At 43.6% G+C, this 121,896-nt stretch overlaps 2 protein-coding genes across 2 annotated transcripts; one reads left to right on the top strand and one right to left on the bottom strand.

The window, feature by feature from the left end:
* Window positions 1-1,370: 1,370 nt before the first annotated feature.
* On the bottom strand, window positions 1,371-79,302 carry LOC120048002 (tenomodulin-like). Its single transcript, XM_038993659.1, has 7 exons — window positions 79,260-79,302; window positions 77,010-77,144; window positions 44,095-44,235; window positions 20,625-20,732; window positions 13,564-13,726; window positions 13,330-13,436; window positions 1,371-3,426 (listed from the first exon to the last, which is right to left on the bottom strand). Exons 1-7 carry the CDS (start codon window positions 79,275-79,277, stop codon window positions 3,217-3,219), a joined length of 882 nt encoding a protein of 293 aa, XP_038849587.1. The 5' UTR covers window positions 79,278-79,302; the 3' UTR covers window positions 1,371-3,216.
* A 10,405-nt stretch (window positions 79,303-89,707) lies between these two features.
* On the top strand, window positions 89,708-92,505 carry LOC120046951 (balbiani ring protein 2-like). Its single transcript, XM_038992502.1, has 3 exons — window positions 89,708-89,753; window positions 90,320-90,967; window positions 92,489-92,505. Exons 1-3 carry the CDS (start codon window positions 89,708-89,710, stop codon window positions 92,503-92,505), a joined length of 711 nt encoding a protein of 236 aa, XP_038848430.1.
* The last annotated feature ends 29,391 nt before the right edge of the window (window positions 92,506-121,896 follow it).

Raw genomic sequence — 121,896 nt, 5'->3', positions numbered from 1 at the left:
AAATCTTTGTCTAACAGAACAATTTTCGCCTGTCTCCTTTTACCTTCAGAAATCCTCTATTATGAGGGGAGGGGAACAACAGTAGAATACATTATAAGGTGGATATTATACAGATTGACTTCCATCGTCTCTACTCACTGGCCAAGACTCTCAAGAAGGCGTGAAATGTTCTCAGTAACACTATTGCTGTAATATCTGTATCACATTCCACTGTCAGAGTGAGGTGGCCCATTCAAAATTACTCTCAAGGCTCCCATGGGCAATTTACTCGCACAACCACACAATAGCCAAGCCTGAATCTCCTGGGAAACCTTGTTGGATTGACAATGCATGAGACCGCTGGTTATCAAACATAATATCATAATAAGATCAAACATAATACTAGTGCTTAGCTAACCTAACCTTTTTTATACGATGTCAGTCCATCGTCTCGCTCTTTCTGTCTGTTTGACTTTCTCTGTCTCTCTGTCTCCCTCTCCTGCTCCCTCTCTCCCTCTGTTGCTACAGTATACTGATTGTGTCAGCTTCAATACACACAGCAGCATGACGTGATAAGGGAAAAATACAGGCAGAACAAAATACATATCAACACAAATTGTATATTATTTTCAGAACCGCCTTGGGGCATGGCGGAGCTGCCTGTCGGCACATTTGAAGTATGTTTGCAATTATTGCATTTGTTAACGCCTGACACTATTTTTACTCGACATGTTGCCCTTGGCTATTGACATTATTGATTTGAAAATACAATGTGTTTGCAGCTTGAACTTCAAGTTCTTTACTTCCGCCTGTTAATACATTAACATAAGTAATGAAGTTGAGTTTAGACTTAAGACAGACACAGTAAATTTGCTTATTTTCGCGAAATGTTTTACCTTTTTGAGGTCGATTGTTTTTTTCACCTTCCCAACATTCTAAATGTAGAGAACCTACAGTATGTTTAATGCAACATTACTGGGAGGGTACATCACTTGGAGGGAGGGTACAGAGAAATTGGATGTACTTCAAACCAACATAAATCAAAGTGAAACCGGCTCTATCTTTTCTCATCTGTCTTTTTACCTCTTTTGTTGTTTTGGTTAAAGAGCATCGATTTAGGTTTCTTTTCCAGGAAGGATATTAGTAACACTTCTTATGAACAACCTATATAATACATTATAACAACATCTGTTCTAATAACCGTGCTCATAAACATCTATAACTACTTTCATAGAGCATTGTGAACAGGATGTATAATGAGTAGAAAGAGGAGGAAGGGAAGCGCTACTAAGGTACACAATAGTACATTTTGGTAGACAGAAGGTGCTCTTTGGTAAAAGGGGTAAATTGGTCATCAAAAAGAAAGGAGGACCAAGGCACTCTTCATATAATTAATTAAAATGCCTTTATTAGTATGGCATGTTCAATAGAAACAAAGTTTTTAAAAACCGACGCGTTTCGGCTGCATGGCCTTCGTCAGGGAGTACAAAAGATGTATAATGACTTTTGAAGCAAAGTGGCATATGACTTAATCAATACATTTTGGAGTCAGGACATGTCATAGATTGACCCTCAAAGGTTAATAGATGTGTGAACTGCAGCATTGGACCATTTGAATGTATGATATTGGACTTTTTTCCACCAATGTTGGAATTTCAGCCAGTAGAAACCTGAATATGGCATCCATATTAGGAAGTTCCTCAGTTGTCAGGTGAAACCATTATATTAGTTATCAGACAAAACGTCCTAATATGGATGCCGTAGTAACTTTGAATGCAAATTAAGACTCACAAGAAGTCAGTTCTTTATCTTGATATGAGTAGCATTAGATGTATTTTAGTTTCAAAATACATTTTAATTGCATGTAATTGATAATAACTTAAGCATGTCAAACCATCATACAGTATCTCGTATGGTTGTAGGCCTATCTATGCCGGTAGAATCACTGTTTAGAGCATGATTACTGTGAGCTATTGAGCAACGGAGAAAAATTTGCAGATAACATTACATAATGGTAATTGAGCTGTGGCATAATTATGTCATTTACAGCCATTACAGTTAAAACAATGCTGCTTAAAATAACAATAATGACTTTACATCAAATAAAGAATGGCAAGTTGAATTAGAAGAATTAAGCATATCTATAGCCGCTGCTTTATTATAATTAGTCGACTCATTCTGATAGTTTTTTTCTATGTATTTATATACCTCCTCATCAATACATATATATTTCAAGTTAAACATGCTAATTGTAGTAAACAATAGTCAAAACAGATCATTCACAAAAAATAGGACATATATTATTTTTAGTCTAGAAAGGGTTAAATGCTCTTGACAGAGTGAGCAGGCTACAGCACTTCAGTATGTTCTACATAAAATACATTGTTGGTTGTCATAGGCCACAGCAGACGTGGGTTCAAATAGTATTTGTTTTCTTTCAAATACTTTAGCTGTGTTTGTCTTGTGCGATTGGACCACCGGGATAGTACCAAAAATGCAAACCCTGATCGATCTAGCACTCCAGGAAAGCTCAATCAAAAGCTCAAAGTATTTGAAAGAAATCAAATACTATTTGAACCCAGGTCTGCTCCACACAGCAAGAGAAAGTCGGTTACACGCCACCGATAAAAAAGATTAAGAAGGAAATGAAATGAGAAAGAAATGCAGCACCTTGAGAAACAGCCAAAACTAGCTCTTTAGCTACTGTTACAAATTCTTTAAAAAATATTTAATATGTTGAAAGAAAAATTGCACTTCAGCATACCGATGACGCATCAAGGCCTTTTAGAGAAATCACCTAGATGCTCCCAAAACTTCATTTAGACTTATGAGAGACTGACAGTAGATTTGATTATTTTCAAAGATAGGATGGGTAATAATTGTATACTAGAAATGTTTTGATATCACAAAGGCTTTGCAATACTAATTGGGGAGTAGCAAGGGGTGCATTCATTTTACCTCACCGAATGATCCAGTTGGGCGGAGTTTGCACCTTAGGACCAATGTAATTGTCTCAAATGTGCAAACTTCACCCACCTGGTGCCCCGGGTGGGCCTAGGCTGGGTTTACACTCTACCAAGTGTTCACAAAAGCAAAATGTCACTTATCCTTCTGGCATGCACTAAAGTCTCTTTGCGGTTGCTGAGACACTAAGCCTACTGCAGTGTAAATCCAGCCTTAAATGAATGCACCTGTCATTTGTGCTGAAACATAGTTGAATCCAGTTCCACTATCCAATCAGATCCTCCCGAGCATACGGGCTATCCACCAGTTGCAGGGCATGATGATCTGACAGATGACACGTCCTCCTTGGTAGTAGTAGGGGTAGGGGTTGAACCCTCCCAGAGGCTCGTAGTAGCGCTGGCAGTAGCGGTAACCACGACGACAGTGCTGGCAGCAGTAGCCATGGTCATCCAGACGGTTATCCAGCTCAACTCCAATGTCTCTCTGAAGGACAAATGGCAAGTCGATGAGAGGGAGGAAAGAAGTTAGGTGCAAAAGGTGATCCACACAAAGGAAAGCCAGAGAGACAGAGATCTTGAGAACATTTAATTTGAAGTATAGATGGGATGGATTGCTTACACCTCACTGGAAAGGTTTACTTTTCTGTGATAGCTAAATGTTTCTCTTTTTTTAACTTTAGCTTTCTCTGTTCAGTGACGTGTGTATACTTTAAATTAAATTAAATTGGTCTCCTTTTCTTTTCCCTTTGAGTACCAGCTCTCCCAGAGCAGGGCCAGACAGACAGCGGATTGGATTGGGTGAATTGATGTTCTCACTTCAGTTGTGGGTCAGAAAAATATATGTAGAAGCAGCTAAACAGAAGAGAAAGATTAAAATGGATGTCTAAGGAAACAAATGGACAAAATGTTTCCACCATCGACTGTGACACAGGGATCAAGATAGCATTGGAAAGTAATGTTAGTGGTAGTATTACTCTTAGCTTCACCATGCTCCATCTCACATCCCAGAGTCCTCGGCTCCTTTCTCCCTGGGCTATCTTCAATCAAAGTGACTCTGACACTGCCGGTTACCGGGATAATTGCACTATTTCTTTCATCTCTGACCCCCCCCCGCCCCCCCCCCCCCCCCCCCCCGACCCCGCTGCGACCTACGCGAGCTGAGTCAAAATGGCCGCCACTCCTCCATTACAGACTACAAATTAGAGGCTCTCCGTCGGCGCACTCCCCCTGACCTTGACTTTAAGTGGATGGCACATTCCTAAAGCAATTAGCCGAGTAATGATCGCCTAACAAGGATCTTTTTATTTGCTTGTGCCGACTGGGTGTGAATTTATATAAGGGCCAAATGAAAGCCAAACGAAAGGTAAATTGGGTAGAATTAATGGCCCTTGGGTTTTTCCATTGTGCAGGTCGGCCGGGCGCATGCCCTCTCCAGACGGTGGTAGGGCTGAGTGCCATGCCTTTGATCCAGGGAGACTCTGAATTGGGTTCAGAGAAGTGCCAGTTAACTCTCCACCCCTAGTTGTGGCGGCGGCTGCAGCAACCCGTCTCAGAGCAGCACAAATACATTCGACCACGTTTTCAATCTCCTGCAGCGAGTGAATCTGAGTGAATCTTCACAGACAATTCAGCACTGTCTGGTTAAATAGCTTTGATGAAAGAGACCAATTGTCCCCCTTTTGGACTTTACTTCTGGGAGAAGCGGCCATGCCGCAGTAGAAAAAACAAAACAGAAATCTATTGAGAGGGGGAACTGAAAATGCGAGGTCATTGTTTCACCCCAGTCTTTCAAAGGGCTGGGGCACATAGGAACACGACTTTGACTCTGATTCCTCCTCTATAGTAAATTATGGGCAGTGTGGACTGGAGGCTGTTTGGCTTTCCTATAAAGGCAGTATTAGGCACAGGAAATAGTTTACAGGCCACTAAATGGTCCACAGTCTCACAGATGTTGTTGACTCCACTGTTTGTGGCTGGAGTTAAGCTACATTCACCCTCCCAGAATTGTTGGAGCCAACATAATATGAACACAACAAATAGTGCTGTAGGTAGGATTCAAATCACGAATCAATCATCACAACTTCTGTGACAGATAAACGTACTAACATTACATACTCCTAACACGGAGGACTAACACCTCGGAAAGAGAAAAAGGGTGATATTTAAAATATGTGTTTTGATTTATGACTCTGACAATGGCTGGTGGGCGATTGCTGATTGATGATGTTAGTCATGTTTAGGGTCATCAGCTGCAAGGCAACAATCTATTATGGAGAAAACACAAAAGCTGTCACTGCAACCGACAATAATCTTATCAGCCGCCTCACAGCTAAAACTGTGATGGTATGAAATCCAAATCCAGAGCTTCAGTTTAGGAAAATTAATGGAAATATATTTATTCAAATGATGGGTGATTACAAAAACAAACAGACAATTGGCATTGTACCTCCGAGACAAATTAATCAGAGGCATCCTTTTTAAAAACGGAGCACGCATATTAATCATTTTGGCTTCAAATTCCCCTCTTCAACAGGATGTGGCGGCGGATGATTGGAATGGGGCACCATGGGAAATCTGGGGCCGTCACTCACAAACAAGTGGCATTAACGAAGGGTAAAAGTCATTACCCTCGAGCTCTGTCTGATATCTGACTTGGTCACACACCGAAACGCGTCTCACGCGTAACATCATATCAGAGATTTGATCAGTGTGTCAAGTCAAACTTTCAGTCAGTCATTCAATAATGAGGAAGCGAATCGAGCTGCGACGACTCCTTCAATTTCCACACTACTGAGTGTTATTTTACACACGCTGATTACTGTTCTGCTTGTGGCTTGAAACACACAAGCCTCGTTGCTGTTATTTAATCGTCTATATCAGAGCTGATCATCACAGTCTCTTTAATATTCTATTAAAACACCATGGACAACATTTCCATTTTATACTGTCACATGACTGTAGGTGTTGGGTATCGTCCCAAATGGAACCCTGCTCCCTATATAGTGCATTACTTTTGAACAGGGCCCATAGGGAATAGGGTGGCATTTAGGACACACCCTAGGTATGAGATGCAGCATGAAATGCTAGGCTAATATGCAGAAGGCACTGCCTTGTACTCCCAGTGCATGTTGTGTCGTCTTATATCAACCACATGAACTTCATTATGCAGGCAAGGGCGAAACCTGTAATGGTTAAGCCAAGGGGAAGTATAATATGAAATATATTATAAATATGCCACTAAGCTTTTATCCTGAGCGACTTCCATACATTTTTAGTAGGTGTACAGTGTGTCGACCTTGGCATCACTAGCACCACACGCCAGGCTCTTACCAACTGTGCCACACAGGCCCAGGAAGTATCTGTGTTTACAGTTTGGCGTAGCCTCGCTCAGGGAGGAGAGGAGGTATTTACAGCCTCTGTTCACCCTTGGTCTCCTGTGAACCATCACTGCCCACTCAGGGAGGACAGGAGGTCTTTACAGCCTCTGTTTACCCTTGGTCTCCAACCTCCACTCATGCCCGGGCATCCTTGTTTTTTTCAACGCTAACCTTGCCTGCCAAAGAGGCCTGGGTATTGGTACAGGGTCACACTATGGCTCAACCCAATCACCCAACATCCAACCGGCTAAAACACGTTTACAATATAATTATGTGTGCTGGCTGGACAGACTAAGGCCTGCTCCCAATCATATCTGTAGGCTTATCCTTCCCCCGTCTAGGTGAAGGACAGTGATGCGGCTTCTCTAGCGCTGCCAGATGATAGTTATTCAGTCGGAGAGCTGTCCAGGGCCGCTGCTGCAGCGCTGTGCGAAGGCTCTTCCGTGGTTGCCGCGGCTAAAGGTCGGCCCCATATATCTCCCCACCTCTGTCACTGCTACTTTAATGATTATTAGTAAGGTCGCTTCGAAATTACCTGCCGAAATACGTAATCAGGGGCCCCAGTGGCCGTCAGAGGAAAGGCCACGGTGGAGGCCAGATCAGGTGGAGGGGTGTGGGGGTCAGAATCAGCGCTCTACAAAAGGTCTAGGTCTACGTCAGCATCCCACTGTCATCAACAGCATCTTCAGACTCATCCCACTGTCATCAACAGCATCTTCAGACTCATCCCACTGGCATCAACAGCATCTTCAGACTCATCCCACTGGCATCAACAGCAACTTCAGACTCATCCTACTGTCATCAACAGCATCTTCAGACTCATCCCACTAGCATCAACTGCAACTTCAGACTCATCCCACTGGCATCAACAGTAACTTCAGACTCATCCCACTGGCATCATCTACTTCAGACTTGCCAATTATAACTTGCTGCCTCCCCTCCGTCGGTCAGAAAGGCCTTTGTTATCTGCTGGGCCCACAAACACTGACTAGCGGTGGCCTTGGAATGGGCGGGTTGGAGCTTTAGCTATGTATTACCTTAGCTGATTTTCAAAAGGGGAGCGGGTTTCATCTCCCGGTATGCTTTAATTGCATAGCATTGCAGCTGGGGCCATTGAGGATGAGCAGGGAGGAGGGGAAGGAAGAGAGGAGGGGAAGGAAGAGAGGAGGAGAGGAGGAGAGGGGAGGAGGGAAGGAAGAGAAGAGGAGAGGAGAAGAGAAAAGGGAGGAGAGGGAAGGCAGGCAGGCAGGCAGGCAGGTATTCCTGGGCCCGGCCTGATAAATGTTAATATTATGGCTGTATGTTTGTGTGTGTGTGTGTGTGTGTATGGGTGCGTGTCCATCTGTCCCCTGGTTCCTCAGAACTCAAAACCATTCTTCCTTTTCTGGAATGAGCTTTTAACGCTTACTTAGACAGTCTGGGTGGTCTATACTGTGTGTGTGTGTGTGTGTGTGTGTGTGTGTGTGTGTGTGTGTGTGTGTGTGTGTGTGTATGTACGTTTACCTTTGAGTGCATGATGTGTCTGTTGCTGTTCGTGTGTTTGTATGCATGTGTGTGTGTCAAGGGTAACTAATCATGGAGCACTAAGCCGCTCACATGCACAAAAACATGGCATTTTGTCCTCTTCCCTCTTTGTTTCCTTCCGTGATAATTAAGGCATGATTAATAAATGTGGCGTATCTATTCAGTAATGAGTGACCTTAGGAGTGCTGTTTTGCACGACGTTTGTACAAGCTGCCTGCTAGCTTGTAGCTTGTGGCCTCCCGGGTGGCGCAGTGGTCTAGGGCACTGCATCGCAGTGCTAGCTGCGCCACCAGAGTCTCTGGGTTCGCGCCCAGGCTGGGCTGGGTTCGCGCCCAGGCTCTGTCGCAGCCGGCCGCAACCGGGAGGTCCGTGGGGCGACGCACAATTGGCATAGCGTTGTCCGGGTTAGGGAGGGTTTGGCCGGTAGGGATATCCTTGTCTCAGTATGTAAAAATGTAATAATAAAAATAAAAAAATGTAATAAAATGTATGCACTCTACTGTAAGTCGCTCTGGATAAGAGCGTCTGCTAAATGACTAAAATATAAAAATGTAGCTACCTGCCTTTGCCCGAAAAGAAGGCAAAAAAGGCTCTGGCTCTGGCTGAGGCTGTGGGGAAAACGTTGCTGCCTTTGAAGGCTAGATATTCCTCTCCATTAATGTAGAGACCTTAAGAAAGTCTTAAGCAAGGCAAGTTCATTTAAACAGATATATAGAGCAATTTCTATGCCCTGTGGTACATCAAGACAAGTCTGTTTTATGCTATGAAATTAAGCATCAATTAGCAAGAGTCAATTTCTCTGCAGGAATAAATGAAGAAGAACTAGGCACCACCGTGGCTCGTATCACCTAGTGTGGTCTGGTTTGCATCCAAAATGGCAGCTTATTCTCTATATAGTGCACTAGAAAGTATTCACACCCCTTTACTTTTTCCACATTTTGTTGTGTTGCAGCCTGAATTTAAAATGTATTAAATTGAGATGTTGTATCACTGATCTACACAAAATTCCCTATAATGTGAAAGTGGAATCTGTATGGTCCCTCAATCGAGTAGTGAATTTCAAACACAGATTCAACCACAAAGACTAGGGAGGTTTTTCAATGCCTCGCATTGAAGGGAACCTATTGGTAGATGTGTAAAACTTTTAAAAGCAGATGCTGAATATCCTTTTGAGCATGGTGAAGTTATTAATTATGCTTTGGATGGTGTATCAATTAGAGGTCGACCGATTAATCGGAATGGCACATTAATTAGGGCCGATTTCAAGTTTTCATAACAATCGGTAATCGGTATTTTTGGACACCGATTGTGGCCGATTTTTTATTTTATTAATTAATTTATATATATTTTTTTACCTTTATTTAACTAGGCAAGTCAGTTAAGAACACATTCTTATTTTCAATGACGGCCTAGGAAAGGTGGGTTAACTGTCTTGTTCAGGGGCAGAACGACAGATTTTTACCTTGTCAGCTCGGGGATTTGATCTTGCAACCTTCCAGTTACTAGTCCAATGCTCTAACCACCTGCCTTATATTGCACTCCACGAGGAGCCTGCGTGGCAGGCTGACCACCTGTTACCCGAGTGCAGCAAGAAGCCAAGTTAAGTTGCTAGCTAGCATTAAACTTATCTTATAAAAAACAATCAATCTTAACATAATCACTAGTTAACTAGTTGATGATATTACTAGTTTATCTAGCGTGTTCTGCATTGCACATAATCGATGCGGTGCCTGTTATTTTCTCATCGAATCACAGCCTACTTCGCCAAACAGGTGATGATTTAACAAGCGCATTCGCAAAAAAAGCACTGTCGTTTCACCAATGTGTACCTAACCATAAACATCAATGCCTTTCTTTAAAATCCATACACAAGTATATATTTCTAAACCTGCATATTTAGTTAATATTTCCTGCTAACATGAATTTCTTTAAACTAGGGAAATTGTGTCACTTCTCTTGCGTTCAGTGCAAGCAGTCAGGGTATATGCAGCAGTTTGGGCCGCCTGGCTCGTTGCGAACTGTGTGAAGACCATTTCTTCCTAACAAAGACCGTAATTAATTTGCCAGAATTGTACATAATTATGACAGAACATTGAAGGTTGTACAATGTAACAGCAATATTTAGACTTAGGGATGCCACCCATTAGATAAAATACGGAACGGTTCCGTATTTCACTGAAAGAATAAACATTTTGTTTTCGAAATTATAGTTTCCGGATTTGACCATTATAATGACCTAAGGTCGTATTTCTGTGTGTATTCGAGCCCAGGTAGGGGCGAGGAGAGGGACGGGTGCTATACTGTTACACTGGCAATACTAAAGTGCCTATTAGAACATCCAATAGTCAAAGGTATATGAAATACAAATGGTATAGAGAGAAATAGTCCTATAATTCTAATAATAACTACAACCTAAAACTTCTTACCTGGGAATATTGAAGACTCATGTTAAAAGGAACCACCAGCTTTCATATGTTCTCATGTTCTGAGCAAGGAACTTAAACGTTAGCTTTTTTACATGGCGCATATTGCACTTTTACTTTCTTCTCCAACACTTTGTTATTGCATTATTTAAACCAAATTGAACATGTTTCATTATTTATTTGAGGCTAAATTGATTTTATTGATGTATTATATTAAGTTAAAATAAGTGTTCATTCAGTATTGTTGTAATTGTCATTATTACAAATAAATAAATTGTTAAAAAATCGGTCGATTAATCGGTATCGGATTTTTTTGGTCCTCCAATAATCGGTATCGGCGTTGAAAAATCATAATCGGTCGACCTCTAGTATCAATACACCCAGTCACTACAAAGATACAGGCGTCCTTCCTAACTCAGTTGCCGGTGAGAAAGGAAACTGCTCAGGATTTCACCATGAGGCCAATGGAGATTTTCAAACAGTTTCAGAACTTAATGGTTGTGATAGGAGTAAATGAGTACGGGTCAACAACATTGTAGTCACTCCAACATACACTTGGAGACAAATTCACCTTTCAGCAGGATAATAACCTAAAACACAAGGCCAAATCTACACTGGAGTTGCTTACCAAGACACCATTGAATGTTCCTGAGTAGCCTAGTTACAGTTTTGACGTAAATCGGCTTGAAAATCTAGGGCAAGACTTGAAAATGTCTGTCTAGCAAAGATCAACAATGAACTTATCAGAGCTTGAATAATTTTTTAAAAGAATAATGGGCGAATATTGTACAATCCAGGTGTGCAAAGCTCTTAGAGACGTACCCAAAAAGACTCACAGATGTAATTGCAGCTACAAAGTATTGACTCAGGGGTGTCAATACTTAAGTAAATTAGATATTTCTGTATTTAATTTAAAACAAATTAGCAAATTTGTGTAGATGGATGAGAGAAAAATCTATTTAATCCATTTTGAATTCAGGCTGTAGCACAACAAAATGTGTAATAAGTCAATATGTGAAGGCACTGTACTTTTGACCTAGTTCACTATATAGGGAATAGGGTGTCGGATTTCGGATGCCCTATAACCAGCAAACAAAAATTGGATCTATGAAAGTTGTTCTCAAAAACTTTCCAGTCATGGTGATGATTATAGAATGTTTTTATAAAACATTAGCCTGTTATTGCAAGAACGTTACTCACCACCGCTTCACCCATCCACTTCATATGCTGCATAATTCTGGGCCCATATTTACAAGGTATCCAAGACCATGAGTGCTGTTTTTCAGATCGTAAAAAATAAGCCAGGCAGGACCATATCAAGCGTCTCAAAGTAGGAATACTTAAAAAAATAAAGTTGAACAGTATATTTTTACACGATGTTGAATTTTTTACAGTTAGTCTAAATTCTGCATTTCTGACTGGATTTATAAATCTGGACGAAATAAAGACATCCTCTCTTTTAGTAGAGTATATATATGAGCCTCTAGTTAAAAAAAAAAGAAACACGGTTAATAAAGAATATGTGGAACCTACACTTTTCAGATCTGCAGCAAGATCATTAACCCGCTGCACCAGGGGATAGCTGTGCCCTTGTTGGTTTATCAGTCAAATGCTCAATCAGGACACAGAACACAATTTCTGATTCCTAAAAAGTGTCCCATCCTCCCATATAGGCTGTGTACTTGCAACACTGTATTTTTTTGTCCTGTGCAACCTGGGTTAAACATTGTATGAATGTCTTTACAACTAAGCATATTTTGTGTTTAGGGAACCTATCTCTTGTAATGGGAACCTTTAAAGAACTCAGAAAGGCTGTTCTGTCAACATACTTCCAATATCAAAGGAATGTTTTGTGCACCCTGATAAAACATTATTTGAATGTCAGCACAACTGGACAGTTATTTTGTTTTGGGAACATATCTCTTCTCATGTCCCCACAATGTTACCACAACCAAATTAAACATTCTGGGAACGGTCTTGTAACATCGGGCGAAAATAAATTATATATATATATTTTTTTACTTTTTCGTGATATCCAATTGGTAGCTACAGTCTTGTCCCATTGCTGCAACTCCCGTACGGACTCGGAGAAGAGAAGGTCGAGAGCCATGTGTCCTCCGAAACACGACCGCCAAGCAGCACTGCTTCTTGACACACTGCCCACCTAACCCGGAAGCCATCCGCACCAATGTGTTGGCGACCGAAGTCAGCGTGCATGTGCCCAGCAGCCACAAGGAGTCGCTAGAGCGGGACAAGGATATCCCAGCAGGCCAAACCCTCCCCTAACCCGGATGACGCTTGGCCAATTGTAAACCGCCACATGGGTCTCCTGGTCGCGGGTGGCTACGACACATTCCGGGATCGAACCCGGATCTATAGTGATGCCTTTAGCACAATAAAATGCAGTGCCTTAGACTGCTGTGCCACTCGGGAGGCCCATGTGAATGTTTTTTGCACCCTAAAATAAACATTGTCGACTCATCCGCAGAACTGGACAGTTTTTGTGTTTTGGGAACATATCTTTTGTGATGTCCCCACAATGTTCCCACCAGACTGAAACAATGAACAACCCAATGAAACATTCTGTGAACCTTTAACGAACAGATTAAATGTGTTCTAGGAATGTTCTTGCAAAATCAAGAGAATGTTTTATACAAACATTCTATAATCATCACCAAGAATGGAACGTTTTTGTGTTATGAGAATAATTGCCACAACCTAACAAATGTTTTGGGAACTTTCACAGAACCAATTTTGGTTTGCTGGGAAAACGTTACTGGTACGTTGTGTTATTACATTACCTGGGAACTTAATGAGAACTTTTGGGGAAGGTTCTGTAATGGTTGTTACAGATGTTATGCACAACATTTAAATTAATGTTAGGAGAACATTCCAAGGATCCTTCATTTAAAATAAAACCCTAACTTAATGGGAATCTTAGCTAATGTTCTGGGAATGTTCCCGGGTTGCTGTGTAGGCCCTATGTACTGCAATACTTTGGCCCTAGTGCACTATATAGGGAATAGGGTGCCATGTCAGATGCAGCCCCAGTACAGTACATACGTAGTCGTTGACAGGAACCTGGTCCAGGACGTCACGAGCGACGCGGTTACCTCTGACCTCAGCATCAGGTATGTCCTCCTCATCCTCCACCTCGTGGAACTCAGCCTCTGCACCAAAAGGAGGAAGTACACAGAACAGCTGTTGATGTACTTTACTGGATCACAGCAGAAACGTCTGTTTTTCCTGTTTGAGGGGATGTGAAGGAGGGGGTGGAGAGGCCCCGGTGCCCTGTACCTCTCATGGGGGAGGGATGGATCCAGTGGATGGGCAGCTCCTGGCATATCTCCCAGATCTTGGAGTTGAGGAGGAAGGCTGGGTTAGCGATGGGCTCCTCGGCAGGCACCCACACCTGGGAGTCCTCCATCACCTGCATGTCTATGCCCTCTGTCTCACCCACCTGTCAGGGAAAGCAAACACGCACATGCACATGCACACACGCACACGCACACACACATGCACAAACATGTTCATTTTCGTGAAATCTTTGGGGAGTAAAAATGTTTGACCATTAAAAATCTTATTTTCCATAACCCCTAACCCTTAACCTAACCCTAACCCTAACCTTAACCCGAACCCCAAAAACTCTAAACCTAACTCTATCCTTAACCCTAACCTTAGTGATAAGGAAGGAAGTTGATAACTAGCGCTTGCGCAATTCCTAACTAGCGTTAGCGCAATGACTGGAAGTCTGTGGGTATCTGCTTGCATCCATTGGCTCACGAAACTAACTCTAACTTCCTTCAAACCGGTATCCCTTTAACCATAACCCTGTGGCGCAGCGGTCTAAGGCACTGCATCTCAGTGCTAGAGGCATTACTACAGTCCCTGGTTTGAATCCAGGCTGTATCACATCCGGCTGTGATTGGGAGTCCCATAGGTCGGCGCACAATTGGCCCAGCCTGGGTTTGGCCGTGGTAGGCTGTCGTTGTAAATAAGAATTTGTTCTTAACTGACTTGCCTAGTTAAATAAATGTAAAATAAAAAACGAACCTTAAGCTTAAAATACCATTTGAACAAATTCAGGACATGAAGAAAGTCCTGCCTTTTCAAAAAAGTTATTGTTTTCGTACCTTGTCAGGACATTCGGGTGAATTGTTAGGACATTGGAGTCCTGATAAGGTAGGAAAACAAGTACACACACACACATATACAGTGAGTATCAAACACACCCAGCCTTACATGGCCGCAGGCACGCACGCACAAACACCCTCCTCCACACACACCTGTCAGAGCCCAAGAACACACACACACACACACACACACACACACACACACACACACACACACACACACACACACACACACACACTCAGTTCTGTACCCTCTGCATTCTCAGCCCTCTCTCCCCAGAGCCACAGCACACAAGCCCTGGCCATGTCCTTTTATTCATCACCCTTTATTGTCCACTGGGAGCACCGCCACTTCCTGCCTCCTGCTCGTTCTCTGTTTCTTCCTCTCAGGCCTCCAGGCAGCTCTTTCTGCCCGCCGATAACGCAGGAATCCAACGACGGCATAAATTTGACTTTGAAATGACTTTCTAGTGCTTTATACTTTATTGTGCGGTGAAAGGCCGCAATATCATTAAAATACAGCAGCCACAATAATAAGCATAGCGTCCTCCCCCATCCCCTCCTACTGCATTCAGCTCAGCCACGTGCTTCATTTGTTCATACTGTAGTTCATGAGCTGTAAAGTAAACTATTATTGCTTAATGATAGGGAATGCATGTCACTGCTATCTAATAGAGATGTATGAAAGGGGCTTTTGGCGATGCCTGATATTTGTTTCTTTATGTATATGTAAATATGTCGGCAAACAAACCCCTCTTCCCAGTGCCTCGTTAATTAGCGGCTGGAGAGAACAGCAAAACAGTTTACTTGACAAATGTTTTTACAAGGTGATTCTCTCCCGGTTTGAAGCTTAATTGCACATTAGTTGAGCTTGATGAAGGATCCCCGGGCTATGGTTGGAACCGCTGGTATCATTTATATTAGGTTGTGCACTCTCGACTCTCCCTCCCTTTCTTCCTCACACCTTGCCGATTCTTGCTTTATTTGAATTTACTGCCCATGCTGCTGTCTCGCTCGAACTGTTTGTTGTGAAGTGACATGATGCCAGTGACCCTGTGGAGACGAACTCGCACCTCGTTCTGGCCAGATGAAAGAACGCGTAGCGGCGTGGCTACTCAAGCGCTAGCTGCCTGTGTCAGTGCTTAGCTAAGCTGCCAAGACACCAAGCCTTTGACACAGTTTGCTCTCACTCTTTTCAGCAAATGTTTAGCCTGGTCCATATCGGGCTAAGCTAATGATGACTCAAAGGAGGACTAGGGGGCTCACTCCCCCTGAACTACAGACATTAAAATGAAGGCCAGGAAACACAAACAGACCTGCCTAATTGGACCTCAGAACCATTGAAGCCGAGCAACTAAGCAAACCTCCCCGAAATGAGTAAGTGGAGGTCAGGACACAGACTGACCAGTTGAGAAACAAGACCAATAAGGAAGATAACCACAATCCTGAAGGCTAAATTGATCATGGCTAGTGTGGAATAGGGATTGAAAAAGGCTATTTGACCACTACAAAGTCAACGTGATTATTATTTTAGAGCTACATTTTTTTATCATGCAGTTATATCATAATTTAAGCTGTTTTGTATCTATATAATATTGGACAAAGTAAATACATTTTGTATTGGGTGTCAGACTAATATAATGTATTTATTGTAACTTTGAGCCTATGTAAGTACATTCCACACACAATCAGTGTCATACTGTAAAGAACACACACTTGCCCTGTCTTGCTATAATGTCCTAAGGGTGCAGCATTTGTTTTGTGACATACTTAGGTCACTTGTGTTTGTCATGGATCAATGAACATTTTCTCATGATATCATAAGACTGTATATAACATTACTTCCCATCTGGCTGTCTCCCATACTGAACAGACATTGCACACTTTTCATAATGTTCATTATTTGTGTGTTCAAAATGACATACAGCTTTTTGTTTTAGTAATATGACATTTACCTACAGTACATATCATTCCAAGAATGTGTTGTTTTGCATGCATGGTATGGCATTTGTTTGTGGTTTTTATCTGAGTGGGAGGTTCTGGCTTGCCAGCTAGGCTGGTTGTGGCCGTACATATTAAGTGGTTCCCCCGAAGAGCAAGAAGGGATCCTATGACACTGTTTTACTGTCTGAAGAAGGAGGACAACAGCAATTTCATCGCTTCAACATTGGAGGAAACTGGAGGGAGGCTCAGGGATTACAGCCTCCCATCATTTCATATGAGGAACACATTGAAAATGGCTGAAAATACAGGTGGCAAACAATTCATGTTTGTCACCTGGTTCTACTCCCCGGGTGCTTAATTTCCTTATCAGCTGCTCGCAGTTTCTCCACCGGCTGCATTGTTTTCACCTGGCCTCTGAGAATCTGAGGCTCCAGACACCCCGCGCTGAGCCCACGTTCACATAGCCCGCAGGCTTGGAGCAGCAGCAAAACCATTACTGTTTTCTCTTCAACCCCTCTGTGGTTCACACGGTAGTAACACAGTCAGAACCTCAAGGGAGACTTGTCTGTGAGACAGAGGCCTCCCAGGCCATGGGTGGGTTGATTCTGATGGACAGTAGATCACGTTCTACTTTCTAATGTAGATCAAGTCTACAAGAGGTCATAGGTCAGAGAGGTCTTCAAGTCCCTGACATGCTATCCCAATAATGTAGTTCAGTACCACTGTGTGTTATACAATACCGGTAATATTTTACAATGAGCTAATGTAGTAGTTAACATGAGTACATTATCTTATGGAAAATAAGAAACAGATTATAAAAAACAAAACAAAATAAACAAACATGAGTAAAGGATCAATAAATACATTGACAACATTTATAATAACTTAATAATTACAATGCATTGATAGTTAACAAATACATTAACAAATGTTTTTTTATTAACAAATGCACTGCACAGCACATTGTACTTTAGGGTGTCATAACTTGACATTTCCTCAGTTAAAAGGCTATGGATCAGTGCGCATATTATGGGACTTGGTCTTCACTAATCCAGTGTGATTGTGAGCTAACCTTTTGTACATGTACATGTGTGCTTGTGCATCAATGCAGCCTTGTGTCTTTCCCTATCCTCTGGAGCACCTCTGGAGCATTTTCTCCCCTGCCTCCTCCTCACCAAAGACAAGACCCCTATCGGATTGATTCCACAGCTGTGAATTAAGGTTTAACAGAGAAGTCTAATTAGGTTTGACAATGGACAAAAGAAGACCAAAATGGCAGTGGTGTAAAGTACGTAAGTAAAAATACTTTAAAGTACTACTTAAGTCGTATTTGGGGGTATCTGTACTTGACTTTAATATCTATATTTTTGACAACTTTTACTTCTATACATTCCTAAAGAAAATAATATACTTTTTACTCCATACATTTTCCCTGACACCCAAAAGTATTCGTTACATTTTGAATACTTAGCAGAACAGGAAAATGGTCCAATACACACACTTACTGTATCAAGAGAACATCCCTGTTCATCCCTACTGCCTCAGATCTGGCAGACTAAACACACATTGTTTTTTTGTCAATTATGTCTGAGTGTTGGAGTGTGCCTCTGGCTATCTGCAAATAAAATAAAAACAAGAAAATTGTGCCGTCTAGTTTGCTTAATATAGGGAATTTGAAATGTTTTATGGTTTTACTTTTGATACTTACAGGAGATGATTGTGGACTTCAGGAAACAGCAGAGGGAGCACCCCCCTATCCACATCGACGGGACAGTAGTGGAGAGGGTAGTAAGTTTTAAGTTCCTCGGCGTACACATCACGGACAAACTGAATGGGTCCACCCACACAGACAGCGTTGTGAAGAAGGCGCAGCAGCGCCTCTTCAACCTCAGGAGGCTGAAGAAATTCGGCTTGTCACCAAAAGCACTCACAAACTTCTACAGATGCACAATCGAGAGCATCCTGTCGGGCTGTATCACCGCCTGGTACGGCAACTGCTCCGCCCACAACCGTAAGGCTCTCCAGAGGGTAGTGAGGTCTGCACAACGCATCACCGGGGGCAAACTACCTGCCCTCCAGGACACCTACACCACCCGATGTATCAGGAAGGCCATAAAGATCATCAAGGACAACAACCACCCGAGCCACTGCCTGTTCACCCCGCTATCATCCAGAAGGCGAGGTCAGTACAGGTGCATCAAAGCAGGGACCGAGAGACTGAAAAACAGCTTCTATCTCAAGGCCATCAGACTGTTAAACAGCCACCACTAACATTGAGTGGCTGCTGCCAACATACTGACTCAACTCCAGCTCACTTTAATAATGGAAATTGATGGGAATTGATCAAAAATGTATCACTAGCCACTTTAAACAATGCCACTTAATATAATGTATATGTATATACTGTACTCTATATCATCTACTGCATCTTGCCATCTTTATGTAATACATGTATCACTAGCCACTTTAAACTATGCCACTTTTATGTTTACATACCCTACATTACTCATCTCATATGTATATACTGTACTCGATACCATCTACTTCATCTTGCCTATGCCGTTCTGTACCATCACTTATTCATGTATCTTTATGTACATATTCTTTATCCCTTTACACTTGTGTGTATAAGGTAGTAGTTGTGGAATTGTTAGGTTAGATTACTCGTTGGTTATTACTGCATTGTCAGAACTAGAAGCACAAGCATTTCGCTATACTCGCATTAACATCTGCTAACCATGTGTATGTGACAAATATAATTTGATTTGATTTGATTTACAGTAGGTATATGTAAAACCAAATGCTTTTAGACTTTTACTCAAGTAGTATTTTACTGGATGGCTTTCACTTTTACTTGAGTCATTTTCTATTAAGGTATCTTTACTTTTATTCAAGCATGACAATTAGCTACTTTTTCCACCCGCTGCAAAATGGCAGGAACATATGGTGCAGGCTGGGCAATTAGTATCTGGAAACATGGACCAGACATTATAAAGATGAGGGAGAAGGGGATGCAGTCTGGTTCTTTGTCTAAACAGCTTGTGTTCTTAAAGTCAGAAAGGGATATCTGTGACTTACTTGGCATGACAATGTACCAACATAATATATTGTATTTTTTAAATGATGGACCAGGGAAGAGCGTTATGATATTTCCCAGATCCGTTGGAGCCATGTGTAAAATGGAAATGAAAGTGGAGGATGGTAGAGGCGGAAAATATTGAGAGTGGAGAATGGTAAAGGCTGAAAATATTGAGAGTGGAGAAGGCTAGTGGTTGAAAATATTGAGAATCTAGAATGGTACAAGCTGAAAATATTGAGAGTGGAGAATGGTAGAGGCTAAAAAATATTGAGAGTGGAGAAGGCTAGTGGTTGAAAATATTGAGAATCTAGAATGGTACAGGCTGAAAATATTGAGAGTGGAGAATGGTAGAGGCTAAAAAATATTGCGAGTGGAGAATGGTATAGAGGCTGAAAATATTGAGCGTGGAGAATGGTAGAGGATGAAAATATTGAGAGTCTAGAATGGTAAAGACTGAAAATATTTAGAGTGAAAAATGCTAGAGGCTAAAAATATTAAGGGTGGAGAATGGTAGAGGCTGAAAATATTGAGAGTGGAGAATGGTAGAGGCTGAATATATTAAGTAAGGGATTCTTTAAAAAAACACAAACACTTTTTTGCACTGTGAATTGTACTGTGGCACCAAGAAGTTAGATATTTTGATTGATAGAATTTCGCCCATCATTCTCGCCAAATGTCACATAAGGCTATTGGGCTGGGAGAGGTGAGATGAATGCTATACCTCTTCCTCAGACCCTTCTTTCTCTCTCACACTTCCCCCTTTAGGCTATTTGGGTCAAGCCTTTCAAGAGGACAATTAAATATTTATATTAGTTCAAGATTGGCAGCAAACACCATTTGATATGTGGGCAGCTTTCAGACTGGAGTTTCTTTTTCAGTGGCGGAGGGCAGAGAAGATTGGATGGTCAGGGTGAGTGTTTGTGCTCTGCTCTCTGACTACTCTTCTCTGTTTATTCCTACTACCCTTGCAAAATGCATGATAGTTTCCTGTGGTAAAGAGAGGGAGGGAGGGAGTCACACACGCACACACACACACACACACACACACACACACACACACACACACACACACACACACACACACACACACACACACACACACACACACACACACACACACACACACACACACACACACACACACACACACACACACACACACACACACACACACAGAGTGAGTCAGAGAGATGCAGATATACCAGTAGCTCTGTGTCCACTGTCACCACCTCTGTCACTTTGGGAAGCTCTGTGGTCTGGGTCTTGATGTAACACCGCTGGTGTTTGGCGAACCAGATCCCTGTGATTCCCTTTGAGGGAAAAAAGAGAGAAGGAATAATAATTATCATTATTTCATCTGTGATGTGGAACAGCTAAGCGCCAGGGCGATATCATTTTTCAAAAAGTTTCTTCAGTCTCTTGAAGAAAAATCTAAGCTCTTAACAACTAAGAGAAGTTAGAATGTAATGAGTGTGCAAAGGTACTTTCCATCTTCTTTATCTTCTTTAATTTTCTAGTAAATCACAGTTCAAAGACAGCTCGGCACCTACAACACAAACCTTTTAGAAGAGACTGTGAGTAAAGAACGAGGGGTTCTTCCTAACTAAACAATACTTCATAGAGGGATGTCTCCAGCAGGAGAGTCAAGCGACATGTCAGAGGGCAAAGCAGCAGTTGCACCCCAAATCCCACCCTATTCCTTATTCTGTACAGTGCACTGCCTTTGACCAGGGCCTATAGTAATGCACTATATAGGGAATAGGGTGTGATTTGGAATGCATAAGGTGTCTCTACGGAGGCTGCCCCGGCTGAATTGGTCAGTCATAGGTCCCTGTCACTCTCTTAATCTGTTCAGCCAAGTGAAGAGCCACTCCCTTCAGCGCCATTGACGATCCTCCACTGTGTGGAATTCAGGGTCTTTTCAATTTGACGACCGGAGAAAGCCTATTTCAACAAAGCAGACATATCTGTTAATTGTCTTTCTGTGTGCCATTCTCTGTTCGACAAAGTAGTTCTGCCGGTATAAGTCTGAAACCCCAGGAAAGCATATCAGATTGTCTGCCGTCTCTAGGGCTACCATATATCAGATTGTCTGGCGTCTCTAGGGCTACCATATATCAGATTGTCTGCTGTCTCTAGGGCTACCATAGAATAACATAGAGTCATCAGCATATGACAATAGACTGCTGGATCTTTACCGGCAACGCCTGCCTTCACATTGTATCACGATAAGTGGTAGCATGAAAATGGACTTGATACAATCAGAATTGAATTGCATCTAAATGGCACAGAGCTCTGATGAATTTCTGACATCTTCTTTAAATCAGTGTTAACTCAGTAATACAGACACTTTTCTCCACTTGTCTCTAGACGCCACACATGACTACACGATATGAAGCAACACCTGTTATAATCTCCCCGTCATAATCCCCCTGTCATAATCCTGTCATAATCCCCCTGTCATAATCCCCTTGTGTATAATTTCATCTGCGAGGGAAAAAAACAAGGCAATAATAGCCGGCGACACAAAAGCATAATGTTTATGCCTGACTTTATTGTGATGAGCCTGTTTAATTTACTGTAATGGCGAGTGCCGCTACAGAGAGAGGGAAAGGACATTCTCGTGATGAGATGCAATGATTACCGGGATTGGTCAACCAGAAAATGAAGAAAAGACACATCATTACGGGGATAAGAAATGGGAAAAAGATGCGGGCTTATAAAACCACGTCAAAATACCGGCTCGCTATTCTCCCCAATTAAACATGCTACACGTACACCGACAGCTTTGAGCATTCCAACTGAACAATGATTTGATTGGAGGGCCTGTTGCATCGCCATTGCATAGAAAGGTTAGGGGATGCTGTACCAATCAATCAATCATCAATCATATACATGATAAGACACACACTCTACACACACGTACACATGGATTTTGTATTGTAGATATGTGGTAGTAGAGTAGTGGCCTGAGGAAACACACTTAACGTGTGAAAAGTGTTATGAAATGTAATACCATGTAATATTTTAAATTGGATATAACTGCCTTAATGTTGCTGGACTAGTGGGGATCCTTAATACATACAAATACATTGTCACTTGGGCTCTATATTCTCGTGTCTTCCTGCGTCTGTTGAGTGTCAGGTGACGTGTTGAGGAAACAAACATGGAAGCTCAGGGTGCTCATTCTACTTTTATTTAAATAATTATAAAAATGATTAACCGCAAACTCTCCCCTCAGCTCTTCTGAAAGGTGGACCTAAACCCATGCCATTAAATATTAAAAACAAAAAAACATGTTTTAAGTGAGAATAGGCATGGTCTGAAGCCAAAAAATTCACATGAGCACCACAGTGCCTATTCCACCCATGCTCGAACACTTACTTCAGTAGCTATGTTGGTATTGTACTTCAAACTTTGTGTAGACAGGTTGGTTAGGATTCAAACCTTCTCAAACAGCCTAATTCATACTCTGAGAGGAGGTGCTTCCACAATAATATGATTTGTACTGTATACAAGGTAAATTATTGGATTCTTCACACACCACAGTAAGACATTAGCCCATTATGCTACCTTTCATGCTTTTTTTGTATTAAATGAAAGTAAGCTTTGCTTTTATACTTACAATACCATCATCCTTGATTGAGCTGTTCTGTCTTGTAGTAATGTGGTGCATACCTGTATTTCCTTAAACCTTTATTTTAGCAATACATGTCATTGGGGAAAAAATATCATAATGACATCCTTTTTTTGGTCAGTAGGTGCTCAACATAACATAACAACTGTTAGTGGTGGTGTGTTGGACACAGTTGCTCAGATAGATATAACCTGTCTGCATTCCTGATTTCTGTAACTGTTAGCTTACGTGTAATATTGACATAAGTTCAGAACCTCCTCCTGTGGTCATTTACAATAAACACCTGCTACTCCCTGCGCTTGAAACCAGCTCTCTGTCTCCCATCGCATTCATTATAGAATACCTCACCAAAAACGACAGATTGATTCAGCGGAGCTGCAGCTACGTCTGGCCAGACAGGAGGAATGAATTGCGACCTCCTTCACCAGTCCATTCCTGCTTCACCGATATCAGGTGCCACAGCCTCCTCTCGTTCATCTCCCCCATATCCATGCCTAATAAATACCACGGATCCCCAGGGAAATGTCAAGGATTTCTCATGCAGTGTAACCTGTACATAGACCATCACCCCGCTGACTTCACCTCTGACAAAGACAGGGTGGACTTCGTCATCTCCCTAATCATAGGCAAAGCTCTGGATTGGGTCACAGCACTGTGTGCCGCTCAAAGTGCTGATCTGTCCTCTGAATCAGGTGTTTGACCATTCAGTTTCAGGTCGTCACACCGGGGACCTGTTATGTGAGCTGCGACAGGGCCGTCACTCCACCACTGAGTATGCCCTGGAGTTCTGCACCATGGCTGCCGGCAGTGGATGGAGTGAACCAGCTCTCCTTATAGTCTACCGGAGGGGTCTTAATTGGGAGTTACAGACCGAACTGGCCTGCAGAGGATATTTAACGGACCTCAACCAATACATCTGGATGTCCATATCCATTGGCAACCTACTGGTGGACCGCAGACCTATACAGTCGACCATGGCCTGCGAGTCTTCCAGGCCCATGCAACTCGGCCGTGCCCCTCTCACGCCTGCCGAGAGACATCGAAGGTTATGTGAAAACCTGTGCCTCTATTGTGGAGAGAGTAACCACCTACTCAATAGCTGTCCGTTTCGCCCCCCACGAAGGGGTGACCACAACCCCTCCACTTCCGCCCGGGTAAGCACCTCTACGTTTTTGAATATTACCAAAAGGCAGTTCAGTATCCCGGCTCTTCTTTCTGCTGATGGGCTCATTCAGTTTGTGGAGGGACTAGTGGACTCGGGGGCCACAGGTAATTTCATTGACGAACAATTGGCACAACAGTTAAGAGTCAAACTAATCCCTGTTAAACTTCCCCTTAGGATTAATGCGCTGGACGGACAACCTCTCGGAACTGGTCTTGTGACTCGCATGACCAAAAGTATCACCCTTCAGATTGGCCTCCTACACTCTGAGGTCATTCAGTTAATGGTGTTGTCTTTGCCTAAAGAACACCTCATCCTCGGTCACCCCTGGCTAAGCCTTTACGACCCTACAATCTCCTGGCGGCAAGTGGAACTGCTGTCAAGGTCTCCCACCTGTTTTAAGAACTGCTTCAATCTAACCTGTTGAGCCACGTCTATAGAAGGATCGGAGTCTACCATTCCAACCCACATCCCACCTGTATATGCCCAGTTCCAGAGTGTCTTCAGCAAGAGGAGGACTGCACGATTTACCTCCTTCCTGGGGCATCGCCCCCTAAGGGTCGGATCTACCCCTTGTCCATTCCAGAGAATGAGGCTATGGATTCATCTGTCCATCCAAGTCTCCGGCTGTATCCAGTTTCTTTTTTGTACAAAAAAGGATGGTAGTCTCCATCCCTGCATAGATTACCGACCCCTCAATGACCTTACCATCAATAATTGCTTCCCTCTTCCTCTGATTCCGGCCGTACTAGAACAAGTTGGACAGGCTACCATCTACTCCAAACTCGACCTACGTAGTGCTTACAACCTGGTCAGTATACGAAGTGGGGATGAGTGGAAGACGGCGTTCATCACTGCTAGGCGTCACTACGAATACCTGGTTATTACCTACGGTCTCACCAATGCCCGCAGTCTTCCAGTCCTTCATGAATGAAGTTTTCCAGGACATGATCAACCAGTTCCTCATCGTGTACATTGACGATAGCTTGATCTACTCTCACTCCATTGCAGAACATGTACAGCATGTGTAACAGGTCCTCCAATGACTACAGGACCACCATCTGTATTTCAAGGCTGAGAAGTGCGCCTTTCACTTTACCACAGTAACCTTCCTAGGTTTTGTGTTGACACCAGGAGGGGTTAACATGGATGAAGGCAAAGTCACGACCGTGCTTAGCTGGCCCAAACCTACCACTGTAAAGGAACTACAATGTTTCCTAGGATTTTCCAACTACTACCGCCGGTTCATCTGAAACTGCAGCAGCACAACCACTCCTCTCTCAGCTCTCACCAGTCAAAAAAACAGTACCCTCCAATGGACCGACACCGCCCTTACTGCATTTGAGACCTTTAAAGTCCTCTTCACCTCTGCACCCATTCTTAGGCAGCCATATCCTACCCTTCCTTTTTTTCCTGGAGGTTGATGCAGCCGAGGTCGGCGTAGGAGCGGTTCTCTCTCAGCGGGTAGGGCCACCTCCCAAATTCCACCCATGTGGATTCTTTTCCAAGAAACTGTCACCCGCTGAGAGGAACTATGATGTCAAGAACCGAGAACTCCTCGCCATTAAGCTGACTATCGAAGAGTGGCGCCACTGGTTAATTAAGAGGGAACTCATCACCCATTCCTGTCCTTACCGACCACCGCAATTTGGAGTACTTAAGGCGTGATAAGAGGCTCAACCCCAGACATGCTCGCTGGGCACTCTTCTTCACCCGTTTCAACTTCACTGTCACCTATCTGCCTGGCAAGAAAAATGTGGCTGATTCCTTATCCCATCTATTTGACTCCCCTTCCTCTAACCCAGCTCCTGAGCCCATCCTGCCTCTGTCTTGTGTCGTAGGACCCATACAGTGGGAAATCCAATCCGCCGTCCAAGAGCCCCTACAACATGACCCAGCACCTCCCGACACCCCTGCAGGCAAGACCTACGTTCCGGCGTCCATCAGACCCCAACTAATTCAGTGGTGCCATACCTCTCTGAGTTCTGGCCATCCCGGGATCACCCAGACCACGGAGCTACTGACACGCAAGTTCTGGTGGTCATAACTAACAGCAGATGTCCGAGATTACGTTCTTTCCTGTCCCGTCTGTGCATGGGCAAAGAGTCCTCGCCAACTACCTACCGGTAAGCTCGAGGGGGGTACTGTAACGTCTGCTTCCAACTCACAGTCTCAAACACATAGATCTCCTGAACGCAGCTCACTTTCCAGCTCACACTCTCAAACACATAGGTCCCCTGAAATGCAGCTCACTCTCCAGATCCCAATCACCTGAATTCTGATCACCTGTTCACACACCTGTATGTCATTATCACACACTATTTAGTTCAGTTCTTTGCACCCCATCATTGTGGGGTATTGTTTGTTTTATGACACGCTTCTATTCGGAGCTCTGTTTTTCCTGTAGTTTAATCCTCCCGTGTATGATAGTTTTTGCCTAATCCCTGTCTGTACCTTAGCCTATAAGATTTCCTGTTATCAACCTATTGCCTGATCTCCCGGACGACTTTACTAGCCTTTTCCCAGCCTGTACTGTTGCCTTTTTGGACCCCCTGTGTATGACCTTCTGCCTGCCCCTGGACCCAGCTACCTGCCTCCTCCTGTGGTCCTTTACAATAAACACATGCTGCGCCCTGCGCTTGAAACCAGCTCTGTCTCCCATCGTGTTCATTACATGATTATGCAACATTATTATCAATATTATAATACAGTTTAACACGTGCTCTCCTTGTGAACCCTCACAATGTTGTGGGTTTTATTGGTTTTATTTATTGATAAGACCCCAGCTCATAATCCTACTGATCATTGCTCAAAGCAAATTGGTGAGAGCAAGGAAATAAAGACTGAAGCAAATATTTACTATGCGATTAAACAATGCAGCTGGCTAGATGACTACAGGAGTGTGAAATATGGATGAGCTGTTCTCAATGGAATGGTTCTGAAATATTCTCTCTCGCCAAGGCGAGGTTTGACCGTGAACATATCATAGTCATTCACCTCGGTGGAAACGACTTGGGACAAACAAATGGGACAGCCCTGGTGTGTCAGATACGAGCTGATTTGGAGGTAGTCATACGGATGTTCCCTGGGACAACGGTGGTCTACTCTGAGGAGTTGGATGTTCTTGTTGGATGAGGACAATAAACAAGTGCATAGAGATGGCCCAGCGCTCACATGATATATGCCTACATACTTATAACCACTAGGCTAATAATAAATCACATATTTTTTAATGGTATTTCAAGCAGAATATCACGTTGTTAAAAAAAATGCCTAAATTGGTAATGCGTATATGTGGGCAAATTATAGACTTTTCAAGCGTTTTATGCAACATTATCGGCAAGTAACTACTGTGCCAAAGCGATTTAGAGTTGTTTAACAGGAGTGACGAGGGTGTGGATATAATGATAATGTAAATCATTATACTGCACGATTCTGTGCAAAATTACTATCACATTATTCAAAATATCGGAATTGGTAAAAAAAAAAAAAGGTTATTCATGGCAACATATTAGGCAAGAATTAAGTGTAGGCAAAGTGATCGTGCCGGGGGTACAACATTTGATGTACAGTCACATTCACCATAGTTGTCTGAAGCGTGCTATAAATTGCACAGCTGGCGATGCCTCATTGTGACTGGTTATTCCCCATCATTTGCAACAAGTCAATGAGTGTCATCACTATCTTTCTTTTGCAGTACATCAAACTGTCGTGATTACCAGCTGAGATAAACTATTATGAGTTGATTTTACAACTGGCTCAATGTTTATCTGCAGTTTTTTAACATCATACCAAAACCTAGGCTGCATTCCAAACACTTAACAGACACAGCCTCTCCTCTCAGTCCTCAAATTAAGTGGACACTTCTGATTACGTTTCATGACGTCTGACGAGTTTACACTTGCAGGGCAAGGGGCGAGGGAGGAAGGAATTCATTTTAAATGGACCGCTCTTGCCTAGTTACTTCTGAAGAAGGTTTTTACTTACACTTGTATGTTGACTCCATATAGACGTTACACAACTTCTTCAGGCTCGGGTCCTTTATTCAGAATTTCCACCTGACGTGCCCAAAGTAAACTGCCTGTTACTCAGGCCCAGAAGCCAGGATATGCATATAATTGGTATCATTGGATAGAAAACACTTTGAAGTTTGTATAAATGTTAAAAATAATGTATGAGACTATAACACAATTGATATGGTAGCCCGAAAATCTGAAGAAAAACCAACCAGAATTTTATTTTTTTGGGAGATCCCATGCTCTTTCAATGGAAAGCTATGGGTTCTATGTAATTCCAGCTCCCAGATTGCAATTCCTATGGCTTCCAGTAGATGTCAACAGTTTTTTTCAAGGTTTCAGGCTCGTTCTTCCAAAACGAGGAATAATTTTGAGTTTTGGCACCGGGAGTCACAGTTGGGAAGGCTAATTTTACTTTTCTATTGAACATACTTCTTTCCGTATGAAATATTATAGTTTATTTACATTTTAGGGTTCCTGAGGATTAAATAGAAATGTAGTTTGACTTGTTTTAACAAAGTTTAGCGGTATCTTTTTGGATTCCTTTGTCTGCATGTTGAACGGGTGGATTACTGAAATCGATGGCGCCAACTAAACAGACTTTTTGGGATATAAAGAAGGATTTTATCTAACAAAACGACCATTCATGTTGTAGCTGGAACCCTTGGGATTGCAAACAGAGGAAGATTTTCAAAAACTAAGTGATTATTTAATCGCTATTTGTTATTTTATGGAGCCTGTGCTGGTTGAAAAATATGTTGATGTGGGGCGCCATCCTCAAACAATCGCATGGTAAGCTTTCGCTGTAAAGCCTATTGTAAATCGGACAAAGCAGTTAGATTAACAAGAATTTAAGCTTTTAATCGATATAAGATACTTGTGTGTTCATAAATGTTAAATATTACGATTATTTATTTGAATTGCACGCCCTCCAATTTCACCGGATGTTGTTGACAGGTGTCCCGCTAGTGGGACGCCTAGCCTTAATTAACGTTTTAAGTTTTGGCTGACTTTTCTTAGCGGATGTACAGTCATCGCGAATTGAATGATGGGGCATTTCAGGCCCTGAAGTGAACACAATTGTACAATCGCAAACTCCATTAAAAACAAGGGCTGAGGGGCTTACGCTGCAAACTTCCCTTGCTTGGCTAATAATTTGGGCCGACGACAAATATGGCCGCGGGGATTCCCCCAAGGGCATAAGGCGAGGGTAAGTGGACGAGGGTGTGTCTTTTATGAGTTTGAAACGCAGCCATACTCTGAGTCTGGAGTTTTTTTGGTCTTAAAACTGGTTTTAACAGGATTCCTATGACCTTTTTTGAGAAGCTTTGTCTCGCAGCAACTCACTGCCTTCCTGAAGACAAACAATGTATACGAAATGCTTCAGTCTGGTTTTAGACCCCATCATAGCACTGAGACTGCACTTGTGAAGGTGGTAAATTACCTTTTAATGGCGTCAGACCGAGGCTCTGCATCTGTCCTCGTGCTACTAGACCTTAGTGCTGCCTTTGACACCATCGAACACCACATTCTTTTGGAGAGACTGGAAACCCAAATTGGCCTACACGGACAAGTTCTGGCCTGGTTTAGATCTTATCTGTCGGAAAGATATCAGTTTGTCTCTGTGAATGGTTTGTCCTCTGACAAATCAACTGTACATTTCGGTGTTCCTCAAGGTTCCGTTTTAGGACCACTATTGTTTTCACTATATATTTTACCTCTTGGGGATGTTATTCGAAAACATAATGTTAACTTTCACTGCTATGCGGATGACACACAGCTGTACATTTCAATGAAACATGGTGAAGCCCCAAAATTGCCCTCCCTGGAAGCCTGTGTTTCAGACATAAGGAAGTGGATGGCTGAAAACGTTCTACTTTTAAACTCGGACAAAACAGAGATGCTTGTTCTAGGTCCCAAGAAACAAAGAGATCTTCTGTTAAATCTGACAATTAATCTTGATGGTTGTAAAGTCGTCTCAAATAAAACTGTGAAGGACCTCGGCGTTACTCTTGACCCTGATCTCTCTTTTGACGAACATATCAAGACTGTTTCAAGGACAGTTTTTTCCATCTACGTAACATTGCAAAAATCAGAAATTTTCTGTCCAAAAATGATGCAGAAAAATTAATCCATGCATTTGTTACTTCTAGGTTAGACTACTGCAATGCTCTACTTTCCGGCTACCCGGATAAAGCACTAAATAAACTTCAGTTAGTGCTAAATACGGCTGCTAGAATCCTGACTAGAACCAAGAAATTTGATCATATTACTCCAGTGCTAGCTTCCCTACACTGGCTTCCTGTTAAGGCAAGGGCTGATTTCAAGGTTTTACTGTTAACCTATAAAGCGTTACATGGGCTTGCTCCTACCTATCTTTCCGAGTTGGTCCTGCCGTACATACCTACACGTACTCTACGGTCACAAGACGCAGGCCTCCTAATTGTCCCTAGAATTTCTAAGCAAACAGCTGGAGGCAGGGCTTTCTCCTATAGATCTCAATTTTTATGGAACGGTCTGCCTACCCATGTGAGAGACGCAGACTCGGTCTCAACCTTTAAGTCTTTACTGAAGACTTATCTCTTCAGTAGGTCATATGATTGAGTGTAGTCTGGCCCAGGAGTGTGAAGGTGAATGGAAAGGCTCTGGAGCAACGAACCGCCCTTGCTGTCTCTGCCTGGCCGGTTCCCCTCTCTCCACTGGGATTCTCTGCCTCTAACCCTATTACAGAGGCTGAGTCACTGGCTTACTGGTGCTCTTTCATGCCGTCCCTAGGAGGGGTGCGTCACTTGAGTGGGTTGAGTTACTGACGTGATCTTCCTGTCTGGGTTGGCGCCCCCCCTTGGTTTGTGCTGTGGTGGAGATCTTTGTGGGCTATACTCGGCCTTGTCTCAGGATTGTAAGTTGGTGGTTGAAGATATCCCTCTAGTGGTGCGGGGGCTGTGCTTTGGCAAAGTGGGTGGGGTTATATCCTTCCTGTTTGGCCCTGTCCGGGGGTATCATCGGATGGGGCCACAGTGTCTCCTGACCCCTCCTGTCTCAGCCTCCAGTATTTATGCTGCAGTAGTTTATGTGTCGGGGGGCTAGGGTCAGTTGGTTATATCTGGAGTACTTCTCCTGTCTTATCCAGTGTCCTGTGTGAATTTAAGTATGCTCTCTCTAATTCTCTCCTTCTCTCTTTCTTTCTCTCTCTCGGAGAACCTGAGCCCTAGGACCATACGTCAGGACTACCGGGCATGATGACTCCTTGCTGTCCCCAGTCCACCTGGCCTTGCTGCTGTTCCAGTTTCAACTGTTCTGCCTGCGGTTATGGAACCCCTACCGGTCCCAGACCTGCTGCTTTCAACTCTTAATGATCGGCTATGAAAAGCCAACTGACATTTATTCCTGATTATTATTTGACCATGCTTGTCATTTATGAACATTTTGAAAATCTTGGCTCTCTCTAATTCTCTCCTTCTCTCTTTCTTTCTCTCTCTCGGAGGACCTGAGCCCTAGGGCCATACGTCAGGACTACCGGGCATGATGACTCCTTGCTGTCCCCAGTCCACCTGGCCTTGCTGCTATTCCAGTTTCAACTGTTCTGCCTGCGGTTATGGAACCCCTACCTGTCCCAGACCTGCTGTTTTCAACTCTTAATGATCGGCTATGAAAAGCCAACTGACATTTATTCCTGATTATTATTTGACCATGCTTGTCACTTATGAACATTTTGAACATCTTGGCCATGTTCTGTTATAATCTCCACCCGGCACAGCCAGAAGAGGACTGGCCACCCCTCATAGCCTGGTTCCTCTCTAGGTTTCTTCCTAGGTTTTGGCCTTTCTAGGGAGTTTTTCCTAGCCACCGTGCTTCTACACCTGCATTGCTTGCTGTTTGGGGTTTTAGGCTGGGTTTCTGTACAGCACTTCGAGATATTAGCTGATGTACGAAGGGCTATATAAAATAAACTTGATTTGATTTGATTTTGATACGGGCCCTGGTCACTCCTCCGTTCAAGCAAGATGCATGCAGTAGTACACACCACCTGCCACTTGCCTGCCTCTCCATGAACCCAAAGGCTTTTTTAAGAGCCACCTAAGACATTAACATAAGTGTGTGTGTCATTTAATCACGTAGTTAACCAAGTTAGCAAGCATTTCCGTTTATTTTGAGTGCACGCTGCTGCAATTTGATCTAACATTTTGTTTTATTTTTGGTACAGAATCTGAAGCACTGCATTTAGTATGATATATTACATTTCGTATGGTATGTATTCAGTTGTGGGTGTCCATCATCCATTTCACATGATATGTTACGAATTACAATTCGTATGATATGTTACGAATTGCATTAGTTCATTAGCTAGCTAGCTTTCAGCTGACTGGTGTTAGCTAGCTACAGAGGCTAGCTACTGGACTTTGTAAAAGCAAGCTAACGTTAGCTAGCTACCTAGCTAATCAAAATATCTGTTTGCATTTATTGATTAACCTCAGCTTGAATACCACCATATAGCTAGCTATATACAGTAGCCTTGGTTTGTTCTCATGCCTTTCTTATGACTGGCAGCATGGTGCAAGCAGCTGTGCTGTTGACAAGCAACCGACCCGGTGTTATAGAACTCTCGGCTAAAAAAGATCTTAGCATTGTCAGAAATGCTACATCGTTGTTTCTTAATGGACGGAAATGTGCATTTGAGAGCGATAAATTATACATTTTATAAAACCTGTTGCACCTGAAGTGGACGCTATAGTCTCATTTTAAACCAACATCTAGAATTTGAGCTAGAAATACTCTTAAAACTTAATTGCTAACAACCCTGTTAAAAAATCCGGAATGTGCTTCTCAGTAACGGATGGGCGGCTCATGACAAGAGGCGGGGAGTGTGTTGTGTACCTCCAATCAAGTTGATTTGATTGGTGTCATATTGGCTTAGATATGATGGTAGGGAGATTTTAATTTAACACTGAGCTTCAACCAATGCGACTATCATTGCGTCTATAATTAGCTCTGGGTCGTGTTCGTTAGGGAATAAAGCAGAAAACGGAAAAACAAAATTAGCATTTGTTATTGGACAAGTCCAAGTAGTTCCTTCCTCTTTCAGTCCATTTTCTTCTGTTTATTCCCGAATGGACACAATCCAGGATTCATGTCGCTGGCCGTAAACAACAAACAATGTCATCTTTGGATATTGGAGTACCTGAGAAACAGTATGTAGTTCAACGAAAATATAAATGATTTCATGTTAAAATGTGAAGCATATTATTACAGTATAGCATAGCATCTTGATTACTATTTTGATTTCACCTTTATTTAACCAGGTAGGCTAGTTGAGAACAAGTTCTCATTTGCAACTGCGACCTGGCCAAGATAAAGCATAAAGATAAATTACTTGAGGTATGTTGCTCATACAGGTTATAAGGACACAAGGCGAGACCCAAATGCAGACACAGGAAGCAGATGGTTGAGCTCCGATATTTATTAATCCAAGGGGTAGGCAAAAGGTAGGTCGGGGACAGGCGAGAGTTCATAAACCGGGTCAGAGTCCAAAACAGTACCAGACGAAGGGCAGTCTCGAGGTCAGGCCAGGCAGGGGTTCAGTAACCAGATCCGAGTCCAAACAGTACAAGGGGATAGCCAGGCTTGAAGACAGAACAGGCAGAGTGGTCAGGCAGGCGGGTTCGGAGTCAGGACAGGCAAGGGTCGAAACCAGGAGGACTAGAACCAAAAGAGACTGAGGAAATAAATAGGAGCAAGGAAAACCACTGGTTGACTTGGCAAACAAGACGAACTGGCACAGAGAGACAGGAAACACAGGGAAAAATACACCTGGGGTAATAAGCAACACCTGGAGTGGGTCGAAACAATCACAAGGACAGGTGAAACAGATCAGGGTGTGACACAGGGAGTCTGGCAGACTTGTATTTTGGTTCAAATGAAACGGGATCATTAGATTAGTCTTAGTCTAGATTTAATACAGTTGTAGAATACAAGTTTTGTATTGATGTCAAGCTCAAGGTTCTGGGAAACTGGCATTGAGGTAGGCCTACTCTAGTCTATACTCTCACCCCCAAATAAATTCTACATCAATATTGGAAATGTATTCTTATATTCTTGTGTATTTCAAAATTGTTTGAAGGTTAGGGATTGTGTAATATCATTGATTCAAAGCTTTACTGTAGTTCCAGATTGAATATTACACAAAATATGAACCACTGTTTGTGTCAAATTATTAATGAAATGACTACATCATTTTTTGTTGAAGAGCTACATAAAAATACAGTAGATGGGGTGGTGGTGGCAGGTGGCAGGTGATTGCACTGTGTGACCATAATGATTCTCTGTAACGATCGTCGTAATCCTCCTCCTCGGACGAGGAGGAGAGGCGAGAAGGATCAGACCAATATGCGGAGTGATTAGTGTCCATGATTATTTATTATATCGAAACTGAACACGAAAACAAAAGAACACCATGAAAACAATCGACAAACAGTCCCGTGTGGCACGAATGCAGACACGCGATACAACCACCTACAAAACACACGTGAAACCCCGGCTGCCTTAGTATGATTCTCAATCAGGGACAAACGATCTACAGCTGCCTCTGACTGAGAATCATACCAGGCCGAACACAAAAAACCCCAACATAGAAAAACACACATAGACCAACCCACCCAACTCACGCCCTGACCAACTAAATAAATACAAGAAAAAAGGAAAACAGGTCAGGAACGTGACATAACCCCCCCCTTAAGGTGCGAACTCCGGGCGCACCCCTACAACTCAAGGGGAGGGTCTGGGTGGGCATCTGTCCGCGGTGGCGGCTCCGGCGGTGGACGAGGACACCACTCCACCACTGTCTTTGTCCCTCTCCTTCGCGTCCTTTGAGTGGCGACCCTCGCCCCCGACCATGGTCCAGGAACCTTCACTAAGGCCCCTCCTACATAGAGGAGACAGCTCAGGACAGAGAGGTAGCTCAGGACAGAGAGGTAGCTCAGGACAGAGAGGTAGCTCAGGACAGAGAGGTAGCTCAGGACAGAGAGGTAGCTCAGGACAGAGAGGTAGCTCAGGACAGAGAGGTAGCTCCGGACAGAGAGGTAGCTTAGGACAGAGGGACAACTCTGTACTAATGGCAGCTCCGGACTGAGTGGCAGCTCCGGACTGAGTGGCAGCTCCGGACTGAGTGGCAGCTCCGGACTGAGTGGCAGCTCATGACTGGAGGGCAGCTCATGACTGGAGGGCAGCTCATGACTGGAGGGCAGCTCATGACTGGAGGGCAGCTCATGACTGGAGGGCAGCTCATGACTGGAGGGCAGCTCATGACTGAAGGGCAGCTCATGACTGAAGGGCAGCTCATGACTGAAGGGCAGCTCATGACTGTAGGGCAGCTCATGACTGTAGGGCAGCTCATGACTGAAGGGCAGCTCATGACTGAAGGGCAGCTCATGACTGTAGGGCAGCTCATGACTGTAGGGCAGCTCATGACTGTAGGGCAGCTCATGACTGTAGGGCAGCTCATGACTGTAGGGCGGCTCTGGCAGCTCCTGACTGGCTGGCGGCTCTGGCAGCTCCTGACTGGCTGGCGGCTCTGGCAGCTCCTGACTGGCTGGCGGCTCTGGCAGCTCCTGACTGGCTGGCGGCTCTGGCAGCTCCTGACTGGCTGGCGGCTCTGGCAGCTCCTGACTGGCTGGCGGCTCTGGCAGCTCCTGACTGACGGACGGCTCTAGCGGCTCCTGACTGACGGACGGCTCTAATGGCTCGGGACAGACGGGCGGCTCCGAAGGCGCTGGGCAGACAGATGGCTCCGAAGGCGCTGGGCAGACAGATGGCTCCGAAGGCGCTGGGCAGACAGATGGCTCAGACGGCGCTGGGCAGACAGATGGCTCAGACGGCGCTGGGCAGACAGATGGCTCAGACGGCGCTGGGCAGACGGATGGCTCAGACCCGCTGAGGCGCACAGTAGGCCTGGTGCGTGGTGCCGGAACTGGTGGTACCGGACTGGAGACACGCACCTCAAGGCTAGTGCGGGGAGCAGGAACAGGGCACACTGGACTCTCGATGCGCACTATAGGCCTGGTGCGTGGTACCGGAACTGGAGGTACCGGGCTGAGGGCACGCACCTCAGGGCGAGTGCGGGGAGAAGGAACAGTGCGTACAGGGCTCTGGAGACGCACAGGAGGCTTGCTGCGTGGTGCCGAAACTGGAGGCACTGGGCTGGAGACACGCACCACAGGGAGAGTGCGTGGAGGAGGAACAGTGCGTACAGGGCTCTGAGGACGCACATGAGGCTTGGTGCGTGGTGCAGGCACTGGTGGTACTGAGCTGGGGCGGGAAGGTGGCGCCGGATATACCGGACCGTGCAGGCGTACTGGCTCCCTTGAGCACTGAACCTGCCCAACCTTACCTGGTTGTATGCTCCCCGTCGCCTGACCAGTGCGGGGAGGTGGAATAACCCGCACCGGGCTATGTAGGCGAACCGGGGACACCATGCGTAAGGCTGGTGCCATGTAAGCCGGCCCAAGGAGACGTACTGGTGGCCAGATATGTAGAGCCGGCTTCATGGCACTTGGCTCAATGCTCAATCTAGCCCTACCAGTGCGAGGAGGTGGAATAACCCGCACCGGGCTATGCACACGTACAGGAGACACCGTGCGCTCTACTGCGTAACACGGTGTCTGCCCGTACTCCCGCTCTCCACGGTTAGCCTGGGAAGTGGGCGCAGGTCTCCTACCTGCCCTAGACCCACTACCTTTTAGGCCCCCCCCCAATAAATTTTTGGGTTGTACTTGCGGGCTTTTCGGGCTTCCGTGCTAGACGCGTCCCCTCATAACGCCAGTTCCTCTCTCCGGTTTCCTCCGCTCTCCGAGCTGCCTCCAGCTGTTCCCATGGGCGGCGATTCACTTCAACTTTAGCCCATGGTCCTTTTCCTTCTATGATCTCCTCCCAAGACCAGAAATCCTGCTTCGTGCGCTGTCCGTTAACCCGCTGCTTGATCCGGGTTTGGTGGGTGATTCTGTAACGGGCTTCCTCCTTCTCTTCATCCGAAGAGGAGTAGCAAGGATTGGACCAACGTGCAGCGGGGTGTGAATTCATAATGATTTATTAAACAAAAACGACGAAACACGAAATAACACTTAGAAATACAAAATAACAAAAACGAATGTAGACTGACCTAAACCATGACAACTTACATACAACACGAAGCACGTAGGAACAGGTACAGACTATTACAAACAAACGAACAAACGCTACAGTCCCGTGTGGTGCGCAGACACAGATACGGACGACAATCACCCACAAACAAACAGTGAGAACAACCTACCTTAATATGACTCTCAATCAGAGGAAACGTCAAACACCTGCCTCTAATTGAGAGCCATACCAGGCAACCCCAAAACCAACATAGAAACAGAAAACATAGACTGCCCACCCAAAACTCACGCCCTGACCAATAAACACATACCAAACAACAGAAAACAGGTCAGGAACGTGACATTCTCATATAATAGACTGTTGAATATGCTTGAAAGCCAGTTCCCTAGGTTCTTCCTGCAGCATGTTCCCTGTATTAGCCTGAAACAATAGAAAAGGGATTTCGCCTCTGGCCTTAAGCGGCATTATCTGCCCATTTCAATTCCTCATACACAGCCCTTGGGCTTGACAGAGATTGTTTTAAAGGGGGCTTTTTAATTAGTAAAGACTTGAAACATCCTTTCTTTATAAAAATACATTCCAAACCCATCCCCCTCAACTTACAGTTAGTATAACTTATAATAAGGTTTGTGTTTTCCTCCACTCTCTTCTATTCATTTGTAATCACAATGAGGATTATTCTGCTCGCTCACTTGTTTCACAATGTAGTCTCCCGTGGCCATGCCTGGCCAAACACATCTCCTCGGTGGATTCGCTTCACTGACAGAAGTGGATCATTCAGATTGGATGGGCTGGAGGAGAAACTAGCAACTTGTGTTTGTGTGCGTGTGTGTGTGTGTGTGTGTGTGTGTGTGTGTGTGTGTGTGTGTGGCCGCACGTGTGTTTGAGTATGAGTGTGAGTGAACTGAGACCTCTTGTTATTAGATATTCCATTTTATTTTAGTCACGCCGACTGGCACGAAGCTGTAATATGGAGCTCAATGTTAAAATCAACTTGATTGGAGGTTAACAACACACTCCCCGCCTCTCGTCATGAGCCGTCCGGCTGTTACTGAGAACCACATACAGTGCACTTGTAAAGTATTCAGACCCCTTGACTTTTTCCCCATTTTGTTACGTTACAGCCATATTCTAAAATGGATTAAATAAAAAAAATCCTCATAAATCTACACACAATACCCCATAATGACAACGCAAATTTATTACAAATAAAAAATAGAAATACCTTATTTACATAAGTATTCAGACCCTTTGCCATGAGACTCGAAATTGAGCTCATGTGCATGTCTTGAGATGTTTCTACTACTTGATTGAAGTCCACTTGTGGTAAGTTCAAATGATTGGAGATGATTTGGAAAGGCACACGGCTGTCTACATAAGGTCCCACAGCTAACAATGCATGTCAGAGCAAAAACCAAGCCATGAGGTCGAAGGAATTGTCCGTAGAGCTCCGAGACAGGATTGTATCGAGGTACAGATCTGGGGAAGGGTACTAAAAAATGTCTGCAGCATTGAAGGTTCGCAAGAACACAGTGGCCGCCATCATTCTTAAATGGAAGAAGTTTGGAACCACCAAGACTCTTCCTAGAGCTGGCCGCCCGGCCAAACTGAGCAATCGGGGGAGAAGGGCCTTGGTCAGGGAGGTGACCAAGAACCCGATGGTCACTCTGACAGAGCTCCAGAGTTCCTCTGTGGAGATGGGAGAACCTTCCAGAAGGACAACCATCTCTGCAGCACTCCACCAATCAGGCCTTTATGGTAGAGCGGCCAGACGGAAGCCACTCCTCAGTTAAAGGCACATGACAGCCCGCTTGGAGTTTGCCAAAAGGCACCCAAAGGGCTCTCCAGACCATGAGAAACAAGATTCTATGGTCTGATGAAACCAAGAATGAACTATTTGGCCTGAATGCTAAGCATCAGGTCTGGAGGAAACCAGGCACCGCTCATCAGCTGCCAATAACATCCCTACAGTGAAGCATGGTGGTGGCAGCGTCATGATGTGGGGATGTTTTTCAGCAGCAGGGATACTAGTCAGGATAGAGGGAAAGATGAATGGAGCAAAGTACAGAGAGATCCTTGATGAAAACCTGCTCCAGAGTGCTCAGGACCTCAGATTGGAGCGAAGGTTCACTTTTCAACAGGACAACTACCCTAAGCCCACGCCAAGACAATGCAGGAGTGGCTTCGGGACAAGTCTCTGAATGTCATTGAGTGGCCCAGCCAGAGTCCGGACTTGAACACGATCGAACATCTCTGGAGTGACCTGAAAATAGCTGTACATCGACGCTCCCCATCCAACCTGACAGTTTGAGAGGATCTGCAGAGAAGAATGGGAGAAACTCCCCAAATACTGGTGTGCCAAACTTGTAGCGTCATACCCAAGAAGACTCAAGGCTGTAATTGCTGCCAAAGGTGCTTCAACAAAGTACTGAGTAAAGGGTCTAAATACTTACATTTCCTCGACTAAGAACAACCAAGACCACAACACAAACCATAGCCGAGAAAACTGTTTTGTTAAGAAACAGGAAGCTAGTTATGAACCGCATATAGTAAATGGTTGAACCCCAAATGCACAGAACCTCAGTTGTGCATGCTAGCATCAGACAACTTACCAGACTTGACTGACAGCATCACTGTTTCCACATGTGTAGAATTGTTTCCAGCTCCGGCATACTCTCTTTCCTTTATTTCATTATTGTAATCCAAATTTGTGCTGACTGATCAACACAGTTACTTTTCTGTGTTTTCACAAAAAATCTGAAGTCACCATCCACAAGTAAAAACTAGTCAGGGGTTGCGGGTTTTCAACAAATCAACTGTTTTAGACTATTGTCTTTTTTACCAAGCAAGAGAAATAAACTGTCAAATTAAATGGTCTGTCAAAGTCAATGTTACAGGTTTAATAGTGTAATGGTTAGAGTTACCGCCTGTGGATCAGAAGATTGCGACTGCCATTTTCACCATTCTTTCGTTAATAGTTTTGACAGCCCCCTTCCTCCCGACACACACCCACACATATACACACTTATTTGAATGTATTAGGTGGCTTTTAAAAGCGCCTTTGGGTTCGGGAAGTGGCAGGCAAGGGGCAGTAACTGTGGTGGTGTGTACTACTGCATGTGTCTTGCTAGAACAGAGGAGGTCTAAGGCACTGCATCGCAGTGCTAGCTGTGCCAATAGAGATTCTGGTTAGTGTCCAGGCTCTGTCGCAGCTGGCCGTGACCGGGAGACCCATGGGGCGCGCACAATTGGCCCAGCGTCGTGAGGGTTTGGCCTGCAGGGATATCCTTTTCCCATCGCGTTCTAGCGACTCCTGCGGCGGGCCGTGCACAATGTACGCTGACACGGTCGCCAGGTGTACGGTGTTTCCTCCAACACGTTGGTGTGGCTGGCTTCTGGGTTAAGCGGGTATTGTGTCAAGAAGCAGTGCGGCTCGGCTGGGTTGTGTTTCGGAGGACGCACGGCTCTCGACCTTCGCCTCTCCCGAGTCCGTACGGGAGTTGCAGCGATGGGACAAGACTGTAACTACCAATTGGATACCATGAAATATGGGAGAAAAAAGGGGTAAGAAAAGGAAAATGTAAAAAAGAACAGAGGAGAGGCCAGCTCTCAGACTCTCAAGGCAGAGGTCATTGCCCTCATCTGTGAGATGCATACCTTCTCTGTGGTACTGCCCAGGGACACACTGCTTGATGGCAGGGTGGTGGATTGTGGGCATGCGCCTGTCACGGAGAAGTGCAAACACCATCTGGTTGACAGGATGCCAGGCCATCTCTATGCGCTTGTTGATGTCCTTCTCCCACTGGAACATCCAACTCCTCTGCTGCAAGATGTCATAGTAGACCACCGTTGTTCCGGGGAACATTTGGATGACTACCGCCAAATCAACACGCATCTGACTTACTAGGGCTGTTCCCTTTGTGTTTCCCAAGTCTGTTCCACCGAGGTTAATGACTATGATGTCAGGGGGAGCAGCAGCACAGGCCCTCTGCTGGCGCAGAAATTCATCAGTTTGCCCCACTTCATTTCTAGCTATGTGACAATAGTTAAGGGAGAGGTTGTGATGCTTTCCGACCAGTAGATCCATGAATGCCACACAGTTTTCATGTTGATGAATGAGTAAATGCCTGGAAGCCTGCAAAAAAATGTATGTGAAATGTAGTAGTAGTGTAGATGTGGAATGACTAGAACTGCATTCCTATTGAATAAGATCATACACAGATTCCTTTCTTCCTCCCGTTCCAGGGCAGCATTAAATGTATAATTTAGACTTTTGCAAGGACAATAAACCATTTTCTGTATGTTTCTCATTTTTCTAGCCAACATTCCCATTGAAGCACCAAGTCCAATCTGTTCACCTGCTATATTTCTATGTGCTTGAGCGTAAAGCTTGCTCTGAGAGGATCTGTCAGACTTTCACTCTCTCCCTTCTTATCTCTGAGATAATCTCCAACAACGACTCATAAAACTATTGATCATCACCAAACATGAAAATTCAGACTGTATTTATCCATATTTTTTAAATCGTTTTTTTTTTTTTTTTAGATTTGCCTTATATAGTTCAGTTTAAATAATTAGCAAGTCTGAAGGGTAGGCTACTAGCTAGCCAGCTAGCTGGATAGGTCTATATGTGGGCCTGGTACACGTGTCAAACTCATTTAACGGATGGCCGAGTATCTGCAGGTTTTCGCTCCTCCCTTGTACTTGATTCATGAATTAAGGTCACTAATTAGTAAAGAACTCTCATCTGGTTGTCTAGGTCTTAATTTATTTTTTTTAAACGCCAGGCCCTCCATGGAATGAGTTTGACACCCTTGGCCTAGTAGGTCTATCTGATTTATTTGTTACAGTCCAGAATCATCTTATTGAAGAACATTCAATGACCTAGCTGAGCCTTTACAAGTAAGTTAAACACAGAGAGTAGATATATGTCGGTAGAAGGCTAGTATGTGTCAGTCTCACCAGTTAGGCCTAGACAGCCAACTAATATGCAAACAGACCAGTGGTGAGTGGCTGATAATGAGCATTGCGAGTGACAAAAACATTAGCCTATACTATTAAGACAGCATGACAACGTTAGCTGTCGTCCAGTCAGAAATGATGTTTGATCCGTTTTACATGAAATGGACAAAATCAGACACATGCAGAAAACTATGTTGCAAACGTTTCTCCTTGTCAGTTTCACTTTTATGCAGGATTTTTAATACAAGCCCAGTGCTACCCTACCTGATTCTATTACTCATCTGTTCTTCAAGATCTCCTCTGTTCATAGAGACTTTGAGTAGTAGAATATTTAGTTCTCAATGACATGTATTGCCAAATAAAAAGGTTAAAGGAAATACAGGCAGGCACCACATTACTAGAAGATAAAACACCTCTCTCAATCAAGCACGACAATCGTGTAAGTATAAAAGCAAACTTGCTTTCATATAATAAAAAAAAGCTTGAAACGGTAGTGGAAGTGGATTAGTGTGGTGTGTGAAGAATCCAATACTTTACCTTGTATGCTGTACAAATCATATTATTGTGGAAGCACCTCCTCTCAGAGTATGAATTAGGCTGTTTGAGAAAGTTTGAATCCTAAGCAACCAGCATACACATTGTTGGAAGTATAATATACCAACATAGCTATTGTAGTAGGTCAACGCTGTGTACTGGGAAACCTTGGTGGAGCATGGGTTGAGTAGGCATTGTGGTGCTCATTTCCTTTCTTTTTCGGCTTCAGGACTTCTCACTTATAACAGTTTTTGTTTTTTATACATGATATTCAGGTATGGTTGTGTGTGTGTGTGTCTGTGTGTGCATGTGTGTGTGTATATGTACAGGTAACTGACAAAATAATGGAAACACAAGTAAATGAGGGATACAAAGTATATTGAAAGCAGGTGCTTCCACACAGGGGTGGTTTCTGAGTCAATTAACATCCCATCATGCTTAGGGTCATGTATAAAAAGGCTGGGCAGGCCATTATTTTGGACATTATTTTGGCTACCATGGCTATGCCCCCATAGGATGACAATGCCGCCCTCCACAGGGCACGAGTGGTTACTGAATAGTTTGATGAGCATGAAAACGATGTAAACCATATGCCATGGCAGTCTGTCACCAGATCTCAACCCAAATTCATTTATGGGAGATTCTGTAGCAGCGCCTGAGACAGCGTATTCCACCACCATCAACAGAACACCAAATGATGGAATTTCTTGTGGAAAAATGGTGTCGCATCCCTACAATAGATTTCCAGACACTTGTAGAATCTATGCCACGGTGCATTGAAACTGTTCTGGCTCGTGGGGGCCAAACGACCTATTAAGAGACATTATGTTGGTGTTTCCTTTATTTTGGCAGTTACCTGTGTGTGTGTGTGTGTGTGTGTGTGTGTGTGTGTGTGTGTGTGTGTGTGTGTGTGTTTGTTTGTGGGGGATAAGGGGTTGTATATGAGAGGGAATTGAAACCTCTTGTTATTAGATGACACACATTGGATATCAGCTTTTTCCGTGAGAGAGAGAGAGAAAAACACAGGAGAGAGTGCATCGTATTGTCGAAGAAGATGATATGATTTCGGAGAACAGAAATGCTTTTACACAATCTAACAGCAATTTGGAAAGGGCTCGAACACAAACACAATCATTCTGCACAAAAACTATAATAAAGAAAAGAAAATGACAGTATATGAAGTATGCAGAAGGTATACTGTACCTAATGTGAATTTTGACAACACTTACATGTTTGAAGTCGTGGACCTCGAGCACCTCATCACTGCCGTTCCCCATCCTGAAGATCTCAATGCGGTGGGCGGGGTCAATCTCCATGATACTGTCTGTCTCCATACCGTCCAGCATGGCCTTGTAATGTTGGTCGTACACCTGGAGACACAGGACCAATCAGAAACATCTTCAGCCTGACTGACAGGTCATTTAACCAATAGTACATGAGGGTGTGGCAACTCAACTCAGTAGCTCAAATATATTGCCTTTCAATAGTCTTTCAATAAGCTTACTATACTGCCAATAGCGCAAACCTAGGTGTGGCAGGTATCCTAGTGATTAGAGAGGTGTGACAGCAATCGGAGGGTTGCTAGGTCAAATCCTGTGTCTTGCGGGAAATGAGCTGGTGACCGGAGGGTTGCTGGTATCAAATCCTAGATGTCATTGACTCTTGGACAAGGCTCCTAAGCCCCCCAACAACTTCTCCATGGGCACCCAGTGTGGCAGCTCCCCGCTCCAACCAGTATGTGTGTCTTTCAGAGGGGTTTGGATAAATCAGAAGTCCAATTTTTTTTGTACCTTGTGTAGAATTGACAAATGAAGTGATCTTAATCCTTAATGTATGGCCTTTCAATAGGCTTAATATACAGTCTATAGGCGTAATACACTGCAAATAATTATAATCCAAAGAGAAATACTGTAATCTAAAGATGTGAGGCCCATACACTCACTTGATGCAATCACATTGATCTAGCTATGTCATATTCTTCAAAGCATCATGTCCAAATTTGACCAATGCAACCAATACACCACCGCAGTGGCATCTTGCATGCTGACATTTGTAAAGTGCGAAAGTATTCATAAACAAGATCAGAGATAATACTAAGTCATTGTTCATACATGCAACCACATTTGTACATCCATAGAGGCTGCGTAAGTACCCTTCGAGTTGCTATGTCGAATAAATGCCACTTCGAAAATGTGGCTCGGATAGTTGTTTGTTTTTCTTGGCCGTACCTTAAAGCACTTGATTATGTATTGTTCTTGGGCACGCCGGGGCGGCTGTTAAAATTCCCTGTCTACAAAAATGATTCATGCCTATGAGATGAAAACTACGCTATTAATATGTATGTGGAGTGTGGTGTTATGATGAGAAATATATTGCTGAGTTCATCTTCATCTGTTGGGGTGATGAATCAAAGCGCCCCATACTGTACCAATGAGAGAGTTGATTAATGGATACAGGTAGGCGGCCAATGAAATCCATCAAGATTAATATTCCCAATCAACATGTCGGGGCCACTGATTGTTAAGGGATCTAACACAGAAATAACCCAAGCCCTGTGACAAATGTAGTTTCTTTCTAGTGTTTATGACTATAATGTCCATGCATGATTCTCCTAGGTTGGTTTAGTGACTCTAGTACCACTAGTTAAAGCTCTATAGCGTGGCAATACCATTCAGAAAGAGGTTAGATAAGCATTCGATTACACTCTTCATACATCTGCTCAACGTGTTGTTCACCTACTCACTACCACATACTCCTTATGACATTTAAATGACCTGCACCACATATTACCATCAAGCTCATCAATAGGGTAGCAATAATGATTGAATGGGATATAATTCTTAACAGAAAATCACGGCAAGTATGGCTCTGGAATATAAATAGCCATTAACATGGGTCTCAATGGCCTTGGCTCAGAAAGGAACCTGAACTTTAAAATCTTAAGACGTAGCCAAATGAAGATGGACCTGATATTCAAGTGTCAGTCGAGCAGTTATGTGAAATTCAGAGCCATTAAACAGTCTGGGAGCCCTTGCGGTGGATTAAAGTTCCATTTAAGCCTTTTCTTCTATATTAGCATAAAGGTGGAAAGGACTTATTGATTTATACTAAAACAGTTCATCCCATTTTCTGTAGGCGGTGATGGCTTCTGTGGATCCTTGGGTTTGTGGCAGGTGCAGTATTGCTCAACTATTAGTAATACAGTGCATTCAGAAAGTATTCAGACCCCTTGACTTTTTCCACATTTGTTACGTTACAGCCTTATTCTAAACGGATTAAATAAATGTTTTTTTCTCATCAATCTACACGCAATACCCCATAATGACAAAGCAAAAACAGGTCTTTATACATTTTAGAAAATGTATTAAAAATAAAAAACAGAAATACCTTATTTACATAAGTATTCATAACCTTTGCTATGAGACTCAAAATTTAGGTCAGGTGCATCCTGTTTCCATTGATCATCCTTGAAATGTTTCTAAAACTTGATTGGAGTCCAACTGTGGCAAATTCAATTGATTGGACATGATTTGGAAAGACACACACCTGTCTATATAAGGGCCACAGTTGACAGTGTATGTCGGAGCAAAAACCAAGCCAGGAGGTCAAAGGAATTGTCTGTAGAGCTCCGAGACACGATTGTGTCAAGGCAAAGATCTGGGGAAGGTTACCAAAGAAATTCTGCAGCATTGAAGGTCGCCAAGAACACAGAGGCCTCCATCATTCTTAAATTGAAGAAGTTTGGAACCACGAAGACTCTTCCTAGAACTGAACAATCGGAGGAGAAAGGTCTTGTTCAGGGAGGTGACCAAGAACCTGATGATCACTCTGACAGAGCTCCAGATTTCCTCTGTGGAGATGGGAGAATTTTCCAGAAGGACAACCATCTCCGCAACACTACACCAATCAGGCCTTTATGGTAGAGCGACCAGACGGAAGCCACTCTTTGGCCTGAATGCCAAGTGTCACATCTGGAAGAAACCTGACACCATCCCTACGGAGAAACATGATGGTGGCAGCATCATGCTGTGGGGATGTTTTTCAGCGGCAGGGACTGGGAGACTAGTCAGGATCAAGGATCTGCAGAGAAGAATGGAAGAAACTCCCCAAATACAGGTGTCAACCTTGTAGCATAATACCCAAGAAGATTCAAGGCTGTAATCTCTGCCAAAGGTGCTGAGTAAAAAGTCTGAATACTTATCTAAATGTGATATATATATTTTTTTATATATACAAATTTGCAAAAAAATTGAAAACTTTTTGCTTTGTCATTATGGGGTATTGTGTGTAGATTGATAAGTGGAAAAAACAATTGAATCAATTTTAGAATAAGTCAGTAACGTAACAAAATGTGGGAAAAGTCAAGGGGTCTGAATACTTTCCGAATTCACTGTATTATTAAAGTAACTGTCCAGTGAAAATCTCACTTTTGAAAGTTCATATTCTATTCACGCATACCTAATGTTATTGATCTGTCCTATACTCGTATTTGTGGCCAAATCAAAAATTGGAGGAAAAACACTTAAAAAAACACCTCAAACTTAAACAGACCTTTTAAAATCTTTGCTATTTCCTCATAGATGATGATGTCATCATCCTGAGGACAATGAGCTGGCCAATCAGCCGTCTGCTCCCATTAATATTTTTAATGACCGGTATACGCCAACACCATTCTAACATAGAAAACACTGGACAATTACTTTAAGCTTGTGAATATAACAGCAAGGTTAGAAATATGGCTTTCTTAGAACTAGCATTTTGGTTAATGGACAATATTCATACATTTGTTTACCACAAATTGTCATATCAAACATGGTTAATTGTAATGGATTTTATGGGGTGGATTGACTTTGGATAGCACTAGTGTTCATCTAATCTTTTCGCAAATCGAATATTTCAATTTCTTATAGCCCTTCCTCACCAACATTGAGTCTCTTCACTAGAAACCGAGAGTATTCTTCAGTTTTAACTTTGCTTCATTGTCTCCTCAGCATTTTTACCAATTACTAAACAGCAAATTCTTCCAGAAGCACATGCTCGGCAACCGAAGCCTGACTGCCTCACAAAAGATCTCAGCGTTGCAAGGAATGATAGTGAAAGTTAATTAGCTTTCTGTGCGACTTCACGTAGACTGGGGAGGCCAATGCTAAGGGAGTACATCCTGAGTGCTCCTGAAGCAAATTCATATTGATTTGTACTCGATCGGGCTGGCTATTCAGATATGTCATATAATTAATTTAAAGGTTCCGATTCAATGCGGTTGCATAACATACTCAACATACATGATATATAAGAAATATGACTTATCAAAACAGTGAAGTTAAGTTAAAGGAACAATTAAAAAAGTGTCTGAATTAGTCTCCCCAGTACCAAGGCAGCTAAGAGAATACACTGTATGATAACCTCTCTATGAATGTCACAGTACAAATTATTATGCCTTCCTTACTCCGTACAACCCGCCGAATCTAAATAAATTTTTTACAGGGTACGAGGGAAAGATCTCCTCTTATCAAAAACCACCATCAGTATCTCCCATTCCCCCTAGGAAGGGCTCAGGTTTCCCACATAGCCCTATGCCTCTCACCATCATCAGTCGATATACAAAAATAGAAGGTTCAATCAATCTGTCAATCAATCAAAGTTTTTTTGTCACATGTTTTGTACTTGAGCTATTCTTGTCTATTAATGTTCTGTAAAATGTCATGTTTCATGTTCTGTGTGGACCCCAGGAAGAGTAGCTGCTGCTACAACAGCTACTGGGAATCCTGATAAATATCCATACAGGAGGTGTAAAAGAGTGAAATGCTTACTTGCACAGCGGGAAATTCGCTTCCAACACGAACACGACACTGCAAATTGTATGGAAGCATTTCCTGACAATGTCTTGTTTATTTATCCACAGCAAGGCCTTTCTCCGAGGTGGTCCTTAACAACCTCTACCCAGATGGTTGCAAACATACTGTAGAGCCACAAAAGGGCCTAGTGAATAAGAGACAGCAGGCCCAACTAGCCCACAGGTTGATTGTGTGAATGGGGCTCTATCCATCTGTGGTACCGAAGGACATTGCGTAAAGGTCACAGCGATGCTGTGTGCAAGTGAGTGGGTGTATGAAGGACAGGACTGTTTGTGTGTGTGTGTGTGTGTGTGTGTGTGTGTGTGTGTGTGTGTGTGTGTGTGTGTGTGTGTGTGTGTGTGTGTGTGTGTGTGTGTGTGTGTGTGTGAGCCTCATGGCAGCCTCGGGCACACCGGTGATGGATAGAGGTGGGCAGCAGCTCAGACAGCCATACTGGTCACCAATTACAAGTCAGAGAGAAAGAGCCTGCGGTAGGTCTTGATTGACATAGCCTACATCTTGGATGCTATATGAACCTCTCATAGTTATTGTTTTATTATTATTTTCACACAATTTCGATCTTGTCTCATCGCTGCAACTCCCCAACAGGCTCAGAAGGCGAAGGTAGAGTCATGCGTCCGCCGAAACATGACCTGCCAAACCTCGCTTCTTAACAGCTGCCTGCTTAACCCGGAAGCCAGCCGCACCAACGTGTTGGAGGAAACACCATTCAACTGACGACTGAGGACCGCCTGCAGCCACCCGGCCCGCCACAGAGTCGCTAGTCGCTGAGCCAAGTATAGCCCGCCCAGCCGAAACCCTCCCCTAACCCGGACGATGCAGGGCCAATTGTGCGCCGCCCTATGGGACTCCCAATCACGGCCGGTTGTGATACAGCCCGGGATCAAACCCGGGTCTGTAGCGTTGCTTCTACCACTGCGAGGCAGTGCCTTAGACCGCTGCGCCACTCGGGAGGCCCTCTCATTGTTTCTAAAGGAAGTTTAGTGGGTGGATGAATAAAAGGATGGGAAATGACATGAGCACCACTGTTACTGTTACAGAAGATGGTCTCATGGGTAGACAGATCAGTCAGTCTAAACAGCTGCGGAAGGAGGGAGAGGAGAGTCCAGCATTCAGCCTTGGTTGGTTGCCAGTGAGCAATCGGAATGGAAATTTCCCTAGCTCTCTCTTATAGCTTTTCTCTTTGCTCCTTTTTCACACAGAAGCCCCACCATTGGCTCCTTGTCCTCCAGCATGGTGATTTAGCAGAGCTCATGACTCTCGCCTCACATGGCCAGTCACATGAGAACTAGTTAAAAAAAAATTAGTTAAAATGTCTCCCCAGGGTTGCATTCGCTCCTCTGCAATGTTGTTTTTTTCGAGTCTAGTTTTTCCCCACTCCAACGGAAACGGACATCTCTGTTAGAGACATTGAAAATAACCACTTCTACAACCTTCTGCTAGTACCAGCACCACCGCTACCCTACTCATCCTCCTCCGCTCTACAAGAATTAGAGACTGAATTTAATCTACAGCTCTGCTCCTCTCCCATGGGGGTTTCAGAATGTTGAAACAGAATGTGGGTAGCAACCGCCAGACAAACGAGAAGATGAGAGATGAGGGAAAACAATTCCAGAGAATATTCAGAGGAAGATGAGAAATTAAACAGTGTGAAGAGAGAGGGAGGGAGATAAAAAAGGTGAACCAGGTACCTAAGGAAAATGCTGGAAAATGAAGAACCACAAGGGAAATTACTTCAACCATTATAAACTGAACAAAGATATGAACGCAACAGGCAACCAGTGGTGGAAAAAGTACCTGTCATACTTGAGTAAAAGTAAAGATACCTTAATAGGAAATGACTCAAGTAAAAGTGAAAGTCACCACCAAAATTCTGAAAGTATTTGTTTTTAAATATACTTAAGTATCAAAAGTAAATGTAATTGCTGAAATATACTTAAATATCAAAAGTAAAAGTATAAATAATTTCAAATTCCCTATATTAAGCAAACCATTCGGCACCATTTTATTTTAAATTTTTTAATTTACGGTTAGCCAGGTGTACACTCCAACACTCCCTCATCATTTACAAACAAAGCATGTGTGTTTAGTGAGTCCGTCAGATCACAGGCAGTCGGGAAGACCAGGGGTGTTCTCTTGATAAGTGTGTGAATTAGACAATTTTCCTGTCCTGCTAAGCATTTAAAATGCAACGAGTACTTTTGGGTGTCTGGGAAAATGTATGGAGTAAAAAGTATACTATTTTCTTTACGAATGTAGTGAAGTAAAAGTAAAAGTAGTCAAAAATAGAAATATTAAAGTACAGATACCCCCAAAAATTACTTAAGTAGTACTTTAAAGTATTATTACTATTATTACTACTATTATTGTTGGTCGCAGATGCCTTAAAAAAAGTGTGCGGCGTGGATCAGAAAACCAGTCATTATCTAGTGTGACCACCATTTGCCTCATGCAGTGCAACATCTCCTTTGCATAGAGGTGATCAGGCTATTGATTGTGGCCTGTGGAATGGTGTCCCACTCCTCTTCAATGGCTGTGCAAATGTGTGCACAAACAGCTCATGAAACATGGGACCAACACTTTACATGTTGCATTTATATTTTTGTTTAGTGTAGATCTGGCAGAGACAGGAGCACAGATGGCATTCACATGGATTGAATGCATGTCAATGTCCACCGAATCAGCTACCGTGGGCGGATAGAAAGCTGAAAATGCAATAGTACTTGTGCTCAAAGTGTCCCCATAGATCATCCATTTGAAATCAGCTCACTAATGCACACTCATTTCAGTACAACAGGTGCATTCACCAGAACATATTGTGATTGTCGTACATTGTACATGGAATCAGTCAGACACACCAGCATTATGTCTTGCTATCTCAGAGAATTATTCTCATAAAGGGTAGACCTACAAATGGCACCAGTCTTTCAAGGAGAGCTTTAGATAACACTACAAGTAGCCGTCTCTCTATAGTACTGCTGTGGGTATAGGGGAGAGAAATACAGAGGGGGATTATGCTTGTGGACATTGATTACCAGGCCGGTTAGTTCCCAAGGCCTATAAAATATGGATAAATGGAGTGGGGAATGTTCTGGCACTGCCTGCCACCATCCCAAGTCTCCCAGTGTACCGTTTGGTGATGTCAGCTGACGACAGGCAGCTAAATTTTGGACAGGTGCCAACTTGGAAAATAGCAGTGGTGGTCAGTTGCTACTAATAGATCATCAACTTAGCACGGTGCACAGGAAAATGAGCTTTTCGGGGGCTGTGTGATATCAATCTCACTGACAGGAGCGTTGACAGCAAGCAGAGAAAACACAACACAGGAGGGATGTAAATTGATGGTTACATATTGCCCATGTCAACCGAGCAGAGGCGATAGAGAGATATTAAGCATATTTTGTTTCTTGATTGTTGTCATTTGTGCAATAGTTTGAGATATCAACAACTTTTGCAAACCAGAAGTAATGTCTTATCACAGGTGCGTAGGAGAATCAAAAACTGAAGAGGAATGGTTGAAGGGACTCCTTCCTACGCACTGTGTACTAACCATTTATTAAAACAACGATTTGGTCACAACTGGCACAACTTTTACAGAACCATTTTTTCTATTCCTGTTTGGTCTTTCTATTCACACACATCTTTTTGATATACTCATTGTTGAAATAGTAATTCTGTCTTTGGACTTTGTTTATTTACCTATTCTGCCGCAGCTAATCTTTGGATATTAACGTGTGTCCTTTTATTAAAGAAATGTCGCTTGAAGAATAAATACAATGTTTGGTAGATCACTAGAAAGAGTGGAAATGGCACTGTTTGTTCTTGGTTTAAGTTAGGTTTTCACTGTTCGTCAGTTCACAATTAGACCAAGAACAAACAGTGCCATTTCCACTCTTTCTAGTGATCTACCAAACATTGTATTTATTCTTCAAGGGAGATTCAAAAAAATCTGGCAACATTTCTTTAATAAAAGGACACAAATTCAGGAGCAGCATCTAAATATTCTAAATATAACGACTTGAGATCCATTGTACATCCACTCTTCTCTCTGTGGTTTTACTGGTTGCTGTGGTACATATGGGGATGCGGTGGTACATATGGGGATGCTGTGGTACATCTAGGGGCGCGGTGGTACATCTAGGGGCGCGGTGGTACATCTAGGGGCACAGTGGTGCATCTAGAGGCGCGGTGGTACATCTAGGGGCGCGGTGGTACATCTAGGGACGCGGTGGTACATCTAGGGGAGCGGTGGTACATCTAGGGGAGCGGTGGTACATCTAGGGGCGCGGTGGTACATCTAGGGGCGCGGTGGTACATCTAGGGGCGCGGTGGTACATCTAGGGGCGCGGTGGTACATATAGAGGCACGGTGGTACATCTAGGGGCGCAGTGGTACATCTAGGGGAGCGGTGGTACATCTAGGGGCGCGGTGGTACATATAGAGGCACGGTGGTACATCTAGGGGCGCAATGGTACATCTAGGGGCGCGGTGGTACATCTAGGGGCGCGGTGGTACATCTAGGGGTGCGATGGTACATATAGGGATGCGGTGGTACATCTAGGGTGGTACATCTAGAGGTGCGGTGGTACATACAGGGATGCTAACAGAAGAAAGACCGTACTTATGTGTGTGCCTCTGTAGGTTGATGGAAATCCCCATCGACTGAGGATGAGGGGCCACCATTATATAGTTGTGTATAGTTATGTGTAGAAATAAAAATAAATCACAGTTATCAACTGACTCCATTATTATGTGAATAAAGGCAACAGGCCCTGTGCATCTCTGGAGGATCTAGCCATGGTAGCAAGCCTTACATCACCTCTCAGTATGACAATAATGAACATGTGTCTAACTTGCACCGTTATGCACTTTTTGAGAGGCTAGATACAAACAGCAAATCCTGGCAACCAATATTCTTGCATTAATTTATTGAGTCATTGCCTGTAGTCTACTGTACATGGTGGAGGAACATATTGCCTGGCTGTAGTCTACTGTACATGGTGGAGGAACATATTGCTTGTAGTCTACTGTACATGGTGGAGGAACATATTGCCTGTATCCACTGTACACGGTAGAGGAACATATTGTCTGGCTGTAATCCACTGTACATGGTGGAGGAACATATTGCCTGTAATCCACTGTACATGGTGGAGGAACATATTGTCTGTAATCCACTGTACATGGTGGAGGAACATATTGTCTGGCTGTAATCCACTGTACATGGTGGAGGATCATATTGCCTGGCTGTAGTCTACTGTACATGGTGGAGGAACATATTGCCTGTAATCCACTGTACATGGTGGAGGAACATATTGTCTGGCTGTAAACCACTGTACATGGTGGAGGAACATATTGCCTGTAGTCTACTGTACATGGTGGAGGAACATATTGCCTGTAATCCACTGTACATGGTGGAGGAACATATTGTCTGGCTGTAATCCACTGTACATGGTGGGGGAACATATTGTCTGGCTGTAAACCACTGTACATGGTGGAGGAACATATTGCCTGTAGTCTACTGTACATGGTGGAGGAACATATTGCCTGTAATCCACTGTACATGGTGGAGGAACATATTGTCTGGCTGTAATCCACTGTACATGGTGGGGGAACATATTGTCTGGCTGTAAACCACTGTACATGGTGGAGGAACATATTGCCTGTAGTCTACTGTACATGGTGGAGGAACATATTGCCTGGCTGTAATCCACTGTACATGGTGGAGGAACATATTGCCTGGCTGTAATCCACTGTACATGGTGGAGGAACATATTGCCTGTAATCCACTGTACATGGTGGAGGAACATATTGTCTTTAATCCACTGTACATGGTGGAGGAACATATAGCCTGTAATCCACTGTACATGGTGGAGGAACATATTGCCTGTAATCCACTGTACATGGTGGAGGAACATATTGTCTGGCTGTAATCCACTGTACATGGTGGAGGAACATATTGCCTGTAATCCACTGTACATGGTGGAGGAACATATTGTCTTTAATCCACTGTACATGGTAGAGGAACATATAGCCTGTAATCCACTGTACATGGTGGAGGAACATATTGCCTGTAGTCTACTGTACATGGTGGAGGAACATATTGTCTGGCTGTAATCCACTGTACATGGTGGAGGAACATATAGCCTGTAATCCACTGTACATGGTGGAGGAACATATTGCCTGTAGTCTACTGTACATGGTGGAGGAACATATTGTCTGGCTATAAACCACTGTACATGGTGGAGGAACATATTGTCTGGCTGTAATCCACTGTACATGGTGGAGGAACATATAGCCTGTAATCCACTGTACATGGTGGAAGAACATATTGCCTGTAGTCTACTGTACATGGTGGAGGAACATATTGTCTGTAATCCACTGTACACGGTGGAGGATCATATTGCCTGTAATCCACTGTACATGGTGGAGGAACATATTGCCTGTAATCCACTGTACATGGTGAAGGAACATATTGCCTGTAATCCACTGTACATGGTAGAGGAACATGTTGTCTGTAATCCACTGTACATGGTAAAGGAACATATTGCCTGTAATCCACTGTACATGGTAGAGGAACATGTTGTCTGTAATCCACTGTACATGGTGTAGAAACATATTGCCTGTAGTCTACTGTACATGGTGTAGAAACATATTGACTGTAGTCTACTGTACATGATGGAGGAACATATTGCCTGGCTGTAGTCTACTGAACATGATGGAGGAACATATAGCCTGTAGTCTACTGTACATGATGTAGAAACATATTGCCTGTAGTCTACTGTACATGGTGTAGAAACATATTGCCTGTAGTCTACTGTACATGGTGGAGGAACATATTGCCTGTAGTCTACTGTACATGGTGGAGGAACATATTGCCTGGCTGTAATCCACTGTACATGGTGGAGGAACATATTGCCTGTAATCCACTGTACATGGTGGAGGAACATATTGCCTGTATAGGAACATATTGCCCAAAATCCGTAAACATGGGCACCCTAATAGACATTATCCTGACCAACTTGCCCTCCAAATACACCTCTGCTGTCTTCAATCAGGATCTCAGCGATCACTGCCTCATTGCCTGTATCCGCTACGGGTCCGCGGTCAAACGACCACCCCTCATCACTGTCAAACGCTCCCTAAAACACTTCTGCGAGCAGGCCTTTCTAATCGACCTGGCCCGGGTATCCTGGAAGGATATTGACCTCATCCCGTCAGTTGAGGATGCCTGGTCATTCTTTAAAAGTAACTTCCTCACCATCTTAGACAAGCATGCTCCATTAAAAAAATGCAGAACTAAGAACAGATATAGCCCTTGGTTCACTCCAGACCTGACTGCCCTCGACCAGCACAAAAACATCCTGTGGCGAACTGCAATAGCATCGAATAGTCCCCGCGATATGCAACTGTTCAGGGAAGTCAGGAACCAATACACGCAGTCAGTCAGGAAAACAAAGGCCAGCTTTTTCAAGCAGAAATGTGCATCCTGTAGCTCTAACTCCAAAAAGTTCTGGGACACTGTAAAGTCCATGGAGAACAAGAGCACCTCCTCCCAGCTGCCCACTGCACTGAGGCTAGGTAACACGGTCACCACCGATAAATCCGTGATAATCGAAGACTATTCGCCCAAGCCTCCCCAGCTTCTCCTTTACCCAAATCCAGATAGCAGATGTTCTGAAAGAGCTGCAAAACCTGGACCCATACAAATCAGCTGGGCTTGACAATCTGGACCCTCTATTTCTGAAACTGTCCGCCGCCATTGTCGCACCCCCTATTACCAGCCTGTTCAACCTCTCCTTCGTATCATCTGAGATCCCCAAGGATTGGAAAGCTGCCGCGGTCATCCCCCTCTTCAAAGGGGGAGACACCCTGGACCCAAACTGTTTCAGACCTATATCCATCCTGCCCTGCCTATCTAAGGTCTTCGAAAGCCAAGTCAACAAACAGATCACTGACCATCTCGAATCCCACCGTACCTTCTCCGCTGTGCAATCCGGTTTCCGAGCCGGTCACGGGTGCACCTCAGCCACGCTCAAGGTACTAAACGATATCATAACCGCCATCGATAAAAGACAGTACTGTGCAGCCGTCTTCATCGACCTGGCCAAGGCTTTCGACTCTGTCAATCACCATATTCTTATCGGCAGACTCAGTAGCCTCGGTTTTTCTAATGACTGCCTTGCCTGGTTCACCAACTACTTCGCAGACAGAGTTCAGTGTGTCAAATCGGAGGGCATGTTGTCCGGTCCTCTGGCAGTCTCTATGGGGGTACCACAGGGTTCAATTCTCGGGCCGACTCTTTTCTCTGTATATATCAATGATGTTGCTCTTGCTGCGGGCGATTCCCTGATCCACCTCTACGCAGACGACACCATTCTGTATACTTCTGGCCCTTCCTTGGACACTGTGCTATCTAACCTCCAAACGAGCTTCAATGCCATACAACACTCCTTCCGTGGCCTCCAACTGCTCTTAAACGCTAGTAAAACCAAATGCATGCTTTTCAACCGGTCGCTGCCTGCACCCGCACGCCCGACTAGCATCACCACCCTGGATGGTTCCGACCTAGAATATGTGGACATCTATAAGTACCTAGGTGTCTGGCTAGACTGCAAACTCTCCTTCCAGACTCATATCAAACATCTCCAATCCAAAATCAAATCTGAGTCGGCTTTCTATTTCGCAACAAAGCCTCCTTCACTCACGCCGCCAAACTTACCCTAGTAAAACTGACTATCCTACCGATCCTCGACTTCGGCGATGTCATCTACAAAATAGCTTCCAATACTCTACTCAGCAAACTGGATGCAGTTTATCACAGTGCCATCCGTTTTGTTACTAAAGCACCTTATACCACCCACCACTGCGACCTGTGTGCTCTAGTCGGCTGGCCCTCGCTACATGTTCGTCGTCAGACCCACTGGCTCCAGGTCATCTACAAGGCTATGCTAGGTAAAGCGCCGCCTTATCTCAGTTCACTGGTCACGATGGCAACACCCACCCGTAGCACGCGCTCCAGCAGGTGTATCTCACTGATCATCCCTAAAGCCAAAACCTCATTTGGCCGCCTTTCCTTCCAGTTCTCTGCTGCCTGCGACTGGAACAAATTGCAGAAATCTCTGAAGTTGGAGACTTTTATCTCCCTCAACAACTTTAAACATCTGCTATCTGAGCAGCTAACCGATCACTGCAGCTGTACATAGTCCATCGGTATATAGCCCACCCAATTTACCTACCTCATCCCCATACTGTTTTTATTTATTTACTTTTCTGCTCTTTTGCACACCAGTATCTCTACTTGCACATGATCATCTGATGATTTATCACCCCAGTGTTAATCTGCTAAATTGTAATTATTCGCTCCTATGGCCTATTTATTGCCTACCTCCTCATGCCGTTTGCACACATTGTATATAGATTCTCTTTTTTTTCTTTTTTCCCCCTACTATGTTATTGACTTGTTTATTGTTTACTCCATGTGTAACTCTGTGTTGTTGTCTGTTCACACTGCTGTGCTTTATCTTGGCCAGGTCGCAGTTGTAAATGAGAACTTGTTCTCAACTAGCCTACCTGGTTAAATAAAGGTGAAAAAAAAAATATATATATATATATATTGCCTGTAATCCATTGTATATGGTGGAGGAACATATTGCCTGTAATCCATTGTACATGGTGGAGGAACATATTGCCTGGCTGTAGTCTACTGTACATGGTGAAGGAACATATTGCCTGGCTGTAGTCTTCTGTAAACATTACCAATAGACTTACTAAATTATGAACGTATAGTCAATCAAAGAATGACTCTGTAAAACAAGGAATGCATTTACTCAATTCAACTAATAGTTAGTCACTAAATAATTGACACTCAAATAATTCCAGTATACATGAAATACATGACACATTACAGAATTAAAGAGTAAATGACTATCAACTAAATAAGACTTAACGTGGGTACACGTGTCTTCAGTTCAGAATAATCTCTAAGAGAAATAAAAGTGAGTCTGATACACGCAGGAGCTTGGAAGCAAGAACTCAAAGTATGAGCAAATTCACTACAGTTTTAACAAAATTCCAGTGAGAACGCACCCCCAACCTGAATGAACAAAAGGCTGGAACAACACACCCAGACTCAAAGTGAATGTTACGACCGGACAACAGGGATATGCCGGATAACCAGTCAACCCATTCACTTTAAAATTACATCATCCAAATAACATACAATGCAATAAGACATATCAACTTTTTCAGCTCTTTTTTTAATGAACTCTTGAAACAAACAAAACATGACAGTTTAATTCACAGTAAAATGAATTTAGTCGATTCACGTTTTCATCAGTCTTCACACCGCCAACGGTGTCTGTGCTCCCAGGACTTCCGCTGGAATGTCTCGCTCCGGAGATTTTCACAGCGAAGGTGTGACTCTCTGAGATGCAAATATATAGCCACCCATCCAAAGAATTTATTGAGACCTCGTGCTTGGTCTCGGTGCCAGCAAATCGCTAGTCGCGAGTATCACATCTCATTTTTCCACTACATCTCTCCAAGTTCTAATTGCACTATCAATGGCCTAGCCATTTTGGTTTCGATTCCACTGAAACCCTAAGAGTAAGCTCTTCAAACAAACATCGTTTGGAGAAACTCTGAGGAATTCCCAACCCTCATCTGAAAGCCAATGTGATTTAATATGTTTCCTCAAGTGTACTAAATCCTTGATACCTAAGAAGAACTCTAGGAACTCTGGTTAATTTAGTGTATTTGGAAGTCATACAAATACTACTGTTTCCATTTGCTCAATGTGGCATTTAGGCTGGAATTAGAGCTCAGGGCTACAGAGCTTTGGGGAATTTACCCAAGAATAAACACTTAGTGGAGCAGTTTTATCTTTTGTAACTGGATATGGTAAATATAATACCTGACTCCAAATCAAATATGTGGCAATTTCAGAGCATAATTGTAGGGCTATTATAGAGGTATTTTGCCAATTTCGACATAATTCTGAAATGATGATGTTGTTCCACTTTATTTATATTGCTGGAATTAAATGGGTGTTCTTTGGCTGCTTCTCTGCAGGGTATCTGGATGTTGAACGCAACACTATTCTTACCCGCTTCTCTCCTGAAAGGATTGTAATGACCCACATCTATCCTTGATCCCCAGCGACTCTCCGCCGCTTGCCACGTTTGACCACCTTGCTGTGGTCGACTACCGTCTGCAGCTGCTTTTAATTTGCAGGAGCACCGCGGTCCCCCTTTTTCAGCTCTAACGCATATATGACTAATCGCACCAGCCATTTTAAACAACTTGAGCCCTCTCTGGCAATAAATCACCTTGATATGAGCTATTGTGCCCGTAATAGAGATATGTTCAGGTGTGTGTGTGTGTGTGTGTGTGTGTGTGGGGGGGGGGGGGGGGGGGGGGGGGCCTTTGGGAACAATTCCATCTCTTCCTGGTCAGCCCACTATTGTGAGACGAACTCAGCGACTGGGACACATTGTTGTCTGAAGCATTGTCTGTTTTTATTATAAAAAAAACAACTTTTTTTTACAGTCAAGGGATGATTGTCTTTCCTTTTATCTTGGGGTGCAGTTGTATCTCTCTGTCTCTGTCTAACTCGGCACTGCGGGAGATGTCTGAAAATAATGTGGATTTCTATAAAAATCATTTTCAGCCTAATAATAGAAGTGGAAAATCTGATATTAATCTGAGTGGCGCAGCTGTCTAAGGCACTGCATCTCAGTGCTAGAAGTGTCACTACAGGCCCTGGTTCGATCCCAGGCTGTATCACAACCGGCCTTGATCGGGAGTCCCATAGGACAGCGCAGAATTGGCCCAGCGTCTGGGTTAGGGGAGGGTTTGGCCGGGGTACTTACTTACTTACTGACTTAATTCTCCCCATGGGGAAATTTTGTTGCAGTGTCATGTACACATTTAAAGTGATGTTTAAATACAAAACAAAATTGACAATTCAAATTCAACAGCTACATACCAATAAAACATTATTTTTTAAGACTAGCCTGCTGGCCTTACTGAGTCGATAGGAACATTAGCCCGAGCTATTTAGGAGGGATATCACACCTGGCACAAATTATTGTCTAGTTCTGTTTTTCCTGCTGAGGGATGCCCTGTACCTGCGCCCAGAGGGGAGTAGTTCAAAGTCCGGGTACAGGGGGTGGCTTGGGTCTAAAATAATTTTGTGAGCCTTGAGGAGGGCCCTGACCTTAAAGATCTCATCCAGGCCTGTCTGTTTGACTCCAAGTACCTTGCTTGCTGTGGTGATAATCCTTCTCAGCATATTTCTCTGGTTGACAGTGGCATTACCAAACCACCAAACAATACAAAAAGTTTAAATACTCTCAATGACTCAATTACTTATACTTTGTTAAAGGGGAGGGGGTTGGGGACTTGAGCAGCTCTTTAATGCTAGTATATAGGTTAGAATGAGCAGATTACCACATAACCTTTGCTCAGGCAACTGTGACCTTTCTCTCCACCTGCAATCTATAACTTCCCATCTCTCTGAGGTCTTTTTCACCAGCCCTTTCAAAGACAGGACAAAATCACTTTTTCAGGACATTATAAATGACGGAGCGCCTCCAAGTTCCACTATAGTCTGCTTCTATGATTGTTATCTCTGTGCTGGAATGGGTAACAACCAATGAAAGGTTTTAAAATAAAATTTAAAAAATGAAGGGCACTAAAGATTCGGCCTCTTTCACTTGGTCTCACCTTCTCTCTCCTCCCTCTTTCTGTCTCTTTCTTACTCCTCTCTCTCCTCCCTCTCTCTGCCTCTTACTCCTCTCGCTCTCTCTGCCTCTTATTCCTCTCTCTCTCCTCCCTCTCTCTGCCTCTTATTCCTCTCGCTCTCTTCCCTCTCTCTGCCTCTTACTCCTCTCTCTCTCTTCCCTCTCTCTGCCTCTTACTCCTCTCTCTCTCTTCACTCTCTCTGCCTCTTATTCCTCTCTCTCTCTTCCCTCTCTCTGCCTCTTATTCCTCTCGCTCTCTTCCCTCTCTCTGCCTCTTATTCCTCTCTCTCGCCTCCCTCTCTCTGCCTCTTACTCCTCTCTCTCTCTTCCCTCTCTCTGCCTCTTACTCCTCTCTCTCTCTCTGCCTCTTATTCCTCTCTCTCTCCTCCCTCTCTCTGCCTCTTACTCCTCTCTCTCTCTTCCCTCTCTCTGCCTCTTATTCCTCTCTCTTGCCTCCCTCTCTCTGCCTCTTACTCCTCTCTCTCTCCTCCCTCTCTCTGCCTCTTATTCCTCTCTCTCTCTTCCCTCTCTCTGCTTCTTACTCCTCTCTCTCTCCTCCCTCTCTCTGCCTCTTACTCCTCTCTCTCTCTTCCCTCTCTCTGCCTCTTATTCCTCTCGCTCTTTTCCCTCTCTCTGCCTCTTACTCCTCTCTCTCTCTTCACTCTCTCTGCCTCTTATTCCTCTCTCTCTCGTCCCTCTCTCTGCCTCTTATTCCTCTCTCTCTTCCCTCTCTCTGCCTCTTATTCCTTTCTCTCGCCTCCCTCTCTCTGCCTCTTATTCCTCTCTCTCTCTTCCCTCTCTCTGCCTCTTACTCCTCTCTCTCTCTCTGCCTCTTATTCCTCTCTCTCTCCTCCCTCTCTCTGCCTCTTACTCCTCTCTCTCTCTTCCCTCTCTCTGCCTCTTATTCCTCTCTCTCGCCTCCTTCTCTCTGCCTCTTAGTCCTCTCTCTCTCCTCCCTCTCTCTGCCTCTAATTCCTCTCTCTCTCTTCCCTCTCTCTGCCTCTTACTCCTCTCTCTCTCCTCCCTCTCTCTGCCTCTTATTCTTCCCTCTCTCCGCCTCTTACTCCTCCCTCTCTCCTCCCTCTCTCTGCCTCCTATTCCTCTCTCTCTCTTCCCTCTCTCCGCCTCTTACTCCTCTCTCTCTCCTCCCTCTCTCTGCCTCTTATTCCTCTCTCTCTCTTCCCTCTCTCTGCCTCTTACTCCTCTCTCTCTCTTCACTCTCTCTGCCTCTTACTCCTCCCTCTCTCTCCTCTCTTTCATTCCTCTTTGTTTCATTCTCTCCTCTACCTGTGCCTCTTTTGCTCTCATCTATTTCTTATTTTTCCTCAATGCATCTTTCTTTCTCTCCTTTCTCTCTCTCGCTTTCTTTTTCCCGTGATGGCCGGCGAGTACCATTTTCCTCGCGAGGAACATGTCAAATGAATCCTGTTGCAGATTTTTTTGTCTGAATACATTTCCACTGTTTGAATATGGCCAATCTTGTCTAATAAAAGGGCAGTTGATGTAGCATGAAATATTCATCAAAGGCCTTCCCCCAAGATTCCGGCACTCTTCGACACATCTCCATGAATGAGAAACAGACTTGGCCAGACCAAATATTGAGGTAAACGTCCACGCGTGCCACTGAATGAGAAGCCTAGGAAAGCCATCAAGGAGGTCACCTCTATGGTGGATATGCATCTCTGTCACTCCGGTTTGGTTTCCAGTCACACCACGTCTTAATAAATCGACAAGTGTGTGCTAGGCGCTCCTGCAGCTCAGTGGCATTTAGGAACAGCTTGTGAGTAGCTGTAAGCCTGTATTTTAGATCATTTAGATGCATGGGCTCATTTGGCCAGAAGAACAGCATTAGCTGCTAATGAGGACCGGAACGGAAAAAGGAACTATTAAACCAGCGCTACCGTATGGTAGCGTGAGGTAAAGTCGTGAAAGGCCGAACTTCAGAGTTTTAGAAGGACAACCAAATACTTCAGCAGCCATTAACCAGGTAGGTTTGTAACGTTTAAGTAGGAATTCAAGGCTTGTCAACAGCATGGTTTGCAGAAGAGCACAACACATTAAACGTGACCACAACCTGGCAATCTCAAACTTCTGTAAAAAAACGACAATTATCAAAACAGTCTTCTGACTGAACATAGACACCGGCTCGACCGCCATTGTTTCATCAAATATTTCTTTCTTTCCTTTAATGTTCCACAATGCCATCGACATTCTCCGCACAGCAGTTCCCACAGGGTTGAGTATTTCACTACCGTTACTACGATCTTATTACTAATATAACATGCTGCCCCTTGAACAAGGTAGACTGTAGGGGACAGCACCTTTGAAATGGCTGTGATATTTACAGCCTCATAATTGTTCAAACGTTGTTTACATCGAGCTGCTTCCCTGAAGACACAATAAAGGGAAGTCATTGTGTGCAGCAGCAGACACACTGTAGCCCTCCTACTGAGTCCCTGCTGGTGGTTGGTGCTGGTGATGAGGATAACTCCTTGATCTATTGCCATGGCCCCTGGGTGCGTGGGCGCGAGCTGTCAGCACTAGTTTAGGGCTTCAGGTGGGAGAGCCTCTCATCCAAGGGCCCTCTGGTGGCCCAACACTCACAGATGCTAAGACGAACACTAGTCCATGTCGACTGAATGGATGGCACTATTGACCCACCAACCCCAGGATCCTTCAAGTATACTTGACTTATTTTGCATTGAGAGAAACTATATGGAATTAAAAAATATATATATTTTCACAAAGATTGTATTTAAATAAACCCGCTTACATACTGGTTGGATATAAAAATATTAATGTGTGAGTAATAACAAAATAGATTAATGTAATGTTGTTTCAGAAAGACAGAAGTTGGAACTTACTGAGATAATTGGGCAAACATAGATGGGTATGAGAATTGGTTTGAATGACTCTACCCACCTGATCCCAGCAATCATCTAAAGGAGACTAATCAGTCACCTAGAGTAGACTAATCAGTCACCTAGAGTAGACTAAACAATCACCTAGAGTAGACTAATCAGTCACCTAGAGTAGAGTAATCAGTCACCTAGAGTAGAGTAATCAGTCACCTAGAGTAGACTAATCAGTCACCTAGAGTAGACTAATCAATCACCTAGAGTAGACTAATCAGTCATCTAGAGTAGACTAATCAGTCACCTAGAGTAGACTAATCAGTCACCTAGAGTAGACTAATCAGTCACCTAGAGTAGACTAATCAGTCACCTAGAGTAGACTAATCAGTCACCTAGAGTAGACTAATCAGTCATCTAGAGTAGACTAATCAATCACCTAGAGTAGACTAATCAATCACCTAGAGTAGACTAATCAGTCAACTAGAGTAGACTAATCAGTCAACTAGAGTAGACTAATCAGTCACCTAGAGTAGACTAATCAGTCACCTAGAGTAGACTAATCAGTCACCTAGAGTAGACTAATCAATCACCTAGAGTAGACTAATCAATCACCTAGAGTAGACTAATCAATCACCTAGAGCAGACTAATCAGTCAACTATTCCATTGTCTTCTATAACTTGTTTTGTAATAATGCGCTGAGTGGCTCTACACGTCAGCATTGAAGATTGGAAATGACCTATCATCGGACTGGTTGAGGAGGTTCCTCAGATGGGAGCTGTATGAACAACTTCTCAAGCTCTTAAGCTTTAAGGGTATAAACGGTATGCAAAAACATCATTCTGGTGTACATGTGCTTTCAAAGGCCCATGTCCCAAGAAGATAGTCTAAAACGTTCACAATTTAGAGTCACTTTTGATGAATCCTTCTATGTCCCTAAGCTTTTCTGCCGAGATTCAAAGACGAGTGCGAAACATCAAAACACGTTGAGGTCATTATATTCCACTCTGAATGAATTCTCCCATTTCACCTCTATAACTATCCTTTTATGACTAGCTGGTCCTTTTTTTAGAGCCAATAGATGTAAAGTCATTCTTGGAAATAACAGCAGTAGACTGATTGACTTTTTCAAGAGGAAAATAGGGTTTTGTTTCACCGACAGCCATCAGTAAGTAGTTCAGAGAGTCCAGTGCTAAACTATGAATTTCTGCCTCTACTGGAAAATGAACAATTGTTGACACTGTCTGCCGAAGATTTACACGATGATATTAGTAGACAGGATAATGAGCCACTGTTATTATTCAAACGGACCGGAGAAGTGCAAAGCATCGTGATTAGTGTAAACAAGCATGATTATATTTTATTAAACCTACTCACTGTGTGCTATAAAATAGACCTTTACATCTCTACTTGACTACTTTTTATGTTTCATACTAGTAAGAGGTATGTGGCTTGGGAACATTCTGCCACATGTAAAACTATTAGATGAACAACTTAACATGAAGCATCACTACATCACTAAATGTACAAACCTTTTGAGATGTCGTCAAGTCTCACCAGATATGAATCAAATAAAATAAAATCACATTGTATTGGTCACATAGACATATTTAGCAGATGTTATTGCGGGTGTAGCGAAATGCTTGTGTTCCTAGCTCCAACAGCGCAGTAGTATCTAACAGTGCAGTAGTATCTAAAAACGATTCGCAACAATACACACAAATCTAAAGATATATGTCACTCTCTGAATCTCCATAGAGGCAACTTAGCAACCGTAAAGGAAGCTGGAAAAGAATAACTTGGTTTAACCTCACCAGCTGTGGCAAAGTTTTGTTATTCGCCTACCTGGTAGGATATTGTACCCATTCATAAGACCGTGTGAGGCATTTGTTTTTCATGCATCAACAGACTTCCTATCCTTGGAGCTACAGTACACTGCACCAAGTCCAAGATCAGAGGAAGAACAAGTACACAGTACACCGTGGACTCGACATGATACTTTCGCGCTGCACTTCTAGTCAAGGATCATCGAAGGAGTGAGACTACAATGCTTTGTCTGGCTTTCACGTGGTGCGAATGACAGCTTGCCATCCGCACAGTGTACCACCGGAGATAAATTATGCAATAATCAATTTAAAGATGTTTGTAGCCAAGATTGCTTTGGTGTATGCTGTCTGATGTTTGATTTATTTCCAGATCTGACGCTTGTCTTCCAAGACGTCTGCTTTGTTTCGCAAGGTGCCATAAAAATGTAATACTTTGAGCTCTCGGAGCAAATTATACCAATTTCTAAAATTTTATGGCTGACATGTACTTTTAAGTTTGAGATTGGAGCAAATATATAAATCAACCTAGAGGCGTTTCCTAAACTAGACGGTGAGAGCTGAAGCACAGGGGCAGACGATGCTTCACCCGCTCTGAATCAAAACAGGCCTGTTTCCCAAGGGGAGATGTCAATCTTCCTGTGCTTAATATTTGATTCTCTTTATTAACGTTGAATGACAAAACAACCAACATCTGGCGGGCAAAGGGGACATTTGCACTCTATCTTTGATAAGTTATGCCACGTGAAACAACCACAGAGCGTCCCGCATCCATCCGGCTTAGTCCAGTTGAGATGCTGCGTTGCATAGCGCAAGCGATGTTGACAGAGCATGATAGAAACACAACACATGAGGCGAGGCAGGGTACTCTCAGACTGATAGTCTTTGTCGGCTTTGATTCTCAGTTCATATTCAATGCAACATTCAAGGAGAATTGTTCATTCACTTTTACTTAGTATATGCATACAACGCTTAGCGTTGTAATGAATAACATTCCATTCCATTTTCAATCCATTTCCAACTGGATTTGTCAATGTGAAGACTCTAGGGCTTTGTGACTACAAATAGGTGCAGATGCTGCCTATAATAATACTTTGAGAGTATGGAGTGTGTGCTCCTCTTCCACACTTCAGTAGTTTGGCTCGAGAACTGTTTCCACTAGTTTCCACAGCCACAAAGTCAAAATTTGCTATGTCGGAAAAATGTATGAAAACAAAAATGTGCTTATTTTTTTTTGCTTAATTACGCACAAGGTTAGCAGTGTGTTTAAGGTTAGGGTTAGTTTTAAATCAAATTTTAAGAAGATACATTTTATAAATAGGCAGGGTTTATGACTCTGTGGCTGTGGTAACTAATGACGACCCTAGAGAATGCACTGGGACAGAAGCAGAAGATCAGACTCATTGGGAGAGCCAAACAGGATGTGAAAGCTCAATCAGAATCCAAATTGTACAACAGAGGGGAGAGTAAGACTGCTTGGCTCTTGCTCGAGTGAGAGATGGAGGAGGGGGAGCATGGGGAGAGTAGGGGAGATGGGGAGGGGGAACATGAGGAGAGTTGGGGAGATGGAGGAGGGAGAGCATGGGGAGAGTAGGGGAGATGGGGAGAGGGAGCCTGCGGAGATTAGGGGAGGGGGAGGAGGGGGAGCATGGGGAGAGTAGGGGAGAGTAGGGGAAAGGGAGCATGCGGAGAGTAGGGGAGATGGAGGAGGGGGAACATGAGGAGAGTTGGGGAGATGGAGGAGGGGGAACATGAGGAGAGTTGGGGAGATGGAGGAGGGAGAGCATGGGGAGAGTAGGGGAGAGTAGGGGAAAGGGAGCATGCGGAGAGTAGGGGAGATGGGGAGGGGGAACATGAGGAGAGTTGGGGAGATGGAGGAGGGGGAACATGAGGAGAGTTGGGGAGATGGGGAGGGGGAGCATGCGGAGAGTTGGGGAGATGGAGGAGGGAGAGCATGGGGAGAGTAGGGGAGAGGGAGCATGCGGAGAGTAGGGGAGATGGGGAGGGGGAACATGAGGAGAGTTGGGGAGATGGAGGAGGGAGAGCATGGGGAGAGTAGGGGAAAGTAGGGGAGAGGGAGCATGCGGAGAGTAGGGGAGATGGGGAGGGGGAACATGAGGAGAGTTGGGGAGATGGAGGAGGGGAAGCATGGGGAGAATAGGGGAGATGGGGAGGGGGAGCATGAGGAGAGTTGGGGAGATGGAGGAGGCGGCTCATGGGGAGAGTAGGGGAGATGGGGAGAGTAGAGGAGACAGAGGAGGGGATATGGGGAGAGTAGGGGAGTGTGGCGAGAGTAGAGGAGATGGGGAGAGTAAAGGATATGGGGAGAGTAGAGGAGATGGGAGAGGTAGATGAGATGGAGGATGGGAGATGGGGAGATGGGGAGGGTAGGGAATATGGAGGAGAGGGGATGGAGAGAGTTGTGGAGATGGATGGGAAATGGGTAGAGTAGGGGAGATGGAAAATGGGGAGAGTAGAGGAGATAGAAGATAGTATGGAAGATGGGGAGAGTAGAGGAGTTAGGGAGAGTAGGGGAGATGGAAGATTGTAGGAGAGATGGAGAAGAGTAGGGGAGATGGAGGAGAGTAGGGGAGATGGAGGAGAGTAGGGGAGATGGAGGAGCGTAGGGGAGATGGAGGAGCGTAGGGGAGATGGAGGAGAGTAGGGGAGATGGGGAGACTAGGGGATATGGGGGAGGGGGGAAGAGATAGCCTGCCAACCTTGCCCCAGTGAATGAGTTTACAGACTGTGCATGCAACACGTCACACATCAGGTGCCTACAGATTGGGAAGTAAACTGCCGTCCATTCAAATGCTAATTCCGACTACTCTTCTGTCGCTTTCGCTTTTGGAGAGGGAGATGCACAGACTCGCATTGAAACGCCACATGGCCCTGACGAGTGTTCCCAACACGCTTTGTAGCAGTGTTCTCAATGCTCCTAGCAGAAGCTACAGTTGAAGTGCACCCAGTTACCAGAGGTGGGCAGCATGCCACAGCCACCCTTTCCTTCACACACCACAACACTGTCGCTACCTCGGGCTATTGGCTGGGCAGGGTTTAAGAACACAGTGACTACTTCAGGCATTCGGCTGGGCAGGGTTTAATGGATTAAGAACACAGTGACTACCTCAGGCTTTCGGCTGGGCAGGGTTTAATGGTTTAAGAACACAGTGACTACTTCAGGCATTCGGCTGGGCAGGGTTTAATGGATTAAGAACACAGTGACTACCTCAGGCTTTCGGCTGGGCAGAGTTTAATGGTTTAAGAACCTAGTTACTACCTCAGGCTTTCAGCTGGGTAGGGTTTAAGAAAACAATCACTACCTCAGGCTTTCGGCTGGGCAGAGTTTAATGGATTAAGAACACAGTGACTACCTCAGGCCTTCAGCTGGGCAGGGTTTAAGAACACAGTGACTACCTCAGGCTTTTGGCTGGGCAGGGTTTAAGAACACAGTGACTACCTCAGGCTTTCGGCTGGGCAGGGTTTAATTAAGAACACAGTGACTACCTCAGGCTTTTGGCTGGGCAGGGTAACTCTTAAGGATCAGACTTTAGCCCAAAATGACATACCCAAATCTAACTGCCTGTAGCTCAGGACCTGAAGCAAGGATATGCATATTCTTGATAACACTTGAAAGGAACCACTTTGACGTTTGTGGAAATGTGAAATTAATGTAGGAGAATATAACACATTAAATCTGGTAAAAGATAATACAAGGAAAAAAACTTTTGTTTCGTTTTTTTGTTTTATCGTCTTTGAAATATAAGAAAAAGGCCACAATGTATTATTCCAGTTTAGGTGCAATGTAGATTTTGGCAACTAGATGACAGCAATGTATGTGCAAAGTTTTAGACTGATCCAATGAACCATTGCATTTCTGTTCAAAATGTTGTATCAAGTCTGCCCAAATGTGCCTAATTGGTTTATTAAGAACACAATGACTACCTTGGGCTTTCGGCTGGGCAGGGTTTAAAGGTTTACGGACACAGTGACTACCTCGGGCTTTCGGCTGAGCAGGGTTTAAGAGTTTAAGAACACAGTTTTACCTCAGGCTTTTGGCTGGGCAGGGTTTAAGGGTTCAAGAACCTAGTTACAACCCCGGGCTTTCAGCTGGGTAGGGTTTAAGAAAACAGTCACTACCTCAGGCTTTCAGCTAGGTAGGGTTTAAGCATGACACTTGTTTTGTCCCTCCCTCCCTCCTTCACTTCTGGGTCCAAGAGAACTTGAAGTCTGTTGGAGTGAGTGCGCTCATCCTCCTCCCTTGGAAAAACAATGTGACCATATGACAGGTTGGTAGGATGACGTTAAATACAAAACATGCGAACCAGTCTCCTTTGGTGACATTTCTAGGGCACCGCTGGAATTGTCAAAACAAACTCAGGACACAAACTGAGGAGGGCAGTAGAAAGCCCAGCACCTGTGACCATTCGAAAGGAGCAGGTGCAAGACTGTTCATTAGGCAACCCCAGCCTGACACTGAAGTCTTTAAGTTGCAGTCTGGGGCAGCGTGTGAGGGACTGCCCGGGGACTGGGGCGAGACATCAAGGTGAGCAATGCAATTCCAGCTTGAATAATGGAGTGCTTCCCTTCAGCCTGGCACCTGTGTTTCTCATGCAATTTCACCACACTGTCCCAGCAGCACCTGGGAGCTATTTAGGCTCCCCCTGGAGTAACTGGTTCACAAATAACTCTCGATTCACAATTATTCTGTGGCTAGTTGCCATTAACGTCATATTGCAGACACTTTTATGCAAAGCAACTTATAGGAGCAATTAGGGAACATAGACAGATTTTTCTCCTATTCCTCTCAGTTTTTGAACCAGCAACCTTTACTGACCCAACGCTCTTAACCGCTAGGCCACCTGCGGCCCCAAGAAGTTATTCTGCACCCAAATTGTTTCGTGTCTCGAAGAGGCTGTGGAGAGTATAGCAATCACCTGAACAACATGAGGTGAAAGAGAATACCCCCTACGAACTGGGTGACGAATTATGTTCATAGAATTCTTACAAAGAACCCCCAGCATAGTACCGGCACTGATTTAAATCCGTTGTAATGTATCAAACCGCAGGTCTATTTTCACCACAGGTAATCCCTTGATGAGTGCAGGTATGAAGTCATAATCACGCATACATTTCTACAGTTGCTAAGCACACCATATAATACATCCATGGACGAACCATTGTGTATTGGTAATAACAGTAGATTAATACACAAGGAGGCAAAATCCCCTGTGAGCTTTGGAGCCCCCTAACAATAATGACTACACAGTAAACATTAAGACAGAAATGTACCGGAAGCCAAGAAAGGACATAGGCAGCAGCCCAGCCTACACACTAAAACACACACAGGCAGGGAGAATGATGGCAAACTATCTTCCCCACAGGCCTCTGTAGCAACATATGTTTGCAAGTAATTAAAATAAGTTCCCAAGTGGGTACCGTGTCATATTGAAATACAATGTGCAAAACAAATTACCTTTCCATGGCAGGGGACAGGAGACCAGCGTGTTGGAGGCTCCTGCCAGAGTGGGGAGTGGCAGAGGCATTCTCAATTGATGTATTGACTTCTAATTAGTTTGTCAGGGGTTAAAGCTTTCCAGAGCAAGGTAATAATTGATGAGAGCTTACAGGGAAACGGAAAGGTAAGAGCGGCAAGCCATTCCACATTAAGATATTTTTTTAAAGAGACTCATCCACATGGGCAGAGGAGGTTGTGCATGAAATATATATTATTGTGGTTGAAATATTTATTGGGAGCTGTGAAGTTGTGACTGCCTAAAGCTGTAATGTTTGCATATACTGTATACAGGTTTCATTGTCATTGTCTGTGGAAACACAGCTTTTTTATGCACGCACGCACGCACGCACGCACGCACGCACGCACGCACGCACGCACGCACGCACACACACTCCCATTCTCTGTTCAAACTCTCCTTCAGATGAGTCCCAAGATGGGTTTGGCGAGGATACAATTGGTGTGTTTTACTGCAGTGTCTCTAAGGGGGCTTCCCATCAGGCAGACAGACAGGTGATTGGGCTTTGAAGCGGCTCCATCTTTCTCACTGATGAAGGCCAGAGAACGGGGCCTCCCCTCAAGACCCCATTAAAGGGGAAGTGAGAGGCCACGGGTTTGATGTCCAATCCCTGGGAAGCCTCTGCCCTCAACACATTGGATGCGTCCCAAATGGCACCCTATTCTGTTTATAGTGCACTACTTTTGACCAGGGGCCATAGTGGCATTTGGGATGCGGACATTATGTGCCACGTGAGAGTGATCACAGCTTATTAAAGTGGAAATAATGACTCCTCCACCTCCGGCATGAAATATTTAACAAGGACCAAGAAGACAGACCCAAAGGTGATTTATACCTGGTGAGCAAGGAGGAGGAGAAGGTGGACAATGCCTGTCCATACAGAGCATTTCGCTGTACCTTGATTAGCCTGTGCTCTGTTACCTTCCAGCACTATCCCTCATGTGAAAAAGTTCCCATTTTGATGTGTACAGTAATTCACAACTTACCTGTGCTACAAATTGACAAAAAGGATATTTTTCTTCAATATTATTCCAATAGCTTCTTAAGAGAGGGTTATTGAAGCTGGTTGTTGTACAGTATACATAGTATATAAAATAGTTGTATTATTGCTAATTGAAGGCCGCTATAAACAGTAAACCATTTGTATTATTTGTCATATGGACATATGGACTACTGTGGTTTACTGTCGACATTGAAATATCTAGTTTAGTTAGTAGGTCTTTTTATCATTGGTCTAAATATTCTGTACAAGAAGCAAAATCATTTACCGTTCTTTTCTCTCATTCAAGGTAGCGCCTGGAACACAAATACTGGCTAATGTTCCTTGAGAAGAAAGTATCGATGTATTTATTTTTCCATGGTCTTGAGTAAATTAGCTTTTTTCCCCCCATGGGGAATCTGGGGGAAAGAAGCGGAGTGAAAATACTCTCCATCAAAAGTGAGTGAATTGGATTTTCACAAGATGAATGGCTCAGACAAGAGTTTACTCCAATTATAACATGAAGAGGCTTGAGTTCTAGTGCTGCCAATGTGGTCAACCGCAATTAAGGTCGACTGGACAGAGGTATCAGGAGCACCAATTGTGTAAACATATTTACACTGCGAGTAGAGAGAAGTTAATAGACAAAATGATAAATGACGCTGCAATCAAACATTTCCAACAAGAGATATCATCGTATAACATGAAAGCTTCCTCAAATTACATATGCGAAAACCAAGACATTGAGACAGTCATTTCAAAACACAGCTGTCTTATCGATAGAGCTTCGATAGAGCCAATAGAGCTTTTAATTCAGTGCAATATTATACTGACTGCCGACTAAGGCTGTCCTGGCTCTTTGTGTGGCCATCTCTCTCCATTTCAACACATTTTCCATGGAAGTCATAGATAGGATTTGGTCAGGAAAAGCTTGAGTGGGTCTTTTATCCTGAGTCCTAACAATTCTAACTTTCCATTAAAAGCTGGGCCATACAGCATTGGAGCATGACATCAATATACGTAGCTGTTTTCATGGTAGAGAAGGATGAACGGATGTGTAACTTTTAACCCGATTCAAGGTCGGACATGAGCTAGTTTTGATAAGAGCGATGGAAACCCAGCATACTGGTTTATTGTGAAAAAATACAAAGAGTCATTATGACATTCCACAGTTATTGACATAAGCCAGGCCTTACCTTGCTGAGGCCCAGACTAAACCTTTACCACTAGTGTACTGGTTAATCATGAAGCAATACTACTGTTACTGACATAAGCCAAGCCTTACCCTCCCTAGACTAAACCTTTACTATGACTCTAGTGTACATTGTAAAAAAAGATATATTGAGATTCAGTTAAAATGACTCATTTTATGTAGCCAAGTCAAGAAAATTTGCAAAATTGGGTTGAGTTGAAAAAATAAATAAATAAAGTTGACTTCAACTCACTCAAAATGTCATAACTTACTCAATCAAGTTGAGTTAGCAACAAACAATGTGTTTACTAAACTTAGAAATTCACCATGAAGTCAAAACAACTGAAGCAACATAACAGTTGTGTTGACTGTAAATGTAAAGTTTAGATAACTACAACTTATCTAATTGTCTTAATTCTCAATAGGGGGTGCTATTTGCACTTTGTAATAATTTCGTTTCCAAATTAAACTGCCTCGTACTCAATTCTTGCTCGTACAATATGCATATTATTATTACTATTGGATAGAAAACACTCTCTAGTTTCTAAAACCGTTTGAATTATATCTGTGAGTGAAACAGAACTTGAGTTAGAGCATTTTTCCTATGAGGATGTGAGAATGCATAAATCTTCTTGCTATTCTGAGATCTGTTTATAAATCTGCCTGTCTTCTATTGGTTGAGATGCACTGCATACGTCTTCCCCTGGGTGTCAGCGAATAGTGAGAGTTGAAATGGGGTTGCTAGGCAGAACTGAAAGCTTATAAAAGACCTCGGAACAAAGTGTCCGGCCATTTTTCACTTCGCTCTGGCGCAGGGAGGACATCTGGCTGTGGCTCTAGAACGCTCCGGTTATAGGCCTTTAGATATATCCGGTCATGTTTTTATTCGTTATAGGTGTTAAAGACATCATAAGGTAGTTAATTTAAACCGACTTATAGCAGTTTATATCAGTTTATTGCGATTTTCTGGAATTTCTTAGTCACGCGCTTTCACGAGTTGGACACCTCTCCTGCACATAGCTAGCGTTAGCTGCTATTTCTACAGGAGAAGAGGACATCTTTCAACCAAAAGACGATTGTTCTGGAGAAAGGACACCTTGCCCAAGATTCTGATGGAAGCTCGTCAAATAGTAAGAAGTCTTTATGCTGTTAATTCGTATTTATGTTGACAAATGTTAAACAATAATTCCGCCATGAATTTCGGTGCGGTCTCGCTTTAGCGCACGCTGTATTGCGCAGTAACGTTAATTTTAAAAATCTAACACAGCGGTTGCATTAAGAACTAATGTATCTTTCATTTGCTGTCCAACCTGTATTTTTTAGTCAAGTTTATGAATAGTTTTCGATTAGATTAGGTGCCTCTCCAAGATGGCGCCGGACAGATTGCTTGAAGTTTGGCCACTACTCACATTGTATAACCACGATTTGTGCCGCTACATATGCACATTTTCGAACAAACCCTATATGCATTGTGTAATATGATGTTACAGGACTGTCATCTGAAGAAGTTTATGAAGGTTAGTCAAATTATATATATTTTGCTTGCTTGTTATCACTAACCTTTGCTGCTGGTAAATGGTGTTGTGTTTCTGGCTATTGTGGTAAGCTAATATAATGCTATATTGTGTTTTCGCTGTAAAACACTTAAAAAATCTGAAATATTGGCTGGATTCACAAGATGTTTGTCTTTCATTTGCTGTACGCTGTGTATTTTTCAGAAATGTTTTATGATGAGTTTTTAGGTAATTCACGTTGCTCTCTGTAGTTATTCTAGTCGCTTTGGTGAGAGTTGTGATGGTGGCTGCAATGGTAAACTATGATTTATACCTGAAATATGCACATTTTTCTAACAAAACATATGCTATACAATAAATATGTTATCAGACTGTCATCTGATGAAGTTGTTTCTTGGTTAGTGGCTATTTATATCTTTATTTGGTCGAATTTGTGATAGCTACTGATGCAGTAAAAAAATGGTGGAGTAAAAAAAGTGGTGTCTTTTGCTAACGTGGTTAGCTAATAGATTTACATATTGTGTCTTCCCTGTAAAACATTTTAAAAATCAGAAATGATGGCTGGATTCACAAGATGTGTATCTTTCATCTGGTGTCTTGGACTTGTGATTTAATGATATTTAGATGCTAGTATTTACTTGTGACGCTATGCTAGGCTATGCTAGTCAGCTTTTTTACTGATGGGGTGCTCCCGGATCCGGGTTTGGGAGGAATTAGAGGTTAACTTATGAAATCAAGTTGAATCAGCTAAGAACTACGTGTTTACTCAACTTGGAAATTCACAACCAAAACGTCAAATCTAATGAAGCAACATAGGAGTTATGTTGACTAAAAATGTCAAGTTCAGATGACTTCAACTTATTTTGGGGGTGCTGAGCTCTTAGAATAATGCAACCGTTAATTTTGACATTTACATTTTGGTCATTTAGCGGATGCTTTATCCAGAGCAACTTCACTTACTGAATTCAACAAAGGTAGATGAACAACCACATGTTAAAAGTAACAATAAATGTTTTTCTTTAACCGTTACTGAGAACGCCGTTGTAGTTAAATTGTTGTGTTGGTTGGTTGACTTAACTGAGTGCACTGCCAGTTTTGAAACTGGTGAAAAAGCTCACACATTGAGCAAGAGACAGATGGGAGCATAATGTTCCCTACTGAAATCTGTGTTATATAATTGTTATGGTCAGGGTTAGGGTTGTTATGTCAATGTATATAAAGTCTACTTAACTTGATAGTAAGTTAGATTAATTGAAAATATGAAGTCATTTCAAAATGGAGGCTAGTTATTTCTACTAAATTGATTAAACTATAAATTGTAGGTTATACTGACTGTAACGTTGAACTGACTTTATTTTATAGTAAATTTTATAGTAAATTTGGTGCTAGTTATATAAACTTTAAACTTAAAGTTATCCTAACTAAAGGTGAAATTGATTCAACTAGGAATAGTAGGTTATAATGACAAATGGTGAAGTTGACTTAGTCGAAGTAAATTTGGTGTAAATTAGGATAGCTTGAAATTCAAAGTTGATAGAACTTGAAAAAGGCCATTCAACTTTATGACTCCGATAACAAGCTAAAACAACAAATATTTTGAATCATGAATCATGAAGCAATACTACTGTTACAGACATAAACCAGGCCTTACCCTCGCCAGACTTGGGCTCCAGAAGTGTCTGAGGCTGAAGATGCCCAGCGTTAACATCAAGAAGACCACCCCTAGAATCAGGGCTCCTCGCTGGTAACTCCGGTACCTGGTCTTCTTCTCTTTTCCGACCTCCACCTAAGGAGAACATTTGAAATAAAATGTCATGGTATCAAATGTATTTATATAGCCCTTCTTACATTAGCTGATATATCAAAGTGCTGTACAGAAACCCAGCCTAAACCCCCAAACAGCAAGCAATGCAGGTGTAGAAGCACCTGAGAAGCACTGCTAATCCATTCACACCTCAGGGTTGTTCATGTACATATCATATAATGTCCTTGAAGTAGTAACTATCATTTAAAACTTGCAAATAGTCTCTCAACACTTGGTATACACCTGCAGTGAGGATTTTGTTATTCCAATGGTAGTGTTATAACATTGTAATAACCACATTATAACATGACATAATTGAAATAGTGTCTGACAATCATTTATTGATGCAAGATTCCTAATGTTGCTTACTCTCCATAGCCTCTATAGGCCTACTCTACAACGTTGCAGAAATATGATATCAATAATTATATCAATAAAACCCCCACATACTTCTTTGTTTTAGTATTAATGCGGTTCAGCATGTCATTGTGAACCTTGTACAACATTGCAGTCCCTTGAGAAGAACTAGGAGAAGGCATCTGAAAGAGGAATTGGAGATTGAAAAATAGGCAACCTTGCCACCTGTACAACTCCTTACTCTCTGTTTCCAGGCTTCCATCGATGAAGTTGGTGATAAACATATTGCTTGGAACTTTGAAGAACTACTTTCTGGAAGTACCTTACTATGCCCACACAAAGTAAATAATCAGCATATGGAAAATCTGCAGTGCTGCAGAGATACTAAAAGGTCATGTTTATTAAATGTTTCCTCCAATTAAAACTCTCCCCACTGGACTCAATTCCCAGAGCTCAAGGCCACAAATTAACAACAGGGCTTTTGTTCCCCCTCAAAGCTCCAGGGGTGAGGGAATGAAATGTTCTAATTCACACTGGACTGCTTTCAAAGGTTTCCGAGGACCATGAAAGAAGACATCGAAAACGGAGCTAACTTCAATTAGCAAAATTGTTGTTCCTTAAAACCTGTTGGGCCGACATTCCCCAAAAAAAAAAAAAAAAAAAAAGGCGAAATTTAAAAAATATTTTTTTGAAATATTTAACTTTCACACATTAACAAGTCCAATACGGCAAATGAAAGATAAACATCTTGTGAATCCAGTCAACATGTCCGATTTTTAAAATGTTTTACTGCGAAAACAGCACGTATATTTATGTTAACTCACCACCAAATACAAAGAAGGACAGACATTTTTCACAGCACAGGTAGCATGCTTCACAGCACAGGTAGCATGCACAAAGCCAACCTAACTAACCAAGAACCAACCAAACTAACCAAGAAACAACTTCATCAGATGACAGTCTTATAACATGTTACACAATAAATCTATGTTTTGTTCGAAAAATGTGCATATTTGAGGTATAAATCAGTTTTACATTGCAGCTACCATCAGAGCTACCTTCAAAAATAGCACCTAAGCAGCCAGAGCAATTATAGAGACCAACGTGTATTACCTAATTACTCATCATAAAACATTTCTTAAAAATACACAGCGTACAGCAATTGAAAGACACAGATCTTGTGAATCCAGACAATATTTCAGATGTTCTAAGTGTTTTACAGCGAAAACACAATATAGCGTTATATTAGCTTAGCACAATAGCAAACATCACAATAGCTCACATTAGCATTGATTCAAGGCAAAAAGAGCGATAACGTTATCACCACCAAAATATATTAATTTTTTCACTAACCTTCTCAGAATTCTTCAGATGACAGTCCTGTAACATCATATTACACAACGCATATAGAGTTTGTTCGAAAATGTGCATATTTAGCAGCACAAATCGTTCTTATACAATGAGAAAAGTTGCCAGGCAGCCCAGAAAATGTCGGGCGCCATCTTGGAAAGTCACCTAGTCTAATCAATAAATAATCATAAACTTGACTAAAAAATACAGGGTGGACAGCAATTGAAAGACAAATTAGTTCTTAATGCAATCGCTGGGTTACATTTTAAAATTAACGTTACTTCAAGCATACAGCGTGCGCTAAAGCGAGACCGCACCATAATTCATGGCGGAATTATTATCTGACATTTGTCAACATAAGTACGAATTAACAGCATAAAGACTGCTTACTATTAGTTGAGCTTCCATCAGAATCTTGGGCAAGTGTTCTGGAGAAAGAACACATCGTCTTTGGGTTGAAAGATGTCCTCTTGTCCGGTCGAAATAGCTGCTAATGTTAGCCACCAACTGGAGAGGTGTCCAACTCTTGAAAGCGCATGAAAAAGAAATCCCAGAAAATCGCAATAAACTGCTATAAACTGCTAAGTCGGTTTAAATTAACTACCTTATGATGTCTTTAACACCTATAACGAATAAAAACATGACAGGAGATATAGAACTACTAAAACGAAAGCGTTTGCAGGACGCCATTGTGATGTCTTCATGCGTCGAGCGCACTGGTGAAAAGAACGTTCCTTCTGCTCCAGGGTCTATATATAGGGCCCAGATTGCGCAATCCACTCCATTCAAAATCTCCCCGCTTACTGACATCTAGAGGAAGGCGTGTGCAGTGCATGTAGCCCCATAGCTTACATGGGGACTTATAAACTGAGCCCAGAACAGGGACCAAAAATTCTGAAATCTCACTCCTTGACAGGAAATCTCCTGCCAAATGAGTTCTGTTTCACTCAGAGAAATAATTCCAACGGTTTTAGAAACTAGAGAGTGTTTTCTATCCAATAGTAATAATAATATGCATATTGTACGAGCAAGAATTGAGTATGAGGCCGTTTAAATTGTGAACGATTTTCCCCCAAAGTGTAAATAGCGCCCCCTATCATCAACAGGTTTTAAAAGAATTGGGCCATCTTCTTGCATCTAAGGTGATGATAAAAAGTATACGTTGTTCAAACACGATATCTTGTTTAGGATGCAGAACAAATGATTAATTAACAACTATGAATGAAGGTAGAATTGAATGACTGTCATCGTGCTTGCTAAGTGCTTGCTAAACGTGTATATTGGGCTTCTATAGACTATTCTTATTGAGTCGTAATTTACACTAAACTTACTTATAAGGTGATAAGATGATGATATGATCAAGAATATGATGCTGCCAATGTTTGATGACTAATGTCTATCTAATAACCAGCAAGAATATGGATTTATAGAGATGGACAGATAGTTTTCTCTCCGCGTCTGGATTTCTATCTGGCTTTCATCCCTGACAGATCCAAGCATATTATCAACATGAAGAATGCAATAGTGAAATGCATGTATTTTAGTATGCACATGTACACTATATATACAGTATGTAGATCCCCCTTCAAATAAGTGGATTCGGCTATTTCAGCCACACCTGTTGTTGACAGGTGACTAAAATTGAGCATGCAGCCATGCAATCTCCATAGACAAACATTGACAGTAGAATGGCCTTACTGAAGAGCTCAGTGACTTTCAACGTGGCACCGTCATAGGATGCCACCTTTCCAACAAGTCAGTTCGTGAAATTTCTGCCCTGCTAGAGCTGCCCCGGTCAACTGTAAGTGCTGTTATTGTGAAGTGGAAATGTCTAGGAACAACAACATCTCAGCCTCGAAGTGGTAGGCCACACAAACACAGCGGGACCACCGAGTGCTGAAGCACGTAGCGAGTAAAAATAGTCTGTCCTCAGTTGCAACACTCACTACCGAGTTCCAAACTGCCTCTGGAAGCAACATCCGCACAAGAACGTTGGGAGCTTCATGAAATTGGTTTCCATGGCCGAGCAGCCGCACACAAGCCTAAGATCACCATGCGCAATGCCAAGCGTCGTCTGGAGTGGTGTAAAGCTCAAAGCCATTGGACTCTCAGTGGAAACTCGTTCTCTGGAGGGGTGAATCACACTTCACCATCTGGCAGTCCGACGGACGAATCTGGATTTAATGGATGCCAGAAGAATGCTACCTACCCGAATGCACTGTAAAGTTTGGTGGAGGAGGAATAATGGTCTGGGGCTGTTTTTCATGGTTCGGGCTAGGCCCCTTAGTTCCAGTGAAGGGGAGTCTTAATGCTACAGCATACAATGACATTCTAGATGATTCTGTGCTTCCAACTTTGTGGCAACAGTTTGGGGAAGGCCCTTCCTGTTTCAGCATGACGATGCACAAAGCGAGGTCCATATAGAAATGGTTTGCGAGATCGGTGTGGAAGAACTTGACTGGCCTGCACAGAGCCCTGACCTCAACCCCATCGAACACCTTTGGGATGAATTGGAATGCCAACTGTGAGCCAGGCCTAATCGCCCAACATCAGTGCCCGACCTCACTAAACTCTTGTGGCTGAATGGAAGCAAGTCCCAGCAGCAACGTTCCAACATCTAGTGGAAAGCCTTCCCAGAAGTGTGGAGGCTGTTATAGCAGCAAAGGGGGGACCAACTCCATATTAACTTCTTATGGCTGCAGGGGCAGTATTGAGTAGCTTGGATGAAGGGTGCACAGAGGTGCCCATAGTAAACTGCCTGCTCCTCAGTTCCAGTTGCTAATATATGCATATTATTATTCGTATTGGATAGAAAACACTCTGAAGCTTCTAAAACTGTTTGAATTATGTCTGTGAGTATAACAGAACTCATATGGCAGGCAAAAACCTGAGAAGTTCCACTTCCTGTTTGAATTGTTTCTGAGGTGGCAGATTTTCAACCAAGCTCTCATTGAAATTACAGCGAGATATTGATGAGTTTTCACTTCCTACGGCTTCCACTAGATGTCAACAGTCAATAGAACTTTGTCTGATGACTCTAATGTGAAGGGGGGCCGAAGGAGACAGGAAATAGTAATCACTGCCATGAGGTGACCACGCATTGAACACGCGCCTTCACATGAGGAGGACCTCCGTTCCACCGCTCTTCTGAAGTCAATCTAATTCTCCGGTTGGAACGTTATTCAAGATGTATGTTAACAACATTCTAAAGATTGATTCAGTACATCGTTTGACATGTTTCTACTGAATGTTACGGAACTTTTGGACATTCGTCACGTTATAGTGGATGCGCTTTGTGACTTTGGAATTGTTTACCGCTAACGCGCTAACCAAAGTAGCTAATTGGACATAAATAACGGACATTATCGAACAAATCAAGCATTTATTGTGGACCTGGGATTCCTAGGACTGCATTCTGATGAAGTTCATCAAAGGTAAGTGTCACGACTTCTGCCGAAGTCGTTGCCTCTCCTTGTTCGGGCGGTGTTCGGCGGTCGACGTCACCGGTCTTCTAGCCATCATCGATCCATTTTTCATTTTCCATTGGTTTTGTCTTGTCTTCCCACACACCTGTTTTCAATCCCATCCATTACCTCTTGTGTATTTAACCCTCTGTTTCCCCTCATGTCTTTGTCAGAGATTGTTTCTTGTTAGTATTGTTTTTTATGTGTATAGGTCTCCCGGGTGGCGCAGTGGTCTAGGGCACTGCATCGCAGTGCTAGCTGCGCCACCAGAGTCTCTGGGTTCACACCCAGGCTGGGCTGGGTTCGCGCTCTGTCGCAGCCGGCCGCAACCGGGAGGTCCGTGGGGCGACGCACAATTGGCATAGCGTCGTCCGGGTTAGGGAGGGTTTGGCCGGTAGGGGATATCCTTGTCTCAGTATGTAAAATGTAATAAAATGTATGCACTCTACTGTAAGTCGCTCTGGATAAGAGTGTCTGCTAAATGACTAAAATGTAATGTAAATGTAAAATGTAGGTGCGCGACGGGTCTTCGTACCCATATTTGTTTATGTTCGTTTCTTATTAGTGTTATGGAGCATGTACTTGGACATTGATTAAAAGACTCCATTTTACACTCCGTTTGACTCTCCTGCGCCTGACTTCCCTGCCACCTATACACACGACTCTGACAGAATCTCTGACCATAATATGAAGTCAGCAGGAGAGGACACTACGCTCATGGAAGTGGAGGAACGCGTCCGGGAACAAACGGAGGAGATTGAATGTTTGAGCGCCGTCATGGATCGCATTGTCCAGAATATGGACCGCTGGGAGAGACAGGGAGTTTCTCCAGCGCCTCCACTCCCACAACCAGGGTATTCCTTGAACACTTTCTATCATCTGAGGCAGGAGACGAGGAGTGCACAGGAGTTTGCTTTGGAGTTTAGAACCATGGCTGCCGGCGCTGGATGGAGCGACAGGGCCCTGATCGACCATTACCGCTGTAGTCTACGCGAGGACGTCCGTCGGGAGCTGGCCTGTAGAGACACCACCCTCAACTTCGACCAGCTGGTGGACATGTCCATCAGGCTGGACAACATGCTGGCTACTCGTGGACGTCTAGATCGGGGTCTGGTTGTTCCATCCTCCCGCACCCTCTCTCCCGAACCTATGGAATTGGGAGGGATGGTACGCAGGGAGACCGGAGGGGGTTCCCGCTCGAGCACCATCTATGGTCGCAGAGATCACACTGCTGGTCGGTGCCGGGTTGGTTCCTCTGGGAATAGAGAAGGCAGGCAGGGCACTCTGGCATCACCCCAGGTGAGTAGGCACCATTCTCATCCATAGCCCTCTGTCGCACTAATGTTTGTTTCTGTCACTTTTCCGGATTTTCCCCTGCATTCCCAGTATAAGGCGCTAGTAGATTCAGGCGCAGCTGGGAATTTCATTAATAAAGATTTAGCTCATAGTTTAGGGATCCCTATTGTTTCTGTGGATATGCCTTTCCCTATTCATGCCTTAGATAGTCGACCATTAGGTTCAGGGTTTATCAGGGAGGTCACCGCACCTTTGTGTATGATAACGCAGGAGGGTCACAAGGAGAAGATTAGTCTTTTCCTTATTGATTCTCCTGCGTATTCTGTGGTGCTAGGCCTACCCTGGTTAACTTGTCATAACCCCACTGTTTCTTGGCCACAGAGGGCTCTCACAGGGTGGTCGCGAGAGTGCTCAGGTAGGTGTTTAGGGGTTTCCGTTGGTGCTACTACGGTGGAAAGTCCAGACCAGGTCTCCACCGTGCTCATTCCCCCCGAGTATGCCGATTTGGCTCTCGCCTTCTGGGCGACTCAATTACCACCCCATCGACGGGTGGATTGTGCGATAGATCTCCTGGTAGACGCTGCATATCCCAGGAGTCACGTGTATCCCCTGTCGCAAGCGGAGACGGTGGCTATGGATACATATATCTCTGAATCTCTGCGTCAGGGGTTCATTCAGCCATCCATTTCACCAGCCTCTTCGAGTTTCTTTTTGTGAAGAAGAAGGATGGCGGTTTACGCCCGTGCATTGATTATCGATGTCTCAATAAAATCACGGTGAAATATAGTTACCCGTTACCTCTGATAAATACAGTTATTGAGTCAATGCACGGGGCACGCTTCTTCACAAAATTGGATCTCGGGAGTGCGTACAATCTGGTGCGTATTCGGAAGGGTGATGAGTGGAAGACGGCATTTAGCACCACCTCAGGTCATTATGAGCACCTTGTCATGCCATATGGGTTGATGAATGCTCCGTCAGTCTTCCAATCATTTGTAGATAAGATCTTCAGGGACCTGCACGGGCAGGGTGTAGTGGTGTATATCGATGATATTCTGATATACTCCGCTACACGCGCCGAGCATGTGACCCTGGTGCGCAGGGTGCTTGGTCGCCTGTTGGAGCATGATCTATATGTCAAGGCTGAGAAATGCTTGTTCTTCCAACAATCCATCTCCTTCCTAGGGCATCGGATTTCCACTTCAGGAGTGGAAATGGAGAGCGACCACATTACAGCCGTGCGTAATTGGCCGACTCCAACCACGGTAAAGGAGGTGCAGCGTTTTTTAGGGTTTGCCAATTACTACCGGAGGTTTATCCGGGGTTTTGGTCAGGTGGCTGCTCCCATTACCTCACTGCTAAAGGGGGGCCCGGTGCGCTTGCAGTGGTCGGCTGAGGCGAACAGGGCTTTTGGACACCTGAAGACTCTGTTTACCTCGGTGCCTGTGTTGGCTCATCCGGATCCCTCTTTGCCATTCATAGTGGAGGTGGACGCATCCGAAGCTGGGATAGGAGCAGTGCTCTCTCAGCGTTCGGGTGTGCCACTGAAGCTTCGCCCCTGTGCTTTCTTTTCGAAGAAGCTCAGCTCGGCGGAGCGAAACTATGATGTGGGGGACCGGGAGCTGTTAGCTGTCGTACAAGCCTTGAAGGCGTGGAGGCATTGGCTTGAGGGGGCTAAACACCCTTTTCTCATCTGGACTGACCACCGCAATCTGGAGTACATCCGGCAGGCGAAGAGACTGAATCCTCGCCAGGCAAGGTGTTTTTCACTCGTTTTGTGTTTACCCTTACTTACAGACCAGGCTCCCAGAACGTCAAGGCAGACGCATTGTCTCGGCTGTATGACACAGAGGAGCGGTCCATGGATCCCACTCCCATACTCCCAGCTTCGTGTTTGGTGGCGCCAGTAGTGTGGGAGCTGGACGCGGACATTGAGCGGGCGTCACGTGCAGAGCCCTCTCCTCCTGAGTGTCCAGCTGGTCGTCTGTACGTTCCGTCTGCTGTCCGCGACCGATTGATCTATTGGGCTCACACGTCACCCTCATCTGGTCATCCTGGGATAGGTCGGACGATGCGCTGTCTTGATGGGAGGTACTGGTGGCCCACTTTAGCCAAGGACGTGAGGATTTATGTTTCCTCCTGCTCGGTGTGCGCCCAGTGCAAGGCTCCTAGACACCTGCCCAGAGGTAAGCTTCAACCTTTACCCGTTCCTCAACGGCCGTGGTCGCACCTGTCGGTGGATTTTTTGACTGATCTTCCACCTTCACAGGGTTACACCACGATCCTGGTCGTTGTGGATCGGTTTTCAAAGTCCCGTCGTCTCCTCCCTTTGCCCGGTCTCCCTACGGCCTTACAAACTGCAGAGGCCCTGTTTACACACGTTTTCCGGCACTATGGGGTGCCTGAGGATATAGTGTCTGATCGGGGTCCCCAGTTCACATCAAGGGTCTGGAAGGCGTTCATGGAACGTCTGGGGATCTCGGTTAGTCTTACCTCAGGTTTTCACCCCGAGAGTAATGGGCAGGTGGAGAGAGTTAACCAGGATGTGGGCAGGTTTTTGCGGTCCTATTGCCAGGACCGGCCGGGGGAGTGGGCGAAGTTCGTGCCCTGGGCAGAGATGGCCCAGAACTCGCTACGTCACTCCTCCACTAACCTCACTCCTTTTCAATGTGTATTAGGGTATCAGCCGGTTCTGGCTCCTTGGCATCAGAGCCAGACCGAGGCTCCTGCGGTGGACAATTGGTTTCGGCGCGCTGAGGAAACCTGGGAGGCAGCCCACGTCCACCTTCAGCGCGCCATAAGGCGCCAGAAAATTGGCGCAGACCGTCGCCGCAGTGAGGCCCCGGTGTTCGCACCAGGGGACAGGGTCGGGCTCTCGACCCGAAACCTGCCCCTCCGCCTGCTCTGCCGGAAGCTGGGTCCGCGGTTTGTGGGGCCGTTTAAAGTCCTGAGGAGAGTGAACGAGGTATGTTATAGGTTACAACTGCCCACTAATTACCGTATTAACCCCTCGTTCCATGTGTCTCTCCTCAGGCCGGTGGTGGCTGGCCCGCTCCAGGAGGCTGAAGTGCGTGAAGTTCCTCCGCCTCCTCTTGACATCGAGGGAGTCCCGGCGTACTCTGTTCGATCCATTTTGGATTCGAGACGTCGGGCGAGGGGCCTTCAGTACCTCGTGGACTGGGAGGGGTACGGTCCGGAGGAGAGATGCTGGGTTCCGGTGGAGGACGTTTTAGATCCTTCCATGTTAAAAGAATTCCACCGCCTCCATCCGGATCGCCCTGCACGTCGCCCTCCGGGTCGTCCCCGAGGCCGGTGTCGACGCGCTGCTGGAGCCGCGCGTCAGGGGGGGGGGTACTGTCATGACTTCTGCCGAAGTCGTTGCCTCCTTGTTCGGGCGGTGTTAGGCGGTCGACGTCACCGGTCTTCTAGCCATCATCGATCCATTTTTCATTTTCCATTGGTTTTGTCTTGTCTTCCCACACACCTGTTTTCAATCCCATCCATTACCTCTTGTGTATTTAACCCTCTGTTTCCCCTCATGTCTTTGTCAGAGATTGTTTCTTGTTAGTATTGTTTTTTATGTGTATAGGTGCGCGACGGGTCTTCGTACCCATATTTGTTTATGTTCGTTTCTTATTAGTGTTATGGAGCATGTACTTGGACATTCATTAAAAGACTTCATTTTACACTCCGTTTGACTCTCCTGCGCCTGACTTCCCTGCCACCTATACACACGACTCTGACAGTAAGGAAACATTTATCATGTATTTTCTGGTTTCTGTTGACCCCAACATGGCGGCTAATTTGACTATTGTTCTGAGCTCCGTCTCAGATTATTGCATGATTTGATTTTTCCGTAAAGTTTTTTTGAAATCTGACACAGCGGTTGCATTAAGGAGAGGTATATCTATAATTCCATGTGTATAACTTGTATTATCATCTACATTTATGATGAGTATTTCTGCTGAAACGATGCGGCTATGCAAAATCACTTGATGTTTTTGGAACAAGTGAATGTAACGCGCCAATGTAAACTCAGATTTTTTGTTATAAATATGAACTTTATCAAACAAAACATGCATGTATTGTGTAACATGAAGTCCTATGAGTGTCATCTGATGAAGATAATCAAAGGTTAGGGATTAATTGTATCTCTATTTCTGCTTTTTGTGAAATCTATCTTTCGCTGGAAAAATGGCTGTGCTTATTGTGGTTTGGTGGTGACCTAACATAATCGTTTGTAGTGCTTTCGCTGAAAAGCATATTTGAAATCGGACACTTTGGTGGGATTAACAACAAGATGACCTTTAAAATGATAATAGACACATGTATGTTTGAGGAATTTTAATTATGAGATTTCTGTTGTTTGAATTTGGCGCCCTGCACTTTCACTGGCTGCTGTCATATCGATCCCGGTAGCGGGATGCAGCCATAAGAAGTTTTAATGCCCATGATTTTGGAATGACATGTTCGACAAGCAGGTGTCAACATACTTTTTGTCATGTAGTGTATGTGATAAACCATAGCAGTAGCCATAAACATCCAATGTGGCACATCAAGGCACCGGCTCTCCTCTCAAGGTATGATGATAGGAAACAGAAGGCTACATAATCACAGGGCCAGAAATACCTATCATAAAGAGAATTTCTCCCAGCGTGGAAAAAAATGTGTCCTAAGTCCACTCTCTCCTCCAGCAGCTTGCATAAGCAGTGGAAACTTGACTCGAGGACAGTTTGCACAGAATATAAATTGCTCAGAGAAAGAGAGAGGGAGAGAGACGAGAGAGGGGGGGGGGGGGGGTTGGAGAGGAAGTGAGAGGAGTAGAACGTTTACAGACAGACGACTGCCAGTCGACCAGTGTTAATTCTGGTTTTAGGGTTGACAATCAACCAGGTGGTTGGTACCTCTATAGCAGGACTCAGTCTGTGATGAGGGAGCCTGAGGACCCCTGCTGTTCTGAGACAGAAAGAGAGAGGGATGGAGCGCTTACTTAAAAAACTAGAGAAAAAATAAAAATCTGCAAGAGCTAAACAACGGGGCAGGGCGGGGTCATGGCAATGGGCATTTTTGCCATCCTTGCACATATCATTGAATTGTGGTGGATTAAGGTAACACACAAACAAAACGTTTAAAATATTCCATAAGACTAGTTTAAATTATTCCACAAGACTGGACTAAGAGTAGTCCATTTTGGATTCAGTACAATCATATTGATTCCCTCTATTCACATCTTAGGGAGTCTGTTGTAACAATTGACAAAATCTTCACGAGAGAAGAGTGTGATGGATGAACAGCTTCTTAATCTCTTATTGGAATGTACAATTTTCATTTGCTACCAAAAGCATAGACACACGACAGGTGAAATAAATAGCAAGTCACTGTCACTATTAAGAAGCAGAACTTCATGTCCAACATCACATTATTCGGGAGAATATCTATGGATTATAGAGGCAATGTGGTTTTTTTATTCTGTCAGAGAGCAATAAGCACTCAAAAACAGCCACAGACATATTGAAATCTCACTGTACGTGAGAACACATGTTATTGAGGAATAAAGGCCCCTAGCTCAGGTGAATCTGAGGAAGAATAAACAACACAAGGACCCAAGGAGGCAAGGCGGAGAGGAAAGATGAGGAAAATATGCCTCTGGAAACACTCAGTCAGGCACCAATATCAAGTCCCATTCTATTTGTGATTCCAAAGAGAAAACATTCGGTGACTGTATGATGTCAGATATAACTCTAGGCATTTGTTTTATTTGATTTATCTTAGCCTCATCATGACCTTCAGGTCTCTCAACCCACCTAAAACTCACAATATACCAATTGCAATGGCTCTATTCTCTGTAAGGTATTTTTTCCCCAATATGCATGACAAAATACTGATATTTGTGGTCATTGTAATTGCATTCATTATCTTTTCATCACCCAGTAAAATAAATACTGAATTCATTACTACTTATTACCAATATTTCTACAATCGGTATAGTATGGTCAATTAGCAACAACAAAAAAGACATTAAGACTCACATCTTTCCATAGAGCCTGTTGACTGCTGGACTGAGAGCTATTTTCCATAATGCAAGCCCAGAGGAGAATTCCTTCAGATTCACCCGTCCTAGCTGGTAAAACTACTAAGTCTCTAGAAGGAAAAAAGTCCAAACTTCATTCCGTTGGTAATTTCAGAGTGCACTGAAAGGGGAGGGAGGTTTTAGATGGGATGGAATTACCAAAACACTTGTGATTCCCATTATAAGAAAAGCAGATGTTTCCAGCAGAAATGTGCTCCAAACTCAAAGAGTGAAATATCTTATTTTTTAATTTTTTTAAATACTTTTATTTAACTTGGCAAGTCAGTTAAGAACAAATTCTTATTTACAATGAAGGCCTACCAAAAGGCAAAAGGCCTGCGAGGACGGGGGCTGGTATTAAAAATACAAATATATGTCAAAACAACACGCATCACAACAAGAGAGACACAAGGTAGGTTTTTAACTATAATATTCTGTACTACAGTCAGGAGAGTTATACTAAATTTACTTTAAATTGTATTCCTCTTGGAGGACAAGTTAACTTTTGAAAGTGTTCGAGAAAATACATGGAATTATGAGAAAGAGAAGGCTTGGAAAATGTTGGCATTTTTGCTCCAGTCTGGCTGTCTAACCAATCTCTCAAGTGAATGCACCCACAGCAAAACAGAGCAAAGACAGCAAAAACAGCAAAGACAGCAAAGACAGCAAGCACAGCAGAGACAGCAGAGACAACAGAGACAGCAGGCACAGTAAACACAGGAAAGACAGTAAACACAGTAAACACAGCAAAGACTGCAAGCACAGTAAACACAGCAAAGACAGCAAGCACAGTAAACACAGCAAAGACAGCAAGCACAGTAAACACAGCAAACACAGCAAAGACAGCAAGCACAGTAAACACAGCAAACACAACAAAGACAGCAAGCACAGTAAAGACAGCAAGCACAGTAAACACAGCAAACACAGTAAAGACAGCAAAGACAGCAAACACAGCAAAGACAACAAGCACAGTAAACACAGCAAACACAGCAAAGACAGCAAGCACAGTAAACACAGTAAAGACAGCAAGCACAGTAAAGACAGCAAGCACAGTAAACACAGCAAACACAGTAAACACAGCAAAGACAGCAAGCACAGTAAACACAGCAAACACAACAAAGACAGCAAGCACAGTAAAGACAGCAAGCACAGTAAACACAGCAAACACAGTAAACACAGCAAAGACAGCAAACACAGCAAAGACAGCAAGCACAGTAAACACAGCAAACACAACAAAGACAGCAAGCACAGTAAAGACAGCAAGCACAGTAAACACAGTAAACACAGCAAACACAGTAAACACAGCAAACACAGTAAACACAGTAAACACAGCAAACACAGCAAAGACAGTAAACACAGTAAACACAGCAAACACAGCAAACACAGCAAACACAGTAAACACAGCAAACACAGTAAACACAGTAAACACAGCAAACACAGCAAACACAGTAAACACAGTAAACACAGCAAACACAGTAAACACAGCAAACACAGTAAACACAGCAAACACAGCAAACACAGTAAACACAGCAAACACAGTAAACACAGCAAACACAGTAAACACAGTTAACACAGCAAAGTGACTAATAGAAACAACACTCAGGATGGTGTTCCCACACAGTGAAACAGAATAATTTTTTTTCCCTGTTCCTTTGTTCGAGCTTACATTGACACACAATGAAACACTATTATAATTTGACACTCTATGCTATTTGACACCTTTACAGTCTAAGGCCATGTGACACTGTGCAAACATTTAAGCAGGAAGCTTTCTAACATCTGGTGAAATCTGGCAGATTTCCAATCTTTCAGGCAAAAGGAGGACTTGAAGTTGTCTGGGAGTTAACGTTATGCCTGATAGTCCATATAGTATGTTGCTTCTACAGCACTGACTTTAAAGAATGTTAAAACCGCTTAAGATAAAAAATTAAATAAAAAGAAGGGAATATGCCTGGACAAATCGACGGAATTGTCGCAGTGTTGTCCATGTCATTTTACTAGATGGTCGAGGTAAATACTCACACATACCTAGATTTCATAAGGAAGAGGAATATTGAGGACCAAGGTCAGTACAACGGAAATCATTTGAGTTAAACGTGGTGAAGCAGGACTTTAGTGTGACATGCAACATTTCAACACTCATTAAGTCTGTCAGATCTGATAGCCATGCGGCTTTGTCAGCTTTTTCCTATTGATATAAATCTTTACAATTACTGTCACATTTTGCCTGGGTAAATCAAGCAGCAGCTCTTTCAGGAATAATGTTGTGTCAGCACTGGAGTCAAGCAGCCACAGACCATCCTCCTTGCAGCATTCAGAGCAATACTGGGGCTTCAACACCCATAGGAAGGAATAAACAGCAATTTGGAGTGAGTGTACGCCAGATACCTACAGATTAGAGGCGGGCTGATGGGAGCAGCTTGAGCAAACCTGGAAGAATGATAAATGTAGGATCATAATTTCAGTCAGTTTGCTACAGCAGGAAACAAGAAATGTGAATTATTATGTGGATTATAATTAATTTGTAAGGGTTGATACATTTTTCATTAGGGCAAATCAGGTCTGAAATTTCAAAGTGGAAATTGCTAACTTTAGAAGCCTTTTAAAACTCAAATACACTACAAGTTTGCATTTCCTGCTGTGGAAAATTCTCCTCAACAAAAGAGTGATTAAGATCCTACATCTGAAATAAACATTTGCTCTTTCCCCCTCGAAGCTTCATCGCTGACCAGCATTTGATAGGAATTTGATGAACTATTCAGCCTCTTGTCTGTTTGTTGGCTGTTCAGACGCAGCCATGGAGTAGAATGTGAGGCACATAAAAGTTCAAAACAAGTGAAGGTGCAAACAAGGCAAGTGTAACTTTTCCATAGCTTTGATGGCATGCATGTCGCAGTCTTCTTCACCCCTCACTCTCTCTCCTCCCCAGTCAAGGCCTTCCCACTCCGGCACAGAGCTGTTGAGGACACTCCACACATTTCCCCAGCCCATTGCCAAGGTACTCCAGCAGCCCCACTCTTCCCTGTCGCTACAGTAAGGCCTGCATCCATCTGGTCACGGCCAGTAGGCGCAGACATAGATTAACTGGGCTGCACGTGTGCAGTGAGACGATCAAGAGATAGGGTCCCATCTCTCACACACTAACAGCAGACGAAGCCAGCCCCTCCCTTTGGACTACACCGCAGCACCCCTGAGTGGCTCTGCACAGATCAAACATGGCCTTATTATCCTGTGTGATTCCATTATCCTCTCATGACCATTCTGCAGGTACTGCCTTAGTCTTTCATTACTGTGGAAGGAGAGGTGAGGGCGGAAGGGAGAGAGTGAATATTAACGTTGAAGGCAGTCATGGAAACTACAGCTCTGGGGTCTGAGGAAGGAGTTGGCTGCCTCCCTTTCTCTCTCCATGCCTCTCTCTCGCTCTGTCTGCCTCACTTTCTCTCCTTCCCTCTTTCTCTATCTGTGTCCCTCACTCTCTCGCTTCCTCTCTCTCTATCCATCTCACTCACTCTCTCTCCCTTCCTCGATCTCTATCCGTCTCCCATACTGTCTCTCCCTCACTCTCTCTCCCTCTCCCTTCCTCTATCTGTCTCCCTCACTCTCTCTCCCTCCCTCATTCTCTAATCGTCTCCCTCACTCTCTCTCTCTTCCTTCCTCTCTATCTGTCTCTTTCCCCCGCTCTCTCTCGCTTTCTCTGGGTTGTCATGCTTCAGTGAGGAGAGGAAGAGGTGTTGCCCAGCACATGAAGCTTGTGCACTTCACTGAGGAGCCTCTTGACTGTTTAATGTAGTGTAACTGGAACCTGACCAGAACTGTCATTTATTCTACTAATCCTTTTCAATTCTGCTCTGCTATGTGCACAATTTCTTGGAAAATAACTGCCCCTCAAACATACACAAATATATACTGTATATACCCTATATTATTATTATTATTATTATACATGAGGTTATAATAGATTTGTAATTTGACAATACTGGTGTAAATGGCCGGTACTCCCTCCAAACCAGGATGCTGCAGATGAAGTGTCAAATCAGGGTTCATCACCAGAGCTGAGTCATTACATACAGGATTCATTCATTATCAGATAATTATGAGCACAGCAATGTACTAGGGAATGTATTTCTCAATGACACGCGAGGCGACCACAAAAGGATACAAATATGAGTGCAACAATAGAACAAGAATATATAATCTGGTAATGCAACATCTAGACATTGGCTGAAGGAAATCCTAGACAGAAGAAGCAATGGATGTTGCACCTATTTCTCCAGATGGAGCCATCATTTCAATGGATTTCTATGTGCAAGCAAAGTGAGTAAATAAAAGTTGGAGGGAGAACACTACACCCTCTCTTACGAGTTCCTTTGAACTGACAAACTGGGGGAAGCAAATGAATAGAAAGGCGGATTACCACGTTGCAAATCTCTCCAAGTTGCTGCAATCATTTTCCTAAAGCTCACCTTGAGAGGGAAAGCTGCTTGCAGTGGGATTTTCTCAATTTCTTGCTTGGCGGAACAGGTGTATTTACCTTGGTAATTGTATTCCTCATACAATTCATAATGTGATTAAATATTAATACAATTCAGAGTTCGAGGGGAGGCAGATCGGCAAAATTATCTAAGCGGCAATATTGTGGAATCGCTTTCTGCACTCCTAGACATTTTCCATAACCTTATAAAGAAAGGAAAATGTTAAAAGGGAAATCATCCTCAACACAGCTTGCATAGAAAAAGTGTGCAGAAGTCAAAAAGTGTATCAAAGTTAATGCTAAAAATTTGGGTATTTTTCACTGTCGTGATCTCTATTCACATTGACTGATTTGTTTAGCTCCTGGCAGTGCTCTCCGAGCCAAGCAACTGTTTAGTGGAATATTCAAAGCAAAGCTCCCTGTATGAGCACTACGAGAGCACTGGGCCTTGTGCGTCCTTGGGCAGCGGCTGCAAATAATAGAGCCTTCCCATAAGTCATAGTCAAACAGTAATTACAAGGGCCCTATACTGGCAGAAAGAGCACCGATTGACTCCTCATGGTTATTGATGTCAAGGTAGAAGGGCGATGATTTAAAGAAATAGAATAATTGTATATTTCTATGTGATGATTCGCCTCGAGTCTCAGAGGCATGTTCTACACGTTGTGCACTCTGAGCGACCACGTGAGTGCCACAGGGCAGCAGATGTGACTAAATAAGTAGGTGTAATAATTACTTTCAATCAGCTTCTTATGTTTAATAGACCTGTCCTGGCTTTCAGAGATGGTAGGTCATAGTAGAGTATTAGTGGATCCAAGCAATAATCAATATCAAGTGAGCTTTTATATTAAACCACACAACATCATGTTTTGAATATGACACAGATGACCGCCTATAAACAATGACATTATAGAGTTAGGCTCTAGTTTTGAGTCCACTTGTGACTGTGTTAACTTAACATCAATTATTGTCAATTCCCTTCACTCTGAGACCTGCCAATAAAATACTAGGCAGTAGACAGTTAGCTGTCAGACAGTCTTATTGAAAGTAACATACAACTGACAGTGATTCTCGTGTAATCAAATCCTCAAGGACATTAAGAGAGTAGCTGCTATATTGCCTGTTAACTATGATAACGATCCCTCTCCTGGCCCGAACCATACCATTTATCATGGACAGGAGCCCAGCTTTTGCCAGGAGCGATCAATTACAGCATAAATAATTTAGTCTGGCAAGCACAACTAACTTGACTATCTTTTTAAAAAAGTGGACATTGAACATAAGTAGGGGATGTGCATGTAAGTTCCACTCTAACTTCCTTTGGGGTGACAATAGCAGTTTTACTTATGAGCAGGAGAGTATAAGCCTGTAACATTTACTCTGTGGTATGACTCTAGTGACTTAGTGGCAGGACTTGCATGTAATCACCTGGAAAGGAGTTGATATTGAGCTATAGTAGGTGTTTTACTATAGAATTAAGGAAGTCATCATGTAGGCAAAGGTGATTGGTCCAGATTCAAATCTAGCAAATTCGAACTCAGTACAGTAAATAACAACTTGCAGACTCTGCCCCCTGGTCAGTACAGTACACAGTAATGTAAGGCATGCATATTGTTACAAAGTGGAAATTCCTCCCTGACCTGGGTGCAAACTCAGAACCCTCTACACCATAACACAAATACTCAAGAAGCACCAGCTGAGGTATTTCTGGATCCGGGACAACAGTATTTCTTGGTCTCAGGAAGGTAGCAGCGATGCGCTTAGCCATCTGCTACATACTGTATGGGACATGTATGGGTCATTCTTAATACTTCATTGGATTAATGCCAGTCTCACCACTTCCCTCCAATTCAAGACATCTGTATATCGAGGGAGAAAAACATAATTAAGTCAAAGGATTATTTCAAATCCACGAATTGGATTATGAAAGCTGAAATAACGGATTTGTATTTTATTTGACAATTTAAAATACGTAAAGAAGCCACAACAGGCAACTTGGAATCCCAATCCCTTACAGGGAACCCATCTGGCTTGCCCACGTCTACTGGAGCAGGTAAACAACTATTTGCCAAATTATGCTAATAAACTTGCTGCAGAAAGAACAGTGGGAGTTAAACTGAGCAAATACCCATTAAAAGCCTCCGGGGCCTAAAGGCGAATAAATAAAGTCATGCAATGAGCTACAACAAAAGGACTGGTGGGAACGGGAAGTGGTTCCTAAGCAACTGTTGCGGAGACGCCATAGGGGGACGGTGGTGGGCCAATTGAGACCTGATCATTACGAGAGCTCCCTATTCAATCTCCAAACAGGCCTTCAGTTCACCATATTAGACCCAAATTAACTAGCATGCGGGCTCAATTATGTTTGAGTCTTGCCAAGACACACTTTCTGGGAAATATCAACTTAATGTATGATTTGGCCTTACAAGACGATAGCTGGTGATTTCAACCTGCACCATTGCAGGCTTGAAGGGAAATTCCACCACTTTTAACCTCATTTTCATTATCTCCAGCACAATACCAGTGTCTACATAAATGTATGTGAAAACGGCACATTTCTACGTTTTGTAGAAAAATATATATAAAGTTAGAAGGTTCTACCGATGACATCATCAACAGTTAAAACACTTTAAAAACAATGATTTTCAAACACTATGAGATTCATGGTGATGTAGGGAGCAAGAAAATACCCTTCCTCTGGCTAGAAACTCATTGCAGGCTTTGAAAATCATTGTTTTTCTTACTTTTAATCTTACCCTGTGATCTTTTTAACCCCAGATCATAGAAACACTATTTTCACATATGTAGACACTGGTTTGGTGATGGAGATAATGAAAATGAAAATGAGGTTGAAAAGTGGAGGAATTGCCCTTTTAAACTTTTACATAGTCATTTTGAAGGCAGAAAATAGTGGAAATGTCAGATAATGTCATAATAACAGTAATACGGCCCTTTTTGAAAATGTTATTCCTGTAGACTGCCTTGGTTCTGTAGTAAAGTTAGTCAAAGAGCAGCCCTGTCTAAACGAATAATCAATCAAGTGATGCATGGAGGAGATTTGTGTCTATTACTGTCTCCGAAAGGGTGAAGGAACATCCTCTTATATCTATCTGAGGTATTTAAACAGTACATCCAAAATCATAGAGGAAATGACAAGGCCTGTATTCTGTATTCTGTGCAGGGTTGTCATTTAGTGACATTTTTCTGTACCACAACTGCAGAGCAGATGTCATGGACATAACATAGGTGCTATATCCTGATTTCTAAACGTATTAATCATTATTCCAAAGCTACTTGACTTATGAGAAGTTATAGAAGAAATAAACATGAATTTGTCATGTTCTAAGAAGAGCTGGGAAAAAACAGTCCTATTTATTACATAACAATTATTCAACAGTTGCATTTGTAATTTTCCTCTATACGGTATAAAACAATTGGATTAAATTGAAAGACTATTCAAAAGGACTGTTAGTCAGAGAGTCTTTACCCAAATGGACTGTTATTCGGAGAGTCTTTATCCAAAGGGTCTGTTACATAGAGCTTCTTTATCCAAATGGAATGTTATTCAGAAAGTCTTTAACCAAATGGACTGTTACTCAGAGAGACTTTATCCAAATGGACTGTTATTCATAGAGTCTTTAAAAAATGGACTGTTATTCATAGAGTCTTTATCCAAATGGGCTGTTATTCAGAGAGTCTTTATCCAAATGGACTGTTGTTCGGAGAGCCGTTACCCAAATGGACTCTTATTCAGAGGGTCTTTATCCAAATGGAGTGATTTTTAGAAATTCTTTACCCAAATGGAATGCTACTCTGATAGCATTCATCCAAATGGACTGTTATTCAGAGAGTCTTTATCCAAAGAGGATCCCTAAATTATTTGTCTGCTCTTTTCATCAGCCGACTATTAAGGGACCTTATACTGCACACTACATTTTAATTTCACATGCAGCCAGCAAGGGATAATGCACTTAATCACTTTTAATTAGGTATGCAGTTTATAATTGAATAATGGCTTTTTGGTATTTTATTATCCGTGTTCCATTTATGCCCAAGGTGACAAAAAAGTGTTAGGCTGACCTCAGGAAAAGAATAGAAAAGAGGAGCGGAGAAGTAAACTCTGTGGTTCACGGCTTTTCCATCGTTTTAATAGTGAGAACATTACTGTAATGACACTTAACCTTTATTCATTCTCAGTTTTCTACTGGAGCGAGATCCTCATTGTAAATCAAGATCCATATGAGCTCTCTCATGGAGACAACTCCTCCTTAACTTTAAACTCAGTCCCATGAGTATAACATCTTATTTCTTAACGACTACAGGAGCCATTGCTACGACACAGGGATTATCCTAGTAATATTATTTAAGAGGAACATGAAGGAACTTAATGTAGAGTAGAACAGATCGTTCTCTGTCTTAACTCATCAACAACAAACATTGTACAGTGGATTTGATCCCATGGATTATCAGGCCCTGTCACGTTTGTTGTATTGAGGAGACCAAGGCGCAGCGTGATATGAATACATTCTTCTTTTAATTTAGAAAGAACACAAAACAAACTAACAAAACCAACGTGAAGCTATATAAGACGAATGCTGACAGGCAACTACACATAGACAAGAACCCACAAAACCAAAAGGGAAAATGGCAACCAAATAGGATCCCCAATCAGAGCCAACGATAAACAGCTGCCTCTGATTGGGAACCAATTCAGGCCACCATAGACCTACAATTACCTAGACTTACAAAAACCCCATAGATCTACAAAAACCCTAGACAAGCCAAAACACGCATACCCACCCTCGTCACACCCTGACCTGACCAAAATAATACAGAAAACATAGATAACTAAAGTCAGGGCGTGACAGGCCTTGCATCCATAGGTCCATCCAATTAATTTGAAAGTGTCTTCTCCATCCCCGTTGCTCAGCTTTATAGTAAACAAGTGGCGGGGATGCCATACCCACACTATTAATTCAACTGAACTTTGGTATGTAAATCTAAATAAATGTTGTGGATATATGAAACATGGCTAAAGTTTTCATCAAAGTTGCTGACGTGTAGATATCTACATAAGAATGAGCCGTCGATGGAAAATTCACTCGTCCATTTAATCCAGGGCCTGTGGCGATTGAACTTCCCCCAGAGGGTTGGCGAGCACACTCTGCGGAAAACAAATTGAAGCGTCTCTGTTAACACAGTACATTTCCTGTGCAGGGTGGTTACAAAGACAGAGGGAATGAGACGGAGCATATTTCCTTGGGTCTCCACCAACTCATGAGCAAATGTAATCAAACAGAATTAAACTGATTAAAATATGCAGAGGAATGGAGAGCGGACAGAGCATTACACTTTACAACATTTCCTCATTCAAATGATCTAATGCATAATTTTAATCAACCCATATGTACCCTCTACTCTAAATGTGCTCAATTCTGTCAGAATAGAGGGCTGTAATTGCTGTGTAATTACTCTGTGATATAATTAGACAGTGATTAGCTGGATGTTTTAATGATTTATTTTTATTTTTTCCTCCCTCTGTTTGAAATAGTCCTCATTGTGAAAGGCTAAGGTGATGGCGAGGATTGCTAAACACTATAAATGCTTGAAAGTAAAACCTGTTAACAATTGACCCAGAGTTTAGTTGCGATTGTCCTCACGTTATTGTTCATGGTTGCTGAATTTTTCATGTGATACTCAATTCTTAATCAGTTGATTATGATAATGTGGAGATAAGGTGTTAATGATTTTTCAGCAAAAATATAATCGTTCAATTTGAGCCATGTCGTTGACCATGAATTCATTGTATTCATAACTCATGAGGTGTGGTGGATTCATGCAATAGCAGTAGTCAGGTGGACTTTTTCAACAACCATATACCTTATGGAGGAGTTTACACAAGAAGATTGCCATATTCAAGATTACAATCAAATAATTTGCAGTCACTTAATAACTATAAACAGTGGAATAACATGCACAAATGCCATCTAATTAAATAGAAAGTTAAACACCATCAAAATGCTGTTTTGCTCATTTTCATCAAGGCACTCTGTGGACCAGACAGTCAGTTATGATCAAATATAAGGTGTTCATGATAGCAATCTGAAGGTCTGACCCCTCTTAGAAGTCTGTGTTCCAATTCATCCCAAAGGTGTTCGATGGAGTTGAGGTCAGGTCTATGTGCAGGCCAGTCAAGTTCTTCCACACCGATCTCGACAAACCATTTCTGTAGGGCCCTCGCGTTGTGCAGGGGGGCATTGTCATGCTGAAACAGGAAAGGGCCTTCCCCAAACGGTTGGCACAAAGTTTGAAGCACAGAATCATCTAGAATGTCATTGTATGTTGTAGCGTTAAGATTTCCCTTCACTGGAAGTATGGGGCCTAGCCCGAATCATGAAAACAGCCCCAGACCATTATTCCTCATCCACCAAACTTTACAGTTGGTACTATGTATTCGGGCAGGTAGCGTTCTCTTGGCATCTGCCAAACCCAGATTCGTCCGTCGGACTGCCAGATGGTAAAGCGTGATTCATCACTCCAGAGAAAGCGCTTCCACTGCTCCAGAGTCCAATGGTAGTGAGCTTTACACCACTCCAGCCGACGCTTGCCATTGGTGATCATAGGCTATGGAAACCCATTTCATGAAGCTCCCGACAAACATTTATTGTGCTAACATTGCTTCCAACGGCAGTTTGGAACTCGATAGTGAGTGCTGCAACCGAGGACAGACAATTTTTATAATCTATGCACTTCAGCACTAGGCGGTCATCTTTCTCTGAGTTTGTGTGGCCTACCACTTCGCGGCTGAGCCGTTGTAGCTCCTAGATGTTTCCAGTTCACATTAATAGGATTTCCAGTTGACAGGGGCAACTCTAGCAGGACAGAAATTTGACAAACTGACTTGTTGGAAAGGTGGCATCCTATGAACGTGCCACGCTGAAAGTTACTGAGCTCTTCAGTAAGGCCATTCTACTGCCAATGTTTGTCTATGGAGATTGCATGGCTGTGTGCTCGATTTCATACACCTGTCAGCAAAACATACTTTTGTCTATAAAGTGTATGTCAAATTGGAGCTTTTGCTAAATTGCCATGAAGGCATTCGAACAATGCTTTCAAGTTCGATGTGTGTCCAAATCCTCAAAAGAAAAGAGTGTGAAAAAAACTGTCTCAAATCCTACCTTTTGAGATGGTGTCAGGTTGTTAACCTCTCTGGGGCAGGTGGGACGCAATCGTCCCACCTGGCCAATAGCCAGAGAAAAATACAGCGCGCCATATTCAAATAAAATGATATAAAAATCTAACTTTCATTAAATCACACATGTAAGATACCAAATTAAAGCTACACTCGTTGTGAATCCAGCCAACATGTCAGATTTCAAAAAGGCTTTTTGGCGAAAGCATAAGATGCTATTATCTGATGATAGCACAACAGTAAACAAAGAGAGTAGCATATTTCAACACTGCAGGCACGACACAAAACGCAGAAATAAAATATAAATCATGCCTTACCTTTGACGAAATTCTTTTGTTGGCACTCCAATATGTCCCAGAAACATCACAAATGGACCTTTTGTTCGATTAATTCCGTAGATATATATCCAAAATGTCAATATATTTGGCGAGTTTCATCCAGAAAAACACAGCTTCCAACTTGCGAAACGTCACTACAAAATATATCAAAAGTTACATGTAAACTTTACCAAAACATTTCAAACTACTTTTGTAATACAACGTTAGGTATTTTTAAACGTTAAAAATCGATCAATTTGAAGACGGGATGATCTGTGTTCAATAGAAAAAGAAAACAAACTGACTCAACATTTTTGGTAACGTGCCTCTCTCAAACAATTTACTTCATGTGCCCCTCATTTACGATTGCCTTACTTCCAAATAAAAATTCTGAATGGTTTGTCCTCGGGGTTTTGCCTGCTACATAAGTTCTGTTATTCTCACAGACATGATTCAAACAGTTTTAGAAACGTCAGAGTGTTTTCTATCCAAATCTACTAATAATATGCATATCTTATATTCTGGGGATGAGTAGCAGGCAGTTGAATTTTGGCATGCTATTTATCCAAAAGTGAAAAGGCTGCCCCATGCCCTGAAGAAGTTAACAGTAATTAAACATTAGTGTAAAAAGAGATGAAATATTATTGACATGAAATGTTAGAAGTGTTAACTGGTTTCTGTTCCAATATCCAACCCCAGGCCTTCAGATTATCTGCAGTATATACAGCCAATAACCCAGACATAAACAGAAACTTCAGTGTCATCTGTACAAATCCTTAAAACATTGAAACTGAGGTGAACTGCAGTCTTTTGTCAGATTTACTGCCGCGCTAGTTCTGAAATGTGTGCTAAACATCACATACAACACAGTCTCTCTCATTCCCCCTCTCTCCCCTCAACCCCACCCCCCTCCCATCTCCACCTCTCATTCCATCTATGCATCAGTCAGATTCCGAGAGGCTGTCCTAATATGACCAGTATCCAGAGGTCATTGTAAATGTCCAAGTCCTGTGGAGAAAGCCCATCACGCCGAGCGCCGCATGCTTGAGGCCTCTCCCCATCAACATTCTTTGCTGCCCCTAGGCCAATGAGCAGATTTTTCATGTCAGCTGGCATGCACCTCCAACTCATAAGTAGCTGTTTGACTTTCACAAGTCGCCCATCATCCAGGCAGCCTACACACTTCCACACAAGGTTGTCATATCCTTGGGTCTATAATTATATGCCAGTTAGAAGTGTCCGGTTACGCATGCAGATTGCCTCTGCTGTTCGCAACCAGGAGGTCACAGTCATACTACATAGCATATATAGCAACACCAACATACATCAATGACTGGTTGTGCTAAAGGTTGTTTTCATGACATTCCCTTTGCCCTTGTCAACGGAATACTTTCTATGTAAATGTATAACGATTACCATGGCTGTTCACGAAATAACATTGGAATGACATATAAATCTAATGGCTCTGACGTGAATGACCTGTGGGGAATGATTGATTGAAAACACATGAATATTAGACAAAGGGAAGATTGTCAACACATCCCTTAATTGATGGCACTTTTTTGGACCAGAACAATTGCTTGAAAGAGGGGTTGGACCAGAACTACTGTTGAAAGTGGGGTTGGACCAGAACTACTGTTGAAAGAGGGGTTGGACCAGAACTACTGTTGAAAGTGGGGTTGGACCAGAACTACTGTTGAAAGTGGGGTTGGATCAGAACTACTGTTGAAAGTGGGGTTGGACCAGAACTACTGTTGAAAGAGGGGTTGGACCAGAACTACTGTTGAAAGAGGGGTTGGACCAGAACTACTGTTGAAAGTGGGGTTGGACCAGAACTACTCTTGAAAGTGGGGTTGGACCAGAACTACTCTTGAAAGTGGGGTTGGACCAGAACTACTGTTGAAAGTGGGGTTGGACCAGAACTACTGTTGAAAGAGGGGTTGGACCAGAACTACTGTTGAAAGTGGGGTTGGACCAGAACTACTGTTGAAAGAGGGGTTGGACCAGAACTACTGTTGAAGAGGGGTTGTGCAAATCCAAATTGCAACAAAAAGACATACAGGAAATAGGCCACGGCTATAAAGACAGGTAAAGAACTTTGTACATTAAGTAAGAATAATGCCAGATATCTCCTGCTCCCCATTTGAGAGGGAGAGGGAGAGGGAGAGGGAGAGGGAGAGGGAGAGGGAGAGAGAGAGAGAGAGAGAGAGAGAGAGAGCTCAGTCGTGCCTTTGAGGAGATGACAGCTACAATATCATATTAAAGGATCCATCAAAAGTGGCTGAGTGATTGCAACACACCCCGGCTGATGAATGATTGCAACACATTGCGGCTGATAACTGATTGGAACACACCGCGGCTACAGTACCAGTCAAACGTTTGGACACACCTACTCGTACTAGTTTTTCTTTATTTTTACTATTTTCTACATTGTAGAATAATAGTGAATACATCAAAACTATGAAATAACACATATAGAATCATGTAGAACCAAAAAAGTGTTAAACAAATCAAAATATATGATATTTTAGATTCTTCAAAGTGGCCTCCCACGACTTGATGACAGATTTGCACACTCTTGGCGTTCTCTCAACCAGCTTCACCTGGAATGCTTTTCCAACAGTCTTGAAGGAGTTCCCACATATGCTGAGCTCATGTTGGCTGCTTTTCCTTCACTCTGCAGTCCAACTCATCCCAAACCATCTCAATTGGGTTGAGGTTGTGTGATTCTGGAGGCCAGGTCATATGATGCAGCACTCCATCACTCTCCTTCTTGGTTAAATAGCCCTTACACAGCTTAGAGTTGTGTTGGGTCATTGTCCTGTTGAAAAACAAATGAAAGTCCCACTTAACTCAAACCAGATGGGATGGCGTATCGCTGCAGAATGCTGTGGTAGCCATGCTGGTTAAGTGTGCCTTGCATTCTAAAGAAATCACAGACTATGTCACCAGCAAAGCACCCGCACGCTGTCATACCTGCTCCTCCATGCTTCACGGTGGGAACCACAAATGCACTGATCATCCGTTCACCTACTCTGCGTCTCACAAAGACACGGCGGTTTGAACCAAAAATCAAAAATTTGGACTCATCAGACCGGACGGATTTCCACCGGTCTAATGTCCATAGCTCGTGTTTCTTGGCCCAAGCAAGTGTCTTCTTATTATTGGTGTCCTTTAGTATTGGTTTCTTTGCAGCAATTTGACCATGAAGGCCTGATTCACTTAGTCTCCTCTGAACAGATGATGTTGAGATGTGTCTGTTACTTGAACTCTGTGAAGCATTTATTTGGGCTGCAATTTCTGAGGCTGGTAACTAATGTACAGTATTTGTCCTCTGCAGCAGAGGTAACTCTGGGTCTTCCTTCCCTGTGGTGGTCCTCATGAGAGACAGTTTCATCGTAGCGCTTGATGGTTTTTGCAACTGCACTTGAAGAAACTTTCAAAGTTTTTGAAATTTTCTGAATTGGCTGACCTTCATGTCTTAAAGTAATGATGGACTGTCGTTTCTCTTTGCTTATTTGAGCTGTTCTTGCCATAATATGGACTTGGTCTTTAACCAAATGGGACTATCTTCTGTATACCACCCCTACCTTGTCACAACACAACTGATTGTCTCAAAAGCATTACGAAGGAAAATTTACTTTTAACAAGTCACACCTGTTAATTGAAATGCAGTCCAGGTGACTACCTCATGAAGCTGGTTGAGAGAATGCCAAGAGTGTGTAAAGCTGTCATCAAAGCAAAGGGTGTCTACTTAGAAGAATGTAAAATATAAAATATGTTTTGATTTGTTGGTTATTACATTAATCCATATGTGTAATTTCATAGTTTTTTCATATGTGTTCACTATTATTCTACAATGTAGAAAATAGAAAAAAATTAAGAAAAACCCTTGAATGAGTAGGTGTGTCCTACATTTTGACTGGTATTGTAGGTGTAGCAACAATCAATTAAATCAAATCAAATAAAACTTTATTTGTCAGATGCGCCGAATACAACAAATTACACAGTGCTATTTGAGTATACTTATAAAACAATATGCATAGACAGCATTTAACGAGGGATATACACATTTTATATGTCACAATCAAAACCACACATTCTTCTACAGTACTTACGAAGCTTAAACAGGGTGAGGTGGCACCTGATTGACTTGTGGCGGTGTGATGTGGAGGACTCAGGAGGATGCAGAGTGATTGCTGTCTTCCCTTGGTCTATACTCTAATTACCATGGCTAATATACTGTACACTACAGCTACAGGAAACAGCTGTAGCATATATTAGCACCTGGCAGAGGAGGAACAGACGACAAAGAATAGGTCTGCTTCCTATTCCCTATTAATAAGTGCACTAGGGCTCTGGTCAAAAGTAGTGCACTATGTAGGGCATAGGGTGTCATTTGGGACGTATCCTAGATATTCAGGCAGAGCTTGGGGTTTGAACTACGCACAAGATACGGAAGCAGAAGGTGGTATAGTTTGATTCTCACATTATTTGTCACGCCCTGATCTGTTTCACCTGTCTTTCTGCTTTTCTCCACCCCCTTCCAGGTGTCACCCATCTTCCCCATTATCCCCTGTGTACTTATACCTGTGTTTTCTGCTTGTCTGTTGCCAGTTCGTCTTGTTTGTCAAGCTTACCAGCGTTTGTCCGGTCAGCTTCTGTCTTTTCGCAGCCTCTCTTTTTCTCACCCTCCTGGTTTTTGACACTTACTGTTCTGACCCTGAACCAGCCTGACCACTCTTCCTGCCCCTGAGCCTGCCTGCCGTCCTGTACCTTTGCCCCATCTGGATTTCCGACCTCTGCCTGACCTGAGCCTGCCTGCCGTCCTGTACCTTTGCCTCTGTTGCTGTAATAAACATTATTACTTCGACACAGTCTGCATCTGGTTCTTACCTTATCCTGATATTATTGAACATTGCAGCACAGAACTTCCCACTCGAGGTTGGAAGTCTATTGGAAAATAAGCAGGTTATACCTGCCGATAGAAACGGATGTTTGTTGTCATAGGTGAAAGAGTAAGATGAGCTGTGTAGTACCATAATGACTCTAGTAATAACGTTGTACTAATATAATATCATAAATAATATTGTCACGACTTCCACCGAAGGTGGCTCCTCTCCCTGTTCGGGCGGCGCTCGGCGGTCGTCGTCGCCGGTCTACTAGCTGCCACCGATCCCTTTTTCCTTTTCTTTTGGTTATGTCTGTTTTGTGTTTCACCTGGTTTCATTTTGGTTAATTAGGGGGGGTATTTAATTCGACATTTCCTTTGGGGTTTTGTGCGGGATTGTTTTCGTTCGAACTGTCAGTGAGTTTGGGTTTCGTTTTTATTAGCTCATGTTTTACAGGTGTTTCCCTAGACTGTGTCTGAGTGGGAATTTCGTGGCTATTGCTGTAGTCCGGTGTTCCTGTTGTTTTTTTTGAGCTAGTTAAATATAACGCCCTTTTCTTTGGAACTTGTTTCTCCTGCGCCTGACTCCACACCCACATCTCCTTGTGTCACGTTCCTGACCTGTTTTCTGTTGTTTTGTATGTGTTTAGTTGGTCAGGACGTGAGCTGGGTGGGAATTCTATGTTGTGTGTCTAGTTTGTCTGTTTCTATGTCCAGCCTAATATGGTTCTCAATCAGAGGCAGATGGTAATCGTTGTCCCTGATTGAGAATCATATATAGGAGGCTTGTTTTGTGTTGGGATTTTGTGGGTGTTTGTTTCCTGTCTCTGTGATTGTCTGCACCAGATAGGTCTGTGTCGGTTTTTGCACATTTGTTATTTTGTATTGTTGTTTGTAGTGTTTTACTTGTTCTTTATTAAACATGTTTAACACTAGCCGCGCTGCACTTTGGTCCTCTCCTTCACCCCTGGAAGAAAACCGTTACAGAAACACCCACCAAACCCGGACCAAGCAGCGTGGCAACGGGCAGCAGCAACAGCAGCAGCGGTACAAGGAGGAATGGACATGGGAGGAGATTCTGGACGGAGAAGGACCCTGGGCAGAGCCAGAGGAGTGTCGCCGTCCCAAAGCGGAGCTGGAGGCATCAAAAGCGGAGAGGCGGCATTATGAGGCGCTTGCAAGGCAGAGTGGCTGGAAACCTGAGAGGCTCACCCAAAAATTTCTTGGGGGGGGGGGCGGCTAAAGGGGAGTGTGGCGAAGCCGGGTTGGATACCTGAGCCAACTCCCCGGGCTTACCGTGGAGTGAGAGGGCGTCGTACTGGTCAGACACCGTGTTATGCGGTAAAGCGCACGGTGTCCCCAGTACGCGTGCTTAGCCCAGTGCGGGCTATTCCACCTTGCCGCACTGGGAGGGCTAGGTTGGGCATCGAGCCGGATGTCATGAAGCCGGCCCAACGTATCTGGCCTCCAGTACGTCTCCTCGGGCCGGCGTACATGGCACCAGCCTTACAGGGGGTGTCCCCGGTTCGCCTGCATAGCCCAGTGCGGGTTATTCCACCTCGCCGCACTGGCAGGGCTACGGGGACCATTCAACCTGGTAAGGTTGGAGAGGCTCGGTGCTCAAGAGCGCGTGTCCTCCTTCACGGTCCGGTATATCCGGCGCCACCTTCCCGCCCCAGACCAGTACCACCAGTGCCTACACCACGCACCAGGCTTCCAGTGCATCTCCAGAGCCCTGTTCCTCCTCCCCGCACTCGCCCTGAGGTGCGTGCCCTCCGGCACCACGCATCAGGCCTATTGTGCGTCTCAGCCGGCCAGAGTCATCCATCTGCCCAGCGCCGTCTGAGCCATCCGTCTGCCCAGCGCCATCTGAGCCATCCGTCTGCCCAGCGCCATCTGAGCCATCTGTCTGCCTAGCGCCATCTGAGCCATCTGTCTGCCCAGCGCCATCTGAGTCATCCGTCTGCCACGAGCCATTAGAGCCGCCCGTCTGTCCCGAGCCATTAGAGCCGTCCGTCAGTCAGGAGCCGCTAGAGCCGTCCGTCAGTCAGGAGCTGCCAGAGACGCCAGCCAGTCAGGAGCTGCCAGAGACGCCAGCCAGTCAGGAGCTGCCAGAGACGCCAGCCAGTCAGGAGCTGCCAGAGACGCCAGCCAGTCAGGAGCTGCCAGAGACGCCAGCCAGTCATGAGCTGCCCTACAGTCATGAGCTGCCCTACAGTCATGAGCTGCCCTACAGTCATGAGCTGCCCTCCAGTCATGAGCTGCCCTCCAGTCATGAGCTGCCCTACAGTCATGAGCTGCCCTCCAGTCATGAGCTGCCCTCCAGTCATGAGCTGCCCTCCAGTCATGAGCTGCCCTCCAGTCATGAGCTGCCCTCCAGTCATGAGCTGCCCTACAGTCATGAGCTGCCCTACAGTCATGAGCTGCCATTCAGTCCGGAGCTGCCATTCAGTCCGGAGCTGCCACTCAGTCCGGAGCTGCCACTCAGTCCGGAGCTGCCACTCAGTCCGGAGCTGCCACTCAGTCCGGAGCTGCCACTCAGTCCGGAGCTGCCATTAGTCCGGAATTGCCCCTCTGTCCTGAGCTACCTCTCTGTCCTGAGCTACCTCTCTGTCCTGAGCTACCTCTCTGTCCTGAGCTACCTCTCTGTCCTGAGCTACCTCTCTGTCCTGAGCTACCTCTCTGTCCTGAGCTACCTCCTAAATCATGTGGGGGCCTTGGGGAGGATTCTTAGGCCAAGGTCGTGGGCGAGGGTCGCCACTCAAAGGACGCTAAGGAGGGGGACAAAGACAGTGGTGGAGTGGTGTCCTCGTCCTGCGCCGGAGCCGCCACCGCGGACAGATGCCCACCCAGACCCTCCCCTTGAGTTTTAGGGGTGCGCCCGGAGTTCGCACGTTGAGGGGGGGGTTCTGTCACGTTCCTGACCTGTTTTCTGTTGTTTTGTATGTGTTTAGTTGGTCAGGACGTGAGCTGGGTGGGAATTCTATGTTGTGTGTCTAGTTTGTCTGTTTCTATGTCCAGCCTAATATGGTTCTCAATCAGAGGCAGATGGTAATCGTTGTCCCTGATTGAGAATCATATATAGGAGGCTTGTTTTGTGTTGGGATTTTGTGGGTGTTTGTTTCCTTTCTCTGTGATTGTCTGCACCAGATAGGTCTGTGTCGGTTTTTGCACATTTGTTATTTTGTATTGTTGTTTGTAGTGTTTTACTTGTTCTTTATTAAACATGTTTAACACTAGCCGCGCTGCACTTTGGTCCTCTCCTTCACCCCTGGAAGAAAACCGTTACACCTTGGGGAGATCTGACAAATATATACCACTTAGCAGACACTTTTATCCAAAGCAACTCTTTTGGACATAAATTAATGTATGTACCCATTTATTCTTGAAGAATTTAACTTATCATTGCCTCATGAACCCAAAATATAATATTGTTTTACTCCAATATCTGAAAACAAAGTAAATGTAAACACAGCCTCAAAATGGTTAAAGCCAATGTTGATATCATGGATGGTCAGTCCTCGCATCCATAGCTTTGTCTATGAATTTGAGAGTGGTTACATTTACTGAAACCAGGGCAGGGAAAATACTTTATTGTTTCAACTGCTGATTGCCCCCTTCAAATAGTGTTTGCATACATTTTTGTATGGGTGGCAGCAATGGGAATTGAACACACGACCATGACATTTCAAGCTTTATCTTGGCCAGGTCGCAGTTGTAAATGAGAACTTGTTTTCAACTGGCCTACCTGGTTAAATAAAGGTGAAATAAATAAAAAAGCACCATGCTCTACCAACTGAGCCAGACAGGACTACTAACATGGACTTTTCTGTTTGTACTAAAGCAGTGGACGCCAACCGGTTGATCGACTGGTCGATCTCCAAAGCATTCCTAGTCGATCACCTAACATTTCTGTGAAAAAACAAACGAGAAGGCCTTGCGTTCCTATTTTTTAATTCGTTGCTCGCTGTTGGCGGTAGAGGAAGGAAAAGTGCTCCCATGTTGATCCATTTCATGTGTCTGAAGGTAGAACTCCACCTACCCGGCAGAGCAAGAGAGCAAATCAAGTGCACCTATTGGTCTACCGCTGGCCAATCAGATAGCTCAGTGTAAAAAGAGACCTCGAACGTACAGCAAAATTTATACTGTGAGAATTAAAACCTTTTAAAACCATGAATAAAGAGAGACTCAACGAATACAGCAAAGAGCTGCTGTTTTTATGAGTAATTTTAAATTGTTATTCAGCACTGTCAACACTTTTATAAGACATAAAATGTGCGTACTCCAGCTCTGCAGCTGCAATAGATAGCAAAGTGTTCCTATAAGCTTGTGTTGTTATTATTCGTGGCTTGTGTTTTTTTTTTAATATCGAGGAATATTTCACTTTCGCTGGTCATAGGAGTAACAACATGAATTTGTGCATGAGGCAGAAATAATGCAGTGCTACTTGATTTTCACCATCAGCTGGACTGTGTGCCCTTTTCTCAGTGGAGGTAGGGAAAGCGGCGGGACGGTGACGGTACGTTTCGGCGATCAAATCAAATCAAATTTATTACATCAGCTGATATCGCAAAGGGCTGTACAGAAACCCAGCCTAAAACCCCAAATAGCAAGCAATGCAGGTGTAGAAGCACGGTGGCTAGGAAAAACTCCCTAGAAAGGCCAGAACCTAGGAAGAAACCTAGAGAGGAACCAGGCTATGAGGGGTGGCCAGTCCTCTTCTGGTTGTGCCGGGTGGAGATTGTAACAGAACATGACCAAGATGTTCAAATGTTTATAGATGACCAGCAGGGTCAAATAATAATAATCACAGTGTTTGTCGAGGGCGCAACAGGGCAGCACCTCAGGAGTAAATATCAGTTGGCTTTTCATAGCCGATCATTCAGAGTATCTCTACCGCTCCTGCTGTCTCTAGAGAGTTGAAAACAGCAGGTCTGGGGCAGGTAGCACGTCTGGTGAACAGGTCAGGATTCCATAGCCGCAGGCAGAACAGTTGAAACTGGAGCAGCAGCACGACCAGGTGGACTGGGGACAGCAAGGAGTCATTAGACCCGGTAGTCCTGAGGCATGGTCCTAGGGCTCAGGTCCTCCGAGAGAGAGAGAGAGAGAGAGAGAGAAAGAAAGAAAGAAAGAAAGAAAGAAAGAAAGAAAGAAAGAAAGAAAGAAAGAAAGAAAGAAAGAAAGAGAGAGAGAGAGAGAGAGAGAGAAAGAGAGAATTAGAGAGAGCATACTTAAATTCACACAGGACACCGGATAAGACAGGAGAAATACTCCAGATATAACAGACTGACCCTAGCCCCCCGACACATAAACTACTGCAGCATAAATACTGGAGGCTGAGACAGGAGGGGTCGGGAGACACTGTGGCCCGACGATACCCCCGGACAGGGCCAAACAGGCAGGATATAACCCCACCCACTTTGCCAAAGCACAGCCCCCACACCACCAGAGGGATATCTTCAAGCACCAACTTACCATCCTGAGACAAGGCCGAGTATAGCCCACAAAGTTCTCCGCCACGGCACAACCCAAGGGGAGGCGCCAACCCAGACAGGAAGATCACGTCAGTGACGCAACCCACTCAAGTGATGCACCCCTCCCAGGGACGGCATGGAAGAGCACCAGTAAGCCAATGACTCAGCACCGGTAATAGGGTTAGAGGCAGAGAATCCCAGTGGAGAGAGGGGAACCGGCCAGGCAGAGACAGCAAGGGCGGTTCATTGCTCCAGTGCCTTTCCGTTCACCTTCACACTCCTGGGCCAGACTACACTCAATCATAGGACCTACTGAAGAGATGAGTCTTCAATAAAGACTTAAAGGTTGAGACCGAGTCTGCATCTCTCACATGGGTAGGCAGACCATTCCATAAAAATGGAGCTCTATAGGGGAAAGCCCTTCCTCCAGCTGTTTGCTGAGAAATTCTAGGGACAGTTAGGAGGCCTGTGTCTTGTGACCGTAGCGTACGTGTAGGTATGTACGGCAGGACCAAATCGGAAAGATAGGTAGGAGCAAGCCCATGTAATGCTTTGTAGGTTAGCAGTAAAACCTTGAAATCAGCCCTTGCCTTAACAGGAAGCCAGTGTAGAGAGGCTAGCACTGGAGTATTTTTTGGTTCTAGTCAAGATTCTAGCAGCCGTGTTTAGCACTAACTGAAGTTTATTTAGTGCTTTATCCGGGTAGCCGGAAAGTAGAGCATTGCAGTAGTCTAACCTAGAAGTGACAAAACCATGGATACATTTTTCTGCATCATTTTTGGACAGAAAGTTTCTGATATTTTGCAATGTTACGTAGATGGAAAAAAGCTGTCCTTGAAACAGTCTTGATATGTTTGTCAAAAGAGAGATCATGGTCCAGAGTAACGCCGAGGTCCTTCACAGTTTTATTTGAGACGACTATACAACCATCAAGATTAATTGTCAGATTCAACAGAAGATCTCTTTGTTTCTTGGGACATAGAACAAGCATCTCTGTTTTGTCCGAGTTAAGTGGTTCTGACGATAAGTGGTTCCTCCGCTTGACAACTCTTCGCTCCAAAATATTGGCCTCTTCGTGGGCGTAGGCGTGAACCTACAAGTAAGTAAGTAAATACATTTAGAAAATGTTAAAAATTATGTATTATCAGCTAGCTATACTACAGCTAGTTATGTAGGCCTATTTATCTTTGCAAACTAAAAACTCATGCTCCAAATCCATTTGTAGATAACAGCAGTGGAAGAGGGTGAACGGATGTTCTGCTCCAGCTGTCAGAAAAGGGAGTAGGTTTACTAGTTCGACAGGGCAGGTTGTGCGATGACATTATGAAAATATTCTCCAGTTTTAATCCCTAGAGAGGAAAACTATCAAGACAGATAATATTCAGGGCTGTCTGATTGTAATAACATGACGACTGTTTCTTTGTGATGTCTGTCCTCAGATAAGGAGAGCTGTGAAAGCCTGTCTGCAGATGGAGGTCCCAGTGAATGTCCCAAGAGACTGCTGGCACATCCTTGTATGCCAGGGTTTGTATGTGTACTTATGTTAGCAAATGTTGTATATGACAATACAGTTAAAAGTCACACACAATGTAGGCTTCAAACGTATTACAACTGGAGAAGGCCTATCCTTCTCGTGGAGGTATGCTGGGTGTGCAGGCTTCTGTCCCAGCCCAGCACTAACAAACCTGATTCAATTTATCAAACCTAATGAATTGATAATAATGTGTATTATTGCTGGGCTGGAATAGAAGCCTGCTCACCCAGTAGATCAGGGAGTCGAGCAAGGTTGGCTACCTATTGTATGGACTTTTTTGTTCACCAGAAATTATGCTTTAGTAATAATAATAGCCTACTTACTAAGATGTTTAACATTTTCAAGCAAGTTAGATTATTTGTACATTTTGAAATTATATTTTGATTCATTCAATGTTGATTCATTGAAGTGAAGTGTTTAAACGTGTTTTAATTGTTAACTTAGAAACATTATTCAAGATGAACTAGTGTCAATGTTCATTCATCACAGATCACAATTCTGCAATTTAAAGGTATGAAGTGGATATGTCTCATTTGTCTGTGTTTCTGTGTTGCGTTCTCAAATGAAAACATTACCTTTTCATCCAGTTGTGAGCTCTTCAATGTAATGATATTGTATATGAGGCTAACTATAAGACAGATTTTCTACATTATTTTTCTGACATGAAATTGTTGAGTGCAAATGAATCCCTTGTATTTTAGGTACAGTACTGTACATGGAAATAAGGAGCAGGCAATTTGTAGGTTAATTAAAAAGATCAAAAAGGAAAATAATGTGGCATGGGGTGCATTGTAATTCTACCTTGTTTATTTGCTGAGAATGATTTTAGAATACAAAGACTAAATCATAAGGTCAATGGCATGGAGGAGGATTGCAGAGATGTTGGTGTTGATGGTGGATAAAGAGAGATTTGCCCAACAATGTTTGAATGTCAAAGCCACAATTTCCTTTACCCAAAGTACCCATTCATGTGTATGTAGACCTATGTATTTTATAGGAAGTGAGCTATAATCATCAATGTCATGACACCAGTATAATGAAAGAGCCATAAACTATAATATATGAGAATCGTAACGTTAAGATACCATAATCCAATTGGTAGCATATTACATGGGAAAGTCATGCTTAGTGTATCATTTACAATGTTATAATGCATGTTACTGGTGATTTCTATCCTTTGGTGGGCAAACTTGATCATTTCATTTAGTCAACACATTCTTTGTTCAGTTTTGAAGTTCAGGTTGCTTGATGTTCATAGTTAGCTAGCAGCACAATCAAACATTGTTGTGCAAATCTCTCTTCACCCACTTTCAACACTAACAATCTCTGCAATCCTCCTCCATGCCATTGACCTTATGATTTTGTCTCTGTATTCTAGCAAAGCAAAATCATGTAGAATTGGAAAACCAGACACAGCGACTATTGTGGGTTGTGCTTGCCCGGAACTATCTTTTGGGTTGTGCTTGCCCGGAACTATCTTTTGGGTTGTGCTTGCCCGGAACTATCTTTTGGGTTGTGCTTGCCCGGAACTATCTTTTGGGTTGTGCTTGCCCGGAACTATCTTTTGGGTTGTGCTTGCCCGGAACTATCTTTTGGGTTGTGCTTGCCCGGAACTATCTTTTGGGTTGTGCTTGCCCGGAACTATCTTTTGGGTTGTGCTTGCCCGGAACTATCTTTTGGGTTGTGCTTGCCCGGAACTAATGACAGGCGGAACTATGTTTTATGAACTAGATTTTCAAGCAAAAACATCTGCTCTGCACATGATTGGTTAACGGCAGCGGTGGCCGTGTGCAATTTGTATAAAGTAGAGCAGAGCTGAACTTTTTCTATCACTTTGCTTGCAGGGTTTGCACCGCTCAACTTCCCACAATCCCCTGCATATTGCTCCGCGTGCTCCAGTTGAAAATGAATGGGGGCGGAACTTCGTCTGGTGTATTCGGAAATGGTGGAAACCCTACGTGAGTCGGGTGAGAGGCATCCTCACTGCTGCTCCCTCCCTCAGACTGACCATCAGATGCAGGTCATCAGTCCAGTAAATAAAAAAAGAAGCAAATTATTATGTCCAGTCAGCTGGGCCTCACAAGTAATACAACAAATAATCTATTACCAGTGATCATATACTAATAATTATTTATTTTTAAAAATATTTTCTAATTTCAAAATGGTCTGAGAAGAACAACATTAGCAGGGCAATTCAAGCATAGCCAATATGCATTGATAATGTATTGGGCCTATAGCCTACTGCACAAACCTCATTGCTACAGAGCAGTTTTTAATTGGTTATTGTTGCAAAGGCTTACGTTTCTAAGTCATGTTAAAAAAAAAATCTGAGCGGTAGATCATTTTGACTCAGAAAAGGTTTGTGACCACTGTTCTAAAGAGTTACCGTTTATTGGAACCTTTTTATACTACGGATCATGAATTTACTTAATGAGTAAACAGCATCAATCATTTTTTTTAAATATTTTTTTTTTACTGTTGCTTCGACATCACTGGCAATTACCACTCAAACAACACATAAAGCTTTAGTTGTAAACACATGTTCTGACTTGGAGTGGCAGCTTCGTGTATTCCACTTGACACCAGTGTTAAGGTAGAGCAGACATTGAGCCATGAGGCAATTTCATTCTGCAGCCCTAGATCCAGTCTAAGTATGCATCCCGAATGGAACCCTAGTCCCTTAAAAGTACACTACTTTTGTCTAGGGACCATAGGGCTCTGTTCTGGTGAGCTCTACTACAAAATACTCATGTCAAAGTTCGCTGTAGTCAGCACATTCAACATGGAGAACTTTGTGGCATGTTGTTGGCAATTGCAAGCCAACTCAAACTAGACACTGAGGAAAGATTGTATTTCTACTGTTGCCGTGTAGGACCCGCATCTCAGTCTAATAGTGTCAATCAAATGAATTATTTGTTTGTTTATTCTTTGGGACACATTACTTGACATGTGAATATGTTGTCTGTGAATGGCACTTTGCATAAGTAGTAAACAATGAATCCAGAAATGCAAATGTGTCTAGCAAACGTGAAACTAATGAAACACACTTCAAGGCAGTTGACAGATTTTGGAACTCCTTCCACTCTGAATAGTGGCAAAGTGTAAAGTATGAAACCTCAATGCTTTGGAACAGATGGTTTATTTATCTTCACAGAAACACAGAGAGCAACTCCGAGCACATAGGGAACAGGTGCAATAGACATCAACCATGCATATCCATCTGCTTTCAGAGTTAACACAGGGTGTGACTGGGGGATGAGGACAGGGTGTGACTTAGGCTTGGGGGATATACCGTTTATACCGTATTTCGAAATACCGACGGTGGTGAATGCGGGAGAGTATGCTACGCCACTGCTTATGACTATAAGTTAAGTAAAACTATAAGAAATCAAAGATGTGTCAAATTAATTATATCCAGCTCAGGGCTCCAGCTATGCATTTGGTTTGCTAACTTGCTAGCTAAGTGGCTAGATGTCAAGATCAAGCTTCTTGGTTACAGCAGAGACATTCTAGCTTGAGTATCAGACTCTTTACGTAACATTCCACTCCTTGCCAGTCCTTGTCAATGCCAAAGAGCCTGGCCTTTCTGCTATCTTCAAATATGAACATTCTGTCATTATAAATGATGGTATACATCTCTACGCAGACGACACCATTCTGTATACTTCTGGCCCTTCTTTGGACACAACCCTCCAGACGAGCTTCAATGCCATACAACTCTCCTTCCGTGGCCTCCAACTGCTCTTAAATACAAGTAAAACTAAATGCATGCTATTCAACCGATTGCTGCCTGCACCTGTCCACCCGTCCAGCATCACTACTCTGGACGGTTCTGACTTAGAATATGTGGACAACTACAAATACCTAGGTGTCTGGTTAGACTGTAAACTCTCCTTCCAGACTCACATCAAACATCTCCAATCCAAAGTTAAATCTAGAATTGGCTTCCTATTTCGCAACAAAGCATCCTTCACTCATTCTGCCAAACATACCCTCGTAAAACTGACCATCCTACCGATCCTCTACTTCGGCGATGTCATTTACAAAATAGCCTCCAATACCCTACTCATTCATTTGGATGCAGTCTATCACAGTGCCATCCGTTTTGTCACCAAAGCCCCATATACTACCCACCACTGCGACCTGTACGCTCTCGTTGGCTGGCCCTCGCTTCATACTCGTCGCCAAACCCACTGGCTCCAGGTCATCTACAAGACCCTGCTAGGTAAAGTCCCCCCTTATCTCAGCTCGCTGGTCACCATAGCAGCACCCACCTGTAGCACGAGCTCCAGCAGGTATATCTCTCTGGCCACCCCCAGAACCAATTCCTCCTTTGGCCGCCTCTCCTTCCAGTTCTCTGCTGCCAATGACTGGAACGAACTACAAAAATCTCTGAAACTGGAAACACTTATCTCCCTCACTAGCTTTAAGCACCAGCTGTCAGAGCAGCTCACAGATTACTGCACCTGTACATAGCCCATCTATAATTTAGCCCAAACAACTACCTCTTCCCCTACTGTATTTATTTATTTTGCTCCTTTGCACCTCATTATTTCTATTTCTACTTTGCACATTCTTCCACTGCAAATCTACCATTCCAGTGTTTTACTTGCTATATTGTATTTACTTCGCCACCATGGCCTTTTTTGCCTTTACCTCCCTTATCTCACCTCATTTGCTCACATTGTATATAGACTTATTTTTCTCCTGTATTATTGACTGTATGTTTGTTTTACTCCATGTGTAACTCTGTGTTGTTGTATGTGTCGAACTGCTTTGCTTTATCTTGGCCAGGTCGCAATTGTAAATGAGAACTTGTTCTCAACTTGCCTACCTGGTTAAGTAAAGGTGAAATTAAAAATAAAATACAAATCTGGATACTGTCCAACCCTAGTGTGACTGGGGAATGAGGACATGGTGTGACTGGGGGATGAGGACATGGTGTGACTGGGGAATGAGGACATGGTGTGACTGGGGAATGAGGACATGGTGTGACTGGGGAATGAGGACATGGTGTGACTGGGGGATGAGGACATGGTGTGACTCGGGGATGAGGACATGGTGTGACTGGGGGATGAGGACATGGTGTGACTGGGGGATGAGGACATGGTGTGACTGGGGAATGAGGACATGGTGTGACTGGGGGATGAGGACATGGTGTGACTGGGGAATGAGGACATGGTGTGACTGGGGAATGAGGACATGGTGTGACTGGGGAATGAGGACATGGTGTGACTGGGGGATGAGGACATGGTGTGACTCGGGGATGAGGACATGGTGTGACTGGGGGATGAGGACATGGTGTGACTGGGGGATGAGGACATGGTGTGACTGGGGAATGAGGACATGGTGTGACTGGGGGATGAGGACATGGTGTGACTGGGGGATGAGGACATGGTGTGACTGGGGAATGAGGACATGGTGTGACTGGGGAATGAGGACATGGTGTGACTGGGGGATGAGGACATGGTGTGACTCGGGGATGAGGACATGGTGTGACTGGGGGATGAGGACATGGTGTGACTGGGGAATGAGGACATGGTGTGACTGGGGGATGAGTACATGATGTGACTGGGGGATGATGATATGGTGTGACTGGGGGATGAGGACATGGTGTGACTGGGGGATGAGGACATGGTGTGACTGGGGGATGACGACAGGGTGTGACTGGGGGATGAGAACATGGTGTGACTGGGGGATGATGACAGGGTGTGAGTGGGGGATGAGGACAGGGTGTGAGTGGGGGATGAGGACATGATGTGACTGGGGGATGAAGGACAGGTTGTGAGTGGGGGATGAAGGACAGGTTGTGAGTGGAGGATGAGGACAGGGTGTGAGTGGGGGATGAGGACAGGGTGTGACTTGGGGATGAGGACAGGGTGTGAGTGGAGGATGAGTACAGGGTGTGAGTGGGGGATGAGGACAGGGTGTGAGTGGGGGATGAGGACAGGGTAGGACGGGATGTGAGCCACTCTAAAAATGGTCCTTCTTAAGATGAGAACATTGAAGAAGAGGACAGTGTTATCAGTTTCATGCTTGTTCATTTTACGTGATTGGGCTACTTGATTGGGCTACTTGTGTAAAAGTAGCTAATATTTAGCCTAATTTGCACAATGCTGATCTCACAGCTGAACATTTACTTCAGACGTTTAGCAGTTAACCCTCTCTACTTCACCTGCGTCCCTCTTCACCTTGCTGGTTTTACTCTTACCCCATGGATTGAGCACACATGGGAACAGAGCTGCAAATTACGATCCAAAAAGACAGCCTTGTGCTCCTAATGACAGAGGCTGATCCATTTATAAAGAAAATATGTCCCTTTAAAGAGAATGAAAAGCAAGCTAGGGGATAATTAAGAGGTAGTGTCTGCAGAACTCACAAAGGCTATCGGCACAATGGTTGGTCGCCATAGCAACAGCCTTGTGGCCGGAGTGGGCTTAGGGCCGAAGGGACTTGATTATATCTTGGCCAAACAGGGAAGGTAAATATAATATCTCTGGGTAGAAATGCCAGTCATTGATTAGATATGATTGAGCCACATTAGCGGGGCTGTGCATGAGACCACACACCTGCTGCCGAGCGTGGATGGCACTCTGGGGTATAGGTGGGTAATGAGAAAGGGGAAGGTTAAAAGCATTGCAATGGAACTAACAGTCCTAGATCTGCTTCATACAGTACAATGATCAGATTAGTTGCCTTATAAAGATGTTAAGTATTCCAATTTCAGCTTCTTTTAGTAAATGCATGGAAGCAACAGCGTTTGTGACATTTCCAAACGTCTATCAGATTATAGTTGTAATGTATTCTCTGCATTACATCCCATGTTAATTAGGAATGGAAGGCTGTGTGTTCCAATTTACCCATGTGCAGTTGTGAATGTACAGCCTGAAATTCCCAAGCAGCCAGCACATATGTATTGGTGTGTGTGTGTGTTAGTGTTAGTGTGTGTGTACAGTATGCATGTGTGTTAGTGTGTGTATTTGTATGAAGGTGTGAGTGCGTGTGTGTATGACCGAGTCTCTAGCCTTTAATGAGGACATTTTCTGCACTGCCAAACTGCTTCTTCTCCATTAGCGATGTGCTGTGGATGGTGGATTGACACACTTGATTTACCCTGTCCTCAATGACATTAGAGGCATCAGTGAAAGAGAGGTGAATGCAGTGCTTAATTTGAGCCGGTGCTAGAACAGGATCCAGCAACTCTTTTGTTCCGGAACCTATTTGCCTGGATCCGGTACCTCCTTACAATGTAAAAAAATCCTAATAAAAGCAATGAAAGTTAATTTGAGTTGCCTCTTAGTTAATTCTCCTGCCCCCACAAAAAAACGTAATGTGAAATGTAGATTTTTAGCCTGGGCCTAATATTCTAAGAGTTTATTCGGCTTGGGTTTATGGTTTGCGCGACACTGTAACCTATGTTTGAGACCAACAATTGGCCGTGGCTGTGTGAGAAGCAAGCCAATGTCTCTCATAACTAGAATGAGATTTACTTTCTATGATCTTTCTTCCTCTCTGCTCTGATAGACATGAGCCTGCAACTCTCATCTCTCCAGTGTTGCACTTCAAAATGTATTTTCTTTTAGAATCATAGCCACGCGAAGGGTTCTGAACAAACTGCAGCACCTCTGATCAATTTCAATACATTTGCATACAGTAGTAAAAAGTTTGTCTTTTCAGAAATAAATGAAATAATTCAGAATAGCCTACTACGCCATGAGAAGGCCTATAATTTAGCAACAGAGGATCAATAGCTGTGGATTGTAGCCTAATAACAAGAAATACCCTACAGTCGGGAAGTGAATCTGTAAGTGGAAAAATAGCACAAAGACAAAACAGTCCTTTTGCAATATTTCAAATACAATCGAGGGAAAACACAGGTTGGAAAGCAAATGGCTCCTGCTGAAAGGAGAAGTCTGCTGTAGGCTACCAAAATATTTGATCAACTTACAAATATTATTTTTACAAAACAGAGGCTTTTGGCACGAGCATCGGCCATCACCAGCGAGTGAGCTGCAGCATCATTGGGAGAGTCAGTGAAACTGGAAAGCATTTTTAGGACTATAATTTCCTCCTCAAATTGTAGCCTACAATATGTGTCTCCACACACCTAGGCCAAGACTATTGATGGATTCAAGACAAGGTCAATTTTATTGATCTCAGATTCTCAGTTTGTCAGTGTCAAAGTAGCCTGCCATTTCAATCATTTGTTAAATATTATATAATATTAAAAAAGATTCAGCAAAAGTCTCCAGTCATGTAAGAGGATGTAGAATTGCATGAAATGCGTTTATAAAAGGCCAACATTTTCCCGGACCATA

The sequence above is a fragment of the Salvelinus namaycush genome, chromosome 5 (genome assembly GCF_016432855.1).
Source record: "Salvelinus namaycush isolate Seneca chromosome 5, SaNama_1.0, whole genome shotgun sequence".
In the NCBI taxonomy this organism is placed as follows: domain Eukaryota; kingdom Metazoa; phylum Chordata; class Actinopteri; order Salmoniformes; family Salmonidae; genus Salvelinus; species Salvelinus namaycush.
Note: the sequence above shows the minus strand (reverse complement) of the source record. Positions and strands in the feature narration are given on the sequence as shown.

What these genes read in the sequence shown, in the direction of transcription:
- LOC120048002 (XM_038993659.1), bottom strand. An exon ending in AGGTCCACGACTTCAAACAT is followed by an intron (nt 20,733 to 44,094) that starts GTAAGTGTTGTC and finishes TTTCCCTCAAAG; the next exon opens with GGAATCACAGGGATCTGGTT. An exon ending in AGGTTCCTGTCAACGACTAC is followed by an intron (nt 3,427 to 13,329) that starts GTATGTACTGTA and finishes TTTGTCCTTCAG; the next exon opens with AGAGACATTGGAGTTGAGCT.
- LOC120046951 (XM_038992502.1), top strand. Translation starts at nt 89,708, where the DNA reads ATGCAAGCCCAGAGGAGAATTCCTTCAGATTCACCCGTCCTAGCTG. An exon ending in AGATTCACCCGTCCTAGCTG is followed by an intron (nt 89,754 to 90,319) that starts GTAAAACTACTA and finishes ATGCACCCACAG; the next exon opens with CAAAACAGAGCAAAGACAGC.